The following is a 144179-nucleotide window of genomic DNA, read 5'->3' on the forward strand; positions in this document are numbered from 1 at the left end:
TGCACACCAGCAATATATGGAGGGTTGTATGATTCTCATCTCTGGTATGAAATGAGGGGTGCTCTGTATCTTTTAGGAGACATGGGACAGGGCTTACTTCAGCAGAAATATAAAGGTCTGGATTAACACTAACATTTTCCATAACTGTTGTTTCACTGTTGTCTAGTTCATTCCTGCTATATCACACAACTGCTAAGCATGAATGAAATCACCCTCAGCATCAACATAAGGCAAACACTACTCATTACTGATTCCATAGGTTTTAAGCATTCCATGGCTTGATATTCCATTTTATAGCCATATCAAAGCAGTTAAGTGACCCAGCTGTTTCAAGTCCATCATACTGTATTCTCAATTTCATCACTGAGTGTTTGTGCCAATCCATACTGAATTATAATAAAATCTAATCCATTTCATTTGTTTATTAAACTGTTTTAAATTAAGAAATAAAAATGTCACCTGTCGAGCCATGGTTTTACAGGGCCATCACCAACGTTAATAGAAAAAGAATCAATACAGTACAAGAAAATAGCACAAAATGACAATCATATGAAATACACAACTGGGTAATAAAACTGAAGACAGAAAGAAATGAAAAGTAGAAAAGCAATAAAAGCAACATAATAAAATCTGCTAGTACATGCAGAAAGGACTGGGCATATATAAAAATCTGACGAAAGATGTCAAACTTGGACAAGGGTACTTGAGAACATAAGCCGCTTGCCACACTGTAAAGTGCCTCTGCTCTGTCAGTACCCATCCAGCTATTGAAGGAAGCACATGGAGGAAAGAACATGGATAGGTTAAAGTGAAACCATCCACAGAATGTGGAATGTCAATGGGCAAATGATTGCTTGGAATACATTGTAAAAGTAACATTTTATGCTTACATTCAGCTGATATCATAGCTGTAAGTAGATGTGATAGACAACTGTTGTTGTAATGTGTAATGTATGTATTCTACCAATCCAAAGTCCTTTACCAGATCTGTAATTTGTTGACAGACAGAATGCAAAGAGTGATCATCTGTGGTTGCTCCTTATCCTGGAGGAAAGTGACAAAGTTTCTGTCCTGGGCCCAGTGTTTTTTTTTTTTAACATCTTTATACATTACTTAGATGATGGAATAGAAAGCATGCTTATCAAACTTGCAGATGACACCAAATTGGGAGGAGGTAGTTAATATCCCAAAGGACAGGATGTTACCACATTCTGCATACTTACATTATTTTGGGGTACAAATACTGTATGTTGTTAGATTTTGTTATAATAGCAGTTACAGAGAGACCAAAAAGCATGAACCTGGAAAGTTCATTATGACTTTTAAGCAAACTTATGATGTCTGATCACATAGACCTGAGAGCATGTGTAAAGGGCACATGTAACTTAATGGCAGTGAATATTGCTGCTTCCCAACCCCATGCTATGTGCATTTTCTATTGAACATTAAAGAAAAAGAGTTTAAGCATTGAGCCAATCTTTCTGCTAGCCTGCATGGTATTTTCCCACACCACATCCTATCCCCGGGGTTGTCCTGACCTTATCATTGTTTGATTAAATCAATGTCACTGCCATCCACCAAAAACATTCCTTTTGTAACTCTGAAGTTAAAACCATCAACCAGAGGGGAATCCCGTTGTTTCTGGATTCCTGGAAAACAACTGCCTCAAGACAGGTTTGGCCCATAAATATCCCTGATTGGGCACTCCTATTTTTGGTCCAGTTTGGAATAAAGCAGAAACTCTGTCAGATTCAAACTTCAGTGTTTGTACTGCTGTCTGTGCTACATAGCAAGCAGACTGATTCCCATTTAACTCCCAGCCTTCCCCCATATTGGGAGCCTAGCTTTTGGAACTGGTAAACATTGGCCATTCCAATCCGTTAATTTGCTACCAACTACTACCCTTTATATCTTAGTCTCTCTGTATGTGTTGTATGTGTGTACGTGCTTCATGTGAAAGTTGACATCCTTTTTGTTGTTCAAATAATAACACTGAGTGGTACTTAGCACACCGGAGTTCTAGTTTTTTGGAGCTGTTAAACGTAGGCTGAAAGTCCTGGCTAAAGTTACACTGGCCCTCTCACTGCTAAATTATTGAGCTAAATTAATTTCCCCATTGAATCCAATTTAAGAGTATCCCAATTTGTGGGATCGCTATTCTTAATTATCTAGAGAGGGATGTCACGTAGAAGATAAAGCAAGCCTGTTTTCTGAGACTAGAACACAAACCAATGGATTCAACCTTTAAGAAAAGAGATTGCACCTAAACAGTGGGAAAAGCTGCCACAGAAAATGGTGGACATTCCCCCTTTAGATGTCTTTAAGCAGATGTTGGATGGCCATCTCTCGGACATGCTTTAGGCGTATATTCTTGCATGACGGGGTTGGACTAAATGGTCCATGTGGTCTCTTCCAACGCTATGATTTTATGAGTAATTATTCTCATAAGCTATATGCACAAACAAAAATGGGTAAATATTTGATGGGACTGGCACATGTCCATCCATATGTTTTGATAGTGACGTATTTGCATATCACTTTCAGTCTGTGGTGTTTGCTCTGCAGTGTTTCATTCAAAGACGCAAGATACTGTCATACACAGTGCTGTATTTTTCAGTTAATCAGGATGCAAGTGTGAACTGGCCCATAGGCTGCTGTTTTTGGTTCTGCAGAATAACAGAAGGGTAGTCTCTAGAAAGGTCATAGAAGAGCAGAGCAATTTCTGGAACCCTTCAACTCATTAGTCTGCTAAGAAGTCAGTCACAAATATTACTCATTCAACAAGACATTTGCAGACACAGCATGACTTGAAGATCAGGATGCCAAGACCTTCCCTCTCCAAGGGAAAATAAATAACTTCTTTGAACTGCAATAGAGGCCAATGCGCAACCCCCCTGGAGGTAGAGAGGGTTAAATATTTAAAAAGCCGAGTCACTGCTTTAGCTGCAGCTCTCTACCTTTATCTTTTGCCAACTGTCTGCAGGATATATTTTCTAACATTGAATTTCTACCTCACAAAAGAGGCTGCAGCGTGGCTTTGAAACTCCTAGCTGTTTGCTTTTCCCAGCTTCCTCTCCAAACACTTGGGAAAAAAAGGTCCTGTGCCTCCCCCCACCTAACTTTAGAGGTCAGGTTCTCCACACTGCTCAACTGAATTCTGATAAATGGCAACACATATATGAACTTTCAAAAGGTGGCCTCTGAAAGCTCATGGCACACTACCCTCTTTTAAGGTTTCACGGGCTTCTCTCTGAAATAACATTCGACATTTTGTACATGGTACCTTGCCAGGTCTGGGATGTTGGTCACCAACTGTGGAGTGTGTTCAAGTGTGAGTCATGACAAAAAGGTGGGACTGGAATATGATCAAGTGCTGGAAGACCCATGAGAGGGAGCCGTGTGGGAACAGAATCTGGCTCTGCCCCGGTTTGTCTCAGCACAGCACCTGCCAATTCATTGCTGCCAATGCTCTTTGGAAACAATTGTTATCTTTAATATTTTTTTCCCCATTGGCAGCTTCAGCAGACTCCTCTGATGGGGTTCTGTGGGCTCTGCCCATAGGGAAGGTGAAAGAAAAAAAAACCCTAGAAGTAATTCAGACATCACTTTTTTTTAGCACGACGATGCGAATCCTCTCACTCACACGTTCCAGGTTTGTTATTCTTACTATGAAACTGCATCGATGCACATCTGTGCAAGTTTGGTTGCTCACACATGGAAGCATTCGAATAATGATGCAGTCAATAATGCAAATGCATTTGGAACACATTCAAGGCATGCAGCATTTTATCCTGGGTCTATTTGCATTGGCTATTCCTACTACCGATGATGCAGAACTTTTTTAAAAACATGGGGGAAAACCAGTTATCGATTATCCCGGATTATGTGGGGTTTTTTTACAGTCCTCCCCAAACTTAATCGGGTGCTTTCAGGATGCGTGTGACCAATGGAGATTCAACCCAGATTCATCCTGGATTATTTTCACAGTGTGAATAACCCCTTAGTCAGGCAGCAAAGAGAACAGGCAAGCAGCAAGGGATATTGGTAAGTAAAGAAGACATCATGAAGTGAGGAAGAAAGGTGGTTGTTCATGCAGAAAAATCTCAAACAAGGTTATGTAACCATTATATGGTTATAATTATTGCCCCTTTATAGACTCATGGATGATTTGAAATTATGTGCAGCCTGGAAATTAGTTTTCCACCCTGGTGTGGAACAGTCATGATGGAACCTAGGGGGACAATAGCGTCACTTCCACTTCCATTTTGTGGCCTCAAATGTACAGATCAGGAGCCAGGGATTTTGATTCCTGTTTGACTTTGACCCATCTGTGTAAGTGATCATTTAGTTGCATGTGTAGTGTTGTGAAATGTGAGTGCAGTCAAAGGCTTTATATAACCAGAAAGTTTTAACCAGTTTCCTTTCTTAGGAAAGAAAAAAAGGAACTATAAGAAAACAAGCCTAAAGGGTTTCCTCATGAAAGGAAATCCATAGTGTCACATCACGTGGGTTGCTGAAAATGCAGATGGGATAATTACTGTATTGTCAATTAAATAATAGTGCTTGATGACAAAGTCTACAAAGCCTTGTACTAGGGGAAGACATGTAAACAAAGATCAGACAACAGTAAAAGAATATCATAATCAGAGGCAGGAAGAGGATGTGGGGCAGGCAAAGAGGCATGATGTTCCAGTTTGGGCTGTTTTCTACAAGCTAGTGCTCTCCAGATAAAGTGGGCTAAAACTCTCAACATCCCTATTCAGTGTGTCACTAGGGCTGGCATCACCAAGTGCGGTAACTCATGTTGCCACACACACACACACATTGCATTGACTTCATCCCATACATCACCATACAGAATCCTTAGTAATACTTTTTGTACTAAGGTTACTCATAAATCGTAATTCCCATGTATCACTAAATGCAACGGCAATAGTTGTGACATAAACAACTACCAAAATTAAAATTATACCTTTAAGTTACAATATCATATGCATGCATAGTTTAAAAGTATCTACATGTACATAGTTTTGTGCAGTTAAAGTGAAAATCTGATAAGACATGATGTTTTAAAATATTTTAAAAATAAATATTTAAATTTGTTTTAAAAATTAAAATTATTTTTTAAAAAATCTGAGGCTTCTCAGGGACGTAGCCAGGGGGGGTTCTTGGGGTCCGGACCCCCCCTTCCATTAGAAAAATGGTGTGTGCTGCTGCGCCGCTGCACCCAAGTCCCATTATAATGGTGGCACTTAGTCTGGACCCCCCCCCTTCCTAAATTCCTAGCTACATCCCTGGGCCTCTCCCTTCTCCTTCCACTGAGTCTCACCTACTCACACCATCTCTTTCGCTTAGTTCCAGTGTTTTAAAGGGACAAAAGTGAATGCTGTATTTTTGTCAAAAGGCAGTTGTTTGGAGAACAGTGATGTCACACACACACCCCTGTTGTCATCTAGTGTGGCCCACCTTCAACTTGTGATGCCACATTCCTACTCACCATACCCTACTGGCCATGTTGGTTGATACTACTAGAAATTTGATTCCAACTGATTCCTTGCCGCTGCAGTAAATGGTTCCTGGTTTTCACTCCCCTTCCCTCCCGACTTTCTAGGACAAACAGATACAACCCAAACACTCATGGATGGAAAAATTCCTGACACAGGAACCATTGCAATGTAACAATTCTTCTGAGGGCTTGGCAATGGTTATGTACCCATTGTACCATGGCTGTACTTAGTAGGACTAGGGCTTCTGTACTCCCAGATGTAGTTATGCAGGGAAGTGAACTTTAATAAGCTCTTGGGACCACTTTGGAATGTTGTATGGTTGGGAATGATGAAATTTCCTTCACCTAATGTCTTTGTTATCTCACCAGGTGGGCTTTATAGAAGCCCAGTTTCCAGTGTGATTGTATACGATTACGTGTGAGATTGCAAATGATAATTGAATGAGGAAGTAACTATTGTTTATGTCTCCCTTATTTGTTGCCTTAATTCACATGCTCTCAGCATCAGAGGATGGCAATGGCAAATCCTCTCTGGAAAAATAAAACCTGCCAAGAAAACCCCAGGATAGATTCACTTTAAGGTCACCATTAGTTGGAAGTGATTTGAAGGCACACAACAACAACAACCAACCCTCCTCATTTATTTTCTGCATTAAAAAAAAATACTCTTCACCATCTGTTCTCCCACAACTGCAGCTGTACAAGCAGGAAGGATTTCTTTAAGTGAACTGTAGGCTCTTCTCCCCCTTCTACAACAAGCCTTCACCTAAGCATGTACATGGTAATGCTGTACGTAGCCCTTACCTGTTGTGAGTGATCTATACATCCCACCCCATCTTCCAATTATCTGAGCATGAGTAATCTTCACATACAGCTCCAGAGAGGAGGAAGCTTGGATCTACACATGGGAAGCATATGGGTGTCTTTCATAGCAATGAACAACTGCAAACATATATTGTGACTGGCATTTCAACATGAGCAACAGCAGAAAGGTAAGAGTACATGGGTCATAGCAATAAATAATGTTAATATAGTGTAGCCAAAATAATAGTAAACTTATTATAAATTGTGAAGTCGAAGGCTTTTATGGCCGGCATCCATAGCTTTTTGTGTTTTTTTCGGGCTGTGTGGCCACATTCTAGAAGAGTTTCTTCCTGACGTTTTGCCAGCATCTGTGGCTGGCATCTTCAGAGAAATAAAGATGCCAACCACAGATGCTGGCGAAACTTCAGGAAGAAACTCTTCTAGAACATGGCCACACAACCTGAAAAACCCGCAAAAAACTATTATTTTAAACTGTTGCTGTTGTTGTGTGCCATCAAGTTGTTTCCATAGTGACCCTATGACCACAAGGTTTTCTTGGCAAATTTTTGAAAGGATTTAGCCTTTGCCTTTCTCTGAATGTGTCTTGCCCAAGGTTCTCCAGTGGGTTTCTGTGGCTGAAATTCAAACCTGGTCTCCAGGGTCCTAGTCCAAAAACCAAACCACTATACCACTCTGGCTCTCTTATTTTAAATTACATAAAGAAAACTTTGTATTTGAGATATTACATGTATTTAATGCAAAATGTTGTATCCAGACATAATTACAATGGACCAGGAAGAAGTGCTAATGTGATAGAGTGGGTAGTCTTGGATTTAGGCTGAAGTATGCAGGTTGGATTGACATTCCCATTCAATGATAAATCCTGAATGAGCTCAAGCCAGTCACCTTGGGTTGTTTCAATCACACCACACAATTATAGTGGTATATTCCACTTTAACCAGAATAGCAACATCCTATGGAATCCTGGATAGTTTGGTGTGGTTTGGTGACACACTGGAAGGGCTCTCTGGGTGAGAATTGTCAATGCCCTTCCCTGAACCGCAAATTCCAGGATTCCACAGAACATTGCCATGGAAGTTAAAGTGGAATATAGCTCTACTATTGTGTAGTGTGAAAGGGCCCCGTGTCTATTTCACAGGGTCATTGCAAGGATGGAGTTGGGGGGAGGAATTTATTTTGCCTTTTGGAAAGGGTCAGGAGAGTGATGAAAGACTCTATAAGTACCTACCATTCTATCAGTTTTTACAGCCAAAATAATCAAATCTTCCCCAGTGTTTTTGGGAAGCAGCCAGACGATATGCAATATGCCGTCCAAGGAGATTTTGGAGAAGAGACACCACAAATGAATGGCACTTCTTAGTCTATTAGATTTGTGTGGGGGTTATAGAAGATGTTGTTTCCCTCAGTTTCCAGGAATGTAACAATTCCTCCCCATGCAGTAAATGCTCAGTTTACTCTTTTCACCAAAGCAACAACTATCATACTGTCTACAAAGACCCAAGTCTCTCTCTCTGGCTTTGCTTCACGAACGAAGATTCAGGAAGGACTCATCCCGCGCTTTATACAAGCGCGTTGGTGACTAAAAAGGCCAATTCGGGATAAACAGGTCCGGTTGCAGAAAGCACAGCAGAAAGTCTCCTTGGGTGATGTTTCCAGGTTGCGGTTCTTTCTGCGTTGTCGTTTCTCTTCGAGGCTCGTTTGGCGTGAGCTTTCGAAGATGGCTGCAGCGTCATGGATAGTGCGCCTCCATGCCTCCCGATGCGAGGCCAGGGAGGACCGTCGTTGGTGAGCTATCTGGCCAAGCCTGAGATGTTGTTTCAGGGAGTCCTTGTATCTCTTCTTTGGGGCGCCCCTCTTACACTGACCTGTAAGACCAAAGTAACCTTTATAAAAACATGATGATGCATTATCTGATGTTCTCCGGGAATAAACATACTGAAGCATGTTACGCTCATTGAGTTATTTTGCTGCTTTTCTACAACTGTAAAATAGATAAGTCACAGGTGAGTTTCCGTTTCAGATGCTCATGTGTACAGCCTCTTGACTTCCAAGCATATGGGCATTTTCAGCCAATTTTATTTTAATTCGTCTCCAATAGAGGACATTACTGTGAAGAGACAATTCAATGACCACTTGGAGTGAAGAAGCTTCATCGATTCAGATTACTCAGCTTCTCTGCAATATCAGAGATTCAGAACATACATTGTGTGCAGAGAAGAGCCTTGGCATCACCAATTAAAACAGGGCTGGGCAAAGAGTGACCCTCCAGATATCGCTGGACTGCAACCCCTATCCTTTGTCTATCTCTGCTTTAAAAGGATTTGTGAATCCAGGAGAAATGTCTGCCGCTGAGATCTTAAGAGATTATCCCCTCCTGTATGGGGCAAGAAACACGATAGACCCAATACCTTTAAACACCATGAAGTGTACTCTCCAATTGTGCCAATATGACAGAAACAGTCCCACTTTTCAGCTGTTTTTAAAATGTCACAGTTTCTTTTCCTTTCTCCCTTTCTCTTTCTTCTTGCATCTTCTCCTTGCTTCAATTGCAGCTACCCACACTTAATCCAGGATAATTGATATCAGGGGGTTTCCCCAAGTTTTTTTTTTTAAAGATCAGCATCATCAGTAATGCGAATAACTGGCATGTTTTACCTCAACATCACCTAAAGTATCCCTGATGCAAAAGCATGAAGGCTTCCTGAGAAATTCAGTGTCCTCTGCCTATGAAGGGGCCTCTGGCTTCACAAATGATGGAAACATATTGGATTGCAATTGGAAGTATATTTTTTGTGTTGCAAACAGATGTTAAATTTCCTGGACTTTGAGAATATCCCCGTAACCAGATGGCCAGAAGGAGGAGGTGCCAGCCTGCAAGAAATACCCCTCCATACTATCTGAACTGAGAACAAAGACAGCAAAATGCAGGCTTATGACTAACATCTTCCATTTTCCCCTCTTGTATGGTTTTTAACACCTTTGCCTGATGAAGAAGCCAGTGGAGCTCTGAAAGCTTGCAACATGTATATTGTACATTTTGATTGCCCAGTAAAGGTATCCCTGTTTGGTGGTTTTTTGTTGTTACTGGATTCTCATTCTCATTTGTCTCAAAAGTGCTCCAAGACCCCTTGGCCTGCTCCTTTTGCACTCCTTTTATCCCCTCTAGTGGTCAAGGGAAAGCAACACTTGAGGCAGCTGCAAATGCCTCTTTCTGGGAGGCTAGCAACAGGGATAACACAGGAGATCCCCTGAGCAGGATTTCCTTGTTTGTGTTGGGGAATACTTGCTCATAGGGAATCATTGGGGAATAGAGAATCATATAGGGGATCACTACTGGAGAAGGCATGGCCAGAGGGCTGTCATGGGCGGTCCATAATGGCGGAGGGAGGGAGGGAGGAAGAAGCACCTCCCTTCCTTCCTTCTACTTTGGGTTTCTCCTCCTCAGAAATCATGGCGGGGCCCCTGGGGCTGTTGCAACGCTGGTGCCTGAAGGGCAGGATCCCCCTTCTGCTGAGGGAGGGCACAAGGTGGGACTCAGCTTCTTTCTTTTTCCCTCAGGCTGCATCCACACTGGAGGAATAACCCGGTTTGGTACCGCTTTAACTCTTTTAGTGGCTGTTTGCTATGGAATTCTGGGAGTTGGAGTTTGTTGTGGGGCCTCTGGGCCCCACAACAAACTCCAACTCCCAGAATTCCATAGCAAACAGCCACTAAAAGAGTTAACGCGGTGCTAAACCAGGGACGTCCTCCTTTTCCAGGACATCATGGCTTCTGTCCAGGAGGAATTTCCACAATGCCTTCCATTTTGAGCAGGGATGTTATACTTCTGGGAGCAAATACAGCTATATTGCCTATGGTGACATATTGCTTTTATAAAATGCCCTCCCATGTTTTCTCCAAGGGCCATCCATTTTGAAGTGCCTGGACTTCCTTTGCAGTGGCCTTGGGCAAGAGGTCACACTCTCTCAGCCTCTGGTCCCCCTGTGTCCTCAAAGGTGCTACAAGATCTCTCTGCATCCCTCATATGAATATAATTTCATTCCATGTGGTTTATTTACAACCATGTTATCTATACTGTACTGTATTTTAATATCCTTTTATTATATTTTGTTAGAGCCAGGGTAGTGTAGTCGTTTGAGCATTGGACAAGGACTCTGAATACTGGTGCAGCCATGAAATGCACTGGGTGACTTTGCGCAAGTCACGCTCTCTCAGCTTCAGAAGAAGGTAAAGGCAAACCCTCACTGAACAAAACTTACCAAGAAAACCCCATGATAGGCTCGCCTTAGAGTCACCATAAACAAGTCAGAAATGACTTGAAGGTACACAACAGCAACAAATACCTTATTAGGCTGCCCTATCCATCCTATGCTTTTTGCAGCAGGGACAGGTTGCCAAGTAGATGGATTTCTCAAAGGGGAACAGCAAAGCTAGTGCTAGTCAATGGGCTTTTTAGCCATGCCCAAAATGGAGGACATTTTGGAATGCCTCCTGGACAGAAGGCTGAAATGTAGGACACATCCTGGAAAAGGAGGACGTCTGGTCACCCTGCGTCCCACAACATCCGGTTCCTACTGAGACGTAAACTCCGCAGTGTGATTTCCCCACAGACAAACGTAGCAGTGATTCCCAAACGTTGGTCCTTTAGATGTTTGGGATTTCAGCTTCCAGAGCTCCTGACTGCAGGCCAAGTTCGTTGGAGCTTTTGGGAGTTAAAGTCCAAAACACCTGGAAGATCAGAATTTGGGAACCACTGCTGTAGAGAATTCCCTAGCATTGTGCCAGGGCAGTTAAAGTGGTTTCAAACTGGATTATTTCTGCAGTGTCTTTTGGACCCTCAGTTCCAGGTCGGGCCCTGGATGCATGCGTTTTGCGCTTACAATGGCCTGTACTTTCCCAGTCTGGTTTCAAGTTCTCTTCCTTCAGTCTAGGGCTTCTCCATTCTTTGGCCTCCTAGTGAAGCCACTTCCCCATTTCTTTTTTGCTGCAATGTGACTCCACTTCCTCGCAGATAATTCGCCAGAATGAAGAAAAGTAACCATGACCCATAGGATTTCCACACACCTCCTCCCTCCGGCCCTGGTGAACAATTAGTTTTGTCCAGTACAGCATCATCCAAAATCGACAAAACAGTCATACCTTTAATGGGCCAACAAAAATGCACATTGTACATGTTGCAAGCTTTTGAAGCTACACTGGCTTCTTCATCAGGCAAAGGTGTTAAAAATGATACAGGAGGGGAAAAAAACGCTATTAGTCACAGCCCTTCATTTGGTCAAGATGTTGCAGTTGTAGTCCTTAGTTTAGATAGTGTATACGTTTTGTCTATTTATTTGGCAGGCATATAAAGGCCAGCATTGCTAGCGCTGCTCCTTCTATTTGTTCCAGGGCCTTCTGTTACGTTGGACTTGGCTCAAGGCACTCTTAAAGCAAGTTAGCCAACTAGGCTAGGATTTGGTCTTGTAATTTTAGTTATTTAGACAATTATCTATTTCGTTTTTTAGACATAACAGTAATACCTGTATGCACAAGCAGATTGCCAGGTTCCATTTCTCACAGTTTATGTTAACTCTGATTTTTTTAAAAAGAGTGAAATGTAACTTCTCACCGCTGATTTAGGTACTTAAATCTGTCCCTACCATATATATTGTGAGCCCCTGAACCACGCCAGTAAAATCTTTCTGAGCAGATTTCCGTGTAGAAATACAGTGCTGGATTTCGAATGACTTAGAAATAAGGTTATAGGTATACTTTAGTTAACTATGGCGCGTTACAGACCACCCGTTTGGGGCGGCCTGTAACTGGCCCTTTCCCCACCAGATCGGGGCCTCAGCTGCCACAATGGCAGCCTCTGAGGCCTCGATCCGCCGCTTTCCAGGCTGCGGGGAAGTGGCAAAAGGCCACTTCCCTGTGGCCTGGAAATGGGTGTCCTTGGGGACACTTCGCGAAGGCGGGGACCAAGAGAAAGGGGCCGCTTGGCCCCTTTCTCATTTGTGTCACTGGCGCAGCCATGTAGAAGCTGCGCCAGCGACGCAAATCCTGGAAGGAGCTCGGAAACGGAGCTCCTTCCTGCGCCGCCAAAAGAGCACCCCAGGCGCTCTTGCGCAGCGCGACTAGGTCACTTCCGCGCCGCCTCGTTTGGAGGCGGCACGGTCGTGACGTAGTCATGGCGGCGCCCATCTGTATAGGGTGCCGCCATTTTGTATGTGCTCCGCGCGTAGTAGAGTTACGGGCGTCAGTACGGAGCGCATACTTTTTGCCCATCAGGAACGGGCCAAAGGCCCCATACAGACAGGCCAAAATAAAGCTGCTTCGGGTCACATTGGAGGTATGCTGTTTAAATGTTGCATACGTCCTAAGTGTCCGGAAGCTGCGCCAAAGCTGTGCTCCAGACCTTAGGATTGGATCGTGGTTTTGGCGTGGCTTCTGGACTCTTAGGACGCAGGCATAATTTAAACAGCATACCTCCAAAGTGACCCAAAGCAGCTTTATTTTGGCCTGTCTGTATGCAGCCAAAACCTCTGATAAAGAAGCTGCTTTCACCCAGGGCCCTGTTTTCTTCTCATCTTCTGTCTAACTGTAGAGTTTTTTGTATGTTTTTTTTTTGGCTATCCCTAGTGTTAGGATGTTCTTTGTATGGTGATTAATTTTGTCTCATAGATTCCCAATAATTAGCTTTACAAGGGCTTCCGGTTTCTGAGTTTGGGTGTGTGTGTGTCAGAACACACAGAAATTTTAGTTCTGAAAAAAAGGACATGTCTGAGAAAGGGACAATGTATGGCACACTTTGGTAATATCTTGCAGTGCTTCAAGGCAATGCTTTCACTGTACATTTTTCCAGTCTTACTCACTGGATGTATATTCCCACTGCTCTTTTTGTTTTTTTCTTTCAAGAGAAAATCCATTAAGGTGTTACTGGTAGGATTTGTCCCATGTTTTCAAATGGAAACATCCTTAGTACGGTACTGTGTTTTTCCAAATAATTATAAATATAAATTAGATCTTTCATTGGATCAAACTGCACATTTTTGAAGTGTTTCCTGTAGTTACTATTTGTGCAGATTCTGAGTAATCTAGACTTGATCACTTCCCAGCCACACAAAATCCACTGTCCTTTCCCTGTTCAGCCTTTCATCTGGGTAGCATTACATCTTCACTGTATGAACATAGGTACCTTTGAACCTGTTGTAAATCTTGGTCATAGCAAACTTCGGTTAGCATTAGTAGAGAGAGTCCAAATTGTTGAAGGGGGAGGAAGAGCTAGGAGAGAGTTGGCATTATACCTATGTTAATCTCCCTCTCAGTAAGAAAGCATAAATATAGTTACACTGCAAAAGAAGGCAAGATTCTTTATTTTGGAAGATTGGCGAGAAGCCAGCCAACATGCATGACTTAACTGCTCTGTTGCAGGAGGAATCCTTTTAGCCAAGTCCTGCAGAGACCCCTGGCACTGAGCAGCACTGTCCTCCTGCAGCCCCAAAGAACATATCGAGCAGCACTTTGCATGGAGCTGACCAAGCCCTTGGTTGTTCAGGATGTCCCATCTACTTCACTGCAACCACACGAGGTAAAAGGATACCAAAATGTGAGGCATTTGAAAATTAAAACTAGTGGTGCTGCTTCGTGTTTAGATCAAGAGGACTATTTAAATGAGGCAATCAAAGTGCCTTCCAGGCTTTGTAGCTTTTAGCATTATAATTCTGAACAAACCTTTATTTACAAGGAGTGCTGAGGTCACGCCCAGGTACTGCCTTTTCAGAGAAATCTGGATCCCATCCACCTTTGCTTAGAGCTGTGTCTCTCAGTCTTTGATCCTGCAGATGTTTTCAGTGCCACCTCCTAAAATCTCTGACTGCTGACTATACTGGTTGGGATCCAAAGTCCAAAATATTTTGAGGATGAGGAGTCAAGAACAACTGCCCTGAGAGTCCAAAGGTTTCCTGCTTTTCTTTACTCCCTTTTAACTCACAGCTTCTTGAATGCATAACCAGATGGTGAAATTAATTAATGGATTTGTATTCACAGGAATTGCCTGTATAAGATAGCTCTCTAAGTGACAGTAAATAAGATGATTGGCTTGTAATTTCCCAAAGGGCAGTAATCTATGATCATGTGTTTGAGATAGTAGGCCCATTTGCCATAGCCTTGTAAACAGGCCAAAAAATTTACTAGCACACAAAAATAGTTTCTGGCACACTCATAGTTACTGATCACTTGCCATGCACTGATAGCCTGAAGGAAGGAGCTGATATTCTTATCTATATGTACAAAGATTTTCTTCCCTCCTTCCTCCGAGGTTAATTCTTCATTAACCCAGGTGAAAAGGCATTGGCTAACATTAATGTTGATTTACCATGTGGGGGTCATCTACACTACGATTTAACCCAGTGGGGAAACAGGGTTAAAGGAGGGGTCTTTCAGACTCACCCTGCTTACATCAGGTGTGATTTTTTGGGGGGGGAGTGGTGCAAAGTCCAGTTAAACCAGTTCTTTTGGATGCGGGGGTTTCAGTGGGTCTTTTTAAAAGAATCGTTTTTTTGAAGGAGCAGCAAATGGAAGCGTGATGTCAGTCCCATTCGGAGCACTCAGGAGGGAGGGCTTATGTGCTGAAGGGTGGAACATATCCATCCCACAGGTCTTGGCTTCCCTGCAAAGTGCCATTGTGGGGTGAAGAAGTCAGCTCCATAAATGTGGTTGGTATATCCTCCCCTGCCTCCATTTCACTCAGGTTATCATCAGAAGGTGTTTGGATTCAAATTGCCACGGAGAGCAGTCCCTTTAAAGCGCCACTCAGCTTTTTTTCTCTACTGCTGTTGAATTTGTCCCCTTTACACCGCCAATGGCTAATTCCCAGAGCACTCAAAAGTCAGGTGGGGGAGGGAGAGTTTCTCTTGGAAACATGATGAGACAGTCAATTTTTAAAAAAAATAATTTTGACAGCTTATGCGCACTTTTGCTTTTGTGTGGTTTCCACTGGGGGTTTGGGGGGCTTGCCACTTCTTTGTGTGTTTGCCTTTGTTTCCATCTTATAGCAACCCCATAGCCACTCTATTATGGGGTTTTCTTGGCAGAGTTTCTTCAGAGGGGATTTACCATTGCCATCTTCTGAGGCTGAGAAAGTGTGACTCCCCCAAGGTGAACCACCACGGGGTTTTCTCAGCAAGGTTTCTTCATAGGGGCTGCCCCCTCCCAGAGCTTTCCTACAACTATAGATAAAAGCAATAGGTAGGTGTGTGCATGCACACATGTGTTACTACAGTCTATGTGGTTGGAGCAGAAGATTAAAGAAAGCCCCTCCTCAATACTGTAATCTCAGTCTGGTTCTTCTGTGTGGGTTATTTATGCCCTATTAAAAATTGCATTTCAAGACAGAATGTGCAGCTAATGTCACTTCAAGTGTGTATTTCAGTGGGCTACAATTTCAGTCATATTTTAGCTGTGATAATTCCAAATAGCTAAAGAAACTTCTTATGGAGGCTGTGATATCTTTTATTGGGGTTTTTCGAGGTTAAAAGTCAGTGAGCTTTGGTCAGTAGAAAATATGGTCCTGCATATTTTAGTGAGATTGAACAAGCCGTAAAACATCAACAGAAATTAGTAGTCCACCTTGTTTCTTTTTTATAAGTCCAACAGCCTTTGCATATTGATATGAATCATCTGTATCACATAAATAACATACAGATAGAGGACTCCTTTGGGGGTTACAGTACCCCTCTGCTCACGTGGAAATGCTTCTTGCTCTCCTTAGTGGCTGAACGTTTACTGTATAGATTCATGTATAAGTCTAGACCAGGGGTAGGCAACCTGCGGCCCGCGGGCCGGATGCGGCCCGGCGAGGCCTTTGGACCGGCCCCAGCCCAGTCCTGCCACCGATTGCCGCCGAGGCCTTTGGGGGGCGATTGTCTATAGAAGCCTCAGAAACATGCATTTATCTTAACATTTTTTTAAAAATCAGCAAATTTTTTCACATGTCCTCCATTTTTTATTTTTAAAAGTGCCCTCCATTTGAAATTTTTGTCCTACATTTGTCCCGGTTTATTTATTTATTTATTTATTTTTAAAAATTATTTATTTATTTATTTATTTCCTTCGGCTTCCCAGTTGTCTGAAGGACAGCAGCCCGGCCCCCGGCTCAAAAGGGTTGCCTACCCCTGGTCTAGACATTTCAGTCAAAACATTGACACCCAAAATGTGAGTCAACTTATCCATGGGTCAGTGTAAGTTCTGTACTGTAACTCATTGAAAAGGAACCATCCCCTTGTGGAAATCAAGTGTGTAATCTGTTCTGGAAGCAATGACCCCCCCCCCCCTTTATTCTCTCTCCATCCATCTTTTAGGGCGACCACTGAATTTTTTCATTGTAATTTCTTTGGCATTGTTTTGCTTTGCTTCATCCTGTAGATCCTTTGTTACATGCCACTAGATTTTACCCTTGACTTATCCATGGGTCTTATCAAAATTCATAATTTTGGCCCCGAAACCTAGCCTCGACTTATGCCCGTGAGGTCGATTTATAGTTCAGTATATACAGTAGTAGTTTACAGGAGTAATTTAAACAACCTAATGACAGCCAGGACACTGGCCAGTGTCTCATTGCTTAAGGAGGGACAAAAGACCTGATGATGTGATTCTTTCCAGCTTCTTGCTCCCTCTATTATAGTAAATGGCACAATGGGGCAAATACCTTGTTTTGGGCAGGGGGAGAGTTCATCAGAAAAAATGGTGAAGGGTTAACGTATAAGGATCTGATAACGTATAAGAATCTGATATATTGGAGACCGGATAATATTATCTCGTTTAAACAGAAAGACGCAATTATGGTAGAAAATCAGGAAATTGACTGGTACTTACATTTCCAACTTATAAATAGATTTAGATCAGATTTAAAGCAGAAAGGTTTTTGTAAGGAAATGAATGAATTAGACAAGATCATGTTAGATAAGGGAAAAAAGCATTTGTCTCAATACTATAAAATTATGAAAGCAAGATATTTGGAGGATGAACTTGTGAAGCATTCAATGATTAGGTGGGCTCAGGACTTGGAGGAGGTTATAGATCTAGAGTATTGGGAGAAGTCCTGGAAAGATACGAAAAGATTTACAGTTTGCCAAAATTATAAAGAAAACTACACGAAAATGCTTTACAGATGGTACATGACACCGGTTAAGATTAATAAATTGTATAAGACCGCAAGTAATGTTTGCTGGAAATGTGAGAAGCAAGAAGGTTCCTTCTTCCATCTATGGTGGGGCTGTGAAAGGGCCAGAACCTTTTGGAAGAATATCCATAGAATAATGATTGATATCCTCCAGGTGGATATACCACTGGATCCTCGCATTTTTTTGTTGAATATGACTTGTGTACTGGATGATCCTAATGTAAAAAAGAAGTCCTTTTTAATTCTTTATATGGTCACTCTAGGTCGAATCATATATGCACAATACTGGAAAAAGAAGGTAATCCCTTGTGAATTAGAATGGTTAAATAAGTTATGGGAAGCCAAAGAAATGGATATGTTAACAGAGAGTATGAAGAATAAAGATGTGAAGAAAGTTAACACAAGATGGGAATGTTTGGAAATATACTGTGGATTAAAGAAGCCATAAATAATTTAGGGTTTAATAGAACAGTAACCCAAGATGTTTACATCTGTTTAGTTTTGTCCTTCTCTCTTCAAGGTAAATTAATTGTGGCATTAATATTTCTGTGTCTTTTTTTCCCTTCTCCTTTTTTCATTATATGAAGATTAAATTTAGATAAGATAGCAAAAGCTAGGTTTTGTTTTTAGGTTTCAACTTGGCGGAATACGATATAATGTTAAAATTAGTTAAATACCCCAAACTGTGTTGGAAGTACTTGAAGGGACAATTTTTAAGATGAAAAATAAGCTGTATGTTTTTTTCTTGTTACTTGTTTGTTTTTTCCTATTTGTTTTGTTGTGTTAGTTGTTGGTATTGTTGTTTATGTCCTTATTTGTTTGTTATGTCCCATTGTATATTCAATAAAATAAAATAAAAGTAAAAATAAATGGTGAAGGGAAAAGAGTAACCATTCTTATTCTGTTCTGTGCCACAGTCCAGAACTGGATTCGATGTATTGTGGCTGCTGTTTTAAAGGGAATGCTGATGAGAGAGTGACTTGTTTTATGTTACATACATAGGGCTTCTGTTATGAAGGCTTGTTTGTGTGAGGAGTTGTGATTGTTTCTTTTTGCAGGTCAGAATTCGTGTCCGTTGCTGTGGAGTAAATTTTGCTGATATACTGGCTTGCCAGGGTCTCTACCAAGATAAGCCTTCCCTTCCATTCACCCCGGGTGAGTGAAAACTTAGTCATAGGAGGAAGGAATATCAACAAACTAAGATATGCAGATGACACCATAGTACTAGCAGAAAACCTTACAGACCTGTAACACCTACTAAGGAAGATCAAGGAAGAAAGTGCAAAGGCAGGCTTAATGTTGAACATTAGGAAAACAAAAATAATGACCACTGAGGACCTTCACAAATTCATCCTAGAAATAGAAATAGAAATAGTAAAAGAATTCCCATATCTGGGATCAAAGATTGATAGAAATGGGGACTGCAGTCATGAAATCAGAAGAAGATTAAGAATGGGGAGGGTGGCTAGAACTAGAAAAGATTCTAAAGAACTAGAAAAGATTCTAAAATGCAAAGATATACAACTGAGTACAAAAGTTAGAATCATATAGGTAATTCCTATTACCATGTATGGATGTGAAAGCTGGACAGTTAAGAAAGAAGATAGGGAAAAAATCCATTTGTGGGCGGGGCTGGCATAGCAGACTCCATCTTGCAAGGAAACAGACTCCTCCCCTTATGTTCTCTCCCACATGCACAACAAACTTACTCAGGCAAATGTGGTACAACTGTACCTTTAATAAGAAAATAGCTTTGTATCAAGTAGATGATAACTCAAAACATAAAGTCCAGTCTTCAAGTCAGACATTCCCACTTCCCATTATGACATGGCTTGTTTCTCAAAGCTTCTCATGTGGACTCCACCACTCATCCTCCAAATCCTCAAGGTCTCTGGTTGTCCATTCCCCAGAGCCCACAAAAGCCCAGGCTCCCTCCTCTTGAGGGTTCTGTAGCCTCTCCTCCTCTTGGGGTCTCTGCTTTGGCCGTAGGGCCCTTCTTGGAAGAGGCACAGGGACTCTGTCCCTCTCTGGCCTCCTTAAACCCTGTTCTTTCCCTTCCCCGGCCGCTGCTGCCCGAACAGCTCTTCCGCATCCATCCTCTCTCCCCGCACGCCTCAGCCCTTCTGCTTTTATAGTCCTTCCAGCTCCTCCTCCTTCCTCCACTGGCTCCACCTCTGGGTTAACTTCCTCCTTCCCCTCAACCTCCACCACCTGGCTGCCCTTAGCCCCTTCAGCTCTCTCCACCTGGGTGAGTACCTTCCTACATAACCCCCCCCCCCCCCCCTAAGAGAGATGACGGGCGTGAGGGCGTCCAGGTGGCCTGTTGAGAAAAGAAATCAGCATTAGAATGGAGAAGACCCTGTCGATGACAAATTGAGAACGCATATGGCTGTAAGGCCATGTACCAACGCGTAATTCGGGGATTCGTGTCCTTCATAGAAGCTATCCATGTCAAAGGTGCATGGTCTGTCACTAACTGAAAGGGTGCCCCCCACAAGTAATACCGGAGCGCTGTGATAGCCCACTTGATCGCTAGGGCTTCCCTTTCTATTGCTGCATACTTCTCCTCTGCCGGTTTCAACTTCTTACTTAAATATAAAACCGGATGTTCACCATCCTCCCACACTTGAGACAGAACTGCTCCTAGGCCCTTATCCGAAGCGTCCGTTTGTAGGACGAAGGGTTTAGAAAAATCGGGGGCCCTCAAAACTGGAAAACTGCACAAATGTGCCTTCAACCCCTCAAAGGCCTTCTGTTCGACTGCTCCCCACCTGACCCGTCAAGGCTGACCCTTCCGAGTCAGATCTGTCAGCGGACTGGCAAGATGCGCGAAATGGGGAATGAACCTTCTGTAATAGCCCGCCAAACCTAGGAACTGTCGTACTTGCTTTTTTGTTTGCGGGATCCCCCAATCTTGCACTTTTACTATTTTATCATTTAAGGGCTTTATCTTCCCCTGCCCTACTATATGGCCCAAGTACTTCACCTCCCGGCATGCAATTGCACATTTTTTTGGATTTGCGGTAAGGCCAGCTGCCCTCAATGCTTCCAGAACTAGAGACAAATGTCTTAAATGCTCCTCCCACGAGTCACTAAAAATAATAATATCATCAATATATGCTGCAGCACAAAAGGATAAATCCTTCAAAATTATGTCCATAAGGCGTTGAAAGGTGGCTGCTGCCCCATGCAGGCCGAAAGGCATTCGAGTAAATTGGAATAGTCCTTTGGGTGTGGCAAAAGCTGTCTTCTCCCTATCCTCTGGCCTTAACTTAATCTGCCAATACCCTTTTTTTAGATCTATGGAGGACAAGAACTGGGCCTGCCCCAGTCGGTCCAACAAGTTTAGTGCCCCTGGCATTGGATAGGCATCAAACTTCGAAATCTTATTTAACTGGCGGAAATCCACACAAAACCTTACTGATCCATCTGGTTTGGGGACCAGAACTGGCAAACTACGCCATGGACTAACGGAAGGTTCAATCACCCCCAGCTCCAACATTGCAGCTACCTCTTTGTTAATCACTTCCTGTAGTCTCCAAGGCCAGGGTCTAATGGGTAACCTGACTATAGCACCCGGCTCAGTTTGAATAGCATGTTCCCAAAGATCGGTACAACCTGGCTTTCCCTGAAAAACATCGCCGAAATTCTGCTGCAACTCTCTCACCTGTGATAGCTGCCCTTCATTTAAAGCTGATAAGACAGGTATATCCCCGGTCTCTTGGAAATCCTTGGCCTGTGGCCCTACTAACCCCTCATCTTCCTCCTCTAATTCTTCCTCCCCATCTCCGAAGAGGGCTTCTCGGACCCTCCATGCCTTTAGAAGATTAATATGGAAAATTTTCTTCTTAGGAGGGTCTCCCTCCATTCTGACCTCATAATCCACCGGTCCCACCCTTCTGATTACCTCATAGGGCCCTTGCCACTTTGCAAATAATTTTGCTTTTTGGGCTGGTAGAAGAACCAAGACTTGTTGCCCTATTTGCAACTCCCTTTCTTTTACTCGCCTATCAAAATCTCGTTTCTGATCGGCTTGTGCCTTGGCCAGATTTTCCCGGGCCACTTGTCCTATTTCCTTTAAATGTTGTCTCATCTGCAAGATAAACAGCAGCTCCGACTGGGAATTTTGAGGTTCCTCCTCCCACCCCTCCTTAACGATATCCAAGATCCCTCTAGGTTTCCGTCCAAAGACTAACTCAAAAGGGGAAAATCCCAATGACGATTGCGGCACCTCTCTAAAGGCGAACAAAAGGGGCTCCACTAGCTGCGGCCACTTCTTGGGATTCTTTTCTATGAATTTCTTTAACATACTCTTTAAAGTCCTATTAAATCTTTCCACCATGCCATTAGCTTGGGGATGATAAATTGAGGTCCTCAAGGGACGTACGTCCAATATCTCCCACATTTTCTTTAGGGTCTGACTCATGAAGCTTGTTCCTTGATCTGTCAGGATTTCCCTGGGGAACCCCACTCGTGAAAAGATTTTCACCAACTCCTGAGCAATCCGTGAAGCCTGCATTGATCTCAAGGGGACTGCTTCTGGATAACGGGTCGCACAGTCTACCACTACTAACAAATACTTGAAACCTCCAACCGCCTGTTCTAGCGGTCCAACAATATCCATTGCTATCCGGGAAAAAGGCTCTTCTATAATGGGTAGAGGTATCAGCTTCCCACCTGGAGGTCCCTTCCCTTGGAACAATTGGCATTGGGGACATGAATTACAAAAAGCCTTTACTTCTGCAAACACCCCCGGCCAATAAAAACGTTGGATTACCCGCTGCGTAGTCTTTTCTGTCCCCAGGTGACCTGCCATGGGAATCTCATGGGCCAACCTCATCACCTCCCCTCTCAGGGCCAGCGGTACCACTAACTGTGCTTCTGGGTCTTCCGTGTCCTTTTTTGGAGGAACTCGATATAACAGGTCTCCTTTTAATTCAAACCGAGGCCCTTCCCCGCTGGCCTCCTCTTGCACCTGTCTAAAGGCTTCTTTTAAAGAGGGATCATCCTGCTGCCAGGCAACCACCTGGGCTCTTCTTACTCCCGCCAAATCGACAACCACAGGCCCTACAGCCTCCCCTTCCAAACTCTCTGCCTCCCTTAACAACTCACGCCAACCGGGCCAATCCCGCCCCAAAAGGGCTTCTCCTCTCAAGGAGGGTACAACTCCCACCTTCAACCTTTGTTTCTTCTCTCCTACTTCCACTTGGGCCCATACCGCCTTATAGGGCTTTATGTCCCCATGTATGCATCGTACATTTACCCATTGGGCCCCTGTGGCTTCGGGTACCTCTCGCACCAAGGTCTGGTTACACCCCAAGTCTACTAAAGCCTCCACCTTCCTTCCATTTATTCTCGCCTCCACCACCCGCGGTGGTGAGGGTTTTCCACTTACCTGGGTAGCTTTCCCCGCGTCCACCCAGGAACATTCTATACCGGGACAATGTCGACGAATATGGCCCTCCATCCCACATGCGTAACAGACCACCGAACGCTGAGCCGTCACCTTAGGGTTCGCTTTGGTTGTCCTTTGAGGTTCGGCTTGCTCCGTATCCGCAAGTGCCTCTTCCTCCAATCCACGATGCATCCCCGCTAGGGTTGGCTCAAGTCCTCTTCCCTGGTTAGGTAGAACCCAGCTTTCTTCTGGCGGCATAACCTCTGGACATCGTCGGGGCTGCACCAACTCACTCTCCTCCGCTGCGGTAAAGGCCTCCATTAAAGTTATCGCCATCTCCAAATCCTTGGGATGATGGCAACGCACCCACTTACGTGCTGGAAGTGGCAGAGCTCCCACAAATTGTTCCACTAGGACCAACTCGGCTACCTCTCCTGCTGACCTCTCTGTAGGTTTTAACCACCGCAAGCCACAGGCATGCACCTTCTGTCCCAAGGTCCTCGGGTGCAGGCCCGGCTTCCACTGTAGGTCTTTCAGTCTTAAGCGATATGTTTCCTCCGAGATGTTAAGTGTTTGTAAAATTGTCCCTTTTACTTTTTGGTAATCCTTTGCCTCCTCGAAGGACATTGTGTCTACGGCTTCTTGTGCCTGTCCGGTTAGGCACGGAGTCAAAATCAGGGCCCACTGTTCCTGTGGCCATTGGGCCGCGGCTGCCACTCTCTCAAACGTATTTAGAAATGCTTCTACATCATCTTGGGGCCCCATCTTCATGAGTCTCAGGGGATTTAACCTCTCCGTCCCCATCAACACCCTCTCCTGTTCTTCTGTTGACCCCAGCCGCTGAGCTCGCCATAGATCGGCCAACTTCGTGACCAATTGTTCTTGGGCTTGCTGCTGGGCACTGCAGACCTGCTCTAAGAACCTGGCTTGTTGGGAGGACATATGTTGGAGGAGAATTTGCTGCTGTTCAGCAAGCCAGTGGAATAACTGCTCCTGTTTAGCCCTTGGCCCCGCCCTAGGGTCGCTGCCCACATTCTCCACCAATGTGGGCGGGGCTGGCATAGCAGACTCCATCTTGCAAGGAAACAGACTCCTCCCCTTATGTTCTCTCCCACATGCACAACAAACTTACTCAGGCAAATGTGGTACAACTGTACCTTTAATAAGAAAATAGCTTTGTATCAAGTAGATGATAACTCAAAACATAAAGTCCAGTCTTCAAGTCAGACATTCCCACTTCCCATTATGACATGGCTTGTTTCTCAAAGCTTCTCATGTGGACTCCACCACTCATCCTCCAAATCCTCAAGGTCTCTGGTTGTCCATTCCCCAGAGCCCACAAAAGCCCAGGCTCCCTCCTCTTGAGGGTTCTGTAGCCTCTCCTCCTCTTGGGGTCTCTGCTTTGGCCATAGGGCCCTTCTTGGAAGAGGCACAGGGACTCTGTCCCTCTCTGGCCTCCTTAAACCCTGTTCTTTCCCTTCCCCAGCCACTGCTGCCCGAACAGCTCTTCCACATCCACCCTCGCACGCCTCAGCCCTTCTGCTTTTATAGTCCTTCCAGCTCCTCCTCCTTCCTCCACTGGCTCCACCTCTGGGTTAACTTCCTCCTTCCCCTCAACCTCCACCACCTGGCTGCCCTTAGCCCCTTCAGCTCTCTCCACCTGGGTGAGTACCTTACTACACCATTCATTTGAGATGTGATGCTGGAGAAGAGTGTTGAGGTTCCCATGGACAGCCAAAAGGACAAACAAATGGGGCCTAGAGCAGATCTAGCCAGAAACCTCTCTGGAAGCCAAGATGACCAAACTGAGGCTGTCGTATTTGGCCATATCATGAGAAGGAAGGACTCATTGGAAAAGACAATAATGTGGGGAAAGGTGGAGGGAAATAGGAAGAGAGGAAGGCCACATGCTAGATTGATGAACTCTATTAAGGAGGTCATGGGTATGATGTTGCAGGAACTAAGCAGAGCTTATGGATGTTGTCTCATCCATAGGGTCGTCATGAGTTGGGATTGACTGTTGTTAACTCAGTTAACAACAACAAAACCTTTCTTCTACCTAGTCAAGCACAATCTTCTGAAAGATAGCCAATGGTAGAAAGCCCACCAGCAATTTACCCTATTTGAGCCAGAAAAAGAAAAAAAAAGATGCCAGCCATAGATGCTGGTGAAACATCAGGAATAAACTCTTCTAGAACATGGCCACATAGCCCGAAAAACCCACCAAAAACTAAAAATAAAATAATAATAAAGACAACAATTTTCTTTCTTTCATTATACCCTAAAATCTGCTGCTTGAGGACCCACTACCTAATGGTTGGTATGAGTCTGATCCAGTACCCAGTCCCGACTCCAAATGAGAATGTAAGCTCAGCTTTAGCGGCCATTATACAAAGAAGGCCTGAGGGGTTAAACTACGGTGGGGCACTTGGGTTGGGTGAAAGAGCTTTGTGAGCTCTTGAGGAGCTTAAAGAGCCACAGAATGGAGATTGAGGGGCCACCTGCAGCTTCTGCATTGCACTTTGCCCACATCAGGGTTCAACAACATCTTTAGCTGAGATTTGGGAATCCAGGCTTGTGAAGATTACATATTATTCCAATTTCCCCATTACAGCACAGATGGGGGAAATGCAGCCCTGATTCCCAAGCTGTTTTTGTGACCCTCAGCATGCCAAAAGCCTTTTTCTGGCAAAAGAGTGTGTGTGTGTGTGTGTGTGTGTGTGTGTGTGTATGAAGCCTGTAGGGTTGGCATCTCAACCTTTAATATAGGGTGCACCCCCCATTCCTGTTGTTTAACTTTTTACAAGGCTTTCCGACTCCAAAACCAGTGTTTTTGGTCCTCCACCATTTTTGCTAGTCTGTGCAGCCCCTAGAACAGTGGTTCCCAACCTTTCTAATGCTGCGACCCTTTAATACAGTTCCTCATGTTGTGGTGACCCCCAACCATGAAATTATTTCCGTTGCTACTTCATTACTGTAATTAAATAGGTGTTTTCTGATGGTCTTAGGCGACCCCTGTGAAAGGGTCATTCGACCCCCAAAGGGGTCCCGATCCACAGGTTGGGAATCACTGCCCTAGAAGGTCCCAAGGACAAAAACATGGCCCCCATCCATCTGATAATATCTAAAATGCATAAAAATTTCAGTAATAAGATTTTTAAAAAAGCACCCAATAACTAACAATCAGTGCTAAGCTTTCTTTCCTTCCATTGAAATGTTCTTTTTTGTGCCTGCACTGACACTTACTGGCCACTTCTAAGCACTGCTTCCCTTTAAAGTGTCTTGTGAGAGAGTGATTTACTGATAAACAGCTAGGGATGAATTGCTGTTTGGCCTAAGTTGCCCAGACACGTAACCTGTATTTTCAGTCTATAGAGCAGTGTTCGGTATCCTTTCAGAAGCAGCAGGCAGTTGCGGTAAACTTTTGTGTTCTATGTTTCAGGAATGGAATTTGCAGGAGACGTGATGGAGACTGGCATGGGTGTCACCAGTGTGAAGGAGGTGAGAGAAATGCATTGCAGCTGAAGCTTAAAAGTGGATTTTGCAATGCCCAGCAAATGGTAGAGTTACAGAGGGAGGAAAATGTGTATCCAGTTGCTCATTAGTCTGCCAAACTTTGTCGGTCTGTGAATTGAGATAGGAAAGAAAGAAAAAGTAGCTAGGTGACATCCACACAATAGCCCCCCCCCCCCCCCCCCCAGCGACTGATTTTAACACTATAGCACTAAGCCTGACAGGGATGGCCCAAGAATATTTTACTCCATGAGGCAAAGAACAAGGTTGCACTTCCTACCCCAGTGACTGGCATTTGACTAACATTACCAACCATGCAGCAATTACAACATTACCACCTCAAGGCAGCAAGATATATATGGGAATGTATAGTAGACCAAGTGATGCACACACAACTCTGCCCTCCAACACCTCACTGTTACTTTCTGTTTCCAGCATCTGGGTAGTTTGTTGCTGTCTTGAACTGTACCACATGTTGTAATTGTTACCCGCCCCCTGGAAAAAGTTACTTTTTGGACAACTCAACAACTCCAGGACTTTCCCAATCGGAATTCTGGGAGATGTAATCCAAAATTAATTTTAAAAAACACTGCTCCATACTCCCAGACTGCCATTTCAGTTCATACTGATATGTATGGGACATACATGTATGATATGTATGGAACATGGGCTGCATAGATGCGCCAATCAGAGTTGTTGCTTTCAGCATAAAGATACTTTAAAACCTTTTTCATATTAATATGTTCTTATTGCAATGACAGGAAGACTGGGCATTACTTTATCTTACCTTCATAGCTATCTGATTATGTCTTTTGGACAGGGGGATCGTGTCATTGGTGTGACCAGTACCAACGCACTGGCAGAAGAGTATGTTGCAGATTCAAAAGTAGGTTAGAAAACAACCCCAAAAGTTGTTCTTTAAGGTTGCAACATATCTCTGGGTAATTAATCAAAATGCTTTTAATACAGTAAAAAGGCAGTCTTGGTTTATTAGTTGGCCTGCAGTTTAAAAGAAAACAATCTGATATATCTATGTACAAAAATATGGACTGTAGGTACCATCTTACAAGAAGGACTCCTATGTAGCGCCCCCGCTCTCTTTCTCTCAGTAGAGAGGGTCTTTTACTGGGGCCCATTCATACTACAGTACAAAATTATAGCACTGATTCACACTTTAAGTGCCATGACTGCCTCCTATGAAATGCTGTGTTTTGTTGTTTGTTCAGAGGTGCCAGAGGAGCTCTCTACAAGATATTTCTAAATGCCAATACCAGGATTCTATAGAATGCAGCCTTGGCAGTTTAAGGGGAATCATAGGCTGCATCTGCACTGCAGAAATAATTCAGATTGACACCACTTTAAATGCCATGGGTCAGTGCTGTGGAAGTCTGGGAATTGTAGTTTATTGTGGCATCAGAGCTCTCTGACAAGGATGGCTAAATGTCTCACAAAGCTACAATTTCTAGAATTCCATAGCAGTGAGCTATGACAGTTAAAGTGGTGTTAACCTGGATTGTTTCTGGATTGTGGATGCAGTCATAGTGCTGTAATTGCATAGGTAATTGGTTCCACGGTGCAACTTCTTAATATAAAGAAGTTCCTTCTAATGTTCAGTTGAAATTTACTCTCCAGTAATTTAAAACCATTAGACCTGGCCCAACTCTCTGGGCAGCAGAGAACAAAGCTACATCCCTCTCTGTGTGACAGCCCTTGAGATATTTAAAGAGTGCAATCATCTCACCCCTTCAGTCTTCTCTTCACTAAGCAGAACAAGCCCAACTCCTTCAAGCTTTCTTCATATGTTTTGTTCTCCATACCTGTTATCATTTTTGTTGCCCTTCTCTGAACCTGCCCTAACTATGCTTCCTAAAAGGATTTGCCCCGAACTGAATGCAGTACTCCAGATGAAGCCCGACTAGTGCAGAAAATAGTGAAACTATTACTTCTTGGAAACTGGTTCTGTAAATGCAGGCTGATATATTTGCCTTCTTAGCTCTTTTGTTTGGACTTGTGTTTGCTCTTTGCTTCACTTCACTGCAGTATGGATTATTGTAATATGATTTACATGGGGCTGCCCTTGAAAAGAAACCAGAAACTTCAGCCGGTGCGAAATGCAGCCTATCAAAGAGTGTATAGCATAAATCCTGAAAGAGCTACCTTGGTTGTTCTCTGTCTGGTTCCTGTATTGATGTTGAGCCTTGTTCCCTGCCTTCAAGGTGGCCTCAACCCATGGCAGCCTCATGAATGAGAGACCTCCAAGTTACCCTATCCTCAGCAGCCCTGTTCAGGTCCTGCTGACTCATGGCCATGTCTTCCCTTATTGAGTCTATCTGTCCTGCGTGCAATCTTCCTCTCTTCTTACTGACCTCCACCTTACCAAACATTATAGTCTTTTCTAGTGAGTTCTGTCTCATATGGCCAAAGTACGGCAACCTCAATTTAGCCATCTAGGCTTCTTGGGAGAGTTCCGGTTTAATTTGCTCTAGGACCCATTTATTTGTCTTTTTAGCAGTACACTGTATCCGCCATACTCTTCTCCAGCACCAGATTTCAAATGAGTTGATTTTTTTCCCTATCGGCTTTCTTCACTGTCCAGCTTTCACTGCCAAACACAGATATACGAAATATGATAGCTTGTACCTCCCTAATTTTAGTATTCAGTGATATAGCTTTAGATTTCAGAACCTTGTCCCGTTCCTTCATAGCTACCCTTCCAAGTCCCAATCTTCGATTTCATGACTGCAGTCTCCACTCTGATTAATGATTGAGCCACTGTATGAAAAATCTTGAACTATTTCAATGTCTTCCATTCTCTGCTTTAAAGTTATGTAAATAACCTGTGGTCATCATTTTTGTTTTCTTAATATTCAACTGTAAACATGCCTTTGCACTTTGTTCTTTGACTTTCTTCAATAATCATTCAAATTCTTTGGTATTTTCTGTTAGTTGTATGGTATGGTATCGTCTGCATATCTGTATTATGCATTACCTGTATTATTGTTGTGTCTTCTCCCAATTTTCACACCTCCTTCTCCATCTCTAGTCTTGTTGATGTTTTTGGCACACAGGTTAAACAGGTAGGGTGATAAAATGTAGCCTTGACTGGCCCTTTGCCAATTGGAAACCACTCTGTTTCTCTGTATTCTGTCCTGATGATAGCTTCTTTTTCTGAGTACAGGTTAGTGGAATAAAATGTTGTGGCATCCCCATTTTTCTAAAAGTGATCCAAAGCTTTTTGTGATCTATGCAATCAAAGCCTTTACTATAATCTATAAAGCACAGGCTAATTTTCTTTTGAAATTCTGTGGTACATTCCATTGTCCAACATATGTTTGCAATATAACCCCTAGTGTCTTTTTATTTCCTGAACCTAGCTTGGATGTCTGGCCTTTCTCTCTCCATGTATGGTCAGTCTTTGTTGTAGAATTCTGAGTGTTACTTTGCTTGCATGGAAAATTAATCCAATTGTTCTGTAGTTGCTACAATTTTTTGTCCCCTTTCTTTTAGATTTGAACGTATATTGATCTCAGACTTGGCCTCTTTTCTTCAGTCCCTTGGGGGCTTTCTCCACTGCAGTTGCTGATACCAACGCCTCACGCTGCTGCTTGTTCATCTGCTATTACTGGATCAGCCTCCCTGCTGCCATCACTACTGCTGATGCTGTTTCCTTAGCCATAATGTGCACCGCTACTGCTGTTGCTACTGCTGCTTGCTGCTTCTGTTGATGTGACTGTACTGGCCCTCCTTTTTCAACTCTCCTCTCAGGCTCAGTGGTGCCGGCCTGACTCCTCACTCAGCTCAGGTAGTGGTGGTGCCAGGCTAGTCTCTGCAAGCAGTGCCTGGGAGCAGGCCTTACTCTACTCCCCCTCTCTACTGGGGGCACCCGTCCTTTATGAAGTCCCTACCACTTCCACCATGACTGTACGTGTGGCTGATCAGCTGTGGAGGTTCCCAGGGTTCTTTTGAGAAGCAAGAGTGATTCCCTGCCTTGATGGCCTTTGCTTCGCTCCCCTAGATTTGGAACCACTCTGTCACCTCCGCTGTTGTCTCCACTCTATCTGCCACGAGCAAAGCCAACCAGTCATCTGTGGAGGTCCTGGGGATCTTCCAAGAAGCAGCTCTTTCTTTGCTCTGAATGGCTGCTGTCATGATACTCAGCTCAAACAAAGGAGGGTGGACAGTGAGAGAGAGGGTGATCATGATGCTCCACTTAATGCTGTTTGGCAAAATGGTTGCGTTGCGTGGTCTTTCTCGGTCCAGCAGCTTGGGCGGCATAGGGAAGGACTTGGACAGCAGTCCTGGTGGGGCCCTGAAGTGATGGTGATGCTGTGAAACACTGCTGACCTACAGAAGAATAAATGATGGTGGAAAGGTATCTGAATGGACACCTCTCCTTGTCCCATCCTGCTCTTGCTCTCTGTAATTAAACTGAGGTGGAAAGAGAGTACATCAGGTGGTGCTACAAGGCTGTCTCCATGATGTTTGACACTGACTCTATTGGCATTTCAACACCAGACCCATCGCTTTAGCTGGGCATTTATAAGTGGGTAGTTGCAGAAGCAATTCATTTTTCTGCTGGTTCCTTGTTGGGCTTTCTATATGTTTGTTTGTTTGTTTGTTTTATAGTTGGTCATTTTAATATTATTAATGTTGAAATATTTATGAGGGGTAGAATATAATTAAAATAAATACAAATGTGTGTGGGATTGCAACATATTTACTTTTAATTGAATGGCAGCCTTGTTTCAAATCCTGATGGGAACCCTGATTAGCATTCTCTAAAATCTGCTGGTTAAGGCACATAAGGAAGGGAGGAATGCATGTTCCTGAACAAAGTATGGTTTGCAGTGTCAGTTGTATCTACACTAGGCCTTGCTGAGTCTATTGTGGTCTTTGGTGAGGCTTCGTGTTATTTCATGGTGGGAATCCCAGAAACTTCCATAACAAAAGTTTGGCAGTCTGTGGGTTGCAACACCCAAAATCTAGTGTCAGGAATTAGTTAATCTTCCATGTGCAATGCTGGAAAAAGTGCCTTCATCTTTCCAGATATTGATTCTGGCTGCATCTCATCATTTTTTCGGTTATTATGTGTGTCCACATTAACATGTGTTTGGATACAAACTCTTGTCATGCAGGAATGTTTCTGCCATAACTTTGCCCTGTATGAAGAATTCCCAGTGGTGCAGCTGTCATTCCTCAGAGTTCCTTGCTTCTGAAAATGGTCATAAATGTGAGCGGATAACCTTCCAGTTCTTAATGGCATTTAAAAATTTGGTTTTTCCTTAAAATAAAATGTGCATCTTCTTTTGTTTTTATTTTAAACAAAGGACTGCTAAAGTCTTTATAAATCTCTTTGTATTAAGATGATTGTTTCTTTTTGGTTTCTTTTGTGAAGTTGCTCTGGGCCATCCCACAGAAAATTCCTTATGAAGATGCTGCAGCACTGCCAGTCTCCTATGGAACAGCCATCTTGGCCCTTGAACACAGAGCTCAGACACAGCCAGGGTGAGTAAAGTACTCAGTTTAACACAATTAAGGTTTATTATGATTGACCAAATTAAATTCTGTAGCCCGTTGCAATCCATGGCTGCCTTGAGATTTGAGGGAGTAAAGATGATTCTGGGTTCATTCCCACTTACCATTTAAATTGGTTCGTGATGTGGTTTTGATCTAGATCATTAATTTGAATCATCATTCCCACTGTGAAACAGGATTTTTTGTATTTGATTTTTTTTTGGGGGGGGGACCCCACTGTTGTCCCCACTTGTATTTACGCTGCAATATCGCCCTCCCCTTTTTAAAATCAAGCTGATCGCATTGCCGCATCATTGGTGATGTGGCCAGGCATAATTTTGGCAACACAGCCAGCCGTAATTTTGGCTACATCAGGATACTTTGTAGTGCCCCCCTCCCCATCAACTTTCTTTATTTTCATTCACTTTTTAGCCTCATTGCCACATGACCATGATAGCAAAGCCCTTGCTCATTATAGGAAAGTCCATGCTCACTTTAGTGGTTCTACTGGACAATGAGAAATCGCATTTTCAATTCAAAAAATTATTAAAACACACACACACACACACACACACAACAGATCCCCCCCAAAAAGAAAAGCAAAAAAAAAAAAAAAAAATTAACCCCTTACAATGGCGAAACGATCATGGCCATATTCAGAAGGAATTGATCAGTGTAAAGATGGAAAATTAAAGAGAGAGAGAGTAAAATATAAAATCTACAAGCATTCTGAAAAAGGAAAGAGCTGAGGGAGGTCAACAGACCTATAAGGGCAGTTATTAAAAAGAAGATTGTATTCAGTGCTAAAAACCCCCGACTGATTTCAAGCAGCCAAAGGCTGGATGGGTGACACCTCCTGCCAACCCCTTTGCCATAGTCCCTCCCTTCCAGTGACATGCGATTCTGATCCAAATGTTGTTCCTACTTGTTGAACATGCTTGTGATTTGGTTCTTCTCAAAAGAACCTTTTGAAAAGTACTGTCAAATAAAGGAGGGTTTTGTGTGTTTACTCCACTTTCATGAAAAACTCTAAATGATATTGATATGTGTTGGTTTTTAATATGAAAATCGAAGTTTTGAGGTGCATTTGTGGAATTTGCAGTTTTCTGTGGGCAAGAAGAAAGTTTTGATTAAGTGTGAATTTTATACTTTTGAAGAAATCAAACAATTACATAATTTGAAACTACACATTATTAGCATCTGTGTATGCAAATTACACATATTATAAGATTCCATCAACCTCTACAGTGTTTTGGTCAGTGACTTTCTTAACACTACTTAGGACTTTGTACACTAGGGAAAAATACCAAACACGCATTGAAGCCAATGCTGACAGTCCTTATGGCATGTAGCTACTTTCAGGGAGATACCATGGTTTTTGGCCCTTAACCTGATTACTCCGAACTAAGCAAAGTTGGGGGAAAGCCCGTGTTTCCCCAAACCCCCAGAGTGACCTTGGGTTCTTTTGCCTTGTGGACAGCTAGATTGGGTTTGATCTGGCTCTATCCATTGTCCACATGTTAAGAACTGTGCCTTCCTCCTTCCTCTCATTGACAGCACATGGGAATGGGCTGGTCTGTTTTCATAGCTGCCATTGTCAGTTCCACCTCTTCGCAGATAGGAGCTCCCTGTGAGAGCCTGGCCATTGTTTTTGCTGAGGTCAAAATGGGGTGCCCATACAGCAATGAGGAAGGGGTAGAGTGGCCCCCTCCTTGTTACTCATATGGTGGGCATCCTATTCTAACTTCAGCAGAAGTAAGGGCAGTTGCTAGACTCTCATAGGGAGCTGCTTGGCCAGCGAGGCTGCAGTGATGCCGGTGGCACCAGGAACAGGCCAGTGGCTGGCAATTTTGGCTCAGCTGGCCCCTGTGTACAATGATACAGCATTGCACCAGATTTGGCCTGATGTTTGTGATTTCTACTGTAGTTGGGCATTATGTTCCAGGACATAATACTCCAGACTGGCTCCAGATTAAGTGGCCAGTGTAGATGCACCCTTAGAGGGCTCAGGACTGAGGTGGAGGTTTGGAGAGTGATTGCTTGTAAACACTGTCTTGCTGGATATCCTCTTGCCAAATGCTGTGTGCAGCTCAATTTGATAGCAATAGCTTTCAAAGGATGCATTTCCCCCTTGTTTTAATAGGATTGGAAGAAATGTTAAGAAGCAGAGGGCGCTAGCGGAACATTTAAGAGCTGCCTAAATATGTGGCTGCTGATGCCCTATCTCTGTGTCTGTACACCTAGAACTCTTTTCTTCATATAATGATCTCAGCAGATCCACCCCTGCCCTCCCCTGGCTGCCAATGCTTTGTCAGGGGAACAAAAAGAGGTGGTATCTCAGGAGAGAGGGTCAGCATTGTACTGGGTATGATTACAAACGGCTGAACTAAATGTGTGGCTCAGGTTTTGAATGCAGGAGCTGTGGTGGTACCAAATTTGCTTCTCGGGGTCATGTTTACATGGAAGTGAACTCCACCTAACAGTTTTGAAGGAATTGTAGGGCACCTAGATATATAGCTATGGTTTCACTTGCTTTCTCTGTGTTATCATGTTGGCAACCTAAAGATAACCACATGTCTGGATACATACATCTGTTATTTGGGCCCTCACTGCATATTCATGTTTGGGCCAGGCTATGATCATTGAGAATTTTGCTGATTTTCCTAAAGCCAAGCAGGGAAGGATGGAAGTGACTGCAGCACCACTGTCTGCCTTTATCTATCAATTGCTTGTCTCTGCTTAGTTTACTTCCCTATAAATGGCCATCTATGTTGGAGTGAGAATGAGAGAAGTGGGGAGACTTACTGTAGAGATAGCAAATCGGCAGAGACTAAAAATAAAATGCCAAAAGATATCCAATACTTCTTTTCCATCCAGCTTTCTTAGCTGCCTGCATCTTGAGATGCCTTTGGAAGTCTTGGCTTCCACTAGCTATTTCTCATTTGCTGAGCATGGTGTTAATAAATTAATTTGTATGTTGCTTTTAGACAACAAACTGTACTCATAGTTGCTCACAATAGACATTGCTTGTCAATAATCTCTTGTTTGAGGAAACCACCAATAAATTCAAACAAAAGAAAAGCAATGCAAAAAAACCCCTCAGTATTACAATAAATATCAAAGTTTAATACACAGAGAAAAATTGAGATTAACTGTTGTTATTGTTGTGTGCCTTCAAGTCGTTTCAGACTTATGGTAGCCCTAAGGTCACCCTATCATGGAGTTTTCTAGGGCTGAGAGTGTGTGACTTGCCCAAGGTCACCCAGTGGGTTTCCATTGCTGAAACAAGACCAAACAAGAATAACTAGCCCTCATTGCTAGTACTAGTCTTGTTGCTCCCTAAGGAGCTACAGTGTCAGCTCAAATGACCAGGACCTAGACTTCTATGTTAAGCTAGAGTGACAGTGTGGGGTATATCTTGAATGCACTTCTGTATCTGTATAGCTCTCTCCATTCTCACGCTTCATGATGCTCATTCCTATTGCTGCAGGGAGACTGTTTTGGTGACTGCAGCAGCTGGTGCCACAGGACTTGCAGTTGTGGATGTTGCCACTCATGTTCTCAAGGCAAAGGTATACCGTCTTCTACATGTATCAAATGGGGTAAACTACAAGTGGTCATCAGGAACAGCAGGGATCCTGAAAATTTTCGTGCAGGGTGAAAAAACATGTTCAGCTCTTCTGGTTAAAGAAAATGACCTTGGTGGCATTATCAATTAAAGGATCAATGTGCAATCAATAGACAAGCAAGAATTAAACATTATAATTAAGTTTGCATTTCTTGCTGGGTTGATTTAGAGCTGTCCTTTAATTAATGGAGGTTACCATTCTCTTCATAAAGGGACCTGGTGGCTCCCATAGGCAGAAAGAGGAAGGCAATTTTTACCAGGTTCTCCTGCAGTTCCCTGAATTTCACAGTGCTCTGGAGGGTTTCCCCAAGCCTCCAGAAAAAAAATTCAAGGGACTGTAAGAGGAGGAAGACTGCCTGCTCGCCTCCCCTTTTCTGTACAGTGTGGGTGTGTTTCTCTGGTTGCAGGTGATAGCCGCAGCAGGAAGTGACAAGAAATGTCACCTGGCCCTCCAAAAAGGGGCTTTACAGAATGTGAATTACAGTGAGACCAGTCTGAGAGAAGAAGTGAAGAAGCTAACAGCGAATAAGGGAGTCGATGTGGTTATTGACACAATTGGTGGGGACATCTTCAAGGAGGCACTGCACAGGTGGGCTTTGATTTGGATCCACTTCATTGGAAGGGTTTTTCCCCCTTAAATGAATTCAGACAAGTTTATATCTTAAATCAACCAAGGTTCCTGGAGTTTTGGGGAGCTACGTTGCATATGAGAACTGAATAATGTAAGTGCCAAAGTTAAAAGGAGTGTCTAAACAATATCCTGTTATGAGAGAAAGGCAGGATATAAATGTTTGAAATAAAAATAAATATATAAATAAAATTAATGCACAAGTTTTGAGGCTCCCGTGTTAGGCTTCAAATACACACATAAGAACTGATACCCTCATGTACCATTATGAAAAGATATAGGAATAGAAAAATCCAACACAGAAGGGGCAGGAGAACACACATTAACAATATATAGACTGACCATCTACTCTGTGTCTAAAGTTCGTGTGCCATAACTGTTCTGTGTTCTTTGGCTTTCAGCTTTGTGTCTTGAGATTGTTAGTATCTCTATTTTACAGATAGCTAATGCTAGCTGCCTGAGTCTGTTGAAAACAGGGAGCTTTATTGATCATAAGAACAAAATATGTAAGATCACTTACATACCATGTTCAATAGGTACAGTTAGGATTTCCAAAAAAATGTATATTAGCTTTTGGTTTCATAGGCCCAGTCCAGATGGGCTGAAAAGGATGCCCTCATCACGTGCAAGGGGTGCCTCGGGGCAGTGTTTCTAGATGCCCCTCGCCCCTCACACTTGATGAGGGCATCAAAATGGCAGTGCTCTGTACAAACGGGCACTGCCATTATGACGTGCCGGATGCATAGTGTCCGCACGTCACGGCGGCATTACGACATCGTGAGTACGCCATTGTAATGGCTTCGCAAGAAGAACCCACTTTTTGCGGGTTCTTTTTGGTCTGCGGGGAAGCCCCGCGGTCTGGAGGCTGCGGCTTCTCCTCAGACCAAAACCAGGCGCTGGCAGGCCACCCTTTTTGGGCGGTCTGTACCCCGCCATGGAATGGTTCTTTATGGGTAGGTTTGGTGAAAAAAATGAGATTAGAATAGACACAATGTTTAATTTCTCCTGTAGTTTATCTTAGCTCAGCTGGTAGTTGAGGAAACACCTGTGGATTTTATTGATCTTTCACTGTGTTTCATGCAAATTGTGCTTAAAATCCTTTAGTATTTTTAAAATGTTCACATATGTATTGTGGCATTAATTTGTTGTAGGTTAATGCCTATTCTGTCACTTAACATAAATTTATTTCCAAATCTGAAATGTATACAAGCTATTTTGCAGATTATAAATTAGCACACAAAAAAAGGAGAGCAACGGGCTGCACATACAGCCCTAAAGGAGCGGCATGCAGCCGCCCCATCTTTAGCTGGATTGAGGCTGTGGCAACCGCACACTGCGGCCCTGATCTGGCCTCTAGAGTGTGCAAAAAGGAGTTGCAAAAAGCAGCTTCTTTTTGCACCCTCCACAGGGTGCCATAGCCGTGGCGGCGCAGCTGTATGGTGCCACTTCGGCGCTGTGTCATTTGGATGCAGTGCCGGAGGGGCGTCATGATGCCGCACACTGTCTGGAGCAGTGTGTAGTGTCAGGGTGCCCTGGAGGGGCAGAGTTGGGCATGCGTCATCAAGACGCTGCGCCCCGTTATGCCCCGAGGCCAGCCTTTTAGGCCGGTCTGGATAGCCCCCAAGATCCCTTTCTGAAAAGAAACCAAGGTGAGATTTTCTTGAACCCAGGATTCTTGGTTGCATATGCAACATGTGGTTGGATTATGTAGGGCAGGATAATTTCTGTGACCCTCTAAGAAAAATGTTCCGTATCTCCACCTTTTTTAAAATAAATTTTTAAGAAAATTTCTTACTAATTAACAACAACTTCTGTAACAGTATATTCTGAAGTTCAGGAGCCTTCTGATCCAGATCCACCTTAGACTCTCCTCAGAACATCACATGGATGTCTTTCCACTTAGCAGTTTATTGCTTACTGGAAGTGGCAAATGCTGCCCATGTTCAAAGTGTTATCAAAATACTAATCTTCTTTTGCTCCTAGTATTGATTACTCATGCTCCTTACTGCCTTGTTTTTAGCCTGGCTTGGGAAGGCAGAATTGTGGTGGTTGGTTTTGCTGGAGGAACCATCCCTTCCATTCCAGCCAATCTGCTGCTTCTGAAAAATATCTCTGCTCTGGGAGTGTACTGGGGCCGGTATCGGGATGAGGATTTCTCAGTCTTTTCCTCAACACTCTCATCTGCTGTTTTGCACTGCCAGGAGGGACGAATTAAACCTCACGTAGGAGCAGTGTTCAAACTGGAGGAGGTAAGGATACAAAACTTGGGAAACATCTGGTTTAATAGAAGCTCTTGTGTCTTCCAAAATCTTCAAATGAATTCAGACATTCAGAAAAAGCACATGGTGCAATCCTTTTAAAATTGTTACACTCTGAATAGAAGCAACCGAGAGTTCCTTGGTCTGCTATATTTAATGTTACAGAGGTGAGCCTGAAATAAATTTAACAACAATAGTAATTGTAGTAATAATAAATAGTTTTGATAATATTGATAGAGACCTAATAAATAATATTGATAGAAACCTAATAATAATAAATAGTAATGATAATATTAATGGAGGCCTAGCATGTTAAGAATGTCAAGCTTGGCTTTCTTTCTAATATATTGGACTTGCATATACAAGAATCTGAGAGAGGAATAGTTAAATATGTGAATTCTTTCCATGATATACTCCCTAGCAATCCATACTGTGTACTTTTACTGAATGCTTTGAATTACATCCAGTAATTAAGATGTCTGCTGAAATGCAGATGTTTCATAATCAGCCTTTCATTTTGTCTTTTATTTGTTCCTTGGTTTTCTGACCAAAAGGAATTCCAGAGTTAGCATTTGGAGCCAACTCTCTTGAGGTGTTGTATGTCTGCCTCAGTTGGGATATTTCCTCGCTTAAGAGAGCCAAGGGGACATAATTTAGTGATGGGAAGAAGGTAGACTGGGATCTCTTGGTGGATTACCAGATGATTTGTGGTAAATCAGGAAAGCATTCTTATTTTTAGCAATAGCAAGAACAAAAGGACTACCCCTGCTTCACATGTCTAAATTAGACTATTGGACTCTGATTTATAGTGCCCTAAATGTAGATTTGTACATGTGAGTTACTGTAATCTTGGGGGGGGGGGGGGATCTAAGTAGAGTTTGGAAATATACTTGGTGCAGAAAGTAAATTGCTGGACCTTGGCTGACAAGGTGTGAGTTTCAATCACTGTTTAGCCATGCAATTCACTGGGTGAGTTTGGGCCAGTCTCTGTCTCTCCACTGATTTCATGAGGTTGATGTGCAGAGAAAAGGTGTGGGTGATGGAACAAACAAAAAATGTCTTCCACATCACCTTGGAGGAAGGGAAGGTTAAAATGGAATAACATTAAGTTTGGGCATCACTCTAGAAGATGCATTCTAAGAGGTTCCTTTGACAACACATTCCTGTGCTGTCTGTCACTGAAAATAGCAGAAGCAGTCCATAATTTGCCTAGTGATCCATTGTAATGGTTTCTGATTAACATTCCAATTCCTGTAACTATCTCATTAAAGAAGTTCAAACATTTCTCCCACCTTTCATTTGGGTAAATGTCTCAGTGTCCTTCCTAGTCATTGTCTTTAATTGCTGGAACCCCTTTCCTTCAGCAAAAGCAAACAAACATTTTAACTGGATTCTATTCAGATTAGTTCAGTCACTGTAAATGCTTTTGTGAGAGGACTTGCTTCTGACCTTGCACAACTCTGTTTTCTTGGCACCATATCTGAAGAAACCTTAGGCCCATTTAGTGGGCGTATATGAATAAGACTCTTTCACGTGAATGATGGTACAAAAAGTTATGATGGCTTTGTCTTCCCCAGCCTAATGGATTAGGAGTCCATTTATATGTGGATTGCCATTTTGTATAAAATTAAAGGGACTTCAAAAAACACTAATCTTAAAAGCTACTTAGCAAATATGCTACCCAAACTGGGCGTGTTTTATTAATATTTTGCATTCCATCTTTGGAACTATGGTCTTTTGTGTAATTCTTGCATTCTTGTGTAATTCTTAGATGTCACAAAGGAAGCATGTGTATATCTGCATTTGTGCAAAACTCTTTTCATTTTTTTTGTAGGTAAATGAAGCTTTTGCCCATGTGACCCAACGTAAATCTACAGGCAAAGTTGTAATCTCCATTACTTAAAACTATTTTTCATGGGAATCTGCCATTGTTCTCTATTGCTGCTACATTCTGCTGAGGAGAAAGAGGTCCACTACTAGAAAGTGACATGATTAACTGAATGGCGGGCATTTTTGGATTACAGAAGCATGCAAACTGTTCAGGCAGAGTGATGAATTTCTGTCACTGCTGTAGATTCCTCCAGATAGTCAGAATCCAACGCTGGTGATTTTTATGTACTTGTTTGTTCTTTCTCTAGCCTTAACCCTCCCCAGTTTTCTTGTTGGTGATGCAGCAGCAATGCTATATGGTGCACAAATGTCCAGGACTACATAGTAGGATATACAGGATCTAAAGAATGAGATGAATAGGTGGCACCACTGAAGCTAAGCAGGCTGGACCTGTAAACTGCTAGTACTGGAGAACCACTATGGTTTTTTGGAAGGTAAATATCTGCATAATAGTACAGCAGGGCTGGCTATATTGACTTTTTCAGTACCCTGTTTTGTAAGCTTTTGACAAGGGAAGAGGAGTAGCAGGCCAAGGCCCAGTTGACTGCCAAAGTGACCTCCTGGCAGTTTGTTCTACCTTAGCTGCTTTTTTTGTAACTTCTGTCCCACATTTGTGTTGGCACAGAGCTGTTTAACAGTGGAATATGATTCCTCTGAGGTGCAGTCTTCTTTGGGGTTTTTTAAACAGAGGCTGGATGGCCATCTATGGGGGGTTCTTTGATTGTAGATTCCTGCATGGCAGGAGGCTGGATTGGATGGCCCTTACGGTCTCTTCCAACTCTATGATTCTATGGCACATGAAGAGACAAATGTAGCCCAGGGGCTTCCACTTGTTGGTATCAACAAGACTGGTGCTATATGTAGATTACGTAGATTTCCTTATGTCCTCTTTTACTCTCAGTTCAACAAGCTAATCCTCAAATACGTTCCAGCTGTTCTTGCAGTATAAATGGAAATCAGGCCCAAACTGGCATTACACAGAATTGCATGTTACTGCATCCCTCACCACCCTTTCCCCATATTTTTTTCTTCCCAGAATGTTCAACTGCTTGTTTACACGCCTTGCCTCTACTCACTAACTGCTAAAAATGTGGTTCTTCAGTGGCTAGATGGTGTTTTTCACCATGATAGTTTCCAATCAGCACTATTAATTTTGAAAAGTAGTATTGACTGGTGATGTTTTTATTAATGAGGCATACTGCATACAGTCCTCTTTTTAGTAACTGCCCTTATAGTTGACCTCCTTCAGCTCTTTCCTTTTTCAGAATTCCTGTAAATTGTATATTTTATTCTCTCTCTTTAAAAAAGGACAAACTAAAGGAAATAATTTCTAAGTATTGTATCCTTTGAAAACTATGGTGATGCTATCCTCAAGACCAGTAAAAGAAGGTCGATACATACATAAGTAATGAAAATAAAATGTGCTTATTTTGGCAATTACTCCATCATTTTATTATTATCCTCCCTGATGTATAATAGAAGTGAATCTTGGAATGAAAGAAGTGAGTCTTTAAGGTGTGTTTTAAAACATCCAAAGAGGGGACTAGTCACAGGTTTCAGAAGGAATTCCACAGTAACTTTCCCTAGATTGCTGTGTCTGTTTTATTTTTATTTTTATTTATTCTGAGTAGTGCCATGTACACAGATGGCACTGTATAAATAGATTAGATGATATCATCATCATCATCATCATCATCTCCTCCTCCTCCTCCTCCTCCTTGACCTGATGACTAATAAAGAAGCAGAGCCATGAACAGAGGTAAATCTGAAGTTCTGAGCAGGTTCACAAGTGCCCTGGTCCCAGACCATGAAGTACCATGAAGGTCAACCAGTGCCTTAAACTGAATCCTGAAATGAATCTCTTCCCAGTGTATATAATGTAGGATCAGGCCCAGTGCCACAATATAGAACAAGTGATGGGGCTACTAGTGGTTGCACTACCACTGCTTCCTGGTCCATCACTGTTATTGTTGTCACTGCCATTGATCACTTGCTTACCTGTTGTGATGGCAGGCAGAAATAGCACTGATTGAAGCTGTACTACTAGTACTGGGGTATCATCTGGAAATATCCCCAAATCTCTTCACAACAGCTCACCAGCTCTGGCTCATCCTAACGGAACTAGTCTAATTAATCTGGTGGTGTCAAGGAGTTTAAGGACAACACCTGGAGATCCAGCCAATACCCCACTGCCACTCAGCCACCCTGTAGTCTTCACTGCAAGCAGACTGCCTCTGGAGAGAGGATGGAGTGGGGAAAGCTCAAGTAGGAGGGATGATCCAAGCTTTTGAGCTGCATCATTGAGATGTCTGCTACCACTGGCTTAATTATGCAGGTCCTGCCCTGATGATGTGTGCACACGGGGGGTTATTTTTGCTTGGGTACTTAGGATTCCATTTGGTACATCCACCGTTCTCAATCCTGCTCACACAACCCTGGGGGTGTTATGCACTAATTACGTTTATAAATTTGGTGTCAAATTCTTTGGTATGTTTCTGTGGCAAGGAGAAGAAGAGATAAATTATGCAAGCATGTAATGATGTAAATTATGTCTGCCTCCAAACGCTGCAAGATAGTCACATGGTGTCACAGAAATACACAAAATAGCACATTTGCATGTCATTATTTATGTACTTTGTTTAGTTGCAGGGCTTGGGTCTTTCTGGTTGTGAAAGTGTTTCCTGTTTTCTCCTATCATGAACATTTTAGAACTTGTTTGCAGGCGTTTTTTTTCTCCCTTACTGTAAGCCAAAGGTGAAGAAATTGCCCTGGTAGGTCTCCTGTCCCACCTACCCCAATCTCCTTCCTGCAACCCACCAAATTTCTTTAAGCCGCTGCGCGACAACATTTTCAATTGGTAGTAGCAGTTGGGAATCACCTGGAAATATCTCCAAACCACCTCGCAACATGATGATCTATTATCAGTACACCAAGACCCAAAACTTTAAAAAAGCCACAAACTGCAGGAGGGAAAAATTGTAGTAAGGTGTGTTTTTGCAAAGTATGTGCCAATGCAGGTTGCCAGGGGGCGATGTCATTTAAAATGGCCCACACTGCAACTCTTTACCTCTGCTGTACACAACATATTCAGGGAAGTTGAGAGGGAAAGTTCAGAAGCCTTGATAACAGGGATGGCCAATTATGGTCCTTCAAATATTGTTAAATGCAATTCCTATAAGTCTTGGTGTAGTAGTCAGTAGTGAGGGATGCTGGAAGTTGTAATCTGACAGTATCTGGAGGGCTGCATGTTTCTCACCCCAGTTTAGAAAACAAAAATGTCTGAAGGGCTTCCTCCCCATCCTGTCCCAATTCACTTAGTCTATTTCTGGTTTCTAAGGCATTGTTTGAAGTCCCTCCCTGCAATTCTGAGATCTAGAAACTTTGTTTAAAAAAATAATATCAGGATTTTCAGCCTCTGAAGCACTGGTTTTAACTGCTACAATCATGTTTCTCTGGGAAAGTGAAATCCCCCCTTCCCCGGTTTTCGTAATCTGCCAAGAATTTAGCCTTTTGGCTATTTTTACCAATAGCCATCAAGCTGTGCATGGATAAAAAAAATATTCTTATTTTAACCCAAGCTTAAATTTTAAAGAAATCCTGTAAATAATGTATCTTCCTGAATTATGGATGTTGGAGTGTCCTGGTCTATTTTGTAGACCAAAGGAACCTTTTTAATTACAGAGCCCTCAGTAGAATAGATAAAAAATGCTTTGTTTTCTATTCTGTCAATTAACTGGTGTGCCTTTTCATGAAAGATTCAGAGGAAAGAATGAAAATTGTCTCTGGGGATATTGTGAACTCCTCTGCAGAAGCACTATGGAACTTCTATATGCATAGAAGTGGGATGTTCAACTGGCATGAAGTTGTCAAAGTTCCTCCCCTTGACACCAGCTGAAGCTCTTTCTGGCCTGAGTTACCCATGCAGCAGAACGGGATGGAGGAATCTTGGGGCTATGTGTGGAAGTGCTGCTGACCCTTGTGAAAGAAACTACATTCCAGCAAATAAAAGTCTAGTCCAGTGGTCTCCAGACTTTTTGCGCTACCACTCCCTTTCTTCTTTGGTGACACCCACAGCACCTGCTTCTGGATATTAGGTCTGCTGTTTGTGCAAGATCGGCTGTTTGTGCAAATGAGCAGGTTGGTAGTTCGAGGCTCATGTGCTGGATATTGGGGTGAGCTCCCATCACTAATCCCAGCTTCTGCCAACCTAGCAATTCGAAAGCATGCAAATGCAAGTAGATGAATAGGTACCACTTGGATGGGAAGGCAGTCATGCTGGCCACATGACCACAGGGTAGTATCTGACAACACTGGCTCTAAGGCTTAGTTAAAGAGATGAGCATTGCCCCCTATGATCGGACATGACTTGAGAACCTTGTCAACGGAATGCCCTTACCTTTACCTTTTGTTTGTGCAACACCCCTCCAGCCACTGGCATCTATCTAAGCTGCGCCCAACTTGACTCTGCCTCATGCGTGAATACAGCAGCACAGCAGCCCAGATCTTCCTCCCTCTCACTCACACCAGCCTTACAGAAAAGGAAGGCTGGCTGTTCTGTTGCTGCTCCCAGGGTGACTGGGTACCAAGGCAGTAGCAACTGAATAGCTGGTTTAGTGGCGACAGAAAAGCCTCTCACCCTTGTTGGCTTTGCAGCAAAAGCCAGCATGGATGAGGCTTCTCAGTCACTGCTCGACTGGCTGTTCGGTTGCTGCTCCCAAGGTGACTGGGTGTTAAGGGAGAAGCTTCTCCCTAATGAAGAATGGCTCTCAATCCTTTGCCAGGACAGAACGGGGTGGTGCAACAGGATTCCCACTAGAAGCCTGGCAAAGATGCACTCTCAATCTGAAAGAGACAAGGGTCTCGTTCTAAGAATAGACCCCAGAGACATGCCTTCCCCACACAACTTCAAATTGCCCCCCCAAAAAACCAAAACAAAACATTGGCGGGTTACAGACCGCCCTCAAGCGGCCATTCTCCCGCCGCCGCCATTCACTGCGGAGGGACGCCCCAGTGGCCAGACCGCGAGGCTTCCCGGCGCAGCGAAAAAGGAGCGCCGAAACTTGTGGCTTTTCTAATGTTGGATTGCAACCTCTATGATTGTTACCTATTCTGGATGTGCTGATGGAAGTTGGTGTCCTGCAACACCTCTAGGGAAACCATCAGTTGCCCACCTCTCCATTAGAAAGATGAGACCTGTCTTCAGCCCCTTCAGCTGGCATCAAAACAAAGCCTAGAGTCTCTACTATAAAATCGGTATTAACTTTTTTGAGAGTATAGCAGAGCGAAGCTTCATAAAAATGTCTGGATAGGTGACACTACTAAGTGGAATCATTGATCCCAAATGTTGGACTAACAGGTTTGAACAACATCCGTAAGATTTGTGTCTGCTTCTTCTTCACTGGTGACATCAAACCCCAGTTGTGGCCTTGTAAAATTAGAAAAATGACCTGCCCGTTAATACCCACACTTGCACTGAAACTGAAATAGTTAAAAGTGGTCCTGTACCAAGGATCACACATTGATCAGATTGGTGATTCTATTTGAGAAATAAGAAGACTAGGAATGGGAAGGGCTATGAAAGAACTAGATATATGTGTATCATTGAAAAACATAGGAAACATACACAGCTGTATTATTCACATACAGCCCAAGCAAATTAATTCAGTTAGTTGGTACAAACACATTAGATTTGTCAGAACATTTCTTTAACCAGGTGGCAGTGCTAGAAACAAACCATTGCTTCCATTAAGATATCAGTCTAAGGAGGAAATTCCATATTCTTTAAAAACCTAAGTTTATATCTGTGTTTTCCTTTGTTCTGGTTTCGCATGAAGTACTGAAAACAGCAAGAAAGTGCTTAGCTGAGAACCCATGCTGAACTTCCATGATTGTGGTGGAAACCACCTCCGTCAGAAGTCAAAAAGTGCCAAAATCTTAATAAAGAGACCTACCTAATCTCATGGGTGGCTTCACATGGAAGCCACATTTTACAGTTGTGCTCCTGTTTCAAAAGTTGGAGGCTGTTTTTCTCACATATGAGAACAAGTGTGAATGTATTACAAAGGTGAGCAAAACCACCTGGGAGAGAAAGGCCAGTGAGCTGAAATGTTACTTTTATAGCCCATGTTCCAGAGGAAAAATCATATTACTCTCTTATAGGGAAAAACACAAAGAGCCTCTGGGGCACAAAGATATTGAGGCATAAACATTTAACAGGTGAGAGCATCTGGCACAGAAGCAGTATTACATAGGTATTAGTACCGGGACAATGAGAGAGAAATGTGAAATAGAAATAAATAGGTGCAGATTTGTCCTGAAGAGAAAAACATTATATCCAGGTAGCAAATATTCTGCACTAAACCTTTGGTTCTTAGTTGTCACAAACATGAAAAACTGCCTTATACTGGATGGAAATATTGCTCTGTGTAGAGCTTGGAAAGGAACTCTAGGAGGCATATCTGCCCCATCTAAGGAAAAGGAGAAGGCTTGGATAATGTGTGCACCTTTAACCCTTTGACAAAGTTTCACCACGACTACTTTGAAAGTTATTTATTTTAAAACCTTTTACAAAACAAAGTGAATGTGGAGAGTATGTGCCCAAATCCAGTGCAAAAACTGGGTTTAAATTATGGGAATATCCCACAAAAGCGGGATCGTTTTCAGACACATCGGGGGAATTGAGCCTTAATCTGACATTAACTCGCACAGAAAGTGGACAAAATTGACCACTTTTTACATTCAGGAAAATCTCGAAAGTAAAAAGTGGCTGATTTTGTCCACTTTTTGTGTGGATTGATATCGGATTAATGCTCAATGAGTCTGAAAATGATCCCGCTTTTGCAGGATTTGTCCACTTTCTGTGCAGATTAATTTTGGATTAAGACTCAGTGAGTCTGAAAACGATCCCGCTCCTGTTTCTGCACGATATTTGGCTGATTCCCTCCCATGAATGCTCAAAACCATACAATTGCTATAGGTCTTATTGTGTGCCTTCAAGTGACTTATGAAGGCAAACCTATCACAAGGATTTTCTTGGATAGATTTGTTCAGACAAGAAATGCCTTTGCCTTCCTCTGAGGCTGAGAGATTGTGACTCGTCCATGGTCACCCAGTGAGTTTCTATGGCTGAGCAGGGATTTGAACAGTGGGTTCCTCGGAGCCCTAGGCTGCATCTGCTTTGCTGAATTAATGCAGTTTGACACTGCTTTAACCCTCACTGCTGAGTGCTATGGGATTCTGGGGTTCTGAGAGTCTTTGTGGCTGAAGTATACACATGAATTTTATATTTAAATACTGTTCTACGTATTGTAATATAAATATTGCGTAGATCTCTTAATATGTGCATTTTATGCATCTTAAAATGTGTATTTTATGTAACGATTGTGTTTTAACTGATAATCTGCCTCGAGCTGTGAGGACGTATGTAAGAAATAAAATTATTATTACTATTATTATTATTATTATTATTATTATTATTATTACTATTACTCAAGATAAATAATAAATATAAATAAATTTGTAGTTTTGGAAGACATTTAGCCTTCTCTTTCAAGAGAGCTCTGGTGCCACAACAAACTACAAATCTCAGAATTCCAGAGGATGTGATAGTTAAAGTGGTGTCAACCTGGATTATTTCTGCAGTGTGGATGCAGCCCCAAACTAACACCGAAAGCACTACACCAGGTTGGCCCTGTAGCGGCAGGTAGAGCCTAAAATCTATTTTCCAACTCGATTTTCCACATAGACCATGCCAAAAACCTATCTATTATCTGTATCGTGTGTGTGACTCGGGCACTAATCCTCACAATCCTTTCCAAACTGCATCCGCACTGCGGAAATAATGCGGTTCGACCCCACTTTAGTTCTCCCATTCCCAGAATTCCATAGCATTGGGCCATGGCATTTAAATTGGGGTCAGACTGCATTATTTCTGCAGTGAGGATGCAGGGCAGATTCCATCAAACTCTTCTCTATGCTTCAGCTAACCCAGGAGGTCCACTGAAAAGCATCACAGAGTATCTCCAATGATAAATCTGCCTGTCTTCCTGAAATGACCTTCTCCTCATGGCGGTGCTAACTATACCATTGAGCTTTTCCCTCACTCTGTGCTCCAGCTAATAGATCCCTCTGGGAACCAGAGTCCCCCTTCGAAGGTTCCGGGCAGCTGACGTGGCAGAGAGAGAGAGGAGGCAAGCTAATGCTTCATTAAGAGGCAGCCCTTGTTTGCCAGGATGGGATGCAGCAGCCTCAGCCAAGGCTTTCAGTTGTTGGTAGGCAGTGTAAGTATCCCTTTAAAAGGACTACAAAGAGAATAATAATAATAATAATAACAACAACAGGGGCCTGGGAGGGGGGAGTTTTCCAAATTAGGAAAGTTAGGAAGAAAGGTAAAATGCATGAAAATAAAGCATCTCTTTTACTACACTCTTAGAAAAGTAAGACTCATTGGGCAATGAGGATCTCTTCTCCTTTGGCTTGTTAGCATCATGCATAAACATGGTTTCTCCAGCATCTCAAGGCACTGACATAATGTACACAACTTTGCTGTAGAGTTTCCAGACTGAATTGTGACTGGTGGATTTTAATGTCCAAAAACGATTAAGCTGAGGGTTAGGATTTTGTGGCATATGCTGGAAACCTCATTCATTAAAACAATTAAAATTAAAAAATAAAGAGGAGAGGATTAAAAGGGTGAAATGCAATGTGAATTCCCAATTATTATTATTAACCTTTATTTATAAATAATGATTGGGAATTCACATTGCATTGGAGAGGGGAATCTCCAGGACACTGTCCTGAAGCACATCTATGGATGTGATGCTAGTACTGTTTGATTTCCCTGGGTTTGGGGTGCAATAATTCAGTTTGACACCACTTTAATGGCCGTGGCTCCATGCTGTGGAATCCTGGGAATTGTAGTTTCTCGTGGCACTAGAACTCTTTGACAGAGAAGGCTAAATATCTCACAAAACTACACTTCCTAGGATTCCATAGCATTGAGCCTCAGCAGTTAAAGCGGTGTCAAAGTGGATGATTTCTGCAGTGTGGATGCAACCTTGGAAAACCTTCCAGTTTGAATCCAGGAAAGGAAAGTGATTTGGCGGCCTAGTGCTCAGCCTAAATTTCCTTTTCAGAACCTTTATACTGTAATCTACTATGTTTTGAATGTCAAGCAAAAATGAAAATATAGAAATGTCCTCCCTTGCTTGCCTGTTCATTTCCCCCATTCACCCAGTTCTAGAACAGGAGAAAAGTGGAGCCTAAGGGGAGGAGGTTATCCCACCATCCTGTGCTACTGGACCTATCCAGTGGAGGTGGTGAACTAGATCTCCCCTGATGCCTAGAGAATCACTGCAGCCATGATCTCTCTGTCACAGTGCTCTCTCTCCCACCTCTATGATTCGATGCACTTAATTCTGGATCCCCTTTAAAGAGCTGCTGTGTCAGGATTATGTTGTTGTTGTTGTTGTATGCCTTCAAGTCATTTCCAATTTATGGTGGCCCAATCATTTTATCTTGGCAAGTTTCATTCAGAGGGGATTTACTCCTCTAAGGCTGAGAAAGTGTGACTTGCCCAAGTGGGTTTCCATGGCTGAGCTGGGAATCGAATCAAATCCTGGTCTCAAGGAAACATACAGGGGTAGCCGTGTTGGCCATATAGCAAACCCAGCACAATATACATGTTGCAAGCTTTTGAAGCTCCACTGGCTTCTTCATCAGGCAAGGTGTTAAAAACCATACAGGAGGGGAAAAAGTGAAGATGTTAGTCCTAGGCCTGCATTTTGCTCTTTCTGTTCTCAGTCCAGATGGTACAGGCGGGTATTTCTTGCAGGCTGGCACCTCCTCCTTCTGGCCATATGGCAGAGGAGATCTGTGACCTGCAGGAGGAGATCCCTCTTATTACCACCCTAGATGCCTTGAAGAAGGCTGTCAAGATGGATCTCTTCCGGTGGGCCTTCCCAGACTGACCTCCCGAAGAATCATAGAATCATAGAAAGAAGGATACACCCATCCATCTTTAACGGTCCATTCCATTTTTGATTATTTAAGATTTGTTATTGATGCACTATTTTAATTGTTTGAATTTTTACTATTTTAATAGTGGGAGGGTTTAGGGGTTAATTGCTACATTGTATTGTCTTTTTGTATTTTTATCTTATGTGATAATCCCGCCTCGATCCACAGGGAGAGGCGGGAAATATAAATAAGTCATTATTATTATTATTATTAATTGGGAGATTCTCAAATTTTAGGAAATTTAAGAGCCCATACACACAGGCTAAAATAAAGCATCTTTGGGTCACTTTGGAGGTATGCTGTTTAAATGCTGCATGCGTCCTAAGAGGCCAGAATCCGCACCAAAGCCATTCTCCAGTACTAAGGACTGGAGTGCAGCTTTGGCACAGCTTCTGACCTCTTAAGATGTGTGTGTCATTTAAACAGCATACCTCCAAAGTGACCTGAAGCAGCTTTATTTTGACCTGTCTGTACGGGCCCTTTACATCCATTTGCAACACAAAAAAGACACTTCCCTTGCCTCCAGAGTTATAGTGTCAGAGTCCAATACTCAGATTACTACACTGTGATAAAAATGACAACCTCACTTGCACATTCTGTTATGAGGGGAGGCAGCCAATCGACTATAGGAAAATTGCAGCTCTTCATCATTTAAAAAAGTAGTTTGGGTCCCTCATTGTTGCAGTGATATTTGAAGATGTGGTGGGGAAAAACATTGCAAATGGTTCTCCCACACCACAATTTAAAAAACTAATAATCCTTCATTCTGGGTCCCTGCACTTTTAACATGCAGGGAAGCCTTGATCCAGTTTTCTTTTTGGAAGGGGGTGTACTGTGTGATTAAGGACCCAGTCTCCTGTTTACAAGCAGCTACAGGTAATTTTGTCCTCAGGCAGGCAAAGAGCCCTTTGCCCTGTTCAGTCAGTGTTACGAAACGGACTGGGACTTTGGCACATGAAAAAGCGAGGAGTGCTGATGACCCAGAGAGAGCTGAGAAGCAGTCAGGCATCCAGTGATGTGGCAGGCGGACTTTGATAGGTGCCTTTGGGGATGTGCCAAGCTGAGCCTAGAGGGAGAGAGAAGATGGTGGTCTCATTTTTAAGCAGGTCTGTGTAGGTAAGGAGAGAGTGAGAGAGCGTGTACATGGATGGGAACACCATTGCACTGTTTACTCAGTTTATTTTGGATTTGTTCCAAGGTGTCTGATAATGTGATTGTCCTTTTGCCTGGTCTAGGATGGGGGTTGAAATGGGTCTAAGCCTTTGCAAATGTTAAATCTGGGCACTAGACAGTTTTGGAGGAGACAAGTGAAATCTCCTGGTCCAAATCCAATTGGTAATCCCAAGGAGAGAGGAGCCATTGAAACGATGGGCATTTGATAATTCAGCATTTGCATCTGTTTCTGTGATTCAGTATGTCTGGTTGGGACGATCAGCTGGACTTTGGCCTATAACGTTGGACAGCACGAAATGTTGTACCTGTTGGATCAATAACGATGAATGATGCAGATGGCAGAGGAATGTGTGGGTTTAAAAAAATTTATCTCAAAACATGGTTTTGGAGGAATTTTTGCAGGTGTGGTTTGAAAATGGCAATACAAAAGTTAAGAGAGCCAGCTATGAGCCAGTAGCCTTCAGATATGTTATATTTCACTCTAGCCATAAATTTACCACTTGGGCAAACCACATTTTCCCCCTGGCCAATGGCACAAGGCTGTTATAAGATATTGAGGTAATATAGTGCAAGTAGTCTGAGCCGATAGAAGAAGTCCTTAATCATCACTGCCGCCGCCACCACCATTATCATCACCATTATTAAAAGTAATAGCACTATTGCGTATTACAAACACTGAGTTCAATCATGATGAAAGCTGTCTGTACTCTACCAGATATGTAAAAATGTGCCCAGAATGTCAGATGTTCAAAGTTTCTTTTTTAAAAAGAATAGATCTGTATGTATTTTCACAGCTTTGTTAAATGCTACTGCATTTATTTCATCCAGACTTGGAAGAATTTGGAATATTAAGACAAAAAATGAAGTGGCAGAAGAAGCAGGAATAGCACAGGGGGCAGAAGCATTTATTTGCACCCATGCTCTTCTCTTAGCAAAATGGCTTGGGCCCCATTGGAGATCACCACCAACAGGCAATATATTGGGGAGAGAGAGACAAAGCCTTTTCCAAGCCCCCAGTATGCATCAAACCAACCTTCCTGAAAGCAAATCAAAAGGAATAGTCTAGACAAGGTGACCCAAGAAATGGGAAGATTGTTGTACATTTGGGTCTCTTGGGCCAGTGCTGCTGCTCTTGGAGATGGATACATGTTTTAAGGCTAGAAGAACATGCTAATACACTAGGCTGCCCTGTGGCTGCATAATTTGTCTAAACTTGCAGTTCTGTGCTTACTTACCTGTCTGAGTACATATATCTAGGATTGTACTATTAAATGAACATATGTTACTCCACACTACCTAGGTTTCTAGTCCTCTCCCTTCCAAAGGAAACTGAATCAGTGTCCACAAAGAAATGGCAGAAAGATATCCAGGACACTGGAGGGTCTTCCTCATATTTATGTGGACCACTTCTACAGATGCTGACTCTTGCTTTATAGCAGTGATTTCCAAACTCTGGTCCTCCAAAAGGTTTAGATTTCAGCTCTCAGAAGGCTCACCCATCTTGGCCAATCATCTGGGATTTTGAAAGTTGAAGTCCAAAACACCTGGAAGGCAAGAATTTGGGAAACACTGCTTTATAGCATAGTTTTACAACCATGAAGGCTACAAATCCTGAGTGTCTCTCTTGTTTTGAAGGTGTTCTCCTTTCACTTTATCACCTGTGGTTACTCTTATGCTTTCAGGAATCTGGAACAATTTTAGCACTAAGAAAAAACAAAGAAAAAAACATCTACAGAAGACCTAGATGGACCGTTGGGTTCCACCACCAAAGCAACCCTGGCCACAAGGAAGCCATACAGCCTGGACTGAGGGCTACAGGAGGGGCCCATGGCCCCCACCTCCATATTCAAGGCATAACAATGAGTGGATGTACCACCATGAACCCTGGCCGGGGCCGCAACTAAATGCCCAAGTGGAATACCACCATCCCACACATCATTCAGCATTTATGAGACCAAATTCTGGGGCAGATTATTATGAAAGCAGCTATCCCAATTGGCCACATTCAAGGTAAGGCTGATGTGCAGAAATTAATATTCATCACCTGTGAAGAAATCTTGCCATAAGAAAAACCTGTGATAGGTTTGGCTTAGGGTTGTCATAAGTCAGAAATGACTTGAAGGGCCATGACAACAACAATGACAAAAGAACTGAAAGACACCTAGGTGGAGTTAAGCCATTTGGGCTTCCTCATCTAAACTTAAGGGAATAGCCCCCTAGACTTTGCCCACTCCTCACATAATGGAAACCTATTGTGTATGAACTAGGTCTGTGTATTTCCTCTGCCAGGTCTGCTCTGTGGTCGCACTCCTTCTCCCTGTTTTCACACTTTACCCATCAGTTGTCTTCCTTTCTTCCCTTCTTGTTCAATTTGACCCCTGTCCAGACTCTAGTTTGCTCTAGAGAGCAAGGATAATGAAGTGGTTTGAGCATTGGATTATGAGTCTGGAGATCAGGGTTCAGTTCCCTGCTTGGCCATGGAAACCCACTGGGTGACCTTGTGTGAGTCACACACTCTCAGCCCCAGAAAACCCTGTGATTGACTCACCATAAGTCAGAAATAACTTGAAGGCACACAACAAGAAGGTGAGATATATGCCATTTTTATAATAATAATAATGGTTGTTACAGTCAATTATTATCCCAAATAGCAATTTCTAGAATGGTTTGATGAACCCGCCTCTTGCTTCCTTATCCTTGCAAACAGACTAATTTAGACAGCTGCCCAAAGCAGATTTCTTTGTCTTTCTTTTTACTCACTCCTTTTCTGCTTACGCTTCAGGCAAGGTTATGAGGATTTGAATCGCAGATTGGTGGAAGATTATACATATGGAAGTGCCCAAAGATATCCTCAAGCTCAGCATGGTGAAAGAGGTATTTCACAGAAGGGGAACCCTCCCTCCCCCACTTTATGAAATGCTTGTTAAAACATACCACAAAGTAGAATAATCTTGAATATTTGGAATCAGGCTATGTATTTGTGAAATTTTGCTCCTCTGCCTTTAACAGCAGCCTAATATGAAGATATTTGTCAGGTGACACTTTCCTGTTATTTATGTCTAGGTGAAAAAATGCTTTTCATGCTATATTTCTGCATATCAGGCTGATGGTAAGGCAGGGGTATGCATGACTCTTTAGACATTATGGGACTGCAACTGTTTTGGCTTAACATTGGCTATGCTGGCTAGGGCTGATGGGAGCTGCAATTGAACAGTATCTGGATGAGCACAAGCTGTCCACTTTGTGTTATAGCAGAGTTTTAGATAATAACTTTCAAGAAGTAATAATGACTTCTTACTATTAATGTCATGAAGAAAATTTAGTGGCTCATTATGTTGCTTACATTTTTTTACTACTTTTTTTGTTATATTTAGGAAAAACATTTTAGGATTGATAATGAAATTTTCTGCACAAAATGCCTCTAGAAGGCCTATAAAAGTAGTTTCAAAAAGTAACTAGATGGACTTTGCTTGCCCTGATTGGTGTCTGTATTGTAGTATTATCATTTGTAAATGTTACTGATGCCTGGAAGTAGAGCTATTCCTTTCTATTTTCTCTGAGTATGTAGACCCAAGAGAGAGAGATACCTGGGGCAAAGGTGCAAATTCCTGGATCCAAAATTACAGCGGAGATTACCATCCAAGCAGTGAATTTGTAGGACGTAATGATTTGACACCAACGAGGTAAGAATTTGAGGGGGCGGGAAACACAAAATGTTACAGAACTGCAATTTCCATCTGCCCTGGCCAGAAAAGCCACCAGTGAGAATTGATGGGAAGTGAAGCCCAACTACATCTGATGGGTTAGAAGTTGCCCACTCTCTCTTAGAGATTTCTTCCTAATCTGTCATCTAATGTATTTAATGGGTATTGGCTCATGGTCTATCCAATGGCTCAAGAGCCTCACATTTCTTTCAGTATCCCTCCAGTATTCCCTCACTTCATGTTTTGGGGGCTTTTCCAAACTGAGTGCATTTCCAGGGTGCAGTCACTTGTCTACCTTTCAATTCATATGTGGCCTCCTAACAATAAGCAGCAACTTTTTTGCTCTAATTTTTTTTTTACAACAGTAGTGATCAGGTTTGGTACCAGGAAGAGGGCCTGTAACTACACAACTACAATGTGGCATAGTAGTTTGAAAACTGGACTCTGGAGAACAGGATTTGAATCCCTGTTCAGCCATGGAAAGGCACTGATCTTGGGCAAGTCATCCTCTCTTAGAGCTTGAACAGACAGGCCGAAATAAAGCTGCTTCGGGTCACTTTGGAGGTATGCTGTTTAAGTGACACACACATCTTAGGAGGCCAGAGGCTGCGCCAAAGCTGTGCTCTAGTCCTTAGGACTGGAGCATGGCTTTCATGTGGCTTCCAACCTCTTAAGACACATGCAGCATTTAAACAGCACACTCCTAAAGTGACCTGAAGCTGCTTTATTTTGGCCTGTCTGTTTGGGCCCTTCGTCTCAGAGGAAGGCAAAGGCAAACCCACTCTAAACAAATTTTGTCAAGAAAAGTCTATTGTAGGTTCGCCTTAGAGTAACCATAAATCAAAAATGACTTGAAGGCACACAACAGCAAAACTACACTCCTACATCGGAGCTAGAGCAATGGTGAATAGGATGGGATAAGAATTCAGTTCTGCCTGTTCTAATCCGAACAAAAGTGACAATTGAAATTCTGCAGCAAGTTCAGTTTTGCCAAGACTTACCATTTCCCATATTTTACATACAGTCAGCCCCTCACATTCACAGATTTTGCATCCACAGATCTGTATCCATGGATTGAACTATCCTTGTCTTGAAAATATTTCTGTTCCCTCTGCCCCCAAAAGCAAACTTTGATTTTACCATTTTATATAAGGGATCCAATTTTACTATGCCACTTTATATAATTAGACTTGGGCATTCACAAATTTTAGGACAGTTTGCCCTTCTTATACATGGATTTTTTATACACGGATTCAAGCATCCACGGTTTGAAAAAGTTCAAAAAAGTATACATTTCAAATATCAAACCTTGATTTTCCATTTTTTATAAGGGACACCATTTTGCTATGTCATTATATTTAATGGGACTTAAGCATCCACGGATTTTGTTATTCACGGGGGATCTTGGAACCAAACCGCAGCGGATAACAAGTGTCCACTCTATCTATGGGGGTCCTGGAATCAAACTACAGCAGATCTGTAATTGCACCTACAGTACTTTTTTCTAATCAAGGGAACAGGAAGGAGCTGTATGGGCACTACAGTGGCTCTTTTTGACCACTAGGAATTTTTTTTCACTAATGCTTTTCGTAGGAGATATCATTGCCTATGCATTTTCAAACATCTCTTTGTAGGCATCAGTTTTATTAGTGCAGGGAAAAGTAACCTTTAAATTCTCAGGAAATGAAATCTGCATCCCATACCATTTCCTACATTTTCTATGTAATTATGGGAGGCATGCAGTTCCCCCTGACTTTAATCCATAGGTAGATCATGATATGATCCTGATAATGTTGAAGGGCTATGGTTCAGGTGACTTTTGGCCCCTTACTTTGGAAGAGAAAGTCCCAGCCTTTTCACTGGGCAAATTCTCTGGGCGAATTCAGAGGACAGCTTCCTTGTTGTCAAAATTAGTAGTCGTTTTGGTTTGGCGAAGCACGAAGGTATGATAGCATGTCACGCTTCTAAAATGTCCTTGAGGCATCCTGCATCTCTCCCGTCGAAGAAGCGTTCGTGGACCAGCCATTTTTTGAATAACACGCTATCACACCTTCATGCTTCAGGAACGCTCCAGGAATCTTTTGTCCACAGTAAGGCTCCATGTGATAAGCTCCTTAGTCCTGTCCAGATTATAGTACACATTTCAGAAGGAAATGGATACCTAGGGCAGACTCCTAATCTATTCACATTCCAGCAAGGAAAGCAATAGGCAGTTGAGTGCAAAATCAAATGTCATGCTTTCTCTTGAGTACATCTTTTTTGTGATAATGTCTCTGAGAGGATATGCCCAACAGACTTTAATCCAAACCTTTTTCTTCTGCAGATCTAAGCAGCATGTTTCCTATGAAGACAGTTATGGGTTAAAGAAAAATGACCCCTCTGAGATCAACTACAGTTCTCATTTGCAACCACACCAGATTCAAAATTACTTCCAAGGAAACTTTCTGGAGAATGCCACAATTCCAGCACATGAGGTATCAACTTTGCAATATGTTCAGGGTATCTTTTATTCTGCCCTTATTCCAGCTGTCTCATGAGCATTTCTTAGCTGAGGTGGCCATGTGTCGTACTTAATAGGGCACCATCACCTATTTCAAGGGATGGCTGGTACAAGTTAAAAACCCATAAGAAAGGAGAGAAAGGGCTTGAACTTGTCCATGAACAGATGACCTGCACACCTGTAGCCAGGCAGCTGATTGAGATAGTGTGCAGTTTATTTGATCACAATCTATATTGTGCATTTCTATTCATTCTATTATTTTAATTATTTCTGTGTTAGTGTATGCATTACTATTGCAGTTATATTAATTATTTCTATGTTAGTGTATGCAGACATAAAAACCCTTCTTTGGTGATGCATTTCCCCTTTTGGATAATACATAAGTGTCTATTTTGCCCTCAATAGTCTCAGGGGAAGAAACTCCATTTATCTCAAATAAATGGATGTGCCCTGGGAATATCCACTTTTGCTTAGATGCAAAAGCATATGTGATTTATTTTGTTTTACCTTGATCCAGACCAACTTCCTCTCTCACGTATTCCTCCTGTTCTCACCTTCATTTCCCTATACAGGTTCCATTTGTTGAGGAGCCAAACCTCCTTCAACAGTATAAGGACTCAGGCCTCAGCTCCAGTACCTATGAGCTTAGCCAGTACATTGGTGATTCCTCCAACCACTATGAAGCAGCTCCTTCCAAGAACTGGAGCCCAATTCAAGGAGGTGAAGTATTCAAAGCCATTAACCTCTGGGATGAGGAAGATAGGGAAGATAAGCCATTGCTCAGGAGGCAGTCCTCTCTGCATAACTCTTCACACACATTTTTTGCTTTTTAAAATTATATATCTTTCTGTTCTTTTTATCTTTCAGTGGTTCTGCATTTTAATGCATGCAGATATAGCTATATCTTTAGTTTGGCCCCAAGCGTCATTTAGGAGGTTATATAAAGCAAAGGCTCAGTTCACACCTTATGGAATAGTAGTGGTCTTTGCATGAAGGCAACATGCACCACTGTACTTCTAAGGCAGGGATGGGAATTGTTGTGGCTCTGCATGCTCCCTACATTCTTCACCACTGGCAATGCTCAGAATTGCAGTCCCACAACTCTTGGAAGGCCACATGGTTCTCACCACTGATCCATATTCATGTGTTGTAATCACTACACTTGGAGGCCTCTACCCAGAAACTTCTGATAAGTAAAACCTGCTCCTCAATTTGAATTTGAAGAAATGTGTGAAAGCGACAGGCTTGTGTTCCTGCTTCCTTATAGAGTGCCTGCATCACACATTGCTTTTTAGGTGCTTATGAGAAAGGGGTCCAGGAATGACCCTGGCTTAAGATACTGACTAGTCACAAAGGATTTCTTTGCTTGTCATTTAGCAGAAGACTCATTAGCTGCTGTGCACCCTGTGGCACCCCAGAAGTTTTCCCTCCCCCATGTACCTATTTGCTTTGGAGCTGGGGGGCAGCTCATCCGAGGATGTCCTAATTATCCAGCAGAGGGGCAGCCTGCCCTTGTGGAAATACACAGCCTGGAGGTAACAATTAACTTGTCCCTTGGAAGTGATATACACGCGCACACACGCGCGCACACACACACACACAGACCAGCATTTTGGAAAGTTGCTTTTTGTATGACCACAAAATGGGGAATTCAGTGAGTTATAGTCCAAAAATGTAGCTCTTCTGAGTTCTGATTCCTACCATAAGAAATCAGAACAGTGGTGTTGCTTGGCTGTTCTTTCTGTCCGAATTTATTAGTTTCATTCTTTTTTCCTTGCCTTCCCATTCTCATTTGTTACTTGTGATCCCAGTCAGTCAAGAGCTGTGTTATATGAGGTCCTTTATCCACAGTGATGGGGATGTCTCTTACGTCTGTTAGCATTTTCAGTCATTGCTTGTCAGCAGATGGCATGTTTATTTGAAAACATCCACTAGAGAACCTCTCCTTTCTGACCATTTGACAGAAACATCCAGTGTGGGACAGTTTTATTTTGTTTTTGTTGCATGCATCACCATCATAAACACTTGAAATATGCTCTTAGAAAAGAAAGAATGTAGGATTCGGCAAGCACAAACAAAGTCTATATTCGGGAACCTCTCTATGAAATGACTACTGTAGGAGATAAGGGGAAAAAACTATGAGCCAGAAAGTCCAAATCTGTCCTTTGCCATGCATTTAGAAAGCAGCCCTAAGCAAACCAAGATCTTTCAGCCTCAGCTCTATTTTATAAACAGAATGATATTGCTGGTGTAGTTTTCAGGGCTATGATGTTGAAATAATATGTGTGAGTACTTTGAACATTTAGAAAATGTATCACATTTGTGAGTGGATTTACTGATGCAGTTAAGCCAAATAATGTGGTTATATGGCTATTCTGGTCCTGGGGGCTGGCTTGCCCGCCTGGGAGACTGATCTGGTGAGTTTAGTGGCACCAGATCCAAGCCCTTCTCCTGATATCCTTAGGTCTCCTTCCTGATGTCTTTCCACAGTTTTTTTCCTGTAGAGAGAGACAGGGAGTTCTTTATTGCTTTGCCTGTGCAAGGAGACCCCAGTTGGATGGCCAGGAGCACACAAGGAGAATCACCACTCAATGAGTTTAAGAGAAAGATATTTAAATATTAAAAATTTTGTTGTTCTGAACTGTTCTTGGGTTGGCCCCAAATCATGGCGACCCTGTGGATGAGACATCTCCAAAAACCCCTGTTCTCTACTGATCTGCTTAAATCCCGCAAATTCAGGCCTGTGACCTCCCTCATTGAGCCCACCCATCTGGCCTGTGGCCTTCCTCTCTTTCTACTACCTTTTATGTTTCCTAGCATTATCATCTTTTCTAGTGAGTCCTGTCTTCTTAAGATACTACAGTACCACAGTACTATAATCTCAGTTTCATCATCTTTGCTTCCAGGGAGAGTTCAGGCTTGATTTGATCCAAGGACTCACTTGCTTCTCTTTCTGGCTGTCCATGGTATTCTCAGCACTCTTGTCCATACCACATTTCGAATGAGTTGATTTTCTTTCTATTGGCTTTCTTCTTTGTCCAGCTCTTGCACTTGTACACAGTGATGGGGAATATAATGACTTGGACAATTCTGTCTTTAGTGCTCTGCTCTATATCTTTACACTTTAGGTTCTTGTCTAGTTATTTCATGGTTGCCCATTCCATCTTGATTCCCATTAAGATACCCCAGAGAAAACCATCTACCAAGCTGTCCTCCCTCCTGGCTGGTCTATATAATGCAAAGCACAGTATCCTATGGAAGACAGCACAAGCAGTGCAAGAAGGTATTAGAAGGGCTTGCAACTCCAGATGACTAAAATAAGTTGTACATATCTCACGATTAGTCTGGTCTGCATGCTGAGTGCAGGCAGGTATTATCAGGCTCCCACTCACCACATCCCTCCCTATTTCCTAGGTGATTTTACATGACACGCCTGAGCAAGAGGCAATGAGAGCCTTTCCAGGACCTCTAATCAGGTACAGGACCTCTGGAGGAATATAGTGATAAGATATCATCTTTCAGCATTGCCTAAATGCAGGCTTGGTATCAAGCAAACTGAGGCATCTGCTCAGGACAGCAGGGTGTTCAGAAGGATGACAGAATGGTAGATAGTGGCCTGTTACAGACTGCCAAGATAAAGCTGCTTTGAGTCTCTTTGGAGGTATGCTGTTTAAATGATGCATGCATCCTAAGAATCCGGAAGCTGCACCAAAGCTGCACTCCAGCACTTAGGAATGGAGTGTGGCTTTGGCGCGACCTCTGGACTCTTAGGACCCATGCATCATTTAAATAGCATACCTCCAAAGAGACTCGAAGCAGCTTTATTTTGGCAGTCTGTAACAGGCCAGTGGCAGGTGGATCTGATGCTGGGACACAATCCACCAGGAAATTCTCCTGAGGTAGCGCCATTGAAATGAATGATAACTGCATACTATCACAAGACTGCTCCTATGTTGTGTTTGCCATTTTGATGAGAATTGTACCGGGGAAAAAAAACTTCCAGTGTTATTCAGTGGAAGCATGCCAGTTGGATTATCTGTCTCTGGTACCAAAATACTTTGAGCTAAGGAGAGTGCCTCCCATTTAGGTCTCTTTTAACAGTGGAGTCAGAATATGAGGATGATGTAACATCATTTTGGAATAATAATTCATAATAGTAGTATGTATTTTTCCCTCAAAGAGGGAAAAATGCATGGTGAAGGGGGAACGAAATATAGACATTTCTTTGCTATCATGGAGTGTCATGGTTGTTTGGTCTTCCTATACAAGCAGCCAGGGTTTGCAAATGGTTTGTTTTTGCATTCCACAATCCTGGAGAAATTACTGGTATGTCAGGGAGTTAGTGTTATGGTTGCAGACAGAACACTCTTCTTAAAGCTGATTCCCAGCTAATAGTCCAGGGTGATTGGCTGATGTTCCATCAAAGGGAGCTGATGACAGGAAATGGTCTCCTAATAGCTAGGGATCAGCTATCCAGCTTTTGGAATGAAATACCCATCAGAGCAGGTGACAGTCATCCAGCTAGATGGAAGAAGCTGAGAAATAATTAGAGGCAATTTGGAGTTTCAGTTTGGATAGGAAAGGGAGGTGAGGGCGAGGAAGACAGGGAAGATTGTGTGTGTGTGTGTGAGAGAGAGAGAGATTGAGAGAGAGTGACATAGAGCTTTTCAGTGAGCGGAAAACTATGGTGTAGCCTGGGGTGAGATTCACAAATTGCTATCTGGGGAACCTGATGCAGGCTGATTATTTCTGTGTGCTTGCATTTACTTTGCCTTGCTTGCATACATGTAATATTTTCTTTATTGACAAAGACCCCTTAGGTCTCTACTGCTATCTTGTCCAGAAAGTAACATTGTCCCTGGAAGTTCTCACTGCTCAGGTAAATGGTGAGTGCGAAGCATTATTCTTCTGCCCATAGTCTAATTTTCTCCCTTTTCCAGAGAGGATCTGCACAAGATGGATGTGATGACTTTTTGCCAACGCAGAGCAGCCCCGGGCTGGAACCTGGCATCCAACCTTGGCAGAGATTCTGCCTTGCTTTGGAAACTGCTTCTCCTTCTTTGCCGACAGAATGGTGTATGTATCTCTTCCTGGGTATATTTTTGTAAATAGCAGATTGTGAGAGCCTTGGGTCCCTTGTGGTGTAATATTTCCCTTGCTTAGACTTCACTTTGCTTAGACTTCTTGGTGTGAAATCTTCCACAGACCTGTCCCTGTGGACTGGGCCCATACTGCACTTTTACTTGTCCAGCACCATTCATGTTGGACAGTTTTGTGCAGGAGAGTATCTCAGGGGATTGGCTCCTATCTTTGTGTTCTTATAGTAAACTGTTTTTCCTAAATATTCTGGATAAATGGTAAGGTCAGCCAAGAGCCGTTTGAAATTGTCTTTTGCACTCCATGGAGGATTGAAGATTTTTTTTAAGTTAAAAAATAGGAATTGGGGTATTGGGTAGCATAGAGATTGAACCTGGAGAGCAATCATGCAGCTCACAAACCATGCTTTAACTAGCCTTGAATTAATTTATGTGTGCCATAGTTTTAAAATTAATTAAATTAGTTAAAAATGTACCATATCCTCCAATATCTTACAGATGAAAACTGGGATATGTGTGGGAATTGTAGTTTTGTGAGACATTTAGCCTGCTCTGTTGGAGTGCTCTGGTGCCACAAGAAACTACAATTCCCATTATTCCATAGCATTGAACCATGGCAGTTAAAGTGGTGTCAAACTGGATTATTTCTGCGGTGCAGATGCAGTCTTAGTTAAGAAGAAGACAAAGGAGGAAAGTGGGAGTATATGTACTTGTTTTTTGATCTTATTGTGAGCTGCTTTGAATCTGAGTTTAAGAGAGGCTAAATATCTGTCCACATAATTAATCCTGTTTTTTCACATCAAGACCCTTAAACATTGTGCAAATAAGTAAATTGCAATAGAAACCATTAAGAAAGTAACATTTCTTTGAGAATTGATGCTGTGCATTAACTAAGAAAATAAAGATGCATTTGTATGCATATCTACTCAGAAGGAAGTCCTACTGAGGCCAGTAGAACCTGCTCCCAACTACATGTGTTTAATGTTTGGTTTCTATCCAAGTGAATGCATACAGTGTGGGATGTATGCAAACCCTTCCACACTTTAGATGCAATAAATTGCTGTGCTATTTCCTCTGTTGCCTCCATAGTCTATGGTAGGATCAGATATAGCTGAGCTGCTGATGCAAGACTGCAAGCACCGGGAGAGATACAAGAGACAAGAGCCAGTGGCCAATCTGATCAACCTGACAGATGAAGAGTGGTCAGTGCAGGGCTGCGGGGCCACAGATCTTCTCACAGGGGAGATCATTCCAAGTGCTGGCACACCACAGCAAAAAGTGGAAAAGTTCACCCAACTCCTCTACTATGGCAGAAAGAAAGTAAGCTGAAGGATCATGCCTTCCACAGTGCTCTTTTTGCATGCACACAAACAAACAAACACAGTCATTCTAGCATCAAGTGAGTACATGTGTGTGTGTGTTTCAGTGTGTGTGCATGCTATAGAAAGAGATACACACAGAGAGAACCATCATAAAATTAACTACAGCATTTAGAATTCAGAATGTTCTTCTCAGATGAAATCTGAGCAAAATACATTTAGGTGGAGCTGTGCTTTAAAGGGTTACTTTTAAGGCTTGCTGAAAGTACTTCATGAATGCAACTAAATACTGTACTAGTCAAAGCCCTGTCCATTTTGGACAAAAAGACTAAGCTTTGCATGCAGGAGGTCCCAGCTTGCACTTTGATATTTTATGAAAAGTATTTCAGGTTGCAGAGCTGGGAAAGACATCTGCCTGAGAATATGGGTGGCTATTTGTATTTTGTCAGAATAGACAATATTGGGCTAGATGGATGAGTGGTGTGACTTAGCCTGAGGCAGTTTCATCTTTTAATATGAAGGCGAGGGTATGGAGATTTCAGTCTTTTTCACCAGTCTTATTCTTAACCACCTCTTCCATCACTGAAGCCCATGCCCCAGGTGCAACATGGTCACTGAAATTCAGTAAGGGTGGTTAAGAACAAAATCTGCCATTACCACCCCTGAGCTGCATTTCTTCCTCATACTGGGGTGTGACAGAAGAGAGTGGAGGGCATGGGATGGAAAGCTAGAAAATGGCTTCTTATTGGTGCTTGCTTGCTTGCAGGAAGCTCTGGATTGGGCCATGAGAAACCAACTGTGGGGCCATGCTCTCTTTCTGTCAAGCAAGATGGACCTGAGGACCTACAGCTGGGTCCTGAGTGGGTGGGTAGAACCCATTGCCAGAAATGACCACTGCTTCATGATCTGTCCTCTGTTTTCAGTATTTCATTGCTTTTCATATCTACTAAAAATGTCCCCCCCCCCCCCCCCCGGTCTTATCATAGGTTTACTAGCACACTGGCCTTCAATGATCCTCTGCAGACACTTTTCCAGCTCATGTCTGGAAGGATACCTCAAGCATCTCAGGTACTGAATTCAGATACAGCTTCTGGTGCAGTAATAATAATAATAATAATAAATTTTATTTCTACCCCGCCCTTCCATGAATATGATCAGGGCGGCTTACAAAATTTATAAAAAACATTTCAATACAGGATAAAAATTCAGTATAACAGTTAAAAACATTACTACAAAAAACAAAAAGTGAAAAGCAGGAACAGGAAGCAATAAAATACACATGTCAGGGGCAAGGAAAAAGGGAAAAAGTTTACATCGGTCCGGAGTCAAAAGGGGAAAATAGGGGGCAGGAAAATAAACAGACGATCTAAGGTGGGAAGGCCAGCCGGAATAGATATGTTTTCAGCTGTTTTTTGAAGACAGCTAATGAGGCGGCGGAGCGAAGCTCTGCAGGGAGCTTATTCCAGAGTGAAGGGGCAGCAGTAGTAAAAGCCCTCTGTGAGGTCCGTGTAAGGTTAGCCCTAGGGACCTCCAACAATTTAGTCCCGGAAGTTCTGAGTGTGCGAGGCGGATTATATGGGGAGAGGCGGTCCTCCAAGTACCCTGGGCCCAAGCCATTTAGGGCTTTATAGGTCAAAACCAACACCTGTGGCAAGCAACTCTGTCAGGTCAGGGGACCTGGAGGAGGCCAGCAGACAGGCAAGAGAGATAGACAGACTATGACCAGCTGAAGCCAAGAAGCCAAACGACAAAAAGTAGCTTAATAGGATCAGGTGCCAGCATGTTGGCCCCTGTATTAGCTGAACTGGCAACTCTGGCCATCTGCAGTGATGGTTTTCCAATGAGCAGCAGAGAGCAGGCCAGCAACTCTGGTTAGTTGCCATGGTGGTACAGAGAATAAGGTCCTTGGTCCCTGTTCTGTTTGCTAGAATCTCTGATGTAAGGCTTTAGCAGTCTACTGAAACCAGCTCCTGATGAAGGCAGATACTTAATGTTTGGTTTGTTGTTGTTGTGTGCCTTTAAGTCATTTCCAACTTATGGCGACCCTATCACAGCATTTCTGGGGCTGGGAGTATGTGACTCACTCAATGTCACCCAATGGGTTTCCATGGCAGAGTGGGGAATTAAACCCTGGTCTCCATTATTCTAGGAAATTGGGAGGCTAGATTTGTTTTCTTCTAGGGCACCTCTTTGCTTTGACCCTTCTGTGGCTTATTAGAAGGAAGTAGACTCTTTGACTGTAAGTCTGCTGGATGGAGGTGTTTAATTATTTTGGTATGTAATTCAAGGTATTGAAAAGTATATGTGTTATTCTGTGCTATACAGTACATGCTGGCATAGATTGCCTGTTCTGGCCATCTACATTGCCAATGGCAGCATTGCCTCATCTGGAAATGTTATCCCAGTTAGCTGGCATCATTGTCCTGGCCAGGGAAACCTAGAGCAAAGCAATCTACTTCCTGACCCAGGCACCAATTACAGGAACATTCCTATAGTCAATGTCTGGGTGAGGATGGCATCACACATCATACACCTTTCCTCTTTTAGGAGGGAGGAGACAGGCTGGACAAAGCAAAATCCCAGGGGACAAATGATATTGGGGGTGAGGATGGCCATGTCATCATAAATTATTTGATCAATGAAGGGCATATGAGGGGTGTCAACTTAGTTCCCACCTCAAAGAACCTCCACTTCACTCCTGGCATGTGAGGACCAGCCTGCCATTTGATATCCAAGGGTACCGAAACACAGCTGTTCAAGAGCTGGAGTCTAGAATTCTGTTATGGTGATTTCTAGTACTGTGAGGAGGGAAGGATGTCTGAAAGATGTGAAGCGTAACTGAGAGACAAAATCAGAACTAAGTCAATGGATGAGTGTGTAAGGGCAAATCACACTTGAAAACAGGCTTGTGGGAAGGGGATTGTTCATCCCTCCCATCTTAGACAGGTGGACCACTTGCTAGCCAAACCTCTTGAAGTGATTAAGAGTAACATTTATATAAAGTGATAAAATCCCATTGCATGAGTTCATCCATTACTGGTATTGTGGTTTAACACAGATCTTGTGACTGCATCCCTGGCACAGTCTCAAAGATGGTAGGTTCCAGTTTCAGAGATTGCCAGTGCAAACAAGGTGCTCTGGATCAGAATGCATTATGTTTGTTAACTCCATCTTCATTCTTTGTGGCGGGGCCAATAAAAGGAAAGCCGTTCATATACTGATTCTATCTCATTTCGTGTAGAAAGGAGTACATGAAGCACTGATTAAAAAAAGAGGGACAAAACGGGTGTGTAGACCCAGTACTGGTACCCCTATGGGTCTACACACTCATTTTATCTCTCTTTACTGTCAGTTCTTCATGATAATAAAGATCTGGTATGGCTTGTATCAAAATGGCATCTGGTAGCTAGTCCATTCAAGCTGGAATTGTTTAGCACTTCAACTCTGAGAAGCCCTAGGCAGTGTGGGCTACAGTAGGAGTAGGTGAAGTCTACCTGTGGGTCATAAATGGCCTCCTGCCAGATCCTTAAAGTCTTCCAACCCCCCAGGTTACTCAAAAAATTCAATATGATTTTCAGACAATCTTGTGCCTGAAAATTTCACCCAAACAACTCAAAAATAGGTGAAACACCTCACACAAATACCTCTGTTTTCATCTTTATATTAGCCTGAAGAATGTCTCTTCTGGTTGCAATTCAGGCTGATGTATAGCCACATACAGAGGCATTTGATAGCCAGGATATGTGGGTATGGCCTACAGGGGGGATCAGGCAGTTAAAATTGGAGGCTGTGGTCCAGAAAATGTGGAGAACCAAAGTCCCCTTGCATCTGTTGTATCTGCTGCTGCTTGCTATGCATAAAACAGAACATAAGGCTGAGCTGCTTGGGCTGGATAACAGCTTCTCTGATTTGGACATAGTCCAAGTGGAAAAAATCTGGGCATGGGTACTGAGATCAGCAGGGGATGTTTTCTGTTCTGGAAGTGCTTCTTTTTATTGCCCCCTTCTTGATCATGTGCAGGTTTCACTGCTTGATTTGCCTTGTCTGAGGGAAAAAATAGCTGTGCATGACAGCAGGGTCTCCCAGCATAATTCTGAATCTGCTGGCCTCTCCATCCTCTCTGGTGGTAGGGCCAAGGCTGCTGAGGAAAGGTTCAATAAGGCAGAAGGTTGATGACAAGATGTTGATACCATTCCATGTAGTGGTTGTTCTGTTGGATGGTAACATGGAAGCAGACATGCCAATATTGTAGAGGTATTTTTGAGGCCTTAGGCTTCTGCTGATTTTCAGGGGAACTCTGTTGAACGTCTTCTGCTGAATTTATGAACTTAAGTAAGGCAATTGTCAACCAATATCATATGAAGATATCTGTCTGATTTCTTCCCACACGTGCAGATTTCTTCCCTCTGAGACCTGCATCTGTCAGCAGAGGTAAAGTTTAAAGTATTACAGTTTATAATGCATGTTTTGCCTCATTTTTCCATTTTTCTTCAACCCTCCCCTCTTCTACTACAGTGCTGTGGGGATGAGAAATGGGGTGACTGGAGGCTCCACTTGGCTGTTATCCTGTCCAATCAAGTAGGAGGCAAGGAGTTGAATCCCAGGGCTATTGTCACCATGGGAGATACATTGGGTGAGAAGTTTTTTAAAGGCAACATAACTCATGGAGAAAAAGAAGACCACACCCTTATCTCCAGCTCTTTTACTTGGGAACAACATGGCCACTTTTCTCCTGTGGTTGTTTCGCTTGGTTGTAGCAGGTGGGAAAAACAATTTGTCACCTCTTTTCTGCTGCCCGAGGAAGAGAATTTCACTCTACATGAATCCCTCAGAACAAGACAGAAGGTGGGTAAGCTCTGCAGAAGCCTGGATGCTCATAGCAAAATAGAGGATGGGCAGTGGCTGTTGAGCCTCCTATTCTAATTGTCAGGGCTTCTCCTGTAATTCCACCTGCTCTCATTCTTTGTCCAGTAAGCAACCATAGAATAGTGGCAACCATTCTGCTCTCTTAACATAAGAGCTACTTTTCAGCCCCAAAAACCCAGGGCCAGGCCAAATATGATGTTTGTCATGTGAGTAGCTGTGACTTTTCCCTAAAAACAAACAAACAAACAAACAAACACTAGCCAGCATGGTGATGGTAGTTGGATGAGGAGTCAAACTGTGACTGTGATATGAGGGGGCCTTAAAGTGTTCTTCTCCCTCTGTGCCACAGCCCCAATTTATTGCATTATGGTTTCTATTTGCTTTAATAAAAGCACCCATGCAGGGCCAAAAGCAGGATCTGCCTTCTCTTGAGTTAGGATGAATTCCCTGTCTCAGGCAGCAGTGAAGATGAGGTGACTAATTGTTCGCTCACCCTTTCCACCAGGTGTGTCACTCATTGGTGGCTCACTGGAGTGTGGAAGCAAAATGGCAAGTGCTCTGGAGATCCCAACCAGCCCTACTCCACTCAACCCATGGTGAATTCTATAGTAGGGGAATAGTGGACCAGTCTGTTCTGGAGTAGCTGCCCATTCTCTTTCACTCCATGTTAATATTCCAGAGTAAGACAGATGGTAGCCAGATTTTCTGCAGAAGCCTAGGTTCTTAGAGTGAAACAGAGGGTGAGCAGTAGTTCTGGAGCAGAAAAAGAAGCTGCTGCGGCTCTCCAAATGTCTTCCTCAGAGCCAGGTGCCTTGGGAGGGCGTCTCTGCAGAACGGTGGCAGCAGGAACTGGGGTGATGATAGCCATGCAAGTCCTTCCACCCCAGGCAGATAGAGAGCCTGTGCCTTAGTTGATCTAACCTATTCCTCATTCAAAAACTTCATTATGTGTCATTTCACTTCCTTGGGAGGACCGACATATCTGGATCATGGGGCTTCTGAAGCAGGCAGATTCATAGACCTGGTACAGACGGGCCTCGTGGCACGTCTTGATGACGTGCTAGGGTTGCCTCGGGGCGTCGCGTACATCAAAATGCCGGTGCCCTGTACAGATGGGTGCCCCCATTTTGACGCGACAGATGCCTAGTGTCTGCACGTCGCGGCACCATAATGACATTGCGAGTGCACCATTGGCACACTGTAGCATCATTATGGCACTGCAAAAAGAACCCGCTTTTTGCGGGTTCTTTTTGCTCAATGAGGAAGCCGTGCGGTTTGTCCGCTGCGGCTTCCTCGCAGAGCAAACCAGGGCACCAGCAGACTGCCCTTTTTGGGTGGTCTGTACCAGTCCATAATGTCTGTGGCAGGAGCTAAGGCATGGTTAAGCAGAAAGAGCAGGAGCACAGTGTAAATCTAAATGCTGAATCTAGCACCCTGCTTTCTGGACTCCTGTCTTCTTCTAGCAAAATTGGCACCGGTTGGAGCACTTCCTCCACACAACAATCATACGTCCATTCTTCTCCTACACAAGGCGTTAGTTTTGCTTAGCAAAAGCTCAAGGAATGGAGGAAGGCCAGTCATTGCTGTTACAACCCCTTTGCAGCCTGAACACTGAATAAAAAAGTTGATGAGATCAAGAAGTGCTATATCCCTATCTTGTGGCTTCTTTTGCTGTCTTGGCCTTTACATCTGCTTTCTTGGAGGACTGGATTTGGATGTTCATGGTGTAATGCTTGCATTTAACTATGCAGAAAATGGCAGAATAGTAAGTGAAAAATGAAGAGTCCGCATATTTAAATGAGAAAAAGTCTGGCATAAATTTTAACTTTACAGAGAAGGTTGTGATGAGATGCTGTGGTTCCTCAATGAATCCTCCCCTTCCTTCCTGCAGAGGCTCTCTTGGCCTGATGATTGCATAACTTGCTGCTCTTTTATCTATCCAGCTGCCAAGGGGTCCATTGAAGCAGCTCACTTCTGTTACCTGATGGCAAATGTTCCCTTTGGGCACTATGGAATTAAAACAGACCGCATGGTGTTGCTGGGTAGTAGCCAGAGGTGAGTGGAGCCTTTGGAGAGGATGGTCCAACTACATCTAAAGGTTGCTTGGGGGAAGGATGAGGCAACCAAGGTGTAGTAGGTCTAGTATTGGACTGGAAGATCCCCCTTCAGGTCTTCATTGAGTTGTGAAAACTTATTGGGGAATTTTGGTCTAGTCCCATTCTCTCTGTTTCATTTACCTCTAAGGGTGGTTGTGAGGGTAAAATGGGGAGGAGAGGTCTCATATAATATCCTCTTAAATTGACTAGATCAAAGGGTATGGTGTACATGCAACTGGCAATTTATATACATTACCTTGGTATTGCAGTGGTGCTGTAATGCAGTCCAGTGTTACTTCTAGAGTAGTGTGAGGTGGGTGTTGAGATTGCACAAGCACAAGATTGCACAGGGAGGAATAGTGGTGTGCTTTCCTAAGCCCTCATGAGCTGAAGAGAGCTATGAGTTGGCTGTAGGCTTACATGTGTCATCATATAATATCTTTTTTTGGCCTGCTGTTGTGCTTCCCACAAGACCTTAATGTGTGGGTAGCAGTTAGCAAGTGATGTAGTTTTCCAGTAGCACAGCACTGAAGAAAAAAAAAAGATCAGGCTGTAAATGAATGTATTTTATATAAAATGTACTATATTTAATTACAAGCCAGCTGCAATTTTGTTAAAAAAGCACCATTTCTTGTCTTCTGTCAAATACTGTCAAATGGATTGGTTTGTGCATATTGTACATTGGTATCTAGTGCATCTATGTTGACTTTTACATGTTATTTAGAGTCAAATACTAAATGCTATTGCATATCATCTGTCAGACACTTTGGTATTTTACTGCTGGTAAAATCAGATGTGAAGTGCTGAAGTTAAGTATCAAATATTTATCAAGCTAGAGAATATTTATCATCAAAAATAGCAAATTGTCAGGAGAATTTTGTGGGTCAGTTAGTTTCAGTTTTCAGGAAGGAGGGCAGTGCTTTGCATTCTGAGCTGGCACATGAATGAGTGATACCACAAAGCAGAGCAAGAGATCAGGTTTTTGTTTCTGGATTCCAACATGCTCCATTGAAGTCAGCTTCCCTTTAAGGTGATGCATGGTAGCCACAAACAATTTATTCATTCACCGTAAGAGGCATTGCTAAGGTTAAAAATCCAATTTAAGGAGCCAACAGTTCTACTTATGCTAATGACACTCTGGCTGGATAATAAGGAAAGGATTTTAACGATTCATTTCACCTTTACGTTGTTCATTCCTTATTAGTATTACAGAGCCAAGCACTTCTTGCATCTTTAAGCAAGACACGTAACTAACACTTAAAGTAACTTCTGTGGAATCATGATGTTTTTAGCCCTGACCTTCATCTCCTGTAGCTAAAGCTCAGCTAACTAAAGCATTTGGGAGCCAATGTGGTGTAGTGGTTAGGGTGAACTAGAAAGTCATTTACTCTGGCTCCTGTGCTGACAGCTGTGTTTCAGCTTTTTCAAGACTTAGGACAGTCAGGGGATGGAAGGGAGCCTCGGCATCAATACCACCCCACTCTGGTTTTACTCTTAGTTGTGTTCTATCCCTAACAGTCTCTTGTCTTTTCCCACCCAGTCAGCCATTCTCCCACTTTGCAAGGACAGAGTGTATCCAGAGGACTGAGATTTTTGAATATTGCCAGTTGCTTCAGTGCCCCAAAGCTTTCATCCTGTCTTTCCAGGTAAGAGGAACCCTCTATGTGAAACCAGCAGTTTAAGAAACAGTGCATGTCCTATGTCTCAGTGCAGTGAAATGGACTGTATTAGTAAATGCTTTTTGGAACAGGGACTCTCAAATTTTGTCATACTGAGATTCCTATATGGAGAGAGCTTTTATATACAGTAGTGCGAAGCAGTCTGCCTCAAATGATACCAGTGGGGCAACTGTCAGGGGACAGGTGAAGAGATAAAGGAAGGAAAGGGTAACTGACTGTTAAAAGTCTTGGTCTCCATCACAGATGTGGGACCACCACCTGAACACCCTCTCAAAGCAGCAAAATGTTGTGGGCCAGCCCCAGACTGCAAATACAAATCATTTGTGCCAATATTATAGTGGTTCTTGAAATTCAGGTGTGCTGTCAGTGGTCCTTGAGATTTTCTGCTTGCATCACACCCACTTACTTACACAGTAAACAGAAAATGATAAAATATTAGTCCTGCATATTTCAAGGGCAGAATAAATCTAACCCCTTGTCTGGCAGAATGATGCTTTTATCAGGATTTTAAAAGCTCAAATGACAGTTGATGATCAGTCACACGTAATTTTTGCTTCATACCTTTTCAAGTCAAAGAACAGCTGTGGAAACTGCAATTCCATGCATTGGTGAGAGTGGCTGGCTGGACAGCAGGTGCAGTGTGTGTGTGTGTGTGGTTTATGCCATTTTCTTCTAGACATTTTTCTACTCTAGATAACCATCCAGAGCTACCTGTTGCAATAAGAAAAGGGTGGAGGGGGGAACCTTTGTCCTTTGTATGTTATTGAACTCCAGCTCTCATCAGCCACAGGCAGCATGGCATGGGGATTGTAATCTGCATTGCCAAAGATTTTACACCCATGTGCTGTGGTCGGAGTGGGTGAACTCTGGCCTGTAGACCACACATGGTGTGCTACTGTGAATCCACCCCACCCCCTGCCCACCACTTTTTTCATTTTTGTTTGACTGAAACATACCCCTTGAATCCTTCTGATCACTTCCAATTCTGAAAAAGGCTGCTCCTGGGCCTAGGACACATGAGTGGTGGGAGGCGAGAAAACACAATGAAATTGTCCCCCATACCTAGCATGTGTGGAGGCATTTTCAATAAAACAAAATTGGGATGTATGGAGAGAGGTGCAGCCCCCTGAAGTGTGGAGGGAGGAAGACAAGTGTGGATTCTGGAAGTTATCCACTCATGTCTTATGGATTACAATGGATCTCCTCTGCCAGACTGTAGCAACCAGGACTGCACAGTTCAGAATAAGTGTGTATTGCTTCGCATAGTTTATAGTTTGAGCTATTTTAATGCATAAATTGTTTATTTTAAAATTTTACACTTTGTGATTTTAGATTGTATGCTGTAGGCAGGTATTATCTTGCTTTTGATGTTGATGTAAAGTGTTGTGCAAAACTTAATAATAATAATAATAATAATAATAATGCTTTGGGCTAAAAGAAACAAACCAGCAACAGTAAATTAAATAATAAAATAACACCAGAGAGATATATACATGGCTGCATCACATATGACACACATGGGCAACTGTGCCAAGGGCCACTTTTCAGGATGCGGAAACACTCAAGGGCCATGCTTTTGCTCCTCCCCAGAACCAGTTGGTTCTTGTTGGCTCCTGGCAGCTGCAGTCACAGTGTTTTTGTCTCTTTCCAAGGGAGTGCCTTCCCCTTCGCCATTTCATACTTCTGTAGTGTAATAGTCCTGAAGCACAAGAAGGAAACACACAAAAGATTTTGGCAGCATATTGTGTTGCTGCAAGAGTGCATCACCAAATTTTGGCAGTGGCTTATTTTTGTTTTACTTTATGTTGGAGCATTCAGGGAGTTGTAGTGGTTCAAAAATGGTGTTCAGGTTACCCATTTGCCATGATGTGTGTGTTCATTTGTGAGCCAGTTTTTTTCAAACTGTATGTTGGAATGGACATAGTACAGTAACCTGAAAACCAGCCCAACACACAATTTGAAAAAAACTAGCTCCCAAATGAACACACACACACACACACACACACACACACACATATATCATGGCTTATGGTCATCTGAATTTACAGTCGTTCCTCCATATTCATGGATTCAAGCATCCACAGCTTGAAAATATTTTAAAAAACGATAAATTCCAAAAAGCAAACTTTGATTTTGCCATTTTATATAAGGAGCTCCATTTTACTGTGCCATTGTATTTAATGTGACTTGAACTTCCATGGATTTTGGTGCCCACCTGGAATCCTGGAACTAGCAGATACCAAGGGCCCACTGTACTTCAATTCACACTGGTGATCATAATCAGTGACTTCCACCTACACAGCAATGTTATTCTATGGTGTAGCTACAAACTCATACTGTTCTCTCAAGATAAATTTCTCAGTTTGGTATTTGAGATGAAATGGAAGAGAATCAAGACTCACTCAGAATTTTTCTCAGTTATGATTGATTCTTTGATCTTCCACTGAGAATTAACAAATCAGTTGAACAATGCACAACCATTTCTGTATCAGGTTTGCATGTTCCAATTGATCTCCACTACAAGAAGAGGCCAGTATTATTGTTCCCAAATATATACTAGGAACTTCTTTTTTCATTCCTTTTTGCCACTAGAGTACTGCTGTTTCAAATGTTAGATAGCTAATTGTGAAGCCCAGCTTCATGGAGGGCTGTTGGGATGTGTCATTAAAGAAGTTTTCACACATGTCTTATTCCTCATTTGTAGAAGGTATTTATTCCACAGATCCTAATTTTCTTTTACAGGTGTACAAATTGATTTATGCCTCTTACCTTGTGGACTATGGTCTCACTGCCCAGGCCTTACATTACTGTGAAGGGGTTGGAATGGCACTCCTTACCCAGAGCCAGAACATGTACCCTGTCCTCCTGGAACAAGTCATCAAGGTGAGTCTTTGGTGATGGATGAGTGAAGCTAAACAGAAAGCCACTTCCATCTCTTCAAGCTGAACTGTTAAATAAATGTAGGGAGTTCCTGAGGATTTAGCAATGAGATTCAGATGTCCTTTCATAATGTAATTGTAAGAAAACATAGGCAGTGGAAAAGGTGTATTCACATTTTTGCATTGTGCTGTGTAAAGTGTATGTGTTTGTTGGCATGTTGGCTAGTACACACTTGTAGTTCTGGATATTTGACAGATTTATGGAGGGAAACATTGCTGTTGTTGATCTATAACTGCCTGTATCTGTTACCACTATTTAGCCTAGGTTCTAATTGAGTTTGTCCCCAATTTCCACTTTGTAAATTGTGACCTGGTGCCTTAGAATACAGTGTTTCCTTACCCACCTTCACCACGCTGAAAAGAAACAAACAAAGCTAGGAATTTATTTGGCCAAAGGTTGGGGTAATTTTAACAGGGCAGAACCTTAGAAGCTGGCATTGTGTTTCTTTTCAGATGTTGTTAGACTTCTGCTTCCAGCAGCTGTAGCTGACATAATGTATGGTGAAGAATGCTGGGAGTTGTAGTTCAAGGAGGACTGCATGATTCCCAACACTGTATAAAACACATGTATCATCTCATACCAGTTGAGTAATTTTATCTGCAGAGATCTCCTACAATCTAAAGCATCCAACACCCAGATTGTGACATCGTGAATTGATTTCCCCTTGGGCATTCTTAGAAGAATTTTGTCACTGTAATCTCTTAAATAACTGAATAGCTCCAGTGTCGGAGTGGAGAACATTTTCCTCCCCAGCAAGTACATTTCCCCTCATTCTAAAGTCTAGATGTTGACACTTAACTCAACAGTGGTGATTCACCCAGAAGTATCATGTTAGTCTGGAAACCAGCCTTGTGAGGAGTAATTTAGGGAGCTGGATATGTTTAGCCAGGAGAAGAGAAGCATAAGAGGTGATATGATAGCTCTTTTTAAGTACTTGAGGTGTCATACTGAGGATGGAGCAAGCTTATTTTCTGCTGCTCCAGAAATTAGGACAAGGAACAATGGATGCATATTACAGGAGAAGAGATTCCACCTCAACATTAGGAGGAACTTCCTGACAGTAAGAGCTGTTCATATGTTCCCTTGGAGTGTGGTGGTGTCTCCTTCTTTGGAGGTTTTTCAAGAGAGGCTGGATGGCCATTTGTTGGTGGAGCTTTGATTGTGTATTCCTGCATGGCAAGGAGTTGGACTGGATGGTGCTTGAGATCATCTATGATTCTATTGCAGCAGAAAGCAAAAATTAAAAAAGGAAGCCTTGTGGCATTTTGGGGACTATCCCATTTATGGTGGAATAGGTTTTCATGGTCCTAGGCATGTCCAGATACATGGCAAGGTCAGAGAGAATATATTGAGAAAATTTATTTGTAACAAAGTGAGGCTTAAAAGACATGTCATGTAACAGGCAGTTGTGTCCCTAAAGTTGGTGCCACCTTGTACGAGTGCCTGGTGCTGCTGAGGGTGGCACCAGGGGCCTAAATGCCTACCCAGGGGGAAGTGGTGGCCAGGCAAGTGAGGCACTGAAGAAGGCACGAGTGGCACGTGTGTGTTCACTTCTCTTTCCCCAGTGCCTTGGCCAGCTGAGGGAAGCCAGCCAAAGCTCCAGGGAAGGCAGGAAGGGCCCATGCATGTGTGCATGCATATGTGCACTCACACAACTTCCCCATTCCCTTGGCTTGTTAGGCCCAGAATATCAGGGTAGTGGGGAAGGCAGGAGGGATGTGCGCTTGTCCCACTTTCTCTGACACCTTGGCTCCCTTGAGAGCCATGGTAGCAGAGAAGTGGCAGCCCTAGTAGCAGCACTACATCCCCCTGCAGTGAAAGGAGGGACAAACCAGGGTATCACCCCTCCTCTGAGGTATCACCTGGTGCGGTCTGCACCTGCCGCACTCCTGTGATGCCACTGGTAACATGACACAAATGAAAAGGAGGCCTAGGTAAAAAGGTAAAAGATCTTGACAGAGTGGGAGTGACCAGTGGCCAAACTGTGTGTGATATTAAATGTGGTCTCTGGCATTGTGTGTTTCTTTCAAAAGCTGTAAATAGCAGCTGCAGCAGTGCAGTACCAGGAAAGGTTATTTTGAACCTTGCCGGGCATACCTCTACTTTGTTGAAAAGCATCCATATCCTAAAGATGATATAGGATGGAAGCTTCTTTTGATGCTGAGAAGGGAGGGATTCTCCCCTGGTATGGTGGTACAAGAGGCATAGGAGAATAGAATTAACCCCTCTCCCTGAAAGATTTAGTAGACATTTATTTAGTAAACCACAATTGCATCAAGATGGTATCTGCTGGAGTTTGGTTCCAGGACCCACCATGGATACCAAAATACATGGATGCTCAAGTCCCATTAAATACAATGGCATAATAGAATTGTGTCCCTTATATAAAATGGCAAAATCAAGGTGTGCTTTTGGGAATTTATATATTTTAAAAATATTTTTAAGCCATGGGTGCTTGAGTCTATGGATATGGAGGGCTTACTGTAATAGCATTTTTGGCAGGTACTTATTGCATGTCTGTCCTGTTACTGCTTTGCATTTAAGTCATTGGTGGAGTGTATCTTTTCATTGACAGGAAAACCCATCAATGGCTCCCACTGTCACTGCTTTTCTACCTCTGCCTCTGCCAAGATAGGTTCCTTCCATTGCAGTTCCAACGCTGGCAGTCACAAGCATGAGTGTGTATGATTCTCCTCCTCTCCCACCCTGTCTCCCCTCAAAACAACAGACTAGTGTGATAAAGTCTTAAGAAAGAGTCCTGGCAAGGTTAGCTCTGGTTTCACTTCTCACCATTAAGGAAACCCCTCCTGGTTAATCCAGCACATCATCCCTTTGGGTTGATCGCTTTGCACTCCTCCCCTCCCTGATTGTCAGCAGAGTTGTGCCCTCCAACAGAACAAGGGATATTTTGCAACCACACCAACATCCCACCCAGCATGGGACCTGTGTCTGCTTCTCCTCCCAATGCTTAATTTTTTTGGAGAGTGGGTTAGGGTAGAAAGACCTGTTTTGCAAATCTTTATTGGAGTGAAAAGACCCATTTTGCAATGCCAATGGAAAGGGGGGGGGGTGGAGTGGGGGAGGGGGAAGAAAAGAGCAAGATAGGAAAAAGTGAGGACTATGAGAGAAGCAAAGGACAGAGGCAAATGAATGTTTTCAAACTAATGACAAAATAGCGTGATTGCAGAAGATATAATAGTGAGTGTTTTTGAACCAGTATGTTGCTGGTATCTTCCCGTTTGCTTCAGTAATGTAATTGCTTTAGGATAGTAGGCTGATGTGGTAAAGCCAGGAATCTCCTTGTGGCTGTTACTATATCAGACCATGGATTTAATACGACTGACCTTAGAAAAGTTACATTTGGAGACTACAACATCCAGCCAGTTTGTGAGGTAAAGTCACATTTAGTTTAGACATTTCTCCCAAACTGGCAATGTACTGAACAAGCAAGTTATTCACCAAGATGGGCAGACTTTTCCTAGAAGAAATTAGCTACCCACAGATCCTTTTAGGTCAACTGTAATAGTATTCCCTTTTGTAGTATATCTGCTTTCAGGATTGTTAAGTAATGCCAGGAATACTGAAATTCTCCCCTACTAGTTTCTCTGTTTTCAGAGAAGTAGCATATTAATCTCTTTCAACATAAAAAGAAGGAAGAGATGGGGAGCGGAAAAAGAAGAAGGAATGTAGCAGTACCTTTAAGACTAACCTGTTTTTATGTTAGCTTCTGTGGATATAAACCCACTTCTTCAGATGCAGTTTATCTCTGTTATGAGGTTTCTTTGTGTTACTGTTTGGTGGCGGCATAGGATAGCCTGGATTGTGACTTGGATTTATATCTGAATAAATATCTGATTTATGTTTGCATTTCTCAAGCCTGGAAAGGATGTGTAGATGCAAGCATTTCATGTTTGCACAAACTTGTTTATGTACATGGATGTTTCTAGCTAGAATGAAAGAGTCTGATATAAGGGATATAAATTAGCAGTTCCTTTTAGCATCCCCCTGCACAGTTGAATATCCTGATATTTTTCAAAAGCAGGTTCACATAGAGTTGATATAAAAAATCCAGTCTCAAATTTCCCATGGCAGGTGTCAAAATAGCCAATCTTTATTTTCTGGGAAGAACTTCTTTACCTGGTCAAAGATAATTAAGAATGTGTCAAACCATAATCAAGAGCTTTTGCCTTTCCTTAACAAGAGATTCAGCTGTATAAACATTTAGAAGAAATCCAACCCACCCACTCCCCCATTGATGGAGAATATAACACAAATTACAGAAGTGATGGAGGTTTAAATTAGCTGAGTTGGTTATAAGCCAAGCTGCTATTTCCTCTCTAATGTTTCATTTGATGATAATCACATTTGCCTAATTTGTGTTTCATGGATTCATATATGTATTAACACAAATGTCTGCAAGCCCCTCAGTTTGAAAAACAGCTCTAGTGAGTACCAGGAAATGCTTCTCTTGAACAGAATTTGGAGAAGGTTGTCACAGGTGTGATAGGTGTCACCGTTCAGAGAAGCCATTTAGTGAGCACAGCCATGTAGATATAAGAAAGGAGTTGCTGTGGACATAAGACTGTGTTCTCCATGGTTTCCATTGAGCTCCACAGGATATAATGAACAGGCTGCAGTCTAGGAGATTGAAGCATCAGCCCAGTCACTACTACTTCCCTCAGTGGGCATACTGCCTCCTCCCTGCGCTTGTAATAGGAAAGTTCATTATATTAGCTTATTAAAAATGATCCCCAGGCAGTAAGAATGTGCATGGTGTAGTTCTGTCAATTTTTGTTTACTTCTATCTTCTTACAGCATTCTTAAGGGGCCCTGGTGGCACAGTGGTTAAATGTTCTAGTGACAACATTGAAGATTTTCAAACCTGGCAGAATCGCTGGTAATTCGTCCCTGAAATGTCCCTGAAACGTGGAGGAAGCTCGCGTGTATGAACACCTGGCACGCTTCCTCAATCGTCATGGAATTGTCACTCCGTCTAACATCCCTGAATCGTCTCAAAGTGAGCGGATTTCTTCTGAATGGAAACTGTGCATTCAGAGGAAATCCGCTCCCCTTGAGACGATTCAAGGACGCTAGAGGGAGTGACGATTCCATGATGATTGAGGAAGCGCACCAGGTGTTCATACACGAGCACTTCCTCCACGTTTCAGGGATGTTTCAGGGACAAGTTACCAGCGATTCTGCCAGGTTTGAAAATTTTCATTGTCAATTAGATCCCAAGGGCTCCAAGGTTGACTCAGTCTTCCATCCTTTCATAGGTTGGTAAAATAAGTACCCAGATTGTTGAGGGCAATTGGCTTATTACAGATTGTAAACCACTTAGAGAGTGCTGAGTTCACTATGAAGCGGTATAGAAATGTAAATGCCATTGCTATTGCTATTACAGCATTTCATGGAATATTAGTGTTGGAAAGGATTGCAAAAGTGTTGGAGAGGATTGCAAAAATTCAACTACCTCTAATGCAGGAATACACAGCTAGTGCACATCTGAAAGATGCACATCCTACCTTTGTTTAAAGCCCTCCAATGAAAATGCCTTTTCCCAAGGCTGTTTTCTCAATATGTTGCATAGTTCAAACAAATGCCCTTACTCATACCCTATGAACAAACCTCCATGTAGATAAGATGCAGTTATCAACAATAAGAGTTGTCATTCATTGCATAAAAACAATGAAAGTGCCACTAGTTGCAGAAGACAAGACAGAATATTGGTATATTATGATTGCTTACTTCTAAGTCCTATCAAGCATGACACTTTTTGCTCCTTTCCACTGTGTGAGGTTTGTTGGTCTCTAGATGTCCAAACTGATCTGAGATGAAGGCGGAGATCAGTGTGATGGGTACAGCAGCTGTGGCAAACAAAACAAAAAAGCTGTCACCTAAGTCAGTCCAGCCAACACTTTCTAAGGGACTTTATTTGGATTAACCAGAAAAATAGTGATCTGGATTTTAAGTTTCACAGAATTCTTTCTTAGCCATTATATTATGTAAAAGGTGGCACAAAGAAGAAAGATGCTTTTGGCAGTGTTAAAGGGTAAACATCTGTATCTCATGTACTCCACCTGTCAGTTTCATGATGTTGATCTGGGACGTTCTTTGCCGATTTAGAACAGTTTGAGGCTGAGAGAATATGACTTGCCCATGGTTACCCAGTAGGTTTTCTTGGCCAAGCAGATATTTCAACCCTGGCCTCCAAATTTGAAGTCCAGTGCTCAAACCACTACACCAGACTGGCTCTTATCTTAGTGGCACTGGGCTTAGGTTTAAATATACCTATTGGCCTAAGCCAGGGGTACTGGCTTATACTTGTCTGTTCTGTTCCTAGGAGTAAAGGAGAAATCACTCTAACCTTTTCCCTTCCTAGTGAAAAGCCGCAACTTGTTGTCCCCTTTTCCACTGAGTTCCCCTGTGATACCTACCAATGCTGTCAAAATGATTTGAGGGAGAAAGGACCAAAATATAAATTCACAGGTTTTTGCCATAGAGGGCTGGGCCTATCTGACATGGGTCATTTGGAATGCTAAGTTGAATGTTCCTTAAAACCTGCAGGCAGAAAGTAGAAAGATTACTATTTGGGGATTATAGCTTCCCCCAAGCAGTATGATCACTGTCCATGTTGGATGGGGGATTCTGGGAAGTTAATCCAAAATGGCAGCTTTTTGAAGCTCTGCCTGCAGGGTGAAGAGTCTTTGTTTGAGAAGCTACTGAATGCACAACTAGTTCTCACACTTGAAGTCCCTGTCTTAAATATTTCAGATAACATTTGCATTTATTTCATAATCAATCTTGCCCTGTCCTTTTTGGCAAAGGCATTTGTATAAATGATCACAAAAAATGAAACTCTGTTTAGAAATGCCTCTTTCCTAAACCCAGTGCGTGAATGGTGTATAAAAGGGCATGTTTCAAGCCCCAGGAAAAAAGTAGGGTATAAATAAACCAAACCTATTCAAGACAAGGTGCTGCATCTCTAATTTCTCTGGAATGCAGCACACTTGTCCCTTCACCACCCTCACTACCACCTTGGCTCCTTGCCTGAGGAAAGAGCCAGGTTGGTGATGAAGCCATGAAGGATGTGCTTGCTTCTCTACCACAGTGAGATGATAGCTCCACAAGGTGTTAACCCTCCTCTGCGGTGTCACCTAGTGCGGTCTGTACCCCCCAAATCCACCCAGTGATGCCAATTTTTGGGTGGAAGCTTTCCCCACTTAAATTGCTGGCATCATCCCTCCTTTATCCAGGCTGAAGAAGACCTTTCATTTCCAGAGAACCACTACCAAGTAGAATAGAAAATTCAGGGAGAATAGAAAATTCTGGGCTAGACAGAACAGTAATCTGGCTTAGCTAGCATGCAGCAGTTTCACATGTTTTGTTCTAGAACTTGGATATGTTGTGTCTTTCAGACTACAGCTTCCAGAATTCCCCAACCAGCATGGCCATGGCTGGGAGAGTTTGAGATTATTCGAGAAAGTAAAATTTCCAGCCTCTGTTCCAATTGCATTAATCTAGAATGGCAACTGAAATGTTTGGACATTTTCCCTCTCCATGATGTAAACAGAAGAATTATCTTTCTCTTAAAATCTCACCAGAGCACCATTCGATCTGTGAAGTGAATTATTATTACAGTATTATTATTATTATTATTATTATTATTATTACTATTATTGCAAGACAAGTCAAGTTAACGTTTATTGTACTAGCCAAAGGCCAAAAAGATAAGGGAATCTCGCAAAAACCCATCTAGTAAGAACATGGAAAATTTAAGTAATTTTAGGCTGAAATATATTATTATTATTATTATTATTATTATTATTATTATTATTATTGCTATAACCCTGTGCTTATTTGTTTGATGTCTTAAAAAAACACCTCTGTTCACTGATCCCAGCAGTGACAACTTGCACTTTGGGATAACCATTGATGGTCTCTTCTCCCCTTTCCAATGGCTCAGCTGGCAGAACGACTAAAACTATCTGATCCACGGCTCCTGGAGAGACCTGAACAAGAAGTGACTTTGGAACCAGATTGGCTTATAGAGCTTCGAGACCGACATCGGCAGTGGGAGGTGAGAATTGTGGAGTGGAGTGAAGGTGGACTGATTTGGGTGGTATAGAATCATAACTGGAAGAGACCACAAGGACCATCCAGTCCAACATGCTGCCATGCAGGAGCTTACAATGAAAGCACCCCTGACAGATGGCTATCCAGCCTCTCTTTAAAGATCTCCAAAGAAGGAGACAGTGTTACACTGTCTAACAGCTCTCACTGACATGAAGTTCCTCCTAATGTTGAGGTGGGAATCTCTTCTTCTGTAGTTTGCAACCTATTCTCTGGAGCACCAGAAAACAAGCTTTCTCCATCGTCAAGATGACATCCCTTCAAATATTTAAAGAAGGCTATCATATCACTTCTTAACCTTCTCTTCTCCAGGTTAAACATACCCAGATCCCCAAGTCTCTCCTAAATGGGCATGGTTCCCACACTCTTCACCATTTTGGTTGCCCTCCTCTGGACACGCTCCAGCTTCTCCACATCTTTTTTGAATTGTGGTGCCCAGAACTGGACACAGTATTCTAGGTGAGGCCTGACCAAGGCAGAATATAATGGCATTATTACTTCCCTTGATCTAGACACTATACTTCTATTGATGCAGCTTAGAATCGCATTGGACTTTTTAGCTGTAGCATCAAACAGTTGATTCATGTTCAATTTGTGGTCTACTAGGACTCCTAGATCCCTTTCACAAGTTGTCTCATTAAGCCAGGTGTCCCCCATTCTATATTTATGCATTTCATTTTTTTGTCCTAGGTGCACTACCTTACATTTCTCTATGTAAGCCTTGGTGGCGCAGTGGTTAAATGCTTGTACTGCAGCCACTCACTCACAAACCATAAGTTTGCGAGTTCAATACCAGCGAAAGGGCTCAAGCTCGACTCCTGTCCTCTGGGGCATTAGCTATTCCTCCTAATTTGGTATCATCTGCAAATTTGATAAGCATGCTCCCTGTTGTTTCATCTAAGTCATTGATAAAGATGTTGAATAGCATTGGGCCCAGGACAGAACCCTGTGGCATCCCACTGGTTACTTCTCTCCAGGATGAAGAGGAGCCATTGGTGAGCATCCGTTGAGTTTGGCCAGTCAACCAATTACAAATCCATTTAACCGTTGCATTGTCTAACCCACATATTACAAGCTTGTTTGCAAGAATGTCATGGGACACCTTGTCAAAGGCCTTACTGAAATCAAGATATGCAATATCCACAGCATTCCCTTCTTCTACCAAGCTGGTAATTTTAACAAAAAAAGAGGTCAGATTAGTCTGGCATGACTTGTTTTTCAGAAATCCATGTTGACTTTTTGAGATTATGGCATTCTCTTCTAAATGTTCACAGACCCTCTGTTTAATGATCTGCTCTAGAATCTTTCCTGGTATTGATGTCAGACTAACTGGGCAATAATTATTATGATCCTCCCCTTTTTGAAGATGGGGACATTTGCCCTCTTCCAGTCTGCTGGGATTTCTCCTGTTCTCCAGGAGTTCTCAAAGATTATTGGCAATGACTCTGAGATTACATTTGCCAGCTTTTTTAATACCCTTGGATGTAGTTCATCTGATCCTGGAGACTTAAATTCATTTAGATTAACCAGGTATTCTTGTATTACCTCTTTACTTACTCTGTGCTGCTTTTCCCCTGTTGTGTCCTCTGCTTCATTTTCCTCAGGTTGAGCACCCTTTTCCTTTTGTGAGAAGACTGAGGCAAAGAAGGTGTTGAGTAATTCTGCCTTTTCTCTGTCCCCTGTTAGCATTTTTGCCATCTTCTCCATGTAATGGCCCTATCATTTCCTTCTTTTTGCTGTGAATATACCCCCAAAGCCCTTTTTATTGTTCTTAACCTCTATAGCAAGCTTGAGCTCATTCTGATAGGAGATCAAGCCAACAGTATTTTTTATTATTTATTTATTTATGATATTTATACCCTGCCCTTCAGTCCTAATGGCTATCAGAGCGGCTTACAATTATTATTTTTAATTGGACAGTAGGCAGAATACATAACCAGAGTTGGTCATGAGATTAGACTCTGTGTATGGTTTCCATCTGAATAATCTAATCCTAATCTCATCATGATTATATATATAATATATAATATATATATAATCATTTAAGCTCAGGAAGCCTTCTGTCTATCTCACCTCACTTACAGGTACACATGGTACATCACCTTTTCTCTCCTTTCCACATCACTGCTGCATCCAGAGCCTTTTCCATTTCTTCTGTGCTTATAGAGGGAAAAGGATGCTAATCTAATTTAAGAAATAAAAATGAATATGAAATTGTGTCTCTGTGTGGTGCACAGTGTATATGTACACACACAGAGACATTCATAAACAATATAAATAATAACACAATAACCAGGCCCTAGATCAGTTCAGTACTAGGACTAGCCAGACTCATCTATATTTTTGCTGTTGTATTGTTCCATTTTTACTGTAATTACTGAATATGCACAATGTGGGAGATCACAGCATCACCTGGTAGCATCTGCAGGCTTCCTGGCTCACATCTTCTGCTTAGACCTCTAGCAGAGAGAATGACATTTAATGACATATGGCTTTCTTTGTGTCCTTCCTTGACTAGGTTTCTAGGGCCCAGTTGAGCTTTCAAGAAATCCTCCACTGTCTGGTGGCCTAGTCAAGCTCTTCAGAGCTGCCTCCAAGCCAACAACCCAACTTCCTGTTTCCTCGTTCACCCCATTCATGATTGCCATCTCCTGCAAGACAATCAGAGAAAATATGTCTTCATCACCCCAGGCTGATGTTTCTTTGACTATCACCCCTATGGCAGACAAACATATGCCGCTACTGTCATGCTGATCAATTAGTTTGCACTTTGCCTGTCACCTCTCCTCAGTTTCTTTCCTAGTCTCACCTCCAGGGACTTCTTTGTAAACACTGTTAGAGTTTGTCATTTGTCCACCACATTTGGTGCCATTTTGAAGGCAGAAAGGTGGTATATACTTTCTAAATGAATACAGTGAGCCCTTGCTATCTACTGGAGTTTGGTTCCAGGACCTCCCATGGATACCAAAATTCATGGTTGTACAAGTCCCATTAAATACAGTGGACAGTAAAATGGTGTCCCATATATAAAATGGCAAAATCAAGGTTTGCTTTTTGGAATGTATATATTTTAAAAATATTTTCAAGTGTGGATGCTTGAATTTCATGAATACAAAGGGCTGAGTATATATAAAAAATATCCATGGACATCTGTGGAACTGCATATATCATAACTACCAGAAGGGAGCTTGAATACCTATAGTTTGCTTCTGTACTTACAGTTGTGATAGGCATTTATCCCCCCCCTCATCCCCCCCAAATATGCCAAATGACTGTGACACACCATGGGTTACAGTTGGTTAGAGTGATTTGTCAAGGGTCTCTATGACTTGTCTCTTGTTGGTACTTTCACAACCTTCATGACTGGTGGGGCTCCAGAGCCTGCTCCATTTGGCTACAGGCTTAACCTAACTTATGGATTTTTTTCCTTCCTTTTCTTCTCTCTCATCTGATTAAGGAGGAAGGAGGTCTCCTCGGTGCTACATCCATACAACCAGAATTTCCTGGGATCAGTGGACCAATACCAGGTAAGAGAATTAAGCAGCCAAACAAACCATGGCTTGTATAACAGTCAAGAACATTTTAAGTGCATCAGATTGAATAAAATCATCCTTTTAAATTTAATCTGTCATATTTGAGAACTGGGCTAGGTGTGATGCCAGTACCACATCATATTCACTGGCTCCTTGTTTGTTTCTGGATCCAGTACAAAATGATGGCATTAATTTGCATGGGGCCACAGTATTTGAAGGATCACTTTCCCCCATATGTTTTCACCCAAACCCTGAGATCAGCATTAAGGATCTTGCTTTGCATTTCCTTGCATGAATCTCCCAGTCAGCAATGGTAGTGGACATACTGATTATGGTGTTCTGAGAACTGTAGTAAACACACACACACACACACACACACACACACAGTTTTCAACATTTATTTATAGTGTGATATTATGTGGGAGTGGGCTTTTCAGTAGTAGCTACCCCATTAAGGTCTCCATCTTCTGTCTGCTGTCCTTGCTGTCCAAATGGGGTAATTTTTTGTGAGTGATGGTACTGCAAAGTGATTACTTATGGATTTAGTCTACACATAATTCTTACCAGGGAGCATGTCACTGAGCCAAATGGATCTGACTTTTCTGTGAAGAACTGGGCTGCATGGCTCTTAGTAGTGTGGTTCTGGGGCCAGATTTATGTGCTTGGGTCTAAAATCAAGGCCAAAGTGACAGAAGCTTTTCTGTAAGCAGTCAAAATATTATCTAGTCTCATCGTGTCTGATTCTAATTGGAGATAGCTGTCTAGTATCTCATACCAGAAACTATGCTGGTATGTACTACTTCATCCTTCTGTTATGAGATCCAAAGACTGCACCTGTAACTTTCTACTTTTTAAAATCATGTCCTCTGTGACTGAGCTGTTTCCCTTCCTCTTTGACTGCTCATCCATTTAATGCTTTATCTTGAATTAGATCTCTGCCTCAGTTCATGATTCCTGAATTGGGAATAATACAGATGTTCCACATCAAATCTTATGTCATCTAGGTTTGGCTCCCTGTTCAGAGCTTGCACAAAGTCAAGGATGCATGGCAGATCTGGACCACCAAGCTTCTTCTCCTCTGTCACCAGGAGCCTCAGCTCAGTGCCATGAACCAAGTATGGACCAGGAACTATATCTCCATCCTAGACCTGGACTTCCGTTAGATACAACAGATACTGATTTAGAGATACATCTACCAGGGATTGGCCAAGCCTCCATTTCGTCACTAGGAGGACCTCCAGATGAACTCTCGTCATGTTTGCACCAGCCACCAGGTAAAGAGGACTGCTGTGATGATCCAAGATGATGTATGTATATGTTTGCTTATCTAGTCTCAGGCTCGAAAACATATAAAACTAGTCCCTTGATTCTAGTGACAGTGAGAGAAGAAACATGCATGACTAATCCAGAGCTTGCAAGTATTACTTGTTTTGGCTAAACCTCCCAGCATCCCCCAAACAAGAAGGCTAGTGTAAGGACCTGCCAGTGAAAGGACCAGACAGGATGGAATGAAGCTGCCTGGAATAAGATAATTAAGGAAAACTGACCTTTCTCCTGCTCATGCTGGTCCCCTCTCCAAGAGCATGTGAAATTCTCATGGATAGCATTGATTAGTTCAGTGAGATGAGATGGAACAAGACCTATTTGTTTCAGTATCCAGATGACTCTCCATCTTGTCCATTTTCATGCCTGTCTTTCTTTGCCTGTCCTCCCAGGTAGGGTTGGAAATGTTTTGGCAACATGTTTTGCACTACATACTCCATTATCTTTTACCATTGGACATGCTGTCTGGGGTCCCTGACAACTGAACTCCAAAGCATATGGGAAGCAAAGGTTTCCCATCCCTGTCTGAAAGGGATAAAAAAAAAAGATAATGCAGCCGTGTTCACAACCAAGATGTACAAAGCCTCTTTTTTATTTAAACATTAAAACACTCTCTTATTGATTCTGATGAGAGTGCATCCTCCCCTGATTGTAATTTCCAAAGAACAGCAGAAAGGGGGAGACTGATGGAAGCATTTGTTGGTCTAGGAACTTCATAATTCATAGTTACAAAAGATGCAGATTCCTTGAGAGAGGAGGCTGGGATGTTTTGGTGTGTGATTGATGCTTTTAAAGGCTGTGATTAACAACAGGCAGCAGATGATGTGATTAAAACGCATACAGGGAAGGGGGAATGAGGGGCATAGAAGGTGGGGGTTGTGCCAGGCTGGACAATGGAGAATACAGACAAAAATAAGGCCAATATGCACATGTTAATCCAATGCAGAGAAGGCTCTTTCCTGCTTTGCACAAAAGCTATTTTCTTGAAATAGAGAGAACAGAAACCAATGTGGAATATTTCAGATACTTCAAGAAACCTCACAGGGTTCCTTTAAGCTGTGAGGGCTGACATTGGCCCGTTATAGACGGGCCTCTAAGTACAGTACGTGCTGAGCATGTACTAGGGTTAGGAAGGGGCGGCACTTCTGCACACCCCCAACCCTGTGCTCAGCACGTGCTCAGCACGTACAAAATGGCGGCGGCTGTTCCACACGGCCGCTGCCATGACTATGTCACGACCGCGCCACCTCCAAACGAGGCGGTGCGGTTGTGACGTAGTGGGGCCGCGCGAGGGCGCCTAGTGCGCCCTTTCCACGGCCCCGGAAGGAGCTCTATTTCAGAGCTCCTTCCAGCTTTGCGTTGCTGGGCGCAGCCTTTAGATGGCTGCGCCAGCGACACAGAGGAGAAAGGGGCCTCTCCTCCTCCCTGCTGTCGCGGGGTGTCCTTGGGGCTTGAAGCCCCAAGGGCACCCCTTTTCAGGCCGCGGGGAAGCCTTTTGCTGCTTCCCCGCGGCCTGGAAAGCAGCGGATTGGGGCCTCGGAGGCTGCCGTTCTGGCAGCTGAGGCCCCGATACACCGGGAAAAGGAGCGCCTACAGGCCGCCCTAAAGGGGCGGTCTGTAACGCGCCATTGTCTCACAGCAGTTTTCACTATTGATACAATGCTAGCCATAAGGCAGGAGTGAAGAAAGATCCATGAGGACATATTTGCAGCCACAGAGGGGCTTCTACCCCTCCCCCCCATGCTATCTGGGTAAAATGGAGGAAAATTTGTTGGGGCATCTCTGGGTAGTTTTAAGCTGCAAGGGGACTTTTTGGAAAGCCAGAACTGACTTCAGTTCACATCCTAGTTTGAAAAAGACCTCTCCTGACCCTAAAATGGCCCTCTTGGAAGGAAGGGGGCATGGTTAAATTAGCCCAAATAGATGCCTGCAAACATTTTAACTAAAGAAAACATGAAATGGGGATGAGATGGGGTTGCTGAAAGGGCAGTATGACTGTCCAAGGTTTGGTGAGGGGTGGCTGTGGCTCTTTGACCCTGGGAAGGTGCCTATTCTTGCATAATGGAAAACTTATTCTGGCCAAAGTAACTGTGTATTGACTCCTGTATCTTCCTCTTTATGTTATTGGGGTTTTGCTGAGGCTGTCTCATCAGCAATTTTTTTTATTTCTGCAAATTTGCAGCCCAAACTTATGCAGGCTTATTTGGATGTAACTCCTAGTGAAGGCCAAATTGGATGTTGAGAGGTTTGTAATTTGTATTTGGTTGGCATGTTATTTCCACATGATTCTTTCAGTGTCATTCTCTTCTAAAAGCAGCTAGAGGGTGTCTCAATTTTGGTTGGACCCACATCATGAGATGTATGTAGAGTGGAGTGAATGCACATGCACATGTGTGCTAACATTTTCTTCTGTGTCTTTGGCCCAGTCCCAACCTGGAGCTGTTATGTGACATGGATAGGAAAACGAGACAGGCCTGGGGTGAGATTTAGTTTGGGGCTGTGGTGCATCAGGAGAGGGTAAAGTCTATTTCCCAAAGAATGCCCCTGGTCCAAACTCAAGTCCCATGAATGTTTTTAGGAGAAGGAAATTGTGCAGGAAGATGCATTTACAGGTCTGCCATATTACATTTAGGCCTCTTTCACACTACACACTATGATTCCACTTTAACTACTATAGCTCCATCCTAAGGAGTCCTGGGATTTGTAGTTTTAGAAGTCACTGGAGGAGCTATCTGGGTGAGAATTTCAAGTACCCCTCCCTAAGCTGCCAAACCCAGGATTCCATGGGATACAACCATAGCGGTTACAGTGGAATCATAGTTCTGTAATTGTGTAGTATGATAAGGATCTTAGCTTAGATCTGGATTCAGTTTGTACATACTCTGAAGAAAGTTTATATATCAGCCTGAAATGGAGGGTCTACATAGGATTTACTTTTAAAGTCCTCATGAATTTCAGCTTTCTTTCTTTTTAAATGCATTAGACTTATGGCCAAAGGAAACATGCTATGAATTATGACCAAATTAACCATGGCATGAATTCCTGCAATTCGAGTGCGCACTTTTGGTTATATAAATATGAGCCACAAGGAGGAATGTGCTGCCCACATATACGTGGGTTGGAGGACTTTTTCTTTCCCTCTCTGCTGTCATTCCAGGGGGCAGGGAGGAAGCCTCTCTAAGGGCTTTATCACGCACAGCTTTTAAAGTGCTATACAAGTTGAATAATAGTGCCTTTGGCCATACATAGCGCAGGACGCCATCTCCCTCTCCCTGTTGCCTTGTCCTTGAAGCGTAATTAGCCATTGACAGAAAAATCCATCAATAAGATCCCAATAGTGTTGGCATAGCGCTAGTCCTCAGGTGCAGTAAATTACTGCAGTACCAGGATTGTGTGGTCAAGTGGTGTCAGCGTCTCCCCCTTTCCCTGTCCTCCTCCCCTTCACTTTTCCAGAACAACCTTTTAAAAATATTTTTCTTTTCTTCTTTTTAAACCGCATTCACAAAACTCAACAATTGCATTTTAAAAAAAAACCCACACAATTACGTGTGTGTTAGAGTATAGGGCAGAGAGGCAGGATTGAGGATAAGGGTGGAAGAGAGCAGGAGGGGTCAGCAATGGCTAGATGGTTCTAATGGAAAGATGTGCAGTAGAGATTACTCCCAAACCAGCATGTATGCACTTCTCTTCATTAACGCGATTGTGGCCAGAACAAGTGTCATATGAAAAACTCCCATATTGCTATTTACATGTCAAGGGAAGCTTCTATAGACACCAATGAAGGCTTCCCTTGAGATGTAAACAGCAGTTCAAAGAACAGATTTTTGAGTGAAATGGAGAGAGGGAGTTAAATTCATCTTACTCTCCACTGCACTTCCTGTGGCTTGTTTTTATATAAGACCAACATCCACATTAATTGCCTTTACAGAATTAGCTGAACAGCACCACAGTAGATTAAAATGGACAACATGGCTATTTCTTTATCTGCATTATTGCTGTCATTTTTAATGGCTCTAGTTCTGTGTTTTAATGATAACTAGATGTATACAGATCAGTGGGTGAAATTTTTGTAGGTGTTGAAACTAAAATGACATGACGAGTTTGTTTGGCTTCTCTATTATCACCCTGGTATAAAAATAAGCACAGAAATAGAAGATATAAAATACATTTACAGCATGATTTTTATGATATTCTGGGGACAGAAAACTAGGGCCATTTTTACTATCTTAATTGAATGGTTTAAGTTTAAATGTCATGTGTTACTAATGCATTATTAACAATTAATATAATGAACTAATTTTATAATTTCCATGAATATGAACAAATTAATTTTTGAAATAACGGGTGTATAAATGCTAACATTTCCAAGCTGAAGTACTTCCCAGGAAAATTTTGCTGTCTGTTTCTGTTTATGGAATAGCACTTCTGTTTCAGAACTTAGGTGCTTTGGTTACACAAAAACCCTTTTTGGGGCATTAGGGTGATATATGGAACCAATAAAATCTCTTTTAATCTGGTCTGCAGGAGACACTGTGGAATCCTCTGGGCCATACCACTTCCCAGGGGACCAGAAGAACCTTTTGGAGCATCATCAGGTGAGAGATAGAGAAAGATGGAAAAGGAGACATCAGCATTAGAAGAATGTAGGAGAGATCTGAAATATTCCTCCTCTCAACCTGTCCCAGAAATCTCAGTTTAGCAGCCACACACCATCACAGTGCTGGCTGTTGTTTGTCCTACCAGTATGGTTTGGCTGGAGCTCCTGAAAGCTGCTGACCAATTTTCCCTATACTCAAAGTTATTATTGATGGTCTGAGATGCAGTGTCTCTTTCCTATATATTATGAAACAAAAGGAATTCAAACTAACTACACTTTTGCATTATAAAATGGATGGAGAGTGGATGAAGAAGTAGGAATTCTACTACTACAGTACTAGAAATGAATGTGAGCCAGTGAAGTTGGATCAGGACAGATAAAAAGACATAGTGCACAGTTGCACTATGGAATCCACTACTAGATATTGTGATAGCCACCAACTTTTGCAGGTTTAAAGGGTATGTAGACAAATTCATGGAAAATGAGGTTAAGAAAGACTACTAGTGACTATGATTATATATACCCCATTATTGGAAGTAACATATCTGAACACCAGTCACTAAAGAAAGACAACAGGAGAGTAGAGTTACCATCATCTCCTGCTTTTGGGCTACCCCCAGACATCTTGCTAACCAGTGTGGGAAGCTGCATTTTGGACTTGCTGTTCCAACAGAATTCCTCTTCTGTTCTTATGACTATATATATGTTCCTTCTTCACAAACATCTGTCTAGAATGGAGAATAAAGGACCTTGGGGGTCAACAGGATGTTGAAAAAAGACAATCTATGTCTTTATTTTAAATGTTTAACATACTTTTTTAGTGTAGTCCCCCAAATAGTACACAGATTCATAAAGTGCAACAACTCCATGATAAAATTTGATGAGGGATACTTGGGTTCAGGTCTCTTCACTGTCATAGATTTCTTTGGTGGTCTTGGGTAAGTCACTGTCTCTCAGATTTATTCATTCCACTTGTGAAATGATAAAAGATATTAATTTGGTTCACAGGATAATTCTGATGAACAGCTATGTAAGGAAAGTTTTTGGCCATCTTTAATCTTATGGATAGGGTTAGTGTATAAGCCTGTAGGTTTAGGCTACAGATAATTTTTGCTTGATCTATTGTTTGTGTAGCTCTGATTCCTGCTGCCTCCCTGATACCAGGACACTGTAATGACCATGTTTTCTGCCTCATACCAGAAGACAATAAATGCCCGGACCCGGTCTGTCTCTGAGAGTTCCACTATATCCATTACTGAGGATACCTCACAATCCTTGGAAGAAGGTACAGAGGAGGGAGTTGCATCAGAGAAACCACCAATGGAAGAGGCAGAGCAAGATCAAGCCCAGGTGAGATGTCTTATTGAGAAGAGTAGCTGTGCTGACTGAGCAATGTGCTGAGACCCATATTTTAAAGCAGCCTTTCCCAACCAGGAGCCCCCCAGATGTGTTGAAATTCAACTCCCATTATCTTTAACCAGCAGCCCATTCTTACCTGTCATACAGTGGCTGCAATCCTGTATGGCTCAGGATAGCATAGTATTCTACATGCAGACCTGCACAAGACTGGATCATATACGACCACTTTGACATAATGCAGAGATTTTGAAGCCCCTTCCCATGCTGCATGGGAAGCAGGAAGGACTGGAGAAGATTCTGCTATGTCTCCTTAGTGGCACTGAGATCTTCCAGGGTCCTCTGAAAGTCTCAGTGCTACTGCAGTCATTTCCATTCTAGCAACAGGTGCTTCTCTGATCTTGCCTGCTGTCCATGAGGCATGGAAAAACCATGGTGGTGCATCAGAAGCTGTATGGTAAATCCAAGGGGAGCCTTTGAGCAGTGCAGAGGGAGGAAGGGAGTACCAGTCTCCACAGTGACCTGAAAAGTAGATAGGCAGGCATAAGGAAAATGTATACATGCACATGTGAGTATGCCAGCCAGTGTGTATGTCAACCTTGTCTCTACTTTTTAGTGGTATATATTAAAAGTTCTTAAGAATGTTGGTCCTTCTCTATCCTGCTTGCAAAACAGAGCAGGAAAATATCATGCTGATTTAGAAGCCTTCTAGTTTTCCCTGCCATCTTTCAATACTCATTTACGACTTCTCTTAGAAAGAGAAGTGCCCAACAATCCTCCACACTCAAAGTTTTGTTGCCTTTCAGGCCTCTAGCTCTGGCTGGTTCAGTTGGTTCCGATCCAAACCAAATAAAGATGCAAACTCTTCCAAGAAAGTACCAGCTTCCCTCTTAAACTCCACTGTTCCTGTTTCCCAGGTAAATAAGGGTCTTCTTTAAAAAGTTATTTTCTGTTTTTGTGTTGCAGGAATTGGCATTCTTCTGATTTTTAATTGCTAAATAATGAAGATTTTAAAAAGTACAACGTTAATTTGTTGTGTGCTATGTTATTTAGTTGTGTGTCTTCAAATCATTTCTGATTTACAGTGACCCAAAGGTAAACCTTTCACAGGGTTTCCTTGGCAAAATTTGTTCACAGGAATTTGTCATTGCCTTCCTTTGAAGCTGAGAGAGAGTGTGACTTGGCCAAAGCAAGTCCTAGTCCAAAACTCAGACCACTATACCATACTGGCTTTCATGATAAGTCATGTATCTGTTTTGTTAAATTTTAAGTTATGTATCTGTTTTACTTAATTTAAAAAAAAACACTTAAAAATACAAAAAATGGCCAACAAGCCCCCAGAGTGGCCTAAAAGTACAGCCTTTTTGAAGTAATGAATAAACTGTGACAAAAATGAGCAGTCATTTGGATATTTCATAAAAAGAACATTGTTATGCCTTTGTATAAGAAATTGTAACATGTCACAGGTAGCATTGTTATTTGTCAAACCTTACCTCCATGCAGTGCTTCAGAAGTACCCTCCCTCCTCTCCCAGCATTCCCCAGCAGGAATGTTTGGTGAGCCATTACTGGTCTTCTCCATGAGAGACCCTTGATAACATTCAAGGAACTCCAGTTTTCCTAGAACATAATTTGGAAACCCTTGGCATAGATCAGCCATGTCAAGATGACTGTAAACAATGCAGTAAGGCCGTGGAGATTAGAATCTTGGATTAAATTTGTTAGGAGGTAGAAGGGAAAATATGGAATACTAAGGGTAAAAGGAAGGTTGGAAATGACAGAAAATACTTTTTAAAAAAATCAATATTGGCATGACTAAGGACTACTTTACACATTCACCAGTAACAAGTGGTAACACTTTCTCCAGATTGTACCACTTTGAGCTGCAGTAAGGAATGACGTTTGGAATCCCTCTACCAAAAAAATACAATAAAACTCAATCAATAATCAACTTGGATGTAGGAAAAGAGGATGTTCAGGGAAAGTGTTGCCTGAGCCCTTCTCCCTAGCATCATGGTTCTAGTTGTACAGAAAGGTTTTTTATGGAAAAGAGCATTCACACCCTCATCCTGCAGCCGGTGGTGGTACTGTTCAGGCAAGGGCAGACCACTTGAATCAACTGAATACACTTGTCCCTGCATATTCACTAGGGTTAGGGGCACAAGACCCCCGTGAATATGGAAACAACGCAAATAACAAAAACATCATATTTTTACCTGAGAGGACACCTCTCTAGGAATCTCTAGGTACTCCAGTGTAACTTTGCGGTTAACATCTGCCAGACACTGACCATAGAACTGCACTGGAGGAACTACAAATGCCGAGTAGAGTATTCTCTCTAGGAATCTCTAGGTCTTTCAGTACAACTTTTAGTTAAAGTTGACTATAGAGTTGCACTGGAGGACCTAGATATTCCTAGAGAGAACATATTAATCAAATCAGTGAATAATCAAATCTGCAAATATCAAAGCGGCAATTATGGAGGGATGAGTGTATACAGTCTTCCCTCCTCTCCCACTGGCCTCCTTCTCTTGCTGTGCCCTCATCATAGCTCTCCCTTGACTGTTTGCTTCCCCTACCTGGCTCTTTCAACTCTATACGCACAGCATCTCTTGTTTCTGCTGCCAGCATTCCTTTAATATTTTAAAAATAACTCTTGAGGATTTATTACTTTAGATATTTTTTTCTTCTGCTTTCTTCAACTTGATGTTAATGTTTAATTTTTTTCAATCATGAACATGCTTTCCTTGATCTTTTCTTTCCTTCATATTATCTGTTACCAGATGAAAAGCACATGAGAAGAATCATTAGCTTGGTTTTCTTTTTAATATATTGCATAAAACCTAGTTATCTGGGATGAAATGATAACTAAACTGTATTGTTGTTTTTAAGCACCAGTCACATATTAGTATAATCACATCCTGATGAATGTAGTCTTGGAACCAAATCCCAACAGTTACCAATGATCCACTTTACATGGTTCAAGTGCTACTCTTGCATTGTGTTTCACTCTGTTGGGGTAGTTGAGGCAAACCAGAAAACACTAGCTTGTAGCATTCAGATTTTTTTAAATAAAGTAATAAACCAGAATCTATTTAAGTTAGCTTTAAATAATGGGAAAATAAAGAGTTACTTTTAAAATTGCAAGTATATTGAAGAAACTAATATTGGTATCTACTTATCCCATTATTTATGGTGATTTATGGTGAATTAAGTTTCTTTGGGGGGATTAGAATATAATAGTCATTCTTTTTAATAGTGAATGCACATTCTCAGTGTTTCTAGAATTGCTGCCAGAATGTGGTTACTAATAAGCAAGAAGAGAAACATCTGCTTGCTTGGGAGAAGCTCAAGGTGTGCAAAAAAGGGTGGGTTTTTTCTTAATGGAGTAGAAAAATCTTAAGTCTCAACCCTCCTGACAGTTTCATGTGAACTAGGCATGCTTTGTGGCCCCATGGAGAGCCCAGTAGCACTCTGAGGAAATGCAAACGGCAAATGTAGCTCATGCCTTTCCGTCAGGCCCTACACCTGCCCAACTAAATGTCAAAAATGAAAAAGACAGAAGGATGTTGTATAGCAGTGTTGGCAAACCTATGCCACATGTGACCTCTCTGGCATGTGAAGCAATCTCTGAGGGCATGCAAAGACAGTTGAAGGCACAGTAGGACGAGGGAAGAGGAGGAACAGGCGCACACCTGTTCCTCTGCTTCTTCTGACCTCCCATGCTTTTAAACGTTTCTAGGGAAGTCCCACCTCCAGATGTCTTTGTCTCTGGGGAAGTCCCACCCCTGGAATTCTCACCTCAGAAATCCCACCCCCAGAAGTCCCATCCCCTGGCACTGGGTGACACCCAGTGCGGGAATGCCATTGAGTTGGCCGCTCGATCTCTAAAAGGTTCACCATCACTGTTGTATAGCAACAAGTGTCAGCTCTGGTATACAATTGTCCATGCAAGGTTCTGATCCTGACCCTGTTTGCTGTCACAATTCCTCACCCTTTGCCATTGCTTTTGACCCTGGTGGTTGGTTGTCCCCATCCTGGGCTGTGAAGCCCTTAGCTTGCTCAGTCCTAGCAGAGTCACAGATGACAGTTGTTTTTAACTAACCAATTTCTGCAGATTTCTCAGTCTTGTGTATGCTTTCACATTCATATTATATTGACTGGTGTCCTGGATGCTGATTTGGGTTTTTTGGGGGTGCAGATATGTCAGGAGTCTATCACAGGAACACTGAAGGCAAATTCTGAAATTAGGTGACAGGCACTTTATTTTTTCAGGAATGTATGTCTTTCTTTCTGCAGGAAAAAGGAGCTCCACCACCTTCCCTTCCTCCTATAGATGAGATGAAGTCTTCATCTCTTCCTCCTCCCCGTTTTTCTCATCTACCTCACACAGATGGCAACCCTTTTTCAAAACGCTCTCTGGGTAACTATAACCTTTTGCGTCTCTGAAAGGACTGCAAACATATGGCCAACACGGTTGTGAGAAGAAGTATTTTGTGTGCAAGGTGTTTTGCCTGTTATTATTTATTGTTGTTGCTGTTTAAAATTCATTAGTCTATTTTTTTAGAACCCACCTTTCAACCTACAGCTGGGAATTCACCATTTTCTGTAACATCTAGCACCCACACACAACTCACCCAGTGTATCAGCTTCATAGGGGAGCAAAGGGATCTAGCACCAACAACTTGGGAGAAAGTACTCCTGGGCTACTTTTTATCCAATCCATTGTTAATGGAGTAAACTTTTAAAAGATATATGTATATATTGTTTTTTCAGGAACAAGAAATCCGCTAGGTTTTAGCAGCAGAGAAGAAACCATTTTTCCAAATGCTGGGGACCAGGTGAGAATCATAGAATCATAGAGTTGGAAGAGACCACAAGGGCCATCCAGTCCAACCCCCTGCCATGCAGGAAATCCAAAGCAAAGCATCCCCGACAGATGGCCATCCAGCCTCTGCTTAAAGACCTCCAAGGAAGGAGACTCCACCACTCTCTGAGGGAGTTTGTTCCACTGTCAAACAGCCCTTACTGTCAGGAAGTTCCTCCTAATGTTGAGGTGGAATCTCTTTTCCTGGATCTTGCATCCATTGTTCCGGGTCCTGTTCTCTGGAGCAGCAGAAAACAAGCTTGCTCCCTCCTCAATATGACATCCCTTCAAACAGGGCTATCATATCACCTCTTAATCTTCTTTTCTCCAGGCTAAATATCCCCAGCTCCCTAAGTCGTTCCTCATGGGACATGGATTCCAGACCCTTCACCATTTCCAGAGGAAAAGTCATGTTGCATGAATGAAGGCCTCTGCTTTGAAAAAGTATTATCAGGGCAGAACAGAGACTGAGTAAAACTGAGCTTTTGAGAATACCTGTTGAAAGAAATACAAGGCCAAATATACAGTATTGATAGCCTTCCATTTTGATGCCATATGTCTCTGGTGGTGCTATTTTCCTTGGTTTTGCTTTGTTTCTGGCTTTTACGAAATTCTGTCAAATGTCTGCACCTTGTTTTTCCTCGTATATGTGAAAGCTTTCATGGCCAGCATCCATAGTTTCTCTGAAGACACCAGCCACAGATGCTGGCGAAACGTCAGGAAGAAACTCTTCTAGAACATGGCCACATAGCCTGAAAAACCCACAAAACACTTTCCCCGTTTATGTTTCAGGCTAGTTTTGTCACATCCCCAAGAAGAGGAACAGTTCCACACTTCATTCCCACTAAGGTATGGATGTGTGTACTTGTGTGTCTATGGGTGTGAACATTATTCAGAGTCCTTCAAGACAAAAAAAAAATGTATGTAAAAAATTATACAAATTAAGCTGGCTAAAACGTATTGCTGCAGGAGATACAGGATCAAATAGCACCTACCTGTTCTGCATACATAAGCATAATGTACTCTTGACACTGGTGAAGGGCTGGCACAGCATCTTCCTAGAGAGAGATTATGTGGCCCGCACGGCCCTGCCCTCCAGCAGCTCAGCAGTATTTCACACCACACTCTCTGCATCTGCCATGAGAGGCAGCTCTCTCATTTTGCCTTATATTAGGGTCCTGGAAATAAACTATGACAAAGGATCAAGGGGTTCTTGGGGGATGGTTCCCCCTGCTGCTTGCTAGGTTCTACTGACAGCTACCAGTGTCAAAAAATTTGGTCAAAGTTCCTGAGGCATGGTCTGACATTGGTACCTTATCCTATTGGACTGAGTGTGGAACAGTGCTCAAATTTCTTATGTTAACTATACATACATTACTTTATTGCAATCAACAGCCTATTAAAATAGCATGTTAAATACATTTTAAAACAGCACATTCGGACATTCACATTAAAAATATAAATACATTTGAAACAATTCAATAATATCTAATATGTTAAATATAGTAATGTTACATATACAAAGATACTCTAGTTAAAATAGCTGGGTTTAAAACTTTAACCACTTGCTGAGTCAGAGCCCTGGAGCAGGATAACCACAAAAGACTTGGAGGAGCGCCCAAGGAAATGTTGTATGATGGGATATAGTAGATCTTCCCTGCCCCTCCCTGGTAACAACTCTTATCTAGAGATAAGAGATGGGACAGAAATAAGCCTACTAAGGTGATTTTATATGGCATTGTCTCATTCAAGGGTGATTCAAAGGAGTCTGACATTGTTTTGACAGTCTGCTCCTCCAGCAGCTCAGGCTTCATGGAAAATCACTGAGAGCAATTTCCCCAGATTAGGTGGTGGGGAGAGGGAGAGCATGGAAGTGGGTCATCAAAAAGCAATCCAGCAACTTTAACCAACTTCAGCTCTATAGCCTTTTCAGCTGTCTTGTCTTATTCACCCTCCTTTTCTCCCAAGCCAGGTAAACTGGTTTCTGCATGCATGAAACCAGGATGGGTTGGTGGATTACTTTTTGATAACTCGCTTCCATGCCTCCAGCAGCTCAAACTCCCTAGAGAACAATTGAAAGCAATCTTCCCCAGATTGGGTGCGGGGAGTGGGAATATGGAAGAGGGCCATCAAAAAGCAATCCAACAACCACATCTGGGCTTCAGGCACAAAGAGACCAGACTGTCCAGCTGGGGAGAGAAAGAAGGTAAAATAGACCAGGCTGCTGAAAAAGGCAAACAACTGCAACTGTGGCAATTGCTGGTGCTCCCCCTCCTGAAGCCTAAGGCTGTTGCATGTGGTGGCCATAGGCTTGTGCATGTAAGTTTAGAAGGGCAGTGGCAAACCCATGAATAATCAAATCCATGGATCTCAAATCCGTGAATGTGGGGGGGGGGGGCAACTTTATAGTGAATTGTTTGGATTTTCCTCCTAAGATTGGCACATTCCCTGTCAAACCACCTATTTATATGGGCTTTTGGTATTTTGTAGCGTTAGTACCAACCTGTAGAGAGAGGTGCAACTCCTATATAGGCCAGTATACCAGCCTCAGGTCTACTGTAATTTGGCTGATGTATTTTATAATGTGTTATGGTTGGAGATACTTGTTAAAAGCCTTCCCTTTTTCAGTGGACCATTTATTGTATTTGTGGCAAACGTTAAGTTAGAAGGTGAGCAGTGCTGCAAATCCAGTTTTTAGTAAGCCTGTTAAAGCCAGAGAATATTCCAAGGGCAGATTATCACTGTCAGAACATTTTGTTACTCTAAAATTAAAGCCCAAATGTTTTCAAATATTTATGAATGAAAATATAATCAATGGCACTTGACCACATGGAGGAAACAAATGTAAATTCTCCCCATAAGTCATCAGAGATAGTGCCATTCAGAATGTTGAAACAAATTGATGGAATTATCTGCAGAATTGATGGAATTATCTTTAGAGTGGCATGACTTGGTTTTAAGTTGTTCCTTGCTTGTTTTTTGATGGTGCAGTGGGAAGAGAGATCCATCAGATATGGTTCTGTCCTCACATTAAAATTACCCACAATAATAGAGAATTTAGCCATTTGTTCTGAGTAACAACATTAAGCCTTAAGCCTTAAGACAAGTTGACCTATTTTTTTTTTAATTTTTAAAATTAAAATCAAGGTTACATGGCCAACATTACATAAAACAGAGATGGACTCAGAACAAAGAGATACCTTCTTTGCACCAGTTTGATCATCGAAAGGGAATCACATTACAAAGGACGACCCACTTCTGCTCCAATGTTATTGAGATAAGATATAAATGGGGACCATTGTTCTTCAAAAAGCAGAGGAAGATTCCACCCCAGCAACCTTCTAGCTCAGTGTTCTCTGCATTTAACCCTTTGGTGGAGCTTCTCCTCCACAGCACTTGTAGTAGTAGTAGTAGTAGTAGTATCTCACCTACCTTGATTGGCAAATGGAAGAACTGAGAAAATGGTGAGATGTTCCAGTCTGTAAGTTATTTGCAGAACCTTCGCTTACTCTTCATTTGATGTCTTAGTCATTTTTACAACAGAGTGAGGGTTATACTGCTTGATGGGGCCTACAGTTTTGCTAAAATTCTAAATTCTGTTAAACAGATCAAATGGTATAATCATGAAATTCATAAAAAATGGAGGCTTACATCCAAAACGGCCACATTTGCAAACATTTATTTTACTTGTGCAATTTTGAGAGCCGCATAATTTTTTTAAATGGTGAAAAAAAAATTAATACTTTTCCCCCCGTAACAGGTCACCACACCAGGAGCATCTGGCATTGGATATCAACAATAGAAAAATATTCAGTGACACTTCCCATGTTATCTGTAGTGATCAAAGCCCTCCATAATATTTCTCCCTCTCTGACAGATCAAAGGCCAATTCTTTCCTTTATTTCTCTATCTACAGGGTATCACCAAAGTTTGAGGGGGTGAACATTTGCCTCTTCCCCTATTGTTTGTTAAGTACTTTTGGACAATGAGGTTCAACCAGTGGTGTACAGTTGGGAACCTTTTAACTTGTGAAAAACAACAACACAAAATAAAGATTTCTCAAGTATGTTTGTGAGAGCTCATTTGTTAATGAAAAGAAAGATTATTACCAGAAAGTCTTCTGATTTCCTTTTTATGTTCCCCAAGGCTGTGAATTTAACTTGTTGCAAGGTCAGTGAACACAGAGAACTATTTAAATCCGTCTTTGGACTGGATAAATGATGCAGATATATGTAGGAAGTGGCTAGATGTGTGGTGTGGTGGCAATGGTGTTGGTACTGTGTGTATGTATGTGTGTATACACACCACACACATCAGTCAAAGAATCTGAAGTTTCTTTAACACAGTGGTGGAGAAACCAGCTAGGAAAATGCTGGATGTTTGGGTGCTTCTTCCTCTACCAATGCATGTGCCACATCCATTTAAATTTTGATGGCAACTACCATGATGGAAGAGAGTGGTAAAATGTTTATCTCATAGTTATGAAATAATCTATATAGAACCACTATAGAGCAGTGGTTTTCCAAGTTTCTATCCTTGTAACACATTCAGACATCATGTCCCCCTGCTCAATGTAATATATAAATAATTTTTTGTTTGTTTAGTATACACTCGGCCCCCGGGTTACGAAAATAATCCGTCCCGCCGCCATTTTCGTAACCCGGAAGTCTTCGTAAGCCGAGAAACCCATAGGCGCTAATGGAGGGAAGCCGCGATTTGGTGCGAAATAGCGCCAAAAAGCACCAAAAGGTTATTCGTAACCCGGAATAACCTTCGTAACCCGGAAATAATTTTTTTTTTTTTTCGTAACCCGAAAAGTTCGTATCCCGGCGCGTTCGTAACCCGAGGTAAGAGTGTATGTATTTTTGTTCAGACATTCATGTATATTCATATTTTAACATTTTCTAAAGAAATAGCTCTCCTTCTCCTTCAGACAGAGGCTCCAAGCACCCTCCTTCCTTTTGTCTTCTCCTCCAGGAAAGAAAAAGTTTGGGAAGAGGAAGAGGAGGGATCAGGGCCTCCAGGTCTCATGCTCCCCTTGAACAACCCTCATGCCCCCCCCCCCCGGGTGGCCCTACACCCCCCAGTTTGAGAAATGCTATAAAGAACAGATTTCCCATGTGGTTACATGCATGCCATTCTAAATGGTGACTAGTTGTTGATTTTTTTTACCACTAATTAGTTTAATATTTTTATTTTAATAATTATCGTTGCTTTGGTCATTATTTTAGCAAAAATTTCAGGAAACCTGAAATTCTCCTGTTAGTACAATGGGAAGGAATCTTTCCTCTTCTGATGGAATGGAATATGTGGAAGGGCAAAAGGTCCATTTACACAATACTTTCTTCATGGAGGCACTGTTGTTTTGGTCAGTTGAGGACAGGGCCATTTTTCTCGGCTACTGTATAGCTTGACTCCTGGTGCATGGATAGCTGGTGGCTGTTACCAAAAGAAAGGGGGGCTGGGGATCCTCACTAAATTTGTCAGTGTTACTTTAAATGTTGCAGAAATTAACTTTGCAAGAGGCTGGGTAACTATTAGGACCATTGGCACTGGTGTATACTGGTAATAACTGAGGAAATTCCAAGTGTGGGTGAATTAAGAGGGTTTTATAAGAAAAAAATGCACAAAAATCACACACACATGGTAGGAATTCAAACAGCCCCAGCATCCAGAGCTAATTGAAATGGAAATATGGAAACTGGATAGCAGAGTTTGATGGGGTTAAAGACTAATATTTATATCTGAAAACTAGCCTCTAGGAATGGGCTGTCTTACAAGGTAACAGAGGTTTAATATTCTTTCCCATGAATCGATAATAGAATTCTGGACTGATTGATGGCTTTAACTTTAAGGTGACAAAAACAGTGATTGGATGAGGACAACCCCAGGATGGATGGATAGGAATGTTGACTGAAAACATGGCAAGGGTGGGCAGAAAGAGCTGGCTTACTACTTCAGTGCAATGAGACCTTTTTTGTCCCTTGGTGCAAGAAGAAATGCAGAGGATTTGCAGAAAGCAAGAAGTGATAAGTGCACCCATTTAAACATGGTTGTATTATTACCTGGATCGTGCATATGTCCCCAGGTCTTTGCTTCTTTTGTCCTGGGAACTTCGTCTAGTGCTCCAAAAGGTCATCAGGACCACTTAAGTATATGCTGTCTTCAGATATGTAATATGAAAGCCCGGGGTAGGCGTGCTAACAGGGCTGCAGAGGTTTGCTTGTGTGTATTTGTGTGTCTGCATGTATGAGTATAAGAGAAATTTTGTATGGTAGATAGATGAAGAGGAACAAGTGTGAGGTTTTACAGTGAGCTTGCAAGAAGCAATCTTGGAGAGTTCAAAGCAACACTGTGAAAGCCTTCCCTTCTCCCTTTGTGTTGAATCACACATTTGATTGTATCTTGGTAATCACTAAGCATTTTCCACTACCTCACTTAACTTCCAGACAGATAACTACCATTGTATGCCCTCCCTCTCTAGACTCACTTCTGTCCTCCCAAAATAGGTATTGCAATCATTAGGCCTACTGAAGTCATTGGAACTCATAGATCTGGGGATTAATTAAGGGGAATGTAGAATCTCCTGCATCCCGCAGATATTCCTTTGTAACCAATTATCTCTTGAAGCAAAAATGGTTGCTTCCACTGTAACTTGAAATTGTCATCCATTCTTGTATGAAACTAAGGAACTTTCAACTGAGCTAACTTTTAAACAGCATATATAAGAAATGGAAAAATGGGGAAATCACCAAAGAGGAATTCAAACAAATAGCAAGCACATGTAGGGGTAAAGTCAGAAAAGCCAAAGCTCAGAATGAACTCAGGCTTGCTAGAGAGGTTAAAAACAATAAAAAGGGCTTTTTTGGATATATCTGCAGCAAAAGGAAGAAGAAGGAAATGGAAGGGCCACTCCGTGGAGAAGATGGCAAAATGTTAACAGAAGACAGAGAAAAGGCAGAATTACTCAACACCTTTGTCTCAGTGTTCTCAGAAAAGGAAAAGAGTGCTCAACCTGAGAATAATGGAGCAGAAGACAGAATAGGGGAATTTCAACATAAAAATGAGCTTTCTCTGCTTCAGACCTTCTCAGAGGTGAAGGGGGTAACAAAAAAGAGAGACATATAGTATATGTCGAGAATGCTTTGATTGTGGTTTCCTGCATGACAGGGGGTTGACTGGATGGCCCTTGTGGTCTCTTCCAACTCTATGATTCTATCCTCCTACTGAGCAAAAATCTTCCATTAAGTGTACAGCACAGGAAGCACACATAAACAGAAACGTGTTTTCTGAGTAGAGTCTTAGTTGGCTTAGGCTGCCAATAACATACTGCCAATAAGCACCCCAGTGTGTACTGGTGCAATTACAATGGTGGCAGTGGTGGTACACAGGTGCCGCCATTGTGACGTAAGCACCACACAGCATCTGCACGGCACTGCATGTCGCTTATGTCATGAGTGTGCCAATGGAGCACTCATGACATCACTGCGGCACTGCAGCAAGAACCCGGGGGCCGTTTGGGGGCTGCGTCATCCCTGCAGAGCAAAAACAGGCACTGGCAGACTGTTATTTCTCGGCTGTCTGTCCCGGGCCATAGTGATCTTATCATGTTTTGTTTTCTTGTGTCAAGATTTGGTCAGAGAAGGTTTGCCACTGCCTTCCTCTGAGGATGACAGACTATGACTTACTTAAGGCCACCCAGTGGGTTTCCATGGCCAAGCAGGGATTCAAACCCTTGTCTGCCGGAGTCAGCAGCATCATTAGGGTTGGTGTCACCCAGTGCGGTAACCCATGGTGTCACCCCACTCTCATTGACCTCCTCCTATACCATGCCAGACCATGCCAGACCAGACCACACCCTTAGTAAAGTTTTTTGTACCAATGTTATTCATAAATCATAATTACCGTATATCACAGAATGTAAGGATAATAGTTGAGACATAAACAACTAGCAAAATTAAAATTATACAATTAAATTACAATATCATATACACAGCATAAATGTATTTTCATGTACATTGCTTCATGTGGTTAAAATGATAATTTGGTAAGAAGTGATGTTTATAAAAAAAGTGTAAAGAATTTAATTTTTATATATATATATTTTAAAAAAACTGGGGCCTCTTTTTTTTCCTCCCACTTAGCTTTGCCCCACTAACACCATCTTTTCAGTAATATAAGTGGATACAGGCAAACACCACATCCTGTTTCTGCTAAAAGATACTGTAGATGTTTGGGGAGCAATGGTGTCACCCTGTACCTCCCTTGTGATGCCCTTGCCTGGAATCTTAGTTGTTGTTGTGTGCTTTCAAGTCATTTCCAAGTTATGGTGACCCTAAAGTGAACCTATCATGGGGTTTCCTTGTCAGGTTTCCTCATGGCATGTTGCCATTACTGTCTTCTGGGGCTGAGAGTCTGTGACTTGCCCAGGTCAACTCAGTGGGTTCACATGGCAGAACTGGGATTCAAACCCTGAGTCTTAGTCCAACACTCAAACCACTATACCATGCACCAATATTGAAACCACACCGTACTGGCTCTCAAAGCATTATTTGGTGAGACTAAGGTAGATGGAGGAGAGGGCTTCAGCACTTCAGCAGTTGTGTAAAACAGTGAATTCCAGTAGGTGTTCCTTTCATGGAAAATTGTACTTACTGCTCTCCCTTCTTTTACACAACTATTAAAGGTGCAGGAGCTTTGTCATTTCTTGCATTTGACAATCCTACCTGGAAAATATCTCAAGTTACAGTTCCAAGAAAGATATCTGGTAACACTGGATTTCAGCTCCCACAGTTCCTTGTCATGGGCCATGCAGCTCCTCTGCACTACAGCATCCATGACCCGTCACTATTGGCCATGCTGGAGGGGGGTGATAGGAGATGGAAGCCAAAATAACACAAATGTCAAAGATTTTTTGCCCTGGCATAAGAGCTGGTCCTGGATGAGGTGGTAAACCTCTTTTTGGCAGACTGATTTGTTTAATGGATTTCTATGTCTCCCCAAAATGGGACTCAAACTAGGTGGCTTTAAAAGTCAAGTAAAACAAATACTATTCAAACATAAAGCAAATTCTAACTTACAGTAAAAGGCCTCTGGCTTGAGATCCTAGAAAGTCTCCTTCAGTTAAGTAGATCAGGAGTGATTAACACGATGAACATGTGGCCCTCCTGCCTTGTTGGACCCCAGTTCCTACCATGCTCTGGCTAGCATGGTCAGGAATGATGGGGGTTGTATTCTAATATCTGGAGGCAGCAGATGGTACTGGCTTCTATGTGTTACTGAGGTGGCTTTTCATGAATCCATTCATTTTGTGGTGACTGATATTATAGTACAATTAATTGTGGATGTTTTTTGGTAGTAATTTAAAGAAATGATAACCCAAATTTGCAAGATATGTCATATGGTCATATGCACACTGGCACTGAGCGGTACACTGACTTAAAAGGGAATCACGTCTGAGTGATTTGTTCTGCACAAAACTGAAAGCTTTCTTATAACATCTTGTCAAGACAAGGTGGAATGTTGATTATTTCAAAGATTCGAGGAAAAAAGAAATTTGGGAAGACTGAAAAAAAAGAGGCATGGAAAGAAATGAAAGCTCCTGCTACAGCATTCCAAAAGCCATTCAGATAAACCGCTGGCTATTTCTTCATCCAACACAAGGTGTCTCTCTTTGCTTTAAAAGACATCTCAGCTTGCATTCCATCCAGGAATGTTGATAGGCATACACTCAAAAAAAGACATACAAACTGGAAAGCAGGGAGCAAATGAAAGCACATTGGTTTCCAAGGGTACGGGGTATGCACCCTCCAGTGAAGAGCACAGAATATTACTTAGAAGTCAGACTTATAAATTTAAAGACTTAAAATGCCTCCATTTGACTGTGTCACTGTTGGCCACTGATGTGATGCCTCCCATTTAAGTGGAAAAAATACCTAAGGAACATGTGTGAGTTCATCTGTCCGTCTGTCCATCTAAAAATACAGGATCATTGTAAACATGAGGCCTCTTTTGTGAATATACTTACTATCCAAGGGCTTGCATTGTCGGTCTCACATTTAATAAAAGCCTCTGGTGGCTGGATTTAGAGCATTAGTATACCAGCATGCTGCACACCCCAAGTCCTGGAACCCTAGTGCTCTAATATATCAAACATGAAACTGGCCCACATGGGCCCTATGGGCAACAATACAGAGTATAAAGACAGTAGTCTCAGATTACAGTGTGTGTGTGTTCAGGATTAAGTATATACCTGACCAGCTCTCTCAGTGATTATTTGTTAACTATGATATGGCCCAGTGCCAGCCTTTTCCAAATTGGTGCCCACTCAGATGCATTGAACTGTTTCATTATTTTCAGCCAGCATGGTTGTGTGTGGACAAACTCATAGTCTGGTATATATACTTAACTAGAGCTAGTGTGGTGTAGTGGTTTGAGTGTTGGATTTTGACTGTGGGTACATACGAGTCAGCATGGTGTTGGACTAGGACTCCAGGAGACCCGGATTTGAATCCCTGCTTGGCTTTGGAAACCCACTAGGTAACCTTGGCCAAGCCACACTCTTTCTGCTATGGAGGATTTAGGGTCATCATGAGTCAGAAATGACTTGAAGGCACACAGCAACAAAACAAGGTACTATTATTATTGATATGACAAATATCTCACTACTGGAAAAACATAAAGTATGTTATTTTCAAATGTATGTCTTTTTTTTTTGCAAATTTACCCCACTGAGGTCTTGCTGAATTTTGCCCAGTCCCTTGCTGGAATTGTTTTCCTACTCTCCTTCTCATTGAAATCTAAATTGGCACCCTCAGGTCATTCAATGAGATCAACATTGTACTGTATGGGTATTCCAGACCCAAGGGAAATAGGCCATAATGGCTGATCTGTCTTCTGAACACTTTCACATCTTACCTGGGCAGTTAGCTTTTAGCATGTCTCATTTAATCTGAAGAGGCTATAAAGGTCTCCTCAACAGATCATCACTGACAGATATGACAAGCAAAGACAGCTTTCAAGAACTGAAGTGTTGTATGAAACCAGTTTTCTTTGCAAGTGCTTGATAAGTAGATAACAAAGGAAGGAGACACAGGTTTAAATCTCTTATCAGCCATCAAGCTCATGGGGTAATCTTAGACCCGTTATTATTTATTGGCCAAACCTACTTCACAGGGTTCTTCTGAGGATAAAATGGCAGGGGAGACTCACAAATGTCTCTTTAGAGTTTTTTAGAGGAAAATTTGGGAAATAAATATAATAACTGGAATACTTTTTGCCTTCAGACTTCTGCATAGTAAAGAACATGGATACATGTGCATAATATACATCAGTTAAAACTTTCCTGCACTGTTGATTTATGTTGATTTAGTTTCTCCACATTTGGAAAATGAAGAAGTTGTTGGTGATTTGAAAAATAAAGCTAGGAAAAATAGTGTGATAAGGCAAGGTAGACTTCACTGGCTAGACTCTATGTTTGTGTCCATACAAAGAAAATTGGACAGCCTCTTTATTAGGCTTGTAGGTGGATTTGGCATTTAATCTAGAGTGGGAATCCTGTGTCACTCCAGATAATGTTGGATTGCAACTCCCAGCATCACTGGCTGTGCTGGCTAGAAAAGATGGGAGCTGTAGCCCAACAACATCTGGAGGGTTGCATGATTTCCACCTTTGGTTTAACTTGACATGAAATTGTATTGCTTCACAACCCAGAAATAGTTTACAATTGTTAACAATGGTATGAAAAAGTCAGTTTATTATACAGCAGAAACCTAACAAGATTCTAAGTTAAGATGTTAAGTTTCCCTCCTGAAATTTCCATTCCCATGTTCTCTAGAACTGTTTCTGTTGTTGGGCACAGCCCTTCTGTTTAAACAGGTTTGGAGCTTAAAACAAAAAAAGATAATAACTCAAGAGTACACAAAAACAACAACCAGACTAACAATAAAAACAATTTTAAAAACCATATGCAGGATCTGAATATTCCTAGCCTAAGGAAACCCTGTGAAATCCATGAGGTTGCCATAAGTCGTCAGGTGACTTGAAGGCGCATGCTCACATACTCTCACACACATGACCAATAAGACATACCGCTAATGGATTATTTGCAAGGATTTGGGCTATTAAGATGACTTATGCATAGAAGTAGATTTCAACTGGGGGATTCCTGTTTGCTTTTGTATTGATCTGTTTGTAATTTACTTTTAAAATGTTTTAATTATAATTTCTTATTTTATCTTGATTTTTTTTTTAAAAAAAATTGGTTGCTCTCAGCACTATTTGTAGTGGAACTGCAGACTGTAAATTGAACAGAAAAATGGAGTTAATGTTTTGAAGGCTCATTACTCTTGCATGATGGATTTTTCCATTTTTGAGTTGTCATTGTCTTTTTCTTCAAATGTGCTTCGACATTCCAGTTGGACAGCTGCTGGGAATGTGTGCCTAGTGACATATTTTGTCCCTCTTCACTGGACTTCCTTCAAAGTGCCAGGTTGCATTGCCTGGTTGTAAGCCAGGGTTAACAACTAGAAGTAGCCTTAGATCTAATTTCAAAAACCATTTGAAAAACCTCTGCAAGCATACAGTCCAGACTTCTGGTAAAGCGATCTGCCCCTCCTGTAAAAGTCCACTGGCTTGGAAGGGAGAGAAGGAAAATGAGAAGAGGGAGACTAGAAAACAGGGGCAGCTTGCCTTGCCTTTGTCTTAAACTGTTCCTGTTACAGTTGTTGGTCCTGCAGTTCCTGTCACAGGCACTGGCAAGCAGTCCTTGGCAAAATAAAATTGTTCCCCATCCTTATAATAACTGCAGCCCAAGCCAAAGGTGTCCAATTTTTTCAAACCCCATCCCACAATCCTCACTCTCCACTATTCTCTCTAGCCTAGCAAAATGGTCCCTATAACACCCTCTCCAAATCATTATCTCCCCTCTCTCCTTTTAATCCAGAAGCCTGGACTTGTTTAAAATAAAATACTGGTCTCCAGCCACCTGCCATTTTCATTGCTATAAATATGCCTCTGGAGCATATGCGGAGCCCAGGAAAGCACTCACAGGCTGCATTTGCACTGCAGAAATAATCTAATTTGGCACTGCTTTAACTGCCATAGCTCAATGCTATGGAATTCTGGGAAGTGTAGTTTGTTGTGGCACCTTGGTGCCACAGCAATTCCCAGAATTCATAGCACTGAGCCATGGTAGTTAAAGCAGTGTCAAATCAGATTATTTCTGCAGTGTGGATACTGTATAGGCTTAGAAAAAAATGATGAGACTGGAGGCTGATACTTCAGTCTGCAGCAGGCCAGACTCGTAAGTTTAAACTATTTGTAATTTTAACTCCCTGCAAATAATAATACAGTGGTACCCCGGGTTACGAAATTAATTCGTTCCGCCGCCGCTTTCGTAACCCGGAAACTTTCGCTAGCCGAAAAGCCCATAGGCGCTAATAGCGAAAGCCGCGATTTCGTGTGAAATCGCGCCAAAAAGCACCAAAAATTTTCTTCGTAACCCGGAATAACCTTCGTAACCCGGAAACATTTAATTACATGGATTTTTTTCGTAACCCGGAAATTTCGTAAGGCGGCGCATTCGTATCCCGGGGTACCACTGTAATAATAAAATTAAAAAATTAAGTGCAGAACAGAGCCTGAGAGATGTCTGCAGGCATCATCCCATGCTATGTTGTGCTTCTCTGGTACACTTATGTATTCTGTGGAACATTTAAACTACCAGTAGATAACTAATAATCTGTCCCGAATCCCAAAATGGTGCCCTTGTTACTTTGGAATATGCCATAAGGGTTGCCAGCTTTTATTTTATTACAATATGACCCTAGCTTTAACAGCATCTTGGCCTGACAATGTTAGTAGATAATACGTAATGAAAAGACTCTCTGATTTTTCTAGATTACTTTCATGTTAAAAGCACAGCCCAGTACTCTATTTTCTTGATTAGTTGGCAATCCCAGGTTTCTGTGGGGCTTATTTCCAAGCAAGAACGCACTGGACTGTTGTTTTACATTTTGGATGACAAGCGACAGAGGAAACTTTTATCAGACCCTGGATTTCTTTGCACATCTATTTAGATGTGCAGTCTGGCTCATCACACTTGCTACTGGGCAGCAAGAGACTACATGCAAATGGAACTTGGAAGGAGAACAACTGGGAAGGGGAATGGTTTTTAATATCCAACACAGTCTGTTTAGTTAGCCTGTTTACTCAAGTAGGTGAAAGCATCGTGTTGGCTGCACATCAGAAGTGAAAGAAAAACCTTGAGCATTCCGCAGGTGAAAACCTGTGTCCCAACTGCAAGTCTTATTTTTGCTGATTTTAAAAATCTTGGTTCTTTTTTTAAAAACAGTGGTTCCCAACCTTCCCCCCCCCCCACTTGTGTACCCCTTGGCAGCCCATTTCCATTAATTGTACCCTCCAGGCTAGCAAAATGTTTGTAATTAATATACTTGCTGTTATTTTGAATTTATATATTGTAACTTTAAATAAATAGCTCAATAATGGGATGAAAAAGTAATTGAATAATCAGGTGAGCAGACAGCACATAAAACACACAAACAACAAATATTTTATATGCAACAAATGTTTAGTGCGGTCCTTGAGTGTGTTTTGAGGCACATAGTTTTTTTTTTTTTTTAAATCAGTTTCCACTGATGTAAGATACAGTCTTAAATCTGGAACAGCATTCGGCTTACTATGATATTTATTATTTATAATAATAACTCTCTCTCTCTCTCTTTTGCTAAAGATATACAGTGGTACCCCGGGATACGAATTCACCGCGTTACGAAATTTCCGGGGTACGAAAAAGTTACATTGGAAAAAACTGTTCCGGGTTACGAAGGATTTTTCGGGTTACGAAATTTATTTCGGCGCGAAATTCAAATCGGAAGCCGCGGCTAGCGGCTTTCCAGCGCCTTTTCGGGTTGCGAAATGTATCGGGTTACGAACGGCGCCGCGGAACGAATTAAATTCGTAACCCGAGGTAGCACTGTATGGGAAAAAGTCAAGTTGTCTGACAATGGACTGCACCATGGTTGACGTTAGGCTGCAGTACCTAGTATGTCAAACGGTAGACTTATTGCAAGGAGAAGTGAGGGTGGGTGGGTGGGAATACCTTGCTGGTAGGGAATACTGTGGGGAAAAATGAGAACATTGCAAGAAGAAGGTGGGACAAGTTTTACAGAGAGAAACGTGGGTGCTCAGAACTATTGTGCTGTTCAGAACTGGACATTCTAGGTAATGTCTGACCAAAGCAGAATAGAGTGGGAGTTCTACTTCCCTTGATCTGGACACTGTAGTCCTGTTAACATAGCCTAGGTTTATATTATCTTTTTTGTCTGTTGCATCATACTGTTGGCTCATATTTAACTTGTGGTCTTGCAGAAGTGGGGCGTAGGCTCGTTCTCACTCCCCATTTCCAAAATTGAAGAAACTTGTATGCCCACTAATGCAAATGCCTCCAGCTTCAGGAATGTGGAGAAAGAAGGATCCTATTCCATACTTCCAAAGCTGTAAACTCTTGTATGTCTATATATAACTACTTTGAAAGGTGATTGGCTCTCCTTTTCTTTCTCTATCTGAGGTTGACTAGCAAGGTGACCAACCACTAACAGCAACCACCTAAAGCAACAGTGAAACTATCTTGCCTTTGGAGGGGCAACCCATCCTACAGATATTTCTGAAAAAGATGTCACTGCCTCCTGCCAGCAATGGTGGAAAGCTACCAAGAGGTGCTGCCATGAGGTTGGCATCACCCGGTGCAGTAATTCATGGCGTCACCCCCCCCTCCTCCATTGACCTCCTCCTCTACCATACCATACAGAACCTTTAGTCAAAGTTTTGATACTCACACCATCTCTTCAGCATTTTAAAGGGACACAGGCGAATGTCACAGCCTGTTTCTGCCGAAAGGCAGATGCTTGAGGAGCAGTGGTATCATCCCTTGCTTAGGATGTCACCTGATGCTGTCTGAACCCCATGCACACCCCTAGTGATGCTACTGATGTGGAGATAGACAGTGAAGAAAGCAGATAGAGGAAAATCAACTGATTGGAGATGTGGTACTAGAGAAGAGTGCCAAGGATTGGACGGCTGAAAAGACAAATAAATGGGTCCTTGAACAGATCAATCCTGATCTCTCCCTGGGAGACAAAATGATCAAATTGTGGCTGCCTTACTTTGGCCACAACATGAGAAGGCGTGACTCATTAGAAAAGACAATAATGCTAGGAAAATAGGAAGGTAGTAGAAAAAGAAGAGTGTATGCCCAATGAATGGATTCAATCAAGGAGGTCATGGGCTTGAATTTGCAGGACCGAAGCAGAGCAGTGGAGGACAGGAAGTCTTGGAAATGTCTCATGTACAGGTTTGCCATGAGTTGTAGTTGACCTGAGGGCAGTTACCAACAACAAACTCTCCTTTTACAGTTCACAAGTGCAGCTAGTTATATTCTTGTGGAGAGAGCTGCTTATTGTTAATTTGGTTGGCTGCCTGAAATTTGCTGCCAAACTGTACAGGCTGAACTGATGCACAAGTCTTTTTGAAAGAACAAAAATACTCTGACTGGGATAGTGTTCAATGTTCACTTTTGTACTTGAATATAAACTGCAGCTTGCATCATGTCTATGCTCAAACCTAAGCAAGCAGCCTGGATCCCATGAGGAACATAGCCATTTAGTTATGTATTGCAGATTTCCTGGAGTGGGACTCTACTTACCCTGCACCTTACTGGTCTGTTTTTCCCCAGTCCTAGGTAGACACACCACACTGATGGTTTACCAAGACCCTGTTGAAGGCATTGTGTTCTCAGGCCCTAAACTATGGGATTCAGATGTGTGGATGATTGGGTGAGATACTTGGGATACAAAAGATCAAGCTAGATGGATTGGAGTATGGCTGTCTGGGGGGAGAGTTGGGTAGAAGCACCTAGAAGGTCAGGGAGTAGTTCCTGACAGTAATAATGAATAACAATGTTATATAATGCTGTATTCGGTGAGGGCTAAAGAATGAAACTTAATGCTTATGAGAGTGGAACTTCTAGTAAAATCTCTGTGAGCCAAGCAGAAAATAAGGTTTGTTTCATTTTGGTTTCAGTACCTTTTCTAAAATTTCTGAGAAAGAGGCAAAAGTTCTGAAATTTCATATCAGCTCCTGATGCCCGTTAAGTTTAAATGTGTTGGTTTTGGTTTGGTTGGGCCAAATCACGCAAGGCTCAATGGCACTAGAGAAAGTAATGGGAATTAGGCTGACAGGCTTATTTGTAATCCTTTTTAAAAATGTGACTATTCATAAGCTCTTGATTATCACTGGGAAGACTTTGCCAGTAAAATGTATATGTATATATCAATGTCCAAAACAGCAATTAATTTATAGTTTTTCTGTGGGTTTTTCGGGCTATGTGGCCATGTTCTAGAAGAAGGGAGGAATAAACTCTTCTAGAATATGGCCACATAGCCCATAAAACCCACAAAATCTATGGATGCCGGCCATGAAAGCCTTCAACTTCACATTGGAAATCTCTACGGGGAGAAACTGTTCCAACAATTAATTTGTTCCTCTACTATATTTATTTCTCTCTCCACCATTTAATTGTTCAAGGTAGTTTACAAGCAAGTTTCAATAAAGTTGTTGTTCTCTTCTCAGGGAGGGGTCTTTGGTTTCCATATGGAGATATTACGCACTAGCATAAACCAATATCTCTCTCCATTTGCACTTCATACCTGTACTGAAGGGCCACACCACCAGCTAGCATTGCCCTCCAGCAATCCTTGAGAGTGTAAGGAAGTCAGAAAACAATACTTCTCCAATGCACTTATGACTGTAACAATATGATCTTCAAAATCATTTTTCTGCATGCATATTCTTCCTGCAAGTTTGTGGAACTCCCAAGCGTTCTGGAGAAGTTTGTGCCACTTGACTACCTAAGTGATCTCCTTGTGTTAGTGATTTTATTTGATATCAAATATGATTATGTTAGACTTCCTTGGCAATTTTCTTCTTATATATAAATTGCACTTGATGCTTTAGTCACTCTTTCCAGTTTGTTCAATAATTCATTAGGCTTGGGATTAAGTTCAGGGTCTCCTTCCCTCCAGTCAGATCTATGGCCAAGTGTTTTAGGGTATGGCCATTTTAGGATAGTTATAAATTTTACCTCTTTGTGATGACAAGAGTACACACTTACCAAGCCAATGTGAGGGCAATCTGAAGTCACCCATTGTTATCACACTTTCACCTAAGACCTCCATGAGCATTTTAGTCAGGGGGATGGCAGCATGTCCTCAGTACTGAACTACTTCTGAGGTGCGCTCTTTTATGGGAGAATCTCTGAGACACTATACCTTCTTTGATTTACAGAGTGACATCTACCCCCCTCCCATGCATCCTTCCTTTCTCCTCATTAGCTCATTCATTATAGAACAAAATCAGAGGAATGAAATCAGGATTAATTTTGAAATGACATTGCTAAGTACTGCAAATACTATACAGACGACAAGCACAATAATTTTTAAAAAAAGGAATCTATAATTTGAGAGAGAAGCAGGTACAGGGGAATGAGGGCACTCCCTGTCCAGACCACCAACACTTCTTAGGACCAGCCCTGGTTGGTTTAAAGGTCTACCATTTCCATATCTTAAATCAATAGGCTATCAACTATCCATAAGCCATAGGTAGTTGCTTTACCCAGGGCTGCTACCAGCCATGGACTTTGAATTTTCATTACATTGCCAGCTAGAACCCTTTCCCTCCACTTCCAGGTGGAGTAACTAAGTTGGAAATTGTGTTATTTAGCTTAATACTGTTGCTGTAGCATCAGATACACTTTGTTGCCTTGCCAAAAAAAGACTTTCAAGGCATGAGGTGGCTTTGCTAACCAGATTTTTTATCTTTTTTTGGGATGGAGAAAAATCCTAAGGCTAAGTCTTCCCGGTGCTTTTTACTCCCTTTACATATTTTCCGGTGTGATCTGAATTCATGATGGAACTTACTCACTTAATCATCACAACTTCTGTTTCCCACTAAAATGTGTATGGCCCATAAATATTCATCAGTTCTTCTTCCTTCTTGGTGCCATCCATCAGCCCACCATGGAGGGCTCCTTGGGAGCTCTGCTACTTGTCAGGCATGAAACACCTTTGATGAAGCAAGAATGAATGAAGCATTGAAGAAATCTGCCCATGGCCTTAATCTCACCATCATACCAGTGCCTCCTCTTTCTCTTGAAGCCCTTCATGAGAAGATACACCTGAAAAGAAAAGCTCCCACCCTGGGAACATAGGTGGTTGCTTGAAGAAAAAGGGCCAAAAAAGAAGATGAAAAGGAAAGGAAAGAAGAGAGATGGAAAGAAAAAGACAGGGAGAGAGAGGGGAAAAAATCCCAGCTGGAATGAAAATCTTTGTGGATTGAAGAGATAAATGTGCATTATTCTCACTGATGACCTGCCTTGTTATTTCTGATTGTGCCTGGCCCCAAGGAAAATGAAGATTGTTTGGCTGTATCTGGAGTATACTGGACAGAAACTGAGAGGATTTGGAAATATGAGTCTAAAGATCTTTGGAGATCTATCAACAACACTGATAGGCTTTCCCTAAGAGGCCCTCAGCCTTTAGTTGGAGTATGAGTTTGTAATGGGGGAAGAAGTAGTTTTCATGGTGGTGGTGAGGTGCTGAGGAGTGCAGAGGGAGGGAGGGTGAATTCAGGGCCAGGCAAGTATAGCAGTGGCAGCCGGAGGTTGGTGATTAATTCATGGAATCAACAGTCAGGGCCAACAGCTTTACATCTACATTTCCCCCCTTGCCCTTTGCCTCCTTTCATGTCCACAAATAATCAGCTATACCTGAAGCAAGTGCAAATTGGTAGCTCCCTTGGAAGTAAAAGTGCATTATAGCTATGTGTTGTGTCTCTTCAGTGCATCAAAGATCAGGAGAACTTCCTGGATAGAATATAAGGAAACTTGATCATACAAAACCAACACGAAGAAGCTGCCAAAGAAAATGAAGAGGCCTGTAACATTGAGGAAACATCCTAGAGGAAAGTCACAGTCAGGAGCAGAGCATATGGAAGAGATTAAGAACCTCTCCAACCAAGCAAATGCTTCCTACATCTTCTGGAAGATAGCAGCAATGAAGATGTTCAAACAGGAAACCAGCAACAAGGGATACCATATGCCAAGGAAAGACAACTTTCCAGGGTAACTACCAACCACAAGAAGAAAAGAAAGGTGCTGGTGGTTGAAGACTCATTGCTTAGGAATCATTTATTAAAAATGTCATCTAAGGATGCAACGTAACATGCCACGTAAAAATCCATATCCAGGACAACTTGCGTCTTTATTACCAGTAAGTAAGTAAGTAAGTAAGTAAGTAAGTAAATAAGTAAGTAAGTAAGTAAATGTAGAAGAAGCTGTGGACCTCTCAAATGAAACCATTCTGGGGGTTAAAGTTAGGTCTGCCCCCCCCCCCTTTTTTTTTCATGATCAGAATTACATTTAATAGTTGCTGTTTCTCCTATGGTGTGATTAGCATCTTCAGTGGTGGTGTCTTTAATTGGGGAAATATTAATTCCTATTCTCAGCACTACAGCTCTGAATTGATGTGAACATGCATGGATGTATGCTCACTCATACAGAATTGCTAGTCACTTTTTTTAAAAGTGGAGGTTCCTAGGCACAAGTCTCTCATATCAAATCTATTTACACTTGAAACTATCAGACAATATAAGGAAACATCAGCTGGCAAACACAGGACATTTAGTGAATTGATCCAATCCCCTGTAGTCGGTGAAAGTCTGATAAAGTATTGGATGGTTTTTACAACATCATAATTGCTGCTCAAGTAAAAAATCAGCTGGTTTTAAGACAGCAGCCATCTGGGACAGCTTGGTTGAGGACCTGCACCAGAAGAGAGATAGCAATAATGTGACCTTGACAATTATTGGAGACCTTTTTAGCAGCTCTTCATATCATCAGCCATGCAATCATAACAAGGGGCTTAGCATCTGGAGCTTATTTGCATTGTTTATTACATTTTCTGGCGGGCAAGTTCTGGAGGGTGATGCAATTCTATGAGGTTATCATCCTTCCTCGTGCACAGGATTTGTTCAACTGGTCTTTGGAACATTATAGTTTCTCCCTGTTGTTTTTTATCATTTACATGGAACCATGATGCGAGGCAATATGGACATGCTGAAGGCAAGGCTTAAGAATGGGAAGTTGGTTGAAAAGGCCCTCCCTGGTGCAGCCAAGGACAGTAGAATGAGAGAAATAGAAGGTGGTAAGAGAGTGGGAGAAGTGGAGGAAATAGGTGTTGCTATGTGAATGGTGTATGTACCCTGGTGTGGTTGGAAAATCAGAGGCCATTACAGAAACTGGAAGGCTCAAACGTACACTTTCTGGGTATGGGCCATTGACTCCCTCTTTCCAGCAAGTGTAATAAAGGGTTATGAGCTAAATTGGCAAACAGGTCTTTATGCTACTGCTTCTGAAAGCACCATAAGAAAAATCAAAGTTAATGAGTGCAAGATTTATAATAATTAATTCTTTTTCAGTCTCCCCAGCAAGTTTTGAACATCTGTTTTTTTCCTCTGGGAAGAGTATTCAGCATCTAACCAGTAATGGACTTAAAGATTTAAGAGAACAGCTTCTTCATGATTATGATCATTGTTTAAAAATGTTGAACAAGATGGATTGATAGCAGCTTTGCTAGTGGGTGGATTATACTTGGATGCTCATTTCAAAACTGTTTGTTTGCTGATTGGATATAAAATTGTTTCCATGAAAGAAGGAAATGGATGTGCAAAACAGCCAGAACAATTATGTGATAACTGCTTAAGTAGATCTTCTTCTACTTAATTGGTTTTGCCTTTTCCCCATTCCACATGTGCCTTAGCATACAATCTTGGAACTGGAGAGCTGTCCTTAGAGAAAGGGGCTTTCCATGCAGGACATGCTCATGCCTATTGTGGGAAGTCAGCTATGTGGACTATGCAGTCTGAACAAGCCTTGCACTGCATCTACACATACCCAGATAGGGCAATTGTTGCTTGGGAAATGTAAAGCTCTGCATTTCTTACTTTCTCCAGGTTGCTGTTTTTGGTTAAATTTTTGCAGCATGTTAAAAAGCTTACAACCTATTTGGTCAGAGATGATAACTGGATTTTAAAAAGGAGAGTGTGCCCTACAAGGCACAATGGTGCCAACATTAGCTCCCCTCTCCCAATTGTCCACCTGAATATTCTGCAGGGATCTATTGCCCATCAATACGGTTCTTGGAAGATAAAGTTGTCAGTTGTTATAGTAAGCAGAGACATATAGAGCTCAATATATAGATGTAGTATACCATTTCCTAAAAGGTGCTGGGGATAACCATTGGCAGAAGGTCATCATTACCTTTGTTACTCAAAAGGTGGGGGGACTTAGGATCCCTATGAACAGTGTCTCCTTGATATTTGGGGAATTGTTTGCTCAGCAGGAGGCTTGTGAGAGGTTGGGTAACCTTGAAGATCTTTTACACCTACACAAACACACACACACACACACACACCAGTACTAGTTGTAGAGAGACTCTGGTGTCGAAGAACAAAAATAATTGTATTTAGAAATGTGCAAACATGTTCACAAGCACACAAGTCTAATGAAACTTTAAGAACCATACAGAGCTAGAAGAAAAAAGACGTGAAAGACTGGATAGCAATGAATCGGAAGTTAGAGGGTGTGATAATTACCAGTCCTGAAGAAAGTGGGCCTCAGACATGAGAGAGAGAACCTCTGTGCACATAGTCCATGGACAAACAATGAGTGCAAACTGTGTTCTCAAGGAGGCTATGTCTTGGGCTGATATTTCTTAGCCTCAAGGGGTGCTTGGTGTTATCCTGCCTTGTAACAAAACTGCTGGTCTTCCCAGGGAATTGACAATAGCGATTCTGGAATGACTGATGGCTTTAACTTTGGAGTGACAAAACATTTATTGGATGTGAGACAACCTCTGTTTAAATATTTACAGTTGTGCCTCCTTTTTTGCAGGGGATCCATTCCAGTCCCCTTCATGAAAATGAAGTTTTGCTTATATTCAAGCCCCACTGGCCTGAATATAGGCAGGGGCATGCGGAGACCTGCGGGTGCATGTGGGAACATGCAGTGGGCACACACGCATTCATTCCCCCTCCATTCACCCCTCACTCATTAGCAAGGGATGCGAGTCTGAAGACCACGAGAATGGAGGGAGGACTGTATTTTATTTTCAAACACTCTGAACATTGAAACATAAAACACATCTATGTAATAACAAAAATTTAACTACCTACACCATGTATATATTGTAAGAAAAACAGGCATGTATACACATAACCTCTGGATGGTTAGATAGGAAAGGGCGAATAGAGACATAGCCCATGGTGAGAACGGACTATAGGCTTTAATTGGTTTGTGATGGAACTCACTCAGCCCCTATTGTGAGAGGACATGTGAAAAGTTTGGAGGAGGTTTGAGTAATCAGCACACTCATTTAGTACTATTGAGGTCTTCCACATGTCTTTGGACCAGCATGCCTTTCTGATGTGAAAACCTTTTAGTGTTTGAAAGGTAATTGTGAGCTCTTAAAAATATGCCTGACTTTAGATATCAAAATATGAAGCCCCATATTCAGAGGGAGGGTGTAGGGTATGCTAAGATCTTCTAGAAGAGTGCCTAGAGCCATGTGGCTGATGACTTCAGGGCAGTGCTTCTCAGGCTATGTGATATGGAGAATTGTTATTTTCCCTCTAATGGTACCATAATCTGTGCCCATTGGCGGCAGCTCTTTCTTTCTTTTCCTAGAAACTCTTCAGATTTGCAGATGTGACTTGTGGACTGGCTCTGGTCCAGGGAACATCACTTTTAGTAGCACTGTGTTAGGGAACCATATACTTGGCTAGAAAGAGTTTGTGCAGATCTAGCATGACCAATTTCATGCTGTTAGACAAGACAATTAGATGGACATGTCCAGGGCAAAACTAAGGAAACCTAATTAACTTTCATACTTCTAACATTCAGTTTTGTGCGTTTATCACATCAGCCTTGAAAAGTGGAATTAGAGCAGGATAGCAGTGTTTGTGGCTGTACCATATCACATATTGCTCTGTCTGTCCAGTAGCTAGTCTGAAATCCATCTGTTGTTGGAATGCTCCTTTTCATTGATGGGCAAAACCCATCAATGCTCCCCAATTGCACTCTTTTGTACTATTGAGAGAATATTATTATTATTATTATTATTATTATTATTATTATTATTAACCTTTATTTATAAAGTGCTGTAAATTTACACAGTGCTGTACATGCCCTCAGGCTTACAATCTAAAAATACATGACATAAAAGGAGAAGGGAAAGGTGGTGGGGGTAGTAGGCTAATACATATAAAGTACATAGCAGTACAGAAAATGGTTCGATAAAACAGGCATCAAAAGAATATCAAATAGCAAGCGACAATTATGCAAGGCCTGGGAACACTTCTCTGAACAGGATGGTCTTCAACTCTGTTTTGAAGCTGGTTAAAGAAGTGATGGCCCTTGCTCGCGGGGGAAGAAGGTTCCAGGAGTGAGGGGCAGCAAGTGAAAAGGGGTGAATCCGAGATGGGGCAGAGGAAATCCTGGGCTGGGACAGCAGACCTTGACTACCAGAACGGAGGGCCCTGGTGGGAAGGTGAGGAGAAAGAAGGTCTGATAAGTAAGGAGGGGCCAGCCCATGGAGGGCTTTAAATGTCGACAGCAGGAGCTTGTACTGAATACGGAAAGGGAGGGGGAGCCAGTGAAGGGATGCCAACACAGGAGAGATGTGGTCAGAGCGATGGGCAGATGTGATAATGCGTGCAGCTGTATGCTGGACAGAGATTAAAGGACGGAGGGGAGAAAGAGGAAGCCCAGCCAGGAGGACGTTACAGTAATCAAGTCGTGAGATCACTAGGGCACGGACCAGGATCTTGGCAGTAGAGGCGGAGAGATATGGTCAGATTTTAGCAATATTGTACAAAAGGAATCTACAAGCCTTGGCTGTGGTCTGGATCTGAGGAATACACGACAGAGAAGAATCAAAGATGAAACCAAGACTGCGGGCTCCTCTTGAAGCAAGTAAGATATGCAGGCAGTCATGTGGTGTGAGTTGGTGTGTTCCTCTCCCCTTCTTCCCCTTTCCCTTACTATTCCAAAGCAGACTGTTTTTATCCCCCATCCTTAAATTCTTTTCTTTATTTCTTTTACCTAATGGATTGCCATGATCACAAAAGTGCACTGAATAAAAATAAAAATAAATACATATTGAAAGGCATGCTGAGAAGGGGTTAGGGTGCAAGACAGTGGCCAGGATAGAAACAGTACCATCACACTTTTTAAGAGGTGTGCAATAATTGTGGCGTTTTTTGAGCTTGGTGTGATCTAGTCCTTGATCTGTGTATAATGATTTTAAAGCTTATTGCAGTCTATGCACAACTATCAAGGTGTTCAGCACATATCTTTGTCAAGGTGTTCAGTGTTGTCCTTTAGAAAATAAAGCGTGATTGACTTGAGCTGTTTTGTACCATAAATATGATGCCCCTGGACCATGATCCCCTGCAATGTAAAATTATGGGTTCTGCCCCATAAAAAGTACATGCTTCTCTTGCTGTGTCAGAAGAAAATAGCCCTTTGGCACAAAAAGCTTGACACATACTCGTTGATATGTGCTGGTTATCAAGGCCACTACACTCCATTCAGCTGGGTTCTGCACACTTCACTTCAGCCGGCGATTTGCTGAGCCGAGGGTTAGAAGGACAAGAGCTCTGAAATGCATGCAAGCATTGTTCATCATATGGGAAGTTGAGGCCGTTCATGACCCTTATCTTAGAGCAGACTCCAAGCTAATCACACTGATAACAAGCAAATTTTTCCAGAAGGCTGAATTAGATGCCCATATTTCTCTACTAGCAAACATCTAGGGGAGAGATTAATGGTATATTGTTCAGATTGAATGTCTGCAACAAGAGCACTGAATCCCGGACAATGGAGAGGGAGGGGCAGAAAATATAGGGCAAGAAAAATTATATTGTAAAAAGGAAGCCATGACGGTGTCGCTCTCCAACCCAGTGCTCTCAAGGTATTTTGGACTACAGTCTATTTGGTCATGCTACCTAGAAGTAATGGGAGTTGTAGTTCAGCATATCTGGAGGGAGCCAAGATGGTTCTGTTAGAGAGGACAGCTGTCCTGGTGTTGATTTTTGGGGGGATTATTTTGTATAGGTAGCTGGTTGCCTCTATTGTGCTGCTTTTTTTTTACCACTGCTGCTACTTCACCTGCCCTGTCTAGGTAAGTCTGGGAGGGTGGAACCTCAAATCTGGACATTTCTGGAAAATGTTTGACAAAATAGTCTAGTATCACCACTTAATTTCGTGTTCAGACTGATGTTGTCCATATACCGTATTGATTGATTGGCTGTATTTTTACCCCACTCGTCAGCCAAAGAGACTCATATCTACAGTCAGTAAAATATAAACCCTGCCTGTAGGCTTGCAGTCTAAAAGGAGGCAACACAAAGGGGGAAAGAAAAGGGGGAATGAGGAGGGAAGATCGGAAAAGTGAATAGGCATTTATCAGAGCTTATAGGTTGGTTGTGTTTATCTTTCTCTGTTGCAGCCTGCAGTAAGGGCTGCTGCTGATAGAACATACAGGACATCATTAATGGCTGTGCAAAAGCATTTCAACAGATGTGACTTCTGTACAAAGAGGTAGACAATGGTAAACCACCTCTAAGTATTCCTTCAGGAAGGAAATGCTGTGAAATTCATGGGGTTGCCAGATCCAACTGGCATCTTGAAGAAACACACACAACTTCTACACAGTTATTAAAGGTACAGGAACCCTGTCCTCTTCTGCAGTTGGTCAGGTTTTTTTCCCACCTTAAAAAAACTCACAAGAATTTATCCCACTACACAAATACACTTTCAGACAACCCTGTCCCCCATGCATGCAAAGTATATAATGCCAGCTTCCAGCATTTGGACCATTCTCTCGATAATCTGTCACATTTTATTGTGACCAAGAAATAGAATCTATGTTAGCAGAGTGCAGATCCTAATATCCTCCGTGGAATTCTGTGAAGAAATGTGCTATTGTGTCTGAGTTATAAACTAGGTGGTGCATAGGATACTAGACTGTCAAGCTAAAGAAGAAAGAGAGTAAAGAATAAGGAAAGGACTGGGCTTCTGTCTTGTCTACATCTGTCTACCTGTCAGACGTGATATGTGGTCTTTTCTTTGTGAGTGAGTGGGTGTGTGTCTCTATAAGTAGACAGATATGTAAGCAATCCTCTTCAGTTTTTTTTGAAGCTGAAAGACTTTTCAGAGAGCGATAGGAAAATGCTGTTAGTGCTGTTGTGTAAAACAAAAAGAAACACTAATTGGGATTAATTACATAGAAAAACAAACTAGTGCAAAGTTTGGACGGGGTGTTTTGCTTTTGGTATTCCCTCTGTGGGAGTCTTCAGTGTATCTCATTAGCTTAATACTCTGATGGAGATGATTCAATATTGAACGGGTAATTGATATGATATTGAGGCGTGTGGGAAGATTAAGCTCCTGCCCATGAAATGAGTCCAATGGAGCCTCTTGTGAGAATGTGCAAACAAAGTAACCTCTGCGAAACGAGATAGGCAGTTAATTGAAGCTGCTGGGAGCAGCACATTACTCTGCCAAGGACACTGGGGTTCCCACTTCCTAGTGGCTGACTGAATTTCTTCTTTGTGAAAGAAACAGAGTGGTTCTTGGAAAATATTTATTTCCCATGAGTCTTTGCCCTTAGCATCTGAGTAGAAGACTAAATTTCAGCAAACATATGTTTTTGCAGGCTTTACAAAGAGTACAGGAATATGAATAAGTGGCATGTGAGTAGAACATTTTGTGGAATCAGGAACCCAGATGAAGAGGCACACTTGGTCATTCATGGAGGCTTTTATCAGTATATAAGTGAATGTAAGTAGAAACCCCTTTTACACTTCCATACCCAACATAGGGAGTTAAGGGATTTAGAGGACAGGGCTGTCACACATGAAGATGCTGGGTGAAGGGGTACATGTCACTGGTGTCCTATATCTGGAGAAGTTAGTTTTGGACAATAACTCCCAGAGTTTCTCATGCACCATTGCCATCTCTGTGCCTAGATATGGCTATAGTTCCTTTCTTTTCTTGATGAAACCATCAAACCCATTGCCACATTTGGTTTTTATGGGGAATGCCGGTTGGGTTCAGCAGCCCAGCAGGTGTTTGTGATGCCCTCTCTCTGCAAAAACAAAGTTATCTGCCAGGCTGCATTATATGTTCAGCATGTGCATTATTATGATAAGCAGAGGTAAGGAACTGAAAGCACATAGTCAAGCATCAAACAAAGAGGAGACAAGCTCCACATGCTCTAAGATGGTCAACTGTTTATTTAGTATTTAAAAAGTCCAATGCATTTTGGCCACACTAGGCCTTCCCCAGGAGCCGAAAACAAATACAAATACACTTAAAATATAATATTAAAAAAGATCTGATAACACCCAACAAACTGTGATACAAAATGTTCATATAGTTGTAAACAAAGTTAGACATAGGTGCAGTACAGACCACTGAAAAAGGCTGGCCTGCCGGCTCCTGTTTTTCCGCCAGAGGGAAGCTGCAGCTGCCAAACCACGTGGCTTCCTGCCAGCGGAAAAACAACCCTCGAAAAGCGGGTTCTTTTTATGCTGCGGCAGCAGTGTAACAAGTGCGTCACTGGTGCATTCATTATGTAAGTGCTGTGCGGTGCCGTGTGGACGCCGCACGGTGCTTACATAACAATGGCAGTACCCATGTATACAGGGCGCCCCCACTGTTACGCCCTCGTCACATGCTAGGGTTGAGGGGCATGTGATGAGGGCATCATGAAAGGCCTGTCTGTTCTGGGCCATAGAGATAAAGGGAACAGACACTGCAGCATTTCTGTATATATACATATTCTAGATGACCTTGGGAAGGGATAACTAACAATATGTCTTGGGATGGGACATAGGGACATATGATGCAATCTCTCATTCTATTCATGTTGTCATATTGCAATCATATTCGTGCATATGTTCTAATATATACTTTCTCTACTACATTCAAATTAAAGATTGCAGGTTCAAATCTTCATTTAACCCTGCAGGTACCAAAGATTTCAATCTCAGAATCCATTCTATTTTTTCTTTAAAATATATTCTTTATTATTATAAATTCTTTCTATTACTTAAAACTGGAAATCAGCTGTAGAATGTTGCATCCCTACAAAATGACCAAATAAGGGAGCTCCCACTCTTCCGTTTTTTAGATTAGAGAGGTGTTCCCCTTTTTTACATTTTATCTGTCTTGTAGTTCTCACCATATAAAGTTTCTTGCATCTACATTCAATAGCATAGATCACAAAACTAGTATTGCATGTGCCAAAGTGGGATAGTTTATATCATTGTTGGTCATTGCAATTTACAAATTCTGTCATTTTAATTGTGTGGGTGCAATATGTGCAATGACCACATGGATGGTGTCCTAGTGGTTTAGACAGACCAATCATAGTATTCTCGGCAGTTTGTCTTAAGGTTTTACAATCAGCATGCATAATTTAGGCTCTGTACAGACCGTCCTGAAAGACCAGCCTGGGGGCCATGTCGGGGTGTTGCGTCCAGATGATGCATGCCACAACTCCGCCCCCAAGGTGCCATAATGCTGTGCATCACTCCACATGATGTGCAGCATCATGGCGTTTCTCTGCCACTGTGTCCATATGACGCAGCACTAAAGGAGCCCCCCATAGCCACATCATTGTGGCTATGGTGCTTTCTAGGGCGCAAAAAGGAGCTGCCCTGGAAAGATCAGATCTAGGCCGCGGCATGCAGTTGCTGCAGCCCTAATCTGGTGCAAAAAGGGAGGGCCTGTCGAGCCCCTTTGTCTCTGATGTTTTTGATTCTTTTAAATGAAATAATTGGTTTTTGTTCACATCCTGAATGTTTTCTAACAGCTGCCAGTGTTTATGAAAAGCCTTCTGTATATCTTTGGTGATATGTTTGAATGTCAGCGTGCAGTGTAGGTGATTAGTTTGTGGTCTATGTTGTTCTTTTTAACAGTTCCAGTCTTGATTTGTCAGCTGCTTTTGCTAACTCTTTGGATATTACATATTGTGGATAAACCCTGTCTCTTAGTTGTTAGGACAGTAAGTCATATTCCACCTTCAAGTCCTCTTCATGAGAACAATTGCATTTTAGTTCTAGGAATTGAGCATATGGGAGATTGTTCCTCAAGGTAGTTGGATAGTTACTATCAAAGCTATGATATATGTTTGCATCTGTTGGTTTCTTATATAATGGAGAAGTGAGATGGTCTCCCTCTTTTTTTATCCCCAGATACAAAAAGTGGATCTCTGTCTTACTGTTAATTAAAATAAAATTTAATATGTTTGTTGATGTTATAATTGTTGTATGGAACTGTTTTAGGTCTTCATTGTCACCTCTCCAGATATAAAATATGTTGTCTAAATATCTAGCCCAAAATATGAGTTTTCCTTTCTACAGTATATGCTATTAAGGTGGACTGTTTTCCCCCTCAAATTCCTTCATATACAGATTAGCCACCTCAGGCATCATTGTGGACCCCATATGATGGTAATATGATAATATGAATAGAATGAGCCACTGTCTGGAGAGATATATCCCCGTGTCCCATTCCAAGACATATAACAGGTTATGCCTTCCCAAGATCATCTGGAATATGTATATATACAGAAATGCTGCCGTGTCTGCTCCCTTTATCTCTATGGCCCTGTATTTTGGAGAGTGTTCATAACTGCAGTGATTTCTTTTGAAGGGTATGTAAACTTTGTTTAGAACTATGGGGCTGTGTAGACTGCCCCTATGGGGCAGCGCCTCCATTTTTGACAGATTAAGGACGCAGCAACCGCACGCTGCAGCCCTGATCCATTTTTTCCAGGGCACAAAAAGGAGCACAATAGCTTCAGTGGTGCGGCTTTACGGTGCTCCTTTGGTGCTGTGTCGTGCGGATATAGCACCGGCATCATGCTGCCCTGGGGGCAGAGCCGGGGTGTGCGTCCTGTAGATGCTATGCCCCGACTCCACCCCCAACCTGGCCTTTAAGTCCGGTGTGTACAGGGGGTGTATGAACATTTTTGCACCACAGTTTGATGAGTGTTGTCCTATCTTTTAAAATATTATATCTTAAATGTATTTATATCTGTTTTCAGCCCCTGAGGGAGGCCTAGTGTGGCCAAAACATGTTAGGCTTTTTAAATATCGAATAAACAGTTGACCATCTTAGAACACATGGAGCTTGTCTACTCTTTGTTTGCTGCATTATTGTGATAAGCCTATAGTTCAAATCAGGCCAATCCAAGGCAATAGAGCAGAAGGTTCTTTCTTTATTACCATTCATAAGTACAAATAAACAGGTGTCTGTTGCTCTAGTCCCACTGAGTGCAAATCAGTTAATGATGGCATTCATAGCCTACGGTTGAATGGTTTTGTGGTTTCCAAACTATGTTTTTTGCCTCTGCTTCAGAGAATCCATGATTTTGGTACAAAACCTATGGTTTTATTCCAGGGATTATGAAAATTGATTTTTCTGGGCAGGGCATTTTTTCATGGGGAATGTATGTGTTGTTTTGCAGCTTTCATCAGATTTTCAAAGGGGCCTCTGAGCCCCCAAAGCCCTCATCCTATGGAGCAATTATATGTATGGATGCAGAGTGTGTAAGGAAGTTGCCTTGCCTTTGAAAGATGGTCTCCCAGGGTTTGCATACAACCAAAGACCACTAGGCATGTGGGAAGAGGACTTGTAGTATTATTTGCTCCATTGACTAGTAGGCCACAGTAGGGCTTCAATTCTTAATTGCTACATTTATCAACTCAAGCTTCAATAATTGATTAGCCAATGTGGGGGGTACATTTAATTGGTGGAATACATGTGTTTAACTTCTGAGGCTATTTTGGATTTTGTGTGTTTCTTTAATAGAGAATTTTAAAACAGGAAATATTACCAATAGCTGTTCTTTCTGACAAGCGTTGGTGTTACTGAGTTGGAAGTTATCTTAACCTTGCTGTTGTATTTCAAAGGCATCTCTAATGAGGTTTTGATAGAATGCTAAAATGTATTTACATTTATTGATTGGTTAAAAGGGAGATGATTAATCAATTAAAATGTCTGAAATAGTGGACAGTTGTATCCTAAAGGGGCCCGTCAGAATAGTTATTCATCCATGACACATGGCATGGCATGAAAGGCAGCAGGGAAGTTCATCTGTTAACAGAGCAGTAAAAATGACCTCGCTCTTTTGTCCTTAGCTGTCATCTAGGGTATGGACACTCTTTCCCCTCACCTGGAGAGGTCCCTGCCAGATGGTTCAGTTGACGTGTTCTGCTTCTCAGGAAAACTCTTTGTGAAAATGAGCCTAATCAGAGCTGGACTCCATGCCTCCCAAAGGTGAAAGTCCTGGGCAAGGACCCTGTGGCCTCAACATTAATAATGTTAATTATATTTGGCTGAGTAAAAGTGCCAGATGAAACAGAGTCAAATAGAATTAAACAGGGTTCCTGTTTCTTATCCTCATTAGATTTGTGCTGAGGGTGTGGTTGCTTATCTTCATGTTTCCATCTGGCATCCCTACTTGAAGCTAGGCTGCATGTTTTTCACATGCCTTCCATCTTGTTTTCTTGGATGGGTTTTTTTTGGGCTCATGTCAGTCTACTCTCCATCCCACCCTCACTCCCTGGGATGATTCTTAACAACAAGATTCCTTCCCTTTGGTTGTTTTAAACTGCTCTTAAGTCAATCTTGATCCATGGCAACCCTCTAGATGAGACATCTCCAAGACTTCCTATCCACCACTGCTCTGTTTGGGTCCTGCAAACCCACATCTGTGACCTCCCTAATAGAGTCCATCCATCTAGTATGCAGCCTTCCTCTCTTTTTACTTCCCTCCACCTTTCCTAGCATTATTGTTTTTTCCAATGAGATCATGCTATCTCATGATGTGTCTGAAGACTCCTTTTCTAGAACAGCTTTTTGCACATGTACTATAAAAGGGAATGCTGGGAAGATGATCCCTAACCCCATTGGGAACAGGAGAGGTAGTAGAATAAAAGGCAAGGGATAAGCAGAATCTTATTTGGAAGTCAACAGTAGGAATAACTGAAGAGTAAAGCATGGGGAGGGAGGGAGGGAGGCATACCTTTGATTTTATCATTTGTCTTCTGTGTCAAGCTGGAACTTTCACGGTGTCTTACTCAGAAACTATCCTTGGCTACAATGGACTTTCCATGCCTGACTCACTCAGATGAAGGACTGGGTGATGGCAAAGAGCCTTTCTTCATACAGCAACAATACGTCACATTCATAAAAGCGTTTTTCTAAGTGCCTCAAAGCCTTCATGTACATTCATTTAGATATCATTCTTACAACCAAGTGAAAAGGGTCTACACTATTATCCACTTATGACAAATACTGTGGGGGTGGAGAGTGGGCTGGCAAAGCGAGATGCTGATGTGTGTAAGGGTCACCAAGTGATGAATCCATTTTATTTTCCATTCTTCTTTCGCACATTTTTATTTTGCTTTCTATCACTCAACAACACTTATAACTAAAATCCAATATGGAAGTAAAATGAAATCCAGTTTAAAATCACAAGAGGACAGTTTATACAATGCTTAGCTAACTTTCAAAATGTTAGCTCAGAAATCTTCCAAGGAATTTGCCCTTATATACTCAACATACTTTGCAATGGCTGAATTGAAATTCAGATTCAAATTCTCTCATTTTACCTAAACTTAACCCCTGGGTGTCTACAACATGGAATTTCTCCCATCCCAAGGTATCTGACTCCTTTGGATTGACTTTTAATGAGTTCATTCTGTGGGCCCTGCCCATCCCACCTGTGTGCCTGGTTCTTGATTGCCCTGCTATGAACTCTCCCACTTCTTTCTCTTCTGTGTTTTCCTCTAAGGCTTTATAACTTTCAGGGGCTTTAGACTGTGAGGTGAGATGCAGTGGTGGTTGGTGGTTCCCATGTCAGTAGGAGTCAGATCTGCTCCAGATTTTAAATGAGTGACCCAAGGTTCAGAGGCTTTTTTCGGAAGAGCATTTAGAATCATAGTATCATAGAATTGGAAGAGACCACAAGGACCATCCAGTCCAACCCTTGCCATGCAGGAATCACAATCAAAGTAACCCTGGTCATTCAGCCAGATGGCCATTTAGCCTCTGCTTAAAGACCTCCAAAGAAGGAGATTCCACTACACTCCGAAGGAGTGTGTTCCACTGTCGAACAGATCTTAATGTGAAGATGTTCATCCTAATGTTGAGGTGGAATCTCTTTTCCTGTAGCTTGCATCCATTGTTCCATGTTCTAGTTTCTGGAGGAGCAGAAAACAACCTTGTTCCATCCTCAGTGTGACACCCCTTCAGTTACTTAAACAGGGCTATCATATCACCTCTTAACCTTCTCTTTTCCAGGCTAAACATACCCAGCTCCCTAAGTCTTTCCTCATAAGGTTTGGTTTCCAGACCCTTCAAAAACCCCTTTTTGATTTATGGCAACCATAAGGTGACTCTATCATGGGGTTTTCTTTGAAATATAGTTTTAGAGAGGCTGAGAGACTGTGACTTGCTGAAGGACACACAATGCTTTTATGTGGCTGAGATGGGATTTAAATCCTGGTCTCCATAAGTCCTAGCCCAACACTCACTATGCCTTGCTTAACAACACTCTCTCAGCCTTAGAGGATGACAATGGCAAATCCCCTCTGAAGAAACTTTCCAAGAAAAGGTTCGCCTTAGGGTTGCCGTACGTCAGAGATGATTTGAAGGCACAAAAACAACAACAGTGACACTAATGGGAAAGAGAAATAGTAATAGGACAAGTGGCCAAGAAGCGACGGGGAAATGTGGCTTTGGAGAAAAGACATTGTAGGTGGGTGTTTGCTATTTTAAAAGCTTTTCCAGTTGAATCATATGCTCAAAGCCAGTGCTACCCTTTCATTTCTTCCTTGTGCAGCAACCTCTTTCTTTGCCATTTACCTTTTCTTTCCTTCTGAGCAAAAGGCAGACCCCCCCCCCATGCTTTGCAAGACCACAAATCAACCTGTCAGCTGTCTCCATTCTGCAGCCCAAGAAGACAAATACTCCACAAGCTGAGAGAGCAGCCCCTTATGCCCCAGCAGGAGCTGACCCTGTGACAGATGGGTTTGCTGGCAACACACTGACACAATGGGGGCAGCAGGAATATTCCAGGGACAAATGCTCAGCCTCTTCCTCCCCCACCTTTAACCTTGGGAGCTCCAGTTTAAACATTCAGCATGACTTCAAAGGCTAAATGTGATCCGATTCAGGTGTGATTTTGCATATCAAAATGCTTTGACAAGAAAAGCTTTTAAAACCCTTGCACACAGAAAACTAGCAGGCCAGGGAAGAAGATTCATAGTAAGATCCCTAACATATTTCCCCCCCATCTTCAGTGAAGATCCCCCCCCCCCCCCAGTGGAAGAGCAGTCAGAACGTGCTTTCTCCATCTGGAAATAAAAGTACAGGGACACAGTTTTGAACATATAAATGGGGAGAAGAATTGGTTTCATAACAATACGATTAGTGAAACCATTTTTAGAGGTGTGTGTGTGTGTTGGTTCTCTTGCTGCCTGCTGGAATATGGCAGAAGAAATATCTGAGGTGGTGAGGTGAATTTCAATTTGTATGGTTTCATGGAAATGAACTGGGAATCAGTATCACATTAGCAAAAAGACTTGATCAAAAATATTTGCTAGGTTTTTGAAACTACAGAAATTTTATTGTCAGAGGCATCAAGATAGAGGTATGCATTACCAGGGACAACAATGTCTCCTCCAGGGGACCTCCAGCACAATGAAAAATGCTGTCACCTGGCTCTGTCTTTCCTGGAAACTGGATTTATGACTGTGATTTGAATTAAATCCATCAATTGGTTCACAGATCTACTTTGTGGTAGTTGCTGCTTAGGGAAGGCACAGGACTAGAAAACCATTAGTGGTCCATCCAACTGGAGACAGCAAAACATTTCTTTTTGGGATTCTGACTTCCAGAATTCCCCAGCAAACATAGCTATTGGCTATGCTTGCTATTGAATTCTGAGAGTAAAAATATATATATAAGAAAAAATTGTGTGGCAACTTTTCAGATTATTTTTGGATGCGCTTTTGTAGATCTGAATCCTAAAATGTATATATGCACAATTATAGGGTTGTTGAGTGTATCTGGAAGGAGAAAGAGAGAAACTGGATACAAAAATACATCCAAACTGTAGTGTTTTCAAGCTCTGCTTCTAGGCAGGTAGCAAGAAACTTCTTACCTTAATCTGTATGAGTTTAGCCTGAGTTTGTTTCCATTCAAACTGTTCCAGCATGGAGAGTTTTTCTCTGCACATTTCTTTTCATTAGGTCAGGGATGGGAGCTGTGCAGCCTTGAAGATGTGGTTGAATTACAACCAGTGAGATCAATGGCAGTGGAGCAATGAGTCCACTTGGGGGCTTCGTGTGAACTTCAAAGAAGTTATCCGGTGTGCTGAGAAGAGGATTTAGAAACACAGGCATCTCGTTTAAAATTCACATTAAAACCCAGAGTGGATGCATTGCTCCACTGACATGAAAGTCACCAGCTGTCATTTCATTTCTAAGTATTCCACACTGTTGGTTATGGTAGGTAGGGATGCTGAGACTTATAGCTGAAAAACATTTGTAGGGCCTTCTGTTTCCCACTTGCATACACTCTTACTTTTTCTTTCTCTTTCTTTTCCTCTTTACTTCTCTTGTTCCTCTTGGACAAAGAAGTCTGGCAACTGTACCAGCAATAAGACCAAGCAAGAAAGGAAGCAGCAAAACAAAGGCTGCTCTCCTGTTGAGGGAATTGTCTCTTGTCATGTCTTCTCCCACTAGAGCATATTCTTACTACCTTTGAATCCCTTTAGTAATAGAATGGGCAGCCATTGAAATAGAGGCGCGTTACAGACGCGCCTAAAGTCCATACTAGGGTTAGGAAGGGGCGTAGTAGGGTTGAGAAGGGGCGTCACTTCCTGACACCCCTCAACCCTAGTACAGACTGAGTCCGTACAAAATGGCGGCGCCTGTCCACATGGGAGGGCGCCATTTTGACGTCGCGGACGCATAGCGTCCGAACGTCACATGGCGGAAGTGACGCCGCGAGTGCACGACTAGCGCCTCATGGTGCCACTTCCAGGTCGCAGAAAGAAGTGCCATTTTGGCGCTTCTTTTCGGCTGTGTCTGGGAACTGCGTGGTTTGGCCGCTGCAGTTCTCAGACGCAGCAACTGGCAGTGGTGGCAGACTGCCCGTTTTGGGCGGTCTGTAACTTGCCAGATTGTGTATTCTTACGTGAAACAAATAATTACAGCGTGCCCACGTCATACGCGGGCGCTCCTTACGCAGCTTGAGCATACGCGCTCAAGCCGCGGGGCGGAAGGGGCGGCGGGTCCCATTCAATTGAATGGGCGCACGCGCCCGTTGCACCCTGTGTGCCGCCGCACCACCGCGTCGTCATGCACGAGCCCCATTGTTTACAATGGGGCTTGAGCATAGGTGGAATTCGCCTTACGCGGAGGGATCCAGACCACTGTACTATGATGCTCAACATGGAGAAGGAACTATATGAATGTCTTGGATTGCCCTTTGGAGAGCCTAATGCAGGATTGTGGAACTGATATTAGTGATCCCTTCTCATAATCCCTCCCCATTGGGCAGTTTGGCTGAGTTTGATAGGAACTGGAGTCCACCAGCATCTGGGAGGCTGAAAGGGTCCAGCTCTGCCTTCCCATTCAAAGAATCCTCTCTGTCAGCTCTATCATTCTGATCCATTTCCCTAAAAAAGGAAGGCTACTCAGTTACTGTAACAGTCCTGGATATTGATGAAGCTGTATCCCTTGGTTGAGAGAGATTGCAAGTCTATTTAGCCCTACAGGTCTCCAAAGATTTACAATGATTCTTAACAGTTGTGTAGTACTGTTTCAAAGTGTTCAAAAAGCACAATCTGTCTTAATGTAGCAATCTGCAGAGGCCTTTCTTCAGCTTCTTCCACCATCTGAGGAATGTTGGGTGGTGCCTTCCAGGCTGAGAGCCTTTTCAGTGGTGGCACCCTGGCTTTGAAATACTATCTCCAGGGAGGCTCATTTGTTATTCTAAAACCAGGCTTTTAAACATTTTTCCTAGTTCTTTTTCCCAGCCCCATTATTTTAACACTGTTTATGGATTTGCTATCTTTATTTTAATTGTTAGTTATTTATGGAATTTTGAATATTATAACCCGCCTGATAATGTACAGTCAGAATTTGGTATCCACAGGGGATCTGTTCCGGACCCCCTCTCCCCCCTGCGGATACTGAAAAATGTGGAAACTCAAGTCCTGTTCTCCCTAATGGCAGTGTAACATGTGTGCACCTGCTAGCACTGCCACATGCATGTGCCACCATTGGGAACAACGAGGGCTTGCCATCCACGGATGCTTAAATCCACGGATGGCAAGTCCACAGATAAGGAGGCCCCACTGTATTTCAAGGGCAGAGTGTATTTTAAAACAAAAAACTACCCTATAAGGTAAGCCAGTTTCACCATGTACTGTATCAAATTGGGGAGGCAGAGTCTGAGAGATGTTCTCCAGAAGGGAACTGCCAAGCTTTCCCAATATTCCACTACATCAGCTTTCACCTTGCATCACCACCACCTGCTCATTGGTCATTGCCCACAGTATAGAAAACACACTATTTGTCATGGGAAAGTGGCTGCTAAGAAGGCAAGCTTAAGGACTTGAATGGCCGGGAGACTTTAACAAGATCAATACCACCTCTAGAAAAGATTACATGCTATGCTAGGCAGCAAATAGACCATTGCTGCTGGATTTGGAAACCATTTATAAAACCTATTAGGGACAATAAAGTGGACCAGCTAAGTAAGAAAGAAAAGACTATCTATTCACTGCAGGCTTCAGGCTCTTGGATTCCCCCACTCTCCCATTGTATTAAGTTACTGAATTAAAAGCCAGATAAATCAAACGATAATGAGATTTGCTCTGATCATTGATGGCAGCTGCAATATGGAAGTGGGTCATTGAGATGGTTGGCTGAGTGCTGCTTGATCCTTTGAAATTGCTAACCACCACCCCCTCCAATGCATACAAAACCAAGCCATACCCTGAGCCATGATTCAAAATGTATTATTGCCTGGCTTGGAAACCATCCAGGGTCATGTAATGCCCTGGGTGGGGTTCCTTTGCAAATGGCATTGAAATGAATGGAGACAGCACTGCTTCTCTTCATTTCAGTGAGCCCTGCACAGGAGAAATGCTTGCTTCAGATTAGCATTAGCCAGCATCAAGAAATAAATGGCTACTGACTTTATTGTGTGTAAGGAGCAATGGTGCCTCCTTAGGCATGTTGATTCAGTATTAAAGCTCAGATGGGAAGCTCAGGTTTGTGTGTGTGTATATATCTTAGTAAAAACAATTCTTTCTCTCATAGATGAATCAGGAATATTATTACCCAGGGCAGATCAACAAAACCTCTGCTTTCCTGAGTGCTATCCACTGTACTTGATCTTTTAGCCCACCTTTCTGATAATAATTTAAAAAAATTCCCCCCTTCTTTAGATACTCCAGCTTCGTCTTAAGTAATTGCATTATGTATCTACTCCAGTGGATTCAAATGACAAGAAAGGACATTCTGATTAAATTGGTAATTAGTGTAATTGTCTTCCTCATGAAGGTGGTTCATGAGAAGTTTATCCGTGAATTTCTGCTAGGCTGAGGGTTGGATTAGTTGGCCCTTGAGATCTCTTCTATGATCTGGTGTCAAATGCAGCAGGAAACAAATTCAGAAAGTCAGGCTTCTGTCATCAAAACTCAGCAAACCTTTATTCAGTAACTATAGATCCAGAGATGTTCATTGTCAAAACTAAACAGCAAGCGCATTAACATTGTCTATTTAAAGTAAACATTCCTGTTGGGCTCAATTCTCATTTGTTACAATGAATAAAACCATTTGCCCCTCTCATTCCCATATCACCCTCTCTTTGCTCTTACAGCTAGATTCTTCTCATAGGAACAGGCTTGAATCATGTGTGCTTCCTCTCCAGAGTTGTCTCAGCATCTGTGACTGAAATTATCATGTCTCTGCAATAACTGTTCTATTGTATAGATGGCATGCCCAGCCAGCCTGAGGACTCGGAGGCTGAGGAGGATGAGCCAGAGCCTCAACTTGGATCTATGCCAGAAGCTGAGCCTGAACCTGGCCCTTGTTTGCCCCTGCCAGCTCCAGCAGAGTTTGTGCCTTCCAAGGAAGCTCAGCAGCCAGCCCTCCTGGCAACAGAGCTTGCAAGCATGGATGAAGGAGAAGGGACAGCAGCACCTACAGTACCTACCTTCAGCCAGAGACAAGCAGAAAGGGAGAGCATTTGGCATTTGAGGAGGCCTTATCAAGAATGCTGAGATAATCAAGAGCAGTTGGATTCCTGCAGCTTGAGAATTTAAACAGGTGCAGAATGCCTGCCTTGGTGTCAGAGATTATCTGAGCTTCCCTGCGAAAGCACGCTTGATCCTGACCTTCCTTGTTTTCCTGTCTGGAAACCTTGCTCCTTGGATTGCTGGGTGCCGTGTCTCTCTGGACTTCTTGACTTTTGGACTTGCTTACTCGTCTCATCGCTCTCTGGAACCCTGGACTTTGGATTGTTGACTTCTTTCTTTGGTGTGCCCTCTGGTTTGTGCTATTTGGACTCTCACTTGAGAACTGTCTGTTTGCACAGACCTTTCTTGTTTCCTTTGACTTTAGAACCTTATCTAGCTATGACTGTGTTACTATCAGTATACTTGGCCACTTTCTCAGGACAATAGCCTATCACATAAACTTCCTAACATTTTATGGCAGGAAAGGTGCATTTGTAACTCCCGTCAGAAGGTTCTCCATCTAGCCTATGGAAGATTCTGGCCAAACCTCTGTTTCACATACTTCCTCAAATCCTACCTCATGGAAGGTAGGCATCAGAAGAATCTCTGTTGTTACCACCAGCCATCAATTATTAGGGAGAATCACAGAGATTCTTGTAATGGTGTTTCCTATGCCAGATGGAAGAGCAAGTGTTTGAGGAATTTCTGCTGTTATCTTTGGTTGGGGACAACAGTGGGAGGGGTTCTTCTGCACATGCTGTATCCCCCTGAAGTCACCCAGCTGATGGGAGCAGGACTTGCCAAAAAGGTTTCCCACCTCTGCCTCTTGCAGATGGGCAACCTTGGACTACTACAGCCAGTTATGAGGTTGACCTGAGTCACTGTTCCTCTATGGTTTCACAAGAGTTCTGTCCACTTGAAGGTGATCATGCAATACCTGGATCTTGTGCTCTGTAACACAGTATGAAACTTGTCTTCTTACCTTATTTAAAACTTGGAAAAAAGAGTGCATACACCCCTGGTGTAAATCTGATATATTAGCCTCTTAAATTTCATAGTTAGATTCAGTTAGCCGATGACCCTGTTTTGCTCATGGCCTCCCAAGTACCTCTTATTCATCCTCTGAGACATTTAAAAATTAGGCTGGACACAACTCAGGAGGATATACTGCAGGGAAATGTCCTGGATTGTTCCCCTGGGGGCATGAATTGGGTGACTTAACACACTGAATCTAATCTTTAATTTATTATCAGAATTTATATTCATAGAGGGCTTCAGGTAGAGAGAGGGCATTTCTCCAACAGTTCCATGCAGTTCAAGAAGCAGAAAACACCCCAAACTGCTGAGAAGTTTTTGAGTGTCTGACCCACTGAAGCAAAGAAGAGTGGCACAAGAGTGGGCTCAGTGGATGCAAATGCACTGCTGCAGTCAGTGGGAGGGAGGCAAGATAAAAACGTAGTCATGCTCTTGCATAGTTCCCATTCCTTGCATCGTGTGGCTCCTGTTCCAATTCTGCTATGCCTGAGAAGAAAAGTTCTCTGTGATACCAGAAATATTTTATAGACTGGGGAAAGAGAGATCATGTGCTGGTAAGTGCATACATGTGTGAAAGTCTACATGTCAACTTTGTTTATGGTTGCTCACAGCCTGTTCTTTCAGCCGTATTGGCAGAATCTATACATCAGCTAAACAATATCCATTTATGGCCCTTTCTACATGAGCCAAATAAAACATCCCCACTTCTTTCCTACAGTAACAAGTCTGGATGATGCGGGGCCCAAATCCCGGTTCTGGGCAGAACTGTGCGGATAAAGTCTGGCCAGTTCTGCACTGAACCCACTCTATACCACTCTTATTACATTAAAAAAAACCCTCACCTTTTGCTCTGGATCTTTCCAGAAGATTTGGACCCCTTCACTGTGAAGTCAGATGGCTGTTCACAACGTATTCATCTGCGCTGCCCACCATGGCAGTGAATCATTTGCTCTGAGGTCAGAACAAGGTGCCCAGGCATGTGATCAATGCTGGGTCCCTCATTCTGACCTCAGATTGAGTGACTTGCTATGGTGGCAGTGATGCCAGGCTGCTCAACAGGACACACATGGAAATAGTTGTCCCGTATTACAACAGAGTGCCCAAGGTAATGGGTGGATGCTGGAGAAGTTCTGGGACATGAATGCTCTGGGCTGATCCTGGAGTATTCTGGTTGTGTAGACATGGTCTAAGTGGAGGATGATGTACACTAGCTCTAAGCTGGAACCATGGTGACATGTGAAGGGCTGTCTTTCTTCTCCGCTGTCTGCAACTCAGATAACTGAATCCCTGCTGTCCCTTCTCATGCACTTTCCTGCATTTGCTACAGTCTATTGATGCTTCCTTACTCTGGATGCCCATTTCTATAATTTCTATAATAATATAATTTAGTCTATTTAGCCTCAGGGCAGAGCTTTCCAGGTGGTGCTGTGCACTTTGTGGAACTCACTTCCCAGAGAGGTTCACTCAGCCCTAAGCCTTTTCTAGGGATGATAATCTTTATAAATTGCATTTTCAGAAGCATGAATGAACAATTTTACCAATTTTCGCCTCAGTCTAAGGAATGTCATTAAAAAGGTGTGCAGTTTTTGAAGACTATTTCCAGTTCAGGACTTATTCTATGCATTTTAATCTATGTTTTGGGGACAGAAAACAGCACTTTCTGTGCACAAAAATATATTTCTATGCAGAAAACAGCATTTATTTATTTTTTAAAAAACCCAGCATTTTATTTGCAGAAAACTTGTTTTGTTTTTTTTTGTAAAGAACATTGTTTTCCGCACAGAAAATTCTGTTTTCTGTCCAGGAACTTTGTTTTCTGCACAGAAAATAACATTTTCAGTGGGAAAGAAAACCCATATGCATTTTGCATAGAGTAAGTTCTGAACTGCAAAGATTCTTGCTTATCTAGAATTCTCCTAGTGAATCACCTCTGAATGCTTTCAAATATTCTTGTCATCCCAGTTTACTCTTCTGGGTAAGGCCAAAATCTTCTTTTTTTAAAAAACTATCCCCCCCGTCCCCTAGTTTTTGGTTGAGGAATTTTGTGTCTCTGTGTGTATGCATACATGCAAGTGCTAAACTTTGACTTTTGTGATTACTGTTACTGTAGATTTTGTGTTATGTTCATACCGGGTGGAGGGATTATTTGAATTTATTTATTTATTTGGAGTATTTATACCACACTCTTTAGCTACAAAGGCTCTCAGAGCAGCTTACAAATTGTTAGACAGGTCCTTGCCCTCAGGTTTACAATCTAAAAAGACACAACACAAAAGGATAAGGGAATAGCAGTGGGAAAGAGGATCAAGTCCAGTGATTCTTCTTCCCCTCTGAGGCTCTGACGGTGGCAGATGGGCTGGACAGAGGACCTTTTTCTTACCATGGGCTAGGCCTGGTCACTGAAATCACTGTCATTGTGTAGATTTTAATTGTTCTTTTACATTAAATAGTTTTGAACTGTTTTTTTTTAAAAAGCAACTGATACATTTCTTCATAAATAATCTCACTTTCCATGTTGGTTCCTTCAGATTTGGTGCAACCAACTGCCTTAAGTCGTAACTGCAGTTCTGGCTGCCCTCTGCCCTGCGCCACTTTCTTGTGGTGGCAGCCAACCCTTTACTCCAGCTACCCCTAACCCTTTCAGCTTTCTATAGATATACCACTTCTCCACACTGCAGTGCTTCTCTTTCTGCATATCAGTTATGTTTGGAACCTAAACCATCCACACAACTTTAAACCCCAACTATTTCTGTTTGTCTTTTGGATTTAATTGCACTGGAATCTCCTAGCAGCTGCACCTTATCTTGATGCAGATGATCATCTTCTAATCTTCAAACAGGATTCTCAGCTTCTGTGCTGGCAGTTTGTTCCTTATGTTTACATCTACAATTTTTTAGGAAGTATGTGAGCCAAGGCTTCCCTACTCCGTTCTGTTGTCAGGCCTGTCATTGCCCCCCTACTGTACCTGCAATAGCAAACATGGGCTATGATGTGAGTGAGAAGGAAAACAGATTGCTGGAGGGAGCAAGGAGAGTGATTATGAGTGGAAGAAGAGATCAAGGAAGGGATCCAAAGGGAAAACATTCTTCTCTGGCATCATGATTCAGACTTGAAAAAGCAGCTTGGATGCTGATGCGATTTAAGAGGGGCCTTTGGAATCAG

The 144179-nt window shown here is 42.3% G+C and overlaps 2 protein-coding genes across 4 annotated transcripts; both read left to right on the plus strand.

Annotated features, from left to right (window-relative positions):
* The first annotated feature begins 13781 nt into the window (after positions 1 to 13781).
* Positions 13782 to 41684, plus strand: LOC149316628 (protein Cryzl2-like). Of its 3 annotated transcripts, XM_089518738.1 has the most exons (9): positions 13782 to 13898; positions 18548 to 18644; positions 26327 to 26385; positions 27218 to 27283; positions 31793 to 31902; positions 35402 to 35483; positions 35947 to 36128; positions 38188 to 38416; positions 40260 to 41684. In XM_089518738.1, the coding sequence occupies exons 1-9, from the start codon at positions 13836 to 13838 to the stop codon at positions 40326 to 40328; spliced, it is 957 nt and encodes a 318-aa protein (XP_089374864.1). In that variant the 5' UTR covers positions 13782 to 13835; the 3' UTR covers positions 40329 to 41684. The 3 variants fall into 3 exon arrangements, with proteins under 3 accessions (XP_089374864.1, XP_089374866.1, XP_089374865.1); XM_089518740.1 differs by lacking the exon at positions 38188 to 38416; XM_089518739.1 differs by lacking the exon at positions 40260 to 41684 and having other exon boundaries at positions 38253 to 38408.
* A 9702-nt stretch (positions 41685 to 51386) lies between these two features.
* SEC16B (SEC16 homolog B, endoplasmic reticulum export factor) lies at positions 51387 to 103351 on the plus strand. Its single transcript, XM_089518322.1, is given in 26 exon segments — positions 51387 to 51448; positions 53188 to 53515; positions 54288 to 54379; positions 55074 to 55188; positions 57533 to 57683; positions 58282 to 58429; positions 59087 to 59244; positions 61124 to 61185; positions 62650 to 62785; positions 63895 to 64125; positions 64891 to 64988; positions 65111 to 65192; positions 68640 to 68757; positions 70934 to 71045; positions 72627 to 72732; positions 75508 to 75648; positions 83672 to 83785; positions 87296 to 87365; positions 88376 to 88645; positions 93219 to 93289; positions 94492 to 94641; positions 95454 to 95564; positions 98946 to 99069; positions 99423 to 99487; positions 100306 to 100362; positions 103274 to 103351. Coding segments are annotated over 25 exon segments (3126 nt in total). The 5' UTR covers positions 51387 to 51448; positions 53188 to 53249.
* The last annotated feature ends 40828 nt before the right edge of the window (positions 103352 to 144179 follow it).

This window comes from Sceloporus occidentalis, unplaced genomic scaffold (genome assembly GCF_023333645.1).
Source record: "Sceloporus occidentalis isolate IW3139 unplaced genomic scaffold, rSceOcc1.0.p SCAF_3, whole genome shotgun sequence".
Taxonomy (NCBI): Eukaryota; Metazoa; Chordata; class Lepidosauria; order Squamata; family Phrynosomatidae; genus Sceloporus; species Sceloporus occidentalis.

Bases quoted from the DNA above. Each gene is read 5' to 3' on its own strand.
- LOC149316628 (XM_089518738.1), top strand. From the start codon at position 13,836: ATGGAGCTGACCAAGCCCTTGGTTGTTCAGGATGTCCCATCTACTTCA. The intron at 13,899-18,547 runs GTAAAAGGATAC...TTCTTTTTGCAG, and splicing joins CTTCACTGCAACCACACGAG to GTCAGAATTCGTGTCCGTTG. The intron at 26,386-27,217 runs GTGAGAGAAATG...TCTTTTGGACAG, and splicing joins GTGTCACCAGTGTGAAGGAG to GGGGATCGTGTCATTGGTGT.